Genomic DNA, 144,179 nt, shown 5'->3' on the forward strand with positions numbered 1-144,179 from the left:
GGTGCAGGAAGTATATGTGAGGGTTCAGAAAGTATATGTGAGTGTTCAGGGAGTATATGTGAGTGTGCAGGGGAGTATATGTGAGGGTGCAGGAAGTATATCTGAGGGTGCAGGGGAGTATACGTGAGGGTGCAGAAAGTATATGTGAGGGTGTAGGAAGTATATGTGAGGGTGCAGGGGAGTATATAAGAGGGTGCTGGAAGTATATGTGAGGGTGCAGAAAGTATATGTGAGGGTGCAGGAAGTATATGTGAGGGTGCAGGGGAGTATATGTGAGGGTGCAGGAAGTATATGTGAAGGTGCAGGGGAGTATATGTGAGGGTGCAGGGGAGTATATGTGAGGGTGCAGGAAGTATGTGAGGATGCAGGGAGTATATGTGTGGGTGCAGGGGAGTATATGTGAGGGTGCAGGAAGTATATGTGAGGGTGCTGGGGAGTATATGTGAGGGTGCAGAAAGTATATGTGAGGGTGCAGGGGAGTATATGTGAGGGTTCAGGAAGTATATGTGAGGGTGCAGGGAGTATATGTGTGGGTGCAGGGGAGTATATGTGAGGGTTCAGGAAGTATATGTGAGGGTGCAGGTGAGTATATGTGAGGGTGCAGAAAGTATATGTGAGGGTTCAGGAATTATATGTGAGGGTGCAGCGAGCATATGTGAGGGTGCAGGAAATATATGTGTGGGTGCAGGGGAGTATATGTGAGGGTGCAGGAAGTATATGTGAGGGTTCAGGAAGTATATGTGAGGGTGCAGGGAGTATATGTGTGGGTGCAGGGGAGTATATGTGAGGGTGCAGAAAGTATATGTGAGGGTGTTGGAAGTATATGTGAGGGTGCAGGGGAGTATATGTGAGGGTGCAGGGGAGTATATGTGAGGGTGCAGAAAGTATATGTGAGGGTGCAGGAAGTATATGTGAGGGTGTAGGGAGTATATGTGAGGGTGCAGGAAATATATGTGTGGATGCAGGGGAGTATATGTGAGGGTGCAGGATGTATATGTGAGGGTGCAGGGTGTACATGTGTGGGTGCAGGGGAGTATATGTGAGGGTTCAGGAAGTATATGTGAGGGTGCAGGGGAGTATACGTGAGGGTGCAGAAAGTATACGTGAGGGTGCAGGAAGTATATGTGAGGGTGCAGGGGAGTATATGTGAGGGTGCAGGAAGTATATGTGAGGGTGCAGAAAGTATATGTGAGGGTGCAGGAAGTATATGTGAGGGTGCAGGGGAGTATATGTGAGGGTGCAGAAAGTATATGTGAGGGTGCAGGAAGTATATGTGAGGGTGTAGGGAGTATATGTGAGGGTGCAGGAAATATATGTGTGGGTGCAGGGGAGTATATGTGAGGGTGCAGGATGTATATGTGAGGGTGCAGGGTGTACATGTGTGGGTGCAGGGGAGTATATGTGAGGGTTCAGGAAGTATATGTGAGGGTGCAGGGGAGTATACGTGAGGGTGCAGAAAGTATACGTGAGGGTGCAGGAAGTATATGTGAGGGTGCAGGGGAGTATATGTGAGGGTGCAGGAAGTATATGTGAGGGTGCAGAAAGTATATGTGAGGGTGCAGGAAGTATATGTGAGGGTGCAGGGGATTATATGTGAGGGTGCAGGAAGTATATGTGAGGGTGCAGGGGAGTATATGTGAGTGTGCAGGGGAGTGTATGTGAGGGTGCAGGAAGTATATGTGAGGGTGCAGGGAGTATATGTGTGGGTGCAGGGGAGTATATGTGAGGGTTCAGGAAGTATATGTGAGGGTGCAGGGGAGTATATGTGAAGGTGCAGAAAGTATATGTGAGGGTGCAGGAAGTATATGTGAGGGTGCAGGGGAGTATATGTGAGGGTGCAGGAAGTATATGTGAGGGTGCAGGAAGTATATGTGAGGGTGCAGGGTAGTATATGTGAGGGTGCAGGAATTATATGTGAAGGTGCAGGGGAGTATATGTGAGGGTGCAGGGGAGTATATGTGAGGGTGCAGGAAGTATATGTGAGGATGCAGGTAGTATATGTGTGGGTGCAGGGGAGTATATGTGAGGGTGCAGGAAGTATATGTGAGGGTGCAGGGGAGTATATGTGAGGGTGCAGAAAGTATATGTGAGGGTGCAGGGGAGTATATGTGAGGGTTCAGGAAGTATATGTGAGGGTGCAGGGGAGTATATGTGAGGGTGCAGAAATTATATTTGAGGGTGCCGGGGAGTATATGTGAGGGTTCAGGAAGTATATGTGAGGGTGCAGGGGAGTATATGTGAGGGTGCAGAAAGTATATGTGAGGGTGCAGGAAGTATATGTGAGGGTGCAGGGGAGTATATGTGAGGGTGCAGGAAGTATATGTGAGGGTGCAGAAAGTATATGTGAGGGTGCAGGAAGTATATGTGAGGGTGCAGGGGAGTATATGTGAGGGTGCAGGAAGTATATGTGAAGGTGCAGGGGAGTATATGTGAGGGTGCAGGGGAGTATATGTGAGGGTGCAGGAAGTATATGTGAGGATGCAGGGAGTATATGTGTGGGTGCAGGGGAGTATATGTGAGGGTGCATGAAGTATATGTGAGGGTGCAGCGGAGTATATGTGAGGGTGCAGAAAGTATATGTGAGGGTGCAGGGGAGTATATGTGAGGATGCAGGGAGTATATGTGAGGGTGCAGGGGAGTATATGTGAGGGTGCAGGAAGTATATGTGAGGGTGCAGGGGAGTATATGTGTGGGTGCAGGGGAGTATATGTGTGGGTGCAGGGGAGTATATGTGAGGGTGCAGGAAGTATATGTGTGGTTGCAAGAAGTATATGTGAGGGTGCAGGAAGTATATGTGTGGCTGCAGGGGAGTATATGTGAGGGTGTGGGGGAGTATATGTGAGGGTGTGGGGGAGGATGTGTGAGGGACAAACAGAGTGTAGCTGGCTAACTAAGTGAAGACTTGGAGTTTGGTGAGAGGGGCAGTTTTAAATGTTAATTTTGTTCTTAAACAAAAAATGTTGTTCTTCAGTTTTGCTCTTCAGTTTGGGGAAGTGGGGGAGGAGGTGTTTTTTCTCTTTTTCTATCTTTCTAATCCTGTAAGAATTGGTTCTTGTTCTACGACAGGGAAAGGAGCTAACTATTTGGTGAGTATCTGGTAAGTGGGTATGTTCTATTCTATCCCTAAGGTTTAAAATAGTATACAAATTGGTGGTAAAATTAATAAAATATATAAGAAAACAACATTAAATAAGTGGTTAATATAATTAAGTAATATTTTAAAACACATTAAGGATGGCAGGGCAGGTGATGTGTTAAGGCTGCAGCATGTGGGAGCTCCTGGATAACATTGTGATCCTGGGCAAACAGGTCAGCAGTAAGTGTTTGCGACTCAAGGGTCTTTGGCTCAGAGTCATTGAGCTAGAGGCTGAGCTGTGGACTCTGCGACATATCAGGGAGAGGGAAAGTTACCTGGATGCTTTATACCAGGAGGCAGGCGCACCACTTAGGATAGGGTCTCCTGATTTGGTCAGTGGCCAGGAACAGGAGGGTGTGACTGTGAGTGAGGCAGGTAGGGGGACCCAGAGGGCAGGAGTGCAGGAGTGTGAGCCTCTGGCCATTGTCCACCAGGTTTGAGGGTCTCTCAGCTTGTCTGGATGACAGCAGGGCCTGCAGGGTGGGTGAGCTAACTGACCATGGCACCATTGAACAGCGGGGGGAGAAAAAAAGTAACACAGTGGTAGTGAGGGACAGTATAGTGAGGGGGATTGACACTGGTCTCTGTAGCAAAACCTGTGAGTCCAGATGGCTGTGTTGTCTGCCCGGTACTAAGGTTCGGGACATCTGCTCAGGGCTGGAGACAAATTAGCAGAGGGAAAGGGAGGATCCAGTTGTCGTAGTCCATGTGGGTGTCAATGACATAGGTAGAACTAGGAAAGAGGTACTGGGTAGACATTATGAGGCACTAAATTAAAAAGCAGAACCTCAAAGGTAATAATCTCTGGGTTATTACCTGAGCCGCGTGCAAATTAGCACAGGACACATAAAATTAGAGAGGTGAATGCGTGGCCCAAAGCCTGGTGTGGGAGAAGTGGCTTCCGGTTTGTGGAGCAAAGTGGGATCTGTACCGCTGGGCCAGTCTCCACCTGAACAGACTGGGACCAGTGTTCTTGTGAACCGCATAACTAGGAAGTAGAGAGGGTTTTAAACTAAATAGAGGTTATAGCTGGGCAATTAAAAAAACTCAAGTTAATCAGGAAGTGTCAGCTTGGGACTTATGAAAGGGATATCATGCTTAACCAAATTATTAGAGTTCTTTGAAGGAGTCTCATGTGTTGTAGTTAAAGGGGAACCTATAGACGCACTGTACTTGGATTTGATAAGGTGCCACAGCAAAGGTTATTGTGGAAAATAAAAGCTCATAGCGTAGTGGGTAACATATTAGCCTGGACAGATGACTGGCTGGCTGGGAAAAAAAACAGGGAGTATGCATAAATGGGTCTTTTTCTGATTGACAGGATGTGACAAGTGGAGTCCCGCAGGGGTCTGTACTGGGGCCTCAACTTTTACAATTTACATCAATGACTGAGATGAGTGGAGTGGAGGCATGGTAGCTAAACTTGCAGCTGACACAAAGATAGGTAGGAGAATATGTTGTGAAGGAGACATAAGGGGCAGAATTTTTAGGTGTGCATATGTGTTGGGGTGGGCATGTATGGTAGGGTGTGCATGTGGTGGGGGTGTGTGATGCGGTGGGGTATGCATGTGTGGTGGGGTGTGCATGTGTAATGGGGCCTGTGTGCATAATGGGTTGTATGTGTGTAATAGGGTGTGCGTGGGTAATGGGGTGTGCATGTATGATGGGGTGTGCATGTGTGGTGGGTGTGTGTGTGTAATGGGGTGTGTGTGTGTAATTGGGTGTGCTTGTATAATGGGGTGTGTGTGTGTGAGATGGGGTGTGTGTGTGTGATGGGGTGTGTGTTTGTGAGATGGGGTGTGTGTGTGTGATGGGGTGTGTGTTTGTGATGGGGTGTGAGTGTGTGATGGGGTGTGTGTTTGTGAGATGGGGTGTGAGTGTGTGATGGGGTGTGTGTGTGTGATGGGGTGTGTGTTTGTGATGGGGTGTCAGTGTGTGATGGGGTGTGTGTTTGTGATGGGGTGTGAATGTGTGGTGGGGTGTGCGTGTGTAATTGGGTGTGCTTGTATAATGGGGTGTGCGTGTGTAATTGGGTGTGTTTGTATAATGGGGTGTGTGTGTGAGATGGGGTGTGTGTGTGTGATGGGGTGTGTGTGTATAATGAGGTGTGAGTGTGTGGTGGGGTGTGCGTGTGTAATTGGGTGCGCTTGTATAATGGGATGTGTGCGTGATGGGGTGTGTGGGTGTGATGGGGTGTGTGTGTATAATGGGGTGTGCATGTGTGGTGGGGAGTGCGTGTGTGATGGGGTGTGAGTGTGCGATGGGCTGGTACCTGTTTGCACTCATTGTCCAGTTATGTGGTTGAAAAGCATACATTTAGCAAGGTACCAATGACGAGCTTATGCCTTTGAAATCAGACAGGAGAGAGGAAAGTGGGAGGACGTTGGGAGAAATGTTCAAATAAAACCACCACAGCTCATTACTTTCCATTAACAACATGACATCCGACATGGTGAGAAAGGCTCCCTGTCAGGCGTGTGCAATTTGGAGTTGTGTAGCTCAGCTCAGAGATTCACTCCTCGGGACTCTTAATGAGCCGATTAGAATACTCCACTTCCTAGTGACAGCGTGAAGGTTCCTGAACTTTGAAAATGAGGCAGGGGATTTTCTGCTCCTGCTGCCACCCAAGGTCAATGAACTTTTGTCCGCTCTCCAAACTTTCCGGTCCCACCCACACGATGCCCGCCAGCGGCGCGATCAGAAAATCCCGGCTAGGGTCTCTTCCAGTCAGGACTCCCTGTTCCACAAAACCCAACAGCGGGCAGGGAGAGCACGGGACTGTAGCAGCATGGAAGCATTGGATTCTAATCAGAGAAACAATGAGAGGAAGAGGCAGCTGCTACAAGAGCTAACTCCATGACAAACAGGACAACCTTGGTGTGAGGAAGCCATGGACCTTTCTCCCATTTTAATGTTGCGATCTCTTCCATTGATGTCAATATTTTTTAATGATAACTCAAAATAATACTTTTCTAACTGCAACCAGGGAGGCTATTGGGCCTTTTCAACATTCTAGTTTAGGGCTGGGAAGCTAGCACTAGCATGAGCTACAATATTCACCAGCCCAAATGCTGAGCATGGCTGTGCTGCCTATCCTTCCACAGTTGAATAGTCAGTATTTATTGGCTGGGTAAATGTGTTGGTTATGGTGTGGTACTTGTTACAAATGTGAAGCATACGGTGATTTAGTTTTGGGACTGTCTCTTTAATAACGTGGCAAAATGGAAGAATGAAGGGGGTCATGTGATCTGCTGCGAGTTATGCCCGAGGGATGTGCTGCTGATGCTTTATAAGGCTCTGGTCAGACCACATTTAGAATATTGTGAGCAATTTTGGGCCCCGTATCTCAGGAAGGATGTTCTGGCCCTGGAGAGGGTCCAGAGGAGGTTCACGAGAACAATCCCAGGAATGAAAGGCTTAACATATGAGGAACGTTTGAGGATTCTGGGTCTATATTCGATGGAGTTTAGAAGGATGAGGGGGGATCTGATTGAAACTTACAGAATACTGAAAGGCCTGGACAGAGTGGACGTGGGGAAGATGTTTCCATTAGTAGGAGAGACTAGAACCCGAGGGCACAGCCTCAGAGTAAAGGGAAGAACAGAGATGAGGAGAAACTTCTTTAGCCAGAGAGTGGTGAATCTATGGAATTCATTGCCACAGAAGGCTGTGGAGGCCAGGTCATTGAGTGTATTTAAGACCGAGATAGATAGGTTCTTGATTGGTAAGGGGGTCAAAGGTTACGGGGAGAAGGTAGGAGAATGGGGTTGAGAAACTTATCAGCCGAGATGAATAGCGGAACAGACTCGATGGGCCGAATGGCCTAATTTCTGCTCCTATGTCTTATGGTCTTATGGACCACCAGCCGGGGTTGCTTGGTTACCATGGGGACAGGGACCGCCCAGGACGCTGGGAGCAAGATGCAAAATGTTCACGCCTGAAGTCAAAGGCAGGAGCAGCTCTGCTGATTGGGGATAGATTTTCGGGCTGGAACTTTCCGACCTCAGTTGCCATTGGGCATCATGGCCGGCAGAGGTTTAATGTGCAGAGGAGGCCAAAGATTGGTTTGACGCTGGCGTGAAATTACAGTGGGATCATCCGATGGTGTCCGCCATGGCAAGATGTGAATCCCATTGGAGGCTGGTGTGAACCCGAATTGCATCCTGGTAATGGCACGCAAAGTAAGGGCCAACCGGAATTGTCCCATAAGGCCATAAGACATAGGAGCAGAAATTAGGCCATTCGGCCCATCGCGTCTGCTCCGCCATTCAATCAATGGTTCCCCCCATGCCCGATCTACTGTTATGCTGGTGGGAAAATATGCCGGCCCAGAACACGTCTGGACAAGTGTGACCTGCAGATGTCGGAACTTACCTTTAGGGCCTTGCTCAGATCGTGAACAAAAGAGAAGGTGCTGGAGGCCTACAGCCACCGGACCCTGGGGGAACACGTGCATCGCATGCTGGGTGGATTCTCACGGTCATGGCTCCGCCGCAAAGCAGCTCACGGAAGGCGGGAGGTCACCACTCACGTCCCGGGTCTGCTTCGGAACATCAGGGCCTTGACCATGGGCTGCCACGGATAATCAGCAAGGGGAGGGGGGAGAGGAAGGTCCAGCTGTGAGTGGGAGAGGAAGGTGTACCAGGGAGGGTGAGGTTGGGCAGGGGTAGGGCAAAGGTGTCAGGGCCGGGGTGAGGTTGTGGGGGGGACAAAGGTATCCAGCGGGAGGGGGTGAGGTAGGGAGAGGGGGAGTATGGAGGGAGGAGGGTGTAATAGGGAAGAATGTGGCATGTGGGGAGGTAGGTGTAAGGGGGGGGGGAGGCAGATACAAAGGAAGGAGTTCAGGGTGGGGGGAAGGAATCCTTGGGGAGGAAGGTGTCTTGGGGGTGGGAGGAGGGAGTTTGCGGGGTAATGAGTCCAGGGGGAGGAAAATGCCCGGGAGCGAGGAGGGAATAAGGGCGGAGGAGGGAGTATGGGGTGGGGATGTCTAGGTGAACGTTCGCGGGAGGTGTCTTTGGAGTCAATGACTGCCTCCTGGGGAGTGAACTGAGGGTGGGCTTGGTAGGATGGAATGGTGAGTATGAGAGGGGGCAGAGGAAGCCGGAAGGGTGGGAGGGTGTCGGTGCATTGGTAGCGGTAGTAGTGACGGCAAGGGTGGGTGGTGGGTCTCGGAGGCAGACACAGACCCTGGGGGTGGGAAGGAAGAGGTCAGGGAGGTCAATGTGGATGGGGTGGGTCTCTCAGGACGGTAGAGAATGTGCACATTCACCTGGGTATCCCAGAAAGACAAGGGTTGGGGTTGGCAAGTGATGGTGGGGAGGTGGAAGGCTATGCTGGGGCTTGGGGTGGGGGGGAGTGGTCAACAGTGATGGGGGGAAAGAATGGGTGACTGGGGGAGGGGAAAAGACAGCGGAGTTGAGGGAAAACCATTATTGTCGAAATGGAAAGTGAGCGGAGCCTGGTGTTGGATGGGCACGGGTGTTACATGGGGGTGTGATCAGTGGGCGAGCGGAGATGCAGGTCAGCTCAGGCGGTCAACTGAAAGAGAACCCTGAAATAAAAAGAGTCTGAAGAACAGTCATACAGACGCAAAACGTTAACCTTGGAAGAGTTTTGCCCTTGTCGGGCAGGCTAGGTGGGGACGGGCAGGGGGGGAGGGGGATTCAGGAAGCCGACTGCTGCCGGCGATTGAGACCGGATGGCGATTTCACGCTGGGTGGGCCAATTCAGGCCCGCCCCAGTGTGAAACGTGAGCGGCAGCGTTCAGCGCTTAGCGCTGCCTATGTGGGTGGATGCGCGAGTGAGCGGGAGTGAGCGCTTGATAATCTGCCTGAGGCACAGATCTCCCTCAGGGAGCTGAAGAGTTTAAAAAAAAATAAAGATATAAAACATGTAATAAAACATGTCCCCTCATGTGAATCTGTCACATGAGCAGGGACATGTCATTAGTTACATTTTTAATTTTTAATTTGATTTTTTATTTGCTTTAGGAAACCTCCTGCCTGCCCATAAGGTTAGACGGGCAATGAAAAATTTAGCTCAATTATCTTTTTAATGGCCTTGACCGGCCTTTGAATTGTCGGCAGGCACCCTGCCAACTCCAGCACGCACCCACCGACCGAAATATCGTGCGACTGCGCATTGAGGTTGGGACGCTCGCCCGACATCAGCGCGTATCACTGTATAGGCCGCCACCCCTCCCCCCCACACTGAGGTAAACATTTTGCCCCCTGTTTCTCTCTCCACAGATGCTGCCAGACCTGCTGAGTTTTTCCAGCATTTTCTGTTTTTATTTCAGGTTTTCAGCATCCGTAGTATTTTGCTTTTATGAAAGAGAGCCCCAGCAGGCAGCGCTGAAGATACTCGGGTCATTGTGATGAGTGTGAATGATGAAGGCTCCCACGTGTGTGGGAGAATGCTCGCATGCAGCTCCGAAAGGACTTGGAAGGAGCAGACAGCCTCTGAGATTCCTGTCTGGATAACCCAGGGGTGTCCAACTGCTGCTCCTCCTCTGCTTAGGTGCCCAGAGGCCCTGGCACTGAGGGGAAGGAGCACCTGGAGGGATGTTGAGGTGCCCTGTTTCGCTCACGCGTTGCCCTGCAGGAACTCACCCATGGCTACCGTGATGGAATGCGCATGTCAGTGTTCTGCTGGACCAAGGTCTGCCATCTTTTCCACAGAGACCTCCATACGTGGACATGTGGGCACCACTTCATCAGAGAGCAGGCCTCTGACTCGTGTGCCACAATGTTGAGCACTTCCAACAGCTCTGCGTGATGTACCTCACCTTTTGCTGACTCTCCACAATGACTTGGAAGGCCGAATCCAGAGGCTCATCATCTGACTCGGACCTCACAGATGCCTCTTCCCCAGCAGCCCTCTGAGTGCTGGAGAGCTCGGCTGAACCTGCCTCCTCCTGTTGCAGACACATGTCCATGCGGTGACCGACAGATTGTGAACCCGAGCCTGCTTGAGGTCTTCGTCCCACCGAGTGTGCCTCTGCACTGGTGGAGGGTGTGGGTGAGCGCTGTGACGGCTCTTCAATTGGGGTGTCATCAGATTCTACTCCCAAGGCGTCTTTGGGTTTGAGTCGAGGGCCTGGGTGCTGGCTTCCCTCAGCTGCTTCCCAGGTATTCTTGTGAAAGGGAGGAGAGTTAATTGGTGAATAGCAGGGGATTGTGGGACATGGGATCTCACTCACAGCATGGGTTGTCTGATAGATGTTGCATTGCTGGATCCTCACTTGGTTGAGCACTGCCAACCTCACCATCAGCACAGGAGCGGTCGAGGTCATCGCCGGCCAGCTGGATGGCTCTGTTTTCAATATCTATGAGGGCCTGTGATTTTGGGCATTCCTCCACCAGTCTGCTACCTCTCCCTTTTTTTGGGTGCTAGCTTGTTCTGCATGAATGCAGATGGCGGGAGTGTAAGCAGGACGCCTGCCAGGCCAGATGAGAAGGATGGTGGTGCTGAGTGGTGTCATGGGCAGGATGAAGACATGATCCGCAGGGCAGGTGAAGGTGTGCATCAGAGAGTGAATGGTAATGTCCCTTGAACTGGCAGTGAGTGAGATCCCTGCGGATGCGTGATGAATTTGTGAGTGTGCGAGTTGAGGGTGGAGAGAAGAGTGACTTGCCCTGGTGGAATGGAGGAGATCACTCATCCTCTTTTGTCCTCTTTTGTAGGGTGTTGGCACTGACCACCACTGCCACCACCTTCCATGCTGCCACCGCCTCCCACTGCCCAGAGCGGGGGTAAAAGGCTTCATGATGGGCCTCCGCTGCATGTAGTAGACCCCTGAGAGGGGCGTCGCTAAATTTGGGGGCAACATGTTTCTTCCCTTTGGCAGCCATGAGTCTGCAGCAGCTTCTGATCTCTTGGAGAGTGCTAGCTCTGTGAAAGGGCACCCTTTAAATATGGCGCCAAGAGTAGTGAAGGCCTGAGGTGACAGCGGGATGCGAAATCAGAAGTTGCCCAGCCAACAATCTGCCGTGTCTCTTGGGAATGCATTATTAGTGAGGTGGTATGCGCAGGGAATGTGACAATATGGTGCAAAAATCGGTCATTGCCTACCAGCTAATGTTTAGTCAATGTTGCTTTTAGTTGGTTTGTTACAGTAAAAGTCTTATAACTTGAAATCTTGTCCTGCAATTCCTTTAAGTTGGTCACTGGGGATTCAGATCTCTTGTTTAAAGGTATTGGTCTCCATGAGGATTTTAACATATTGCAGAGATTCTATATCTGTATTCCAGGAAAGAGTCGACCCCTTTAAGAGGGCTGGGAGGAGGCTCTCAGGCAGTATAAGCGTCAGCAGAGACCAGTTTGGCTGAATGGTCTGTTTCTGTACTGTAGATTCGACATAACTTGATCAATGGAGGAGAGAAATCTCTGCTTGTGTTAATATGCCCTCTAATGGTGACTGCATGGTCAACGTGAGATGAATGTGTTGCTAGTCATTCGCCTGTATATTTTTAAATGTGCATCTATAGTGAAGAAAATGTAATTAAAAGTGATTATGGTTTATTTATTTTCAGTTGAGTCTATTTTTTCCATACCTCCTGAAAAGAGGTTCTTCACTGCCACCAGAGTGGGGTAGGTCAATGGGCGATGTCATGAATGGTGTGAGACAGTGTTGTGACTCAAAGACAATGTAAGGGCATAAAAAACAGCGTTGGAGGAACCTAGCCACCATCTACAAGGCACAAGTCAGGGATATGATGGAACACTTTCTAAATACCTGCGAGAGTGAGGTGCCAAAAATCACTCACGCAGCTGAGAATGTGGTTAAAAAGGCCGACAGGGTCCTAAACTTACATTGAGGCATAGAGTACAAAAACAAGGAAGTTATGGTGAACCTTTATAAAACATTGGCTCAGACACAAACTCTGGGCACCACACTTTAGGAAGGGCGCAAAAGCTCCAGAGAGAGTGCAGAGCATATATATGAGAATAGTAAGTTCGGGAGTGAGGCGATGTGGGTAGATTTGAGAAGCTGGGGCTGTTCTCCTTGGGGAAGAAAAGATAGAGAGTGGATGTGATAAAGATGTTCAAAATCATGAGGTGTATGAGCAGAGTACAACGGGAGGAACTGTTATCATTGGCAGAAGGGTCGAGAATCAGAGGACACCGATTTAAGGAGATTGGCAAAAGTATCAAAAGTGACATGTGGAAAACCTGTTTATGCAGCGAGTGTTCAGAATCTGGAATGCACTGCCTGTGAGTGTTGTGGCGGCAGATTCAATTGTGGCTTTCAAAAGTGAATTGGGTAATTAATCGAAGAGAAATGATTTGCAGAGCTAAAGGCAGGGGAGGGGATTAGACAAGATGCTATTGCACAGCACTATCATGAAGACCAAATGGCCTCCTACGCTGTAACTATTCTACAATTTTAGAATCCAGGATAAAGCAGCCCACTTGATTGGCACCCCACCCACCACTTTGAACATTCACTCCCTCCACCATTGATGCACAGTGGCAACAGTGTCTACCATCTACAGGGTGCACTACAGCAACTCACCAAGTCTTTGACAACACCTTCCAAACCCATGACCTTTACCACCTAGAAGGACAAGGGCAGCAGGTACATGGGAACACCACCACCTGTAAGTTTCCCTCTAAAACACATACCATCCTGCCTTGGAACTCCATTGCTGTTCTTCACTGTCACTGGGTCAAAATCCTGGAACTCCCTCCCTAACAGCACTGTGGGTGTACCTATACCACATGGACTGCAGCAGTTCCAGAAGCCAGCTGTAGTAATTGTAATTTAAACCATTTCTTACTGCTATGGGGACCATGTGACTGTATAGACCAATCAGCACTAAGCCTGGGGAATCTTAGGGGCGGAGCTTTCTAGCCTTGGCCTTGGAACAAGCATGTAATCCCACCAGGAATCTGTAAATAAAATTTATTGTTTCTTAGAAGAAACCAGCCCTGCATTCCAAATTTATTAAAATTAGCGACTAAGATAGCACCAACGCAGCACCTCACTTCACAACTGTGATTATTCTGATATTTTAAGGGAAGAAAGAAAAGAATTATAGTTACCAGTAATGCCTCACTTTGGCAGAATTGACCCGTATGACTCATCCATTGAGGGCTGGAGCCAATACATTGAACAATTAGCTTTCTATTTTGTAGCTAACGAAATAACGGTGGAGGAGAAAGAGAAGGCAGTTCTTCTAAGTGTCTGCGGAAGCAAAACGTATAACCTAATCCATAGCTTGACGGCTTCGAGTGTGCCAAATTCCAGATCCTTCACCGAGCTAGTCGACCTTATAAAGGGACATTTTTTGCATAAACCCTTGATGATTATGCAAGGATTCAAGTTTAATTCTCGAGTAAGGGCCCCCGATCGCAATGTACATCACAAAGATAAAACAGTTAACGGAGCACTGTGACTTCGGTGATACCTTACACTACACGTTGCGAGATTGTTTAGTTTGCAGCATAAATGACGATGCCATTCAGCACCGTTTGCTCGCAGAAGTTGCGATAGACCTGAAGTGCGCCATGGAGATAGCGCTAGCAATGGAGAGCGCTGAGAGGGATTTGCAGGCTTTGCAGAGTGTGCAACATGGAACTGTTCTGCAGTTAGGGCAGGAACCTGCCGCCGAGTGTGGCGCGAAGATCAGGGAGGCTATCGCGAAGTGGGGCACGGTCCCTACCACTACAAAAATAAAAAGAAACACTGGAAGCAGCTCACCAGTAACCCAGAAGTTAAAGTGTTACCGTTGTGGGGGAAGTCATGCACCCAAAGTCCATAGAATTAAAGAGGCAGGATGCCAATACAGCCACAAGAAAGGGCATGTTGTTAAACAGTGCAGAACTCGATCAAGGCAGCCATTCATGCAGCAGGTTAAGTTAAATGAAGTGCAAAATATAGATGAGGCAGACGTTACTGAGGCTGACATTTATTCCCTACACATTCTGAAGGCCAGGAAAACTGAACCAATCACTATTACACTTCAAGTAAATGAAAAGCTTCTGCTTATGGAGGTGGACACAGGGGTATCGACCACAGTGATGGGAGAACACACCTTTAAATATCTCAGAGAAGGTGCCCAGCCATTGAATTTGCAGTAAACTGTTGCTCAGTTAAAAACATATACAGGAGAAGCAATACAGGTGAAAGGCAGCACCTCTGTACCTGTATCGTACAAACAACAGGCAGCTCAGCTGCCAATAATTGTTGTAACAGGAGAAGGACCTAGTCTCTGGGCTGTGATTGGTTGAAGGAAATCAAACTAAACTGGTCAGAAATTTTTCAGGTCGGGACAGGAAGAAATTCTGAATTGATGGGGGAATCTGATGGAGTCTTGTGGAATGGGATAGAAGAACTGAAGGACCTTTGCAGGAAGCAAGGATTCCTCAGGTTAGGGCTGGTCCCATGGGAAAATCATGAAAAGAAACTAAATGAATACAGTGCCGCTCTGAACCAACTGAAGAAAGAGTTGGCAGAAAAAAACCCAACAATGTTCAACGTTCCAAGAGGAAGCCAAAAGATACAAAAGAGAGACAGAAGAACTGAGGAATCAGTTGATGGAGACAAAAGAGGCATTGGAAGGAAAAGCCATGGAACTTTCCAAAATGCGAATGGGTAGCTCAACCCCCCGAACTGAACCAGGTTAAAATTTCACCAGAGAGAAATTTGGACGATTGTGAAATCAGAGTGAAGGATGAGACAAAACCCTATGGCAAACACAAGAAAAAGAAACAGAAACTAAACCTGAAAAGCCAATAGGATCTGTATCCAGAACCCTTTCAGCAGCCGAGAAAGGATAATCGCAAATTGAAAATGAGGGTTTACTTATCGTTTTTGGAGTAAAGAAGTTCCATCAACATTTACATGGTCGACACTTCACCATCATGTCAGATCACAAACCACTGTTAGGGTTGTTTAGTGAAGATAAGGCAATCCCACTGATAGCCTCCGCTAGAGTTCAAAGATGAGCTTTAATTTTGTCAGCATACTTGTACACTTTTATGCACCATCCGTGTGTGCATATTGCAAATGCAGATGCCCTTAGTCATCTCCCTTTGCCCGACAGTGTTACACATGTTCCAGTACCTCAAGAGGTTGTCCTCATGTTGAATTTCCTGGACTGCTCACCATTCTGTGTGAGACAGATAAAGAATTAAACAAATTGGGGTCCAATTTTAGCAAGAGTCCGTGAAGAGGTATTGCAAGGATAGCCAAATGCACAAGTCTCTGAAGAATTAAAACCATTCTATGCCCATAGATCTGAACTAAGTTGTCAAAGTTATCGCTGAGCAAGGAAGAGAATCATTATTGGAAGAACTTCATAGTCCGCAACCTGGTATTTCAAAAATGAAAATACTCGCACAAAGTTATATCTGGTGACCAGGTATAGACAGTGATACTGAAACAGCGGTGAAACACTGTCTCCAGTGTCAGCAACAGCAAAGGTTGCCCATTCCAGCTCCACTGCATCCTTGGGAGTGGCCTGGTTGTCCCTGGGTTAGACTAAATATAGACTATAGGTCCATTTTTAGTAGCCATGTTTCTTGTGATTATCGATGTACATTCCAAATGGATGGATGTGTTCGAAGTAAGATCACCTACTTTGTCTACAACCATTCAAAAACTGTGCCAGAGATTCAGTGTTCATGGCTTAGCTGAAGTTATTGTGTCAGACAATGGTACAGCTTTCACTAGCACTGAATTCCAAAGATTTGTGAACCCAAATGGGATTAAACACGTCAGAACAGCATCATATCATCCCTCAATAAATGGGTTAGCAGAAAGAGCAGTACAGAACTTTAAAACAGGAACAAACCTTTAAAACAGGAATGAAGAAACTATTGGGGGGAACATTAGAGACACGAATCTCACGATTTCTGTTCAGCTATCGCACAACTGCTCATGCTACCAGTGGTTTAACACTTTCAGAAATGTTAATGAAGTTCCGACTTCGTACATGATTGAGTCTAGTATTCCCTAATTTAAGGAGAAGGTGGAGAGAAACCTGAGTAATCAGAAAGTGAATCATGATGGTCACAATAAAGGTGGAGAGTTTACTGTGGGAGAGACAATTTTTGTATGAAATTTTGCAACTGGACCGAGGTGGGTCTCTGGTACAATCATCTCTGAAGCTGGATCGTTATCTTATCAGGTAGAAGTGGAAAATAGGATTGTTCGGAAACACGCAGATCATCTCAGGAGTGGAGAAACCCTACAACAACCAACAAATCCACCTGAAATCGAAGACGAAACTTCGACCCCTGAGTTGCCAGATCGACAAAGAATAGACATACCTGATGTCTCCGTTGAAGTAAATAATTCTGAACTGCCATCGTCTAGGGATGTCCCTGAAGCTGCAGCTCCTGGGCATGTCGATCCAATGGAAGAACCTCCAGTCGTAGGGTTACATCACTCTGCCCAAATCCAAAAACCTCCTCAAAGACTACATTTATAGAGGCAATAGCGTGCCCCTGTGTTCCAAAATACTGTGGGTGCTGGAAATCTGAAACAAAAACGGAAAATGCTGGAAAACCCCAGCAGGTTTGGCAGCATCTGTGGAGAGAGAGTCCGAGTTAATGTTAACTCTGTTTCTCTCCACAGATGCTGCCAGAGCTGCTGGGGTTTTCCAGCATTTTCTGTTTTTATTTACCCCTCTGTTCTAGATTCCTCAGTCAGGAGAAATAACATCAGTGTTTTACCCAGTCAAATCCCTTTCGAACCTAAGGTGTTTCAATGAAATCGCCTCTCATTCTTTTAAACTCCAGAGTGCATAGGACAAAGGTCTGATCCCAGGAACCAATTTCATATTTTTAAATTTGTTCATGGGATGTGGGTGTCACTGGCTAGGCCAACATTTATTGCCCATCCCTAATTGCCCTTCTTTAGAGGGCTTTTTTTTTATAAAGAGTCAAGCACATTGCATTGGGCCTGGAATCACATATAGGCCAAACCAGGTAAGGACGGCAGATTTCCTTCCCTTAAGGGCATTAGTGAACCGGGTGGATTTTTACAGCAATCAGCAATGATTTTGTGGTCATCATCAGACTTTTAATTCCTGATTTTTATTTAATTCAAATTCCACCATCTCCCTGGACCATTACTCTGGGTCTCTGGTCTCGTGACAATACCACTATGCCACCACCTCCCTTGAAGGAAGGAACCATTAAAGTGAATAGTGGACATACTCTCAAGTGAGCATTGAAGATCCCATGGCACTAGCTGGAGAAGAGGGAAGAAGTTCTTCCCAGTGTTCTGGCCAATCCAGCCACCAATATCACTAAATCAGATGACTTGGTCATTTATCTCATTGTTGTTATTGTGGGACATAACAATGTGCAAATTGTTTCCATGTTTCCCTGCAAATGCTACAATGACAACGTTCCAAAACTGCATTCTCAAATGTTGACATCACTGGCAAAGCTGGCATTCAATGCCCCATCTATAGTGGTGCTGAGATGCTGCCAGTGGGCCATCCTCTTGATCCTCTGTAGCAGTTTGATATGACTGAGTGGCTTGCTAGGCTGCTTCAGAGGGTAGTTGAGAGTATGCCTCATTGGTAGGTTTACATTTACGGACTGCAGGAGCCGCAAATAGATCAGACTGGGTAAGAACTGCAGGTTTCTTGGCATAAAGGACATCAGCAGACCAGATGTTTTTTTTTTAACAACTGTCCAAGAGTTTGATTAGCTGTCCTGAGTTGGTGAGAAGCGCTATACAAATGCAAGTTCTTTCTTAGCAGGAATAGAGGTCTTTAAAATCATGAAACTTTTTGATAGGATGGATGCAGAGGAAAGATGTGAGAAGCTCAGAAGAGGGGTGGGGGGGGTGGTGGTGGTGGGTGGTGAGGTGGGGAGGTGGTGGGGAGCTTAAGTATAAGATAACCACTAACAGAGCAAATAAAGAATTTGGAAGGATTTTTTTTTCATTTGTCCATGAGGCGTGAACATGGCTGGCAAGGCCAACACTTGTTCTTGACTCATAATTGCCCTTGAGGAGGTGGTGGTGAGCGACCTTCTTGAACTGCTGCAGTTCTCATGGGGAAGTATATTACCCACAGTGCTGTTATCGGGCAGGTGAGTTCCAAGATTTTGACCCAGCGATGATGAAGGAACGCTGATATATTCCCAAGTCAGGATGGTGTGCAACTTGGAGGATGTTCATTACTCAGAGAGTGACAAGGTTGTGGAACTCACTGCCACATGGAATGGCTGAAGCATTGATACATTTGAGGGGAGACATGAGGGAGAAAGGGGCAGTGGAATGCAGGGGCTGAGTGGGACTAGATAGTTGGAATGGGAGGAACCTTGTGTGGATCATAAACCAGTTGGGATTGACCAGTTTGTCCCAGTGACCTATGCTGTGCTGTGCTCTGCTGTAGGTTCCATGTAATTCTATGTAAAATCCAATCACCCCTTAATGCCAGCGTAAAAGCAACTTTTCACATTAAATGCACTTTGACTGAAAGACACAAATTAAAATTAGACTCAGTGGATTACCTTCTGTTAATTAGACAGCTCTGCATGATAAATTACACCAAATTAACTATTTTCAGGGGAGAATTTGGGACTGTGTTTCCCACTAGTGCATCTACCCACTACTAACAGGATTACAATGCCAATTCCCTTGCATTACAGCTAATACTCCACAGGACACCCTAAAGGTCAAGAGACTGACACTCACACTACCCATTAAACACCAGCTCACCTTTAGCACACTCTGTAAACAGTTAAGCAGAAATTGCTGTGTATTTCTTTTCCAATTTGGTTGGCTTTGAGCACGACTGGAGCGAAGTTGTTTTATATTCAGCCCCGACCCCTCCACGACCCTCACACTGCTGAAGGCGGTGACTCTTTTCCGATATTATGACTCTATTAACAATGGTTGTTATCTGGTAACTTGGCCAAGGGACTGTTAGTCATCTATGAGCCATAACGGTGAGATTCAGTAAAGCTACTCTTAGCGTGAGCAGCATCACAATCACAATTGGGGCCATTGCTGGCACTCTCACAAGTGCACATCCAGGAGTGCTCAGTGCATGCTGCTTGGGAGCTGGGATCCAGCTGACTGTCCTCTCAGAGGGCATGAGGCCCATTGTAGTGTCTATACCGCCATCTTAGCTGAGACCTACTGGACGCAGGCATCCTGCCAGCTCTGAAGGAGGGTCATATGGACTCGAAACGCTAACTCTGTTTCTCTCTCCGCGCATGCTGCCAGACTTGCCGAGTTTTTCCAACATTTTCTGTTTGTGTTCCCTCTTGCTTTCCCTGACTCAGCCTTAACTCATTGAGTCATCACTTAAAATCGTTTTGTAAGGGAGGAAGCATCAATGACATGAGGTTACGTTGTGGAAGTGTGGTCAGAGTGACTCGTTTCTCTTCGGACCTTCTCAGCTCTTGTGGCTCCTCCCACATATTTCAGCTCGCCTTCTTGTGCAGTCGCTATCGTCATAGGAACAGGCCCATTAAGCCTGCTCCGCCATCCCACTTCATCATTACCCTTATGCCCAAGAGTTTGGGAAAATTCTGCTCCGGGTTTCATTAATTATCACGCCCTTGAGTGTCCACATCCAAATTGGCCTCGATAATTGACCCAATCTGTCGAAATGCTGCAACAGAACCTCAGCTCCAAAGAGGTGGGTGTGTGCCTGGTGGGATCTGCAGTACCATCACTGGTCACAGGGTGGAGCAGTGAAGCAGTCAGCCGTCATCTCCCATACGATAAGTATTTGGCTCTTGCACTTCGACTAAAGGGATAAAAAATAAAAATTCTTGCATTTATGTGGGGCCCTTCATGACCTCAGGATGCCCCAAAGTGTTTCACAGCCACATCCAAAGTGCAGTCTGCTGTGATGTAGGAAACGCAGCAGTCAACTTGCACGCGAACAGCAAGGGGACGATTGCTGGATAATTTGTTTTCTTGGGATAAACATTGATCAGAGTGCCAGGGATAACTCCCCTGCTCTTCTTCCAAATAGTGGCAAGCTATCTCTTATAGCCACCTGAGAGGGTAGCTGGGAACCTCGGTTTAAAATCTCATCCAAAAGATAACGTATCGGAAGGTGCAGACCTCCCTCAGTACCGCACTGGAAAATATATATTTTAACAAAGACAACAACAACTTGCATTTGCATGGAGACTTTATCACAGTAAAACTACCCAAGGCGCTTCACGGGTGCCTAATCGAGCTTTTGACATTGAGCTAGATAAGGAGATGTTAGGACTGGCGAGCAAAAGCTTGGTCAACGTGGTAGTTTTAAGGAGGGTCTTAGAGGGGGGAAGAGAGGTGGAGGGTGGGGTAAATTCTGGTTTTTAGGATTTGTGCAGCTGACACTTACATTTCTTCAGCTGTGCACCAGGGAATCGTTCTTTATATTGATTTATTAATTTATTGAGATGTGGGTGTCGCTGGCAAGATTAGCATGTGTTGCTGATCCATAGTTGCCCTGAAAACCTGAATGCACTGTCTTATTGGGTACTCAGTGTCCCTTCAGAGAGCAGTTAAGAGCCAACCACATCAACTTGAACTGGCGTCACAGGCAAGCCAGGCCAAGTGAGGACAGCTGGCTTCCTTCCCTGAAGGACCTGAGTGTCTGGTTGGCGAAAACTCCCTCCCACTTTCAGCCTGCTTGGAGACTAGGTGATAGCCTCTCTCTTCCTTGTAGCCACATGCGTAGGTCTGGGCAGTGAGTGTTGGCAGATTGTTCAACCGCAGGAATGTGACAATCGAACCGGGACCCGCTCATCTGAATTTTACAGAGATGGGGGAGGCGGGGTGGATGGTTGGTGGTGGAGCCATGGAGTGATTGAAAAGAAGGATACAAGTTGTTGGATTGAAGCATTGACATACTGAAGCCTCTGTAGGTCAGTGAGCACTGGAGTGATGGGTGAATGGGGGACTTCATCAGAGTTCTCAGAAGGACAGCTGAGTTTTGGCTGAGTTTATGTTTGTGGGGATGGGAATCCAGCCAGGAGTGTGTTGGAATAGCTGAGTCATGGGATATGGGGCGAAGGTAGGCAAAAGGAGCCAAGATATATTTGAATGGCGGCAGAGGTTCGAGCTGAGTAGCCTCTTTCCTGTTCCTAGGAATGAGGAGAGTTATAAGTATCAACCTGGTCCACTGACAGCACTCCCATTTCTAAGCCGAGAAGACTGGAGGTACATTGCGGCCTTGTTGGGGATGGAAGCTAGGGCAGTCCTGTCTCTTCTTGTTCCACAAAATTAAACCATTGAGGACCTTCATATTGGAAACTTGCCCATAATTTCTTGGCATGTGCCCACGTGGGTGAGACTTCCCACTGGGAGGATGTTGTAACATCAGCCTGTTCTTGTGCAGAACAAACACAGAAGATAAAGAGATAGAGAGTAAGTGAAATGGAGGAGGGAAATCTCGAGTACAGGATGGGTGGGGCTGTGGGGTGGCGAGGAGGTAAGCAAAAGAGCAAGAGAGAAAAAGAGAAAAAGATCAGAATGACAGAGAAGGCAGTTTCGTAGGAGAAAGAGAGTGCTGAGAGAGAGAGAGGGAGAGAGAGGCAGATACACATACACACAGCTCATGAGGATCTTGAACTCTGGCAGATTGGCCAAATGGCCTTTTTCTGTGCTGTAGGCTTGATGTAACTTGCAGGATGGAGAGGGAGAGATCCACAGAAATGAGATAGAGAGAAAGAGACACAGAAGGGAAAGAGAGAGATTCATGAGAGAGAAGGTGTCAAAGAGGACTGATGACAGATAACTACAGACAGAAGAAAATGAAATTAGACCTTTAATTTCAAAGTAGTAACTAAGGAAAAGCCAAAGGAGGCAGAGGAACTTACACAAGCACCAAGTACCGTGTATATTAGAATAGGTGTCCAGTATATACTTTGTTGTGACTTGTACACCAGTAAGGAATGTTCTTAGATCAGGAACAGAGTGAATTGAAAGTGGAATATGCGATTTGGAATTCTGTGCTTTGGGATGATTGGCGGTTGTCAAAGGTACTGTGTAAACAAAATTCTTCCTTTGCTCCAATATAAAATTAGCTTTAGGTACCAAGAGACAAGACCATGAGTGCCCCAGGTTCAACCACTAGTCAAGTCAGTTAACTGCTTTCAGCATGAGCTGATGTCAACACAGCCAACTTAAGGAAAGGAGCAATCTGGCTGTGTTGAATGTTAGCCAGAGACCTCTCTGTGTGTCTGGTTATTAAGTGAGGAATGAGCTCAAAGATTCCTTTTGATGCAAAACAAAACCCAGATGAGGACTGCCATTTAGCACTTAAGGCCTTCCCCATCCTGTTGTCTCTTCAATGGCTCCAGAGTTTTTGGCTCGATGATCACTGCTGAGGATTTGTGCCAATCAAGAGGACTGCTTTGTCCTGGACAGTGTCAAGCTTCTTGAGTGTTTTTGGGAGCTGCACTCATCCAGGTAAGTGGGGAGTATTCCATCACACTCCTGACTTGTGCCTTGTAGACGGTGGACAGGCTTTGGGGAGTCAGGAGGTGAGTTACTCATCACATGATTCCTAGCCTCTGAGCTGCTCTTGTAGCCACAGTATTTATATGGCTAGTCCAGTTCAGTTTCTGGTCAATGGTAACCCCCCAGTTGATATTGCAACCAATTCTGGGTACCACACTCTAGGAAGGATGTAAAGACATTGGAGAGGGTGCAGAAAAGATTCTCGAGAATGGTTCCAAGGTTGAGTTACATAGATAAATTGGAGAAGTTGGGACTTTTCTCCTTTGAGAAGAGAAGTATGAGAGGAGACTTGATAGAGGTGTTCAAAATCATGAATAGGGAGAAACTGCTCCCATTGGTGAAAGAGAGGGCACAGATTTAAGGCATTTGGCTAAAGAAGCAATGGTGACATGAGGAAAATCTTTTTCATGCAGTGAGTGGTTAGGGTCTGGAATGTGCTGTCTGAAAGTTTGGCGGATGCAGGTTGAATCGAGGCTTTCAAAAGGGAATTGGATCATTGTCTGAAAAGGACGAACGTGTAGGGCCATGGGGAGAAGGGGGAATGATGCTAGGTGAATGGCTCATTCAGAGAGCCAGCACAAACATGATAAGTCAATTTTCTTTTATTAATTCACGGGATGTGGGCTTCGCTGGCTGGGCCATCATTCATTGCCTTTGAGAAGGTGGTGGTGAGCTGCCTTCTTGAACCACTGCAGTCCATATGGTGTAGGTACATCCACAGTGCTGTTAGGGAGTTCCAGAATTTTAATCCAGCGACAGTGGAGGAACGGTGATATAGTTCCAAGTCAGGATGGTGTGTGACTTGGAGGGGAACTTCTAGGTGGTGGTGTTCCCATCTTTCTGCTGTCCTTCTAGGTGGTAGCAGTTGTAGGTTTGGAAGGTGCTGTCTAAGGAGGCTTAGACTGACATCGTGTGGGCTTGCAAGTCTGAGCAAGACCCCAGGAACCCTGATTCTGTTCCTGGAGCTGCCTCTCCATGAGACTCACCACACTCTCAATGGAGGAGGCTGTATGCTCAGTGCTCAGTATCAACACAGTGTTCACGCTCCTCATGGACACCTCCATGAAAGAGACTATGGCATGCAGATGCCCAGGGAACTCTACCAGAATTTTTTTATTTGTTCATTGGTTGTATGCTTCACTGGCTGGTCCAGCATTTCTTCCCCATCCCTAGTTGTCCTTGAGAAGGTGATGGTGAGCTGCCTTCTTGAACCACTGCAGTCCCTGTGCTGTAGGTACATTCACAATGCATCCCGCTGGACATCCAACATCTGCCACCTGATGGATGACTCCAGAGGCGCATCATCTGCCTTGGACTCAGCACGGTCCTGGTCTCCAGCAGTCCTCCAACAGCTGGCACTCTGTGCCTTCGCCAGCCTGTCATGCCCTCCCCACAGTGCACTACCATCTAAGCTGACGAACTAATGCCCACTGATGTGCTTGTATCTGTGCTGGTGCCTGGTAGGGAGAGAGGGTGTGACGCTGGTGGATCTGTCTGTGGCTCCTCCTCAGATGTCAAGTGAGGGCCCTTGGGGTCCCGGCAACCTCTGAGTGAGGAAGACAATATGTCAGTATTATCAATCATCACATAGTCAACGTGCATGCTAGGCGGGTGGGTGAGACTATGGGAAATTCCATCATGATGGCACTGCAATTGCTGGGTCACTGGGACTCTTGCTTAGAAGTCCTCATTTGAGATGAGGCGCCCCTACATTGTTTGTACTCTCCGCCAGTCTTGAATCTGTCGATTAGACTCTTATCTTCCTCCGACTCCTCCCTCTCTCTGTGACCTGAGGACCTTGCTCCTCGCTGGCACTCAAGCCTGAGCAGGTTGGACATCCCACTACCCATTTGTCTGCACTCCACAGCAATATTGTTTCTCTTCTCCTGTTCGCAACATGCTACCTTCAACACCATGCCAGCCTCCCTCACCAACCCCCCCGTTGGAGGGCCAGGTTGAGGAGCCCATCAAATTTGCACATCCCCCCTCCTATGCCCCCGAGGCTAGTGGCCACATCTCCCAGCCTTGGCTGGCACAGGTATATGTGCTTTTTGTCACTCTGATTCTTACACCCATGAGCTCCAAGAAGGACAGCCGCCCTTCAGAACATCTCCACACAGTGCCATGCCAACTCTGTACCCACCCTTGCAGAGCACAGAAGATCATTAAACTGCCTGCAGCACTGCATCTAGGAGCGACGCACTATGTCATGCTTGCTGATCTGGTCCGTCTCCTCTGACCAGGCCTTCTGGTGTGGTGGCCTCCTCTTGCCACCCCGCAGCAGCAGGATGTCCCACCTAGCACTCACTGAATCCACTAGAGTGCGCAGGCACTTGTCTGACAACTGGGTGGGGGGGATGGGGTGGTGGGCAGAGTGCCCAACGGCATTGCCCTCCTGCCTTGCATGCCCAGCAGCTGCTGAGACCATAAATCCTGCAAATCAAAGGTCTCTCCAAGACAGCTCCCTGAGGTTCCTCAAAACCTCCTAGCAGCCTTCAGGATATTTAAATGCCCCCATTGGACCCAGCGCCCACCACACTCCTGCCCCTGCCACCAGGACATCGCCAGTGTCCGGTCCTATTTCAAGGTGGCAAGCCCTTAATTGGCCAGTCAGCGTGAATTCGCATTCGGGGTCTGATCACGGCTGGAAGTGAGTATCGTAGTTACTTGCAGGCCTGCTGATCAACCACGCCAGACAAGAGCAAAATTCAGGCCAAGGACTTGCATTTATATGGCCCATTTCATGACCTTGTGATGTCCCAAAGTGCATTTCAGTAAATGAAGTTCATTTGGGGTATCGTCAATTTTCAGTGCAGGAAGAAATGGTGCCCAATTTGCCCTCAGCAAGATCCCACAAAGAACAATGACCCGATCATTTTTTTCTTATTGACGTTGGTTGAGATATAAATGTGGGCCAGGACAGCTTAAGAGGACCCTTCTGCTCTTTCCAGAATGTTCTGGATATTTTTGCGCCCAGCTAAGGGGGCATCAGTTTAACGTTTCATCCAAATGACGGCACTTGCAGCAGGGCTACACTGCCTTGGTACCGCACTAGGAGGGAATCAAACATTAAAGTTCGATTTTTTTAAAGCACATTCTGAGGTCCCTTGTGACAGTCAGGCTCATGGTCCTGTGATTGTATTAAGAGCTCTGCAGAGTGAGGCCCCTGTCATTCTACTGTTTGTTCTTGAGGTGAATTGTGTAAGCTATGAGGAGGATTCGATTTCACTGATAGGGAGTGAAGTGTGAAGATAGGTCTTGGGTCTGGAGCAGCCGTTGATGGATCAGTCAGTCAGCCGCAGACAAACTCAGCATTCAGTGGCAGTGACCTGGCATATGGGGATCCCTCTCCGTTTGATACCGAGAGTGGCTTTGAGTTATTTTGATATGACAGTGGGTTCTGTCAGCAGTGCCGTAACATAAGCACGGCAAGTAACCGAGCCTGTCGGTGCGAGGGAAGCAAGATAAACCACGCAGTCAAAATGAGAGGGTCGCTGGTGAATGGCTGTACCTCTGCCAGGGTCATTTATAGTGCAGCCTTGATGTTAATAAATGACTCCTCCAAACTCCACAGCCATAACAAGCAGTCACTGTTTCAAAGGTTCAGTAGGTCTGGAGATTAAACTATGCAGAATCATTTGAACTTTTATGAGAGTGAGCTCAGAGCTTTTGCCATGATTATGCCAGATTTGAGAGGTTATCCTAATCAGGATTTTTTTTATTCATTCACAGGATGTGGGCTTCGCTGGCTGGGCCAGCATTTATTGCCCATTCTTAATTGCTCTTGAGAAAGTGGTGATAAGCTATCTTCCTGAACTGCTGCAGTCCATGTGGTGTAGGTACACTCACAGTGCTGTTAGGAAGGGAGTTCCAGAATTTTGCCCCAGGGACGGTGAAGGAACGATGATATATTTCGAAGTCAGGATGGTGAGTGGCTTGGAGGGGAACTTCCAGGTGGTGGTGTTCCCATTTATCTGCTGCCCTTGTCCTTCTAGATGGTAATGGTCGTGGGTTTGGAAGGTACTGCCTTGGTGAGTTCCTGCAGTGCATCTTCAGATGATACACACTGCTGCCATTGTGATAGCGGATGGAGTGAATGTATGTGGATGTGGTACCAATCAATTGGGCTGCTTTGTCCTAGGTGGTGTCAAGCTTCTTGAGTGTTGTGGGTGTTGCACTTATCCAGGCAAGTGGGGAGTATTCCATCACACTCCTGACTTGTGATTTGTAGGCAGTGGGCAGGCTTTGGGGAGTCAGGAGGTAAATTTCTTGCCATAGAATTCCCAGCCTCTGGCCTATTCTTGTAGTCACAGTATTTATGAGGCTGTTCCAGTAACTTTTCTGGTAAAGGTATGGTGCGAATGTTGCTTGCTGCCCAAGTGTGAGTGGTGAAGGTTATTGTGTTTTTGATACAATTGATGGTTTTCACAGCCTTTTTGGAGGGATGTTAGGAGTCAATGAAACCGCATGGGTGTGTGGTTTCATATACACTAGAGCAAGTACGGGTAGAAAGATTCCTGGTAGCTATTACCTGTATTCTGCACCTTGCCAGCATGTCAGTACATGGCAGAATATTCTCATGTAAAAAGTTATGAGGAGGGCTATCGCCTACACCGGATGAACACAACTTAAGATAAAGGATAGCAGGTTTCTTTTCCAGAAGAACACTAGTGAACCAAATAGGGTTGTGTGGCAACCTGTTAGATTCATGGTCACCATTATGGATACCATCTTTGCAATTCCCAAATTACTTCCTAATTAATTGAATGCAATTTCCCCCCAGCTGCCAGGTTGGGATTTGAACTCATGTCTCAGATCATTAATTCTAATCCCAGGCTTACTTCTTGGCATTTTGTCATTGATGAAGGTTTTTTCGAAGGTTGTATTTTTTTCTTCACATCGGTTGCAGGCCTGCTAGTGGCTAGTCAGGTCTATCAGTGACTGGCAGATTCTCCCACAGTGGGTGCGAGTGAAGGTGTAGGTGCTGTTGGGGGCAATTGGATTGGGGTTAGGAGTTTGTGTTTTCTTCTCTGCCGCAGTTTGCCACATTAAGAGATTCCCATTAACCGCGGCAAGCCAGCTGCATGGTGGGGTGAAGAGCATTTGTTTTGGCCACCTCTTCTAAGTCCCTCTCCAATTTAGAGCAAGCAGTGTTGTAAAGGCTGCTTGGTCACTCAGGGCCCAACCATCTTCAGCTGCTTCATCAATGATCTTCCTTCCATCATAAGGGCAAGAGTCGGAATGTTCACTGATGACTGAACAACGTTCAGCACCATTCGCGATTCCTCATATACTGAAGCAGTCCATGTCCAAATGCATCAAGACCTGGACAATAGCTAAGCTAGGGCTGACAAGTGGCAAGTAACATTTGTACCTCACAAGTGTCAGGCAATGACCATATCCAACAAGAGAAAATCCAACCATCGCCCGTTGGTGTTCAATGGCATTACCATCACTGAATCCCCCATTGTCAACATCCTGAGGGTTACCATTGATCAGAAACTGAACTGGATGAGCCATATAAATACTGTGGCTACAATAGCAGGCCTGAGGCATGGAAGCCCGCTGTGACTAACTCAACTCCTGATTACCCAAAGCCTGTCCACCATCAACAAGACACAAATCAGGAGCGTGATGGAATAATCTTCTCGTGCCTGATGAGTGAGGCTGCAATAACACCCAAGAAACTTGACACTGTCCAGGACAAAGCAGCCCATTCATCACCTCATTTCCTCTGCTACTGGCACCCAGAGCAGCAGTGTGAATCACTTGCAAGGTGTAATTCAATAGCACCTTCCAAACCCATGGACTCTACCATTTAGAAGGACAAGGGCAGCAGACACATGGGAGCAGCATCACCTGGAAGTTACCCTCTAAACCATGCAACGTCCTGCTTTGGAAATATATTGCTGTTCCTTCACTGTCACTGGGTCATAATCCTGGAACTCCCTTCCTAACAGCACCGAGGGTGTACCTGCACCACATGGACTGCAGCGGCTCAAGAAGGCAGCTCACCGCCACCTTCTCAAGGGTAATTAGGGATGGGCAATAAATGCTGGCCTATGCAGTGACACCCACATTCCATGGAAGAATTTAAAAATACTTCATTTATAAATCAGCTTCTACACAGGAACATTATCAGGCAAAAAGAATGCCAGACAAATGAAGGCAACATTGGGCTAAATTTTACGAGACATCGTGGTCCCTGCTCACCAGGTTAAAAAGTCGGGGAAGGAAGAAACCTGCCCGTAATGCCACCGGCTGCTCCACAACAATTTAACATGGGGAGCAGCGTTAGTTGCTTTGAGGTGAGACTTCCACCCCTTTCTTGGGAGGAAGTCCACTCTCGAGAGCTGCTGGCTAATCTGATTGGCCGACAGCGCTGTAGTCCCAGCAGCGCCAGCCAGGAGTGGTGGCCATTGCTGACACTACAATCGGTCCCCAATGCGGAGGAGCCTGGACTGAAAGGTAGGCCCTGGTTTGTGGGTGTCGGTGATGGGGGTGAGTGGGAGTACACTGGGAGGCTTCAAGAGGCCATGGTGGGAATCACCTTGGTGAGTCCCTCCCATGGGCCTAGAGCTCCTCCAACAAAGGGCTCACCCCCACTTTTGCCTGACACCCACCCGTGCAGCCAAAGCTGCCAGGCTTCTTGCATAATACAGGCAGGGCAGGATGAGACCCTTAAGTGATCATTAACTAACCACTTGAGCACCTCGATAGGCCCAAAGGTGGGCGGGCCACCTGACACCTTCCCCACCCCTCCATAAAATTTCAGACAGGTCAGAGCAGGTGGGTAGGCTGCGGGCAGGTCGCCCATTGGATTTTACTTGCCCCCTATCCACCCCCCCCCCCCCCCCAACCTTGAAACCCGCCGGAGTGGGGTGTTTAAAATCCACCCCAGTAACTGGGCTATCTAAAATCGGGATGGGAAATGTTTAAGGAGTGACTTTAAGGGCTACGTCTCATTTATAACCTGCCAGCCAGAGTTGCCCATTTGAACTTGGCAGAAAGAAGTGGTTAGGGCCTGGAATGCATTGCTGGACAGTGTGATGAGGCAGATTCAACTGGGGCTTTCAAAGAAGGATTAGATAATTATCTGCAGAGTAAAAAAGCTGTGTGGAAAAGGTGGGGAAGTGGGACTAGGTGAATTGCTGTTGCAGAGGCCTAGAGGGAGGCAATGGCACAGTGGTATGGCTGTTGGACTAGTAATCCAGAGGTCCAGGGTAATGCTCTGGGGTTTGAAACCTGCCACAGCAGATGGTGAAATTTAAATCCAATTAAAATCTGGAATTAAAAGTCTAATGATGACCATGAAACCATTGTTGATTGTTGTAAAAACCCATCTGCTGTCCTTACCTGGTCTGGCCCTACATGTGACTCCATAGAGTCATAGAGGTCTACAGCACAGAAAAAGGCCCGTCAAGTCTGCGCTGGTAAAGCAAGTACCTAACTATTCTAATCCCATTTTCCAGCACTAGGCCCATAGCCTTGTATGCCATGGTATCGCAAGTGCACGTCCAAATACTTCTTAAAACGTTGAGGGTTTCTGCCTCTATCACCCTTTCAGGCAGTGAGTTCCAGATTCCTACCACCCTCTGGGTGAAAAAATTCTTCCTCACGTCCCCTCTAAACCTCCTGCCCCTTACCTTAAATCTATGCCCCCCTGGTTATTGATCCCTCCACCAAGGGGAAAAGTTCCTTCCTGTCTACCCTATCTATGCCTCTCATAACTTTATACACCTCAATCATGTCCTCCCTCAATTTCCTCTGCTCTGGGGACAATAACCCCCATAACTCCCCATAACTAAAACTCTCCAGCCCAGGCAACATCCTGGTAAATCTCCTCTGCACTCTCTCTAGTGCTACCGCATCTTTCCTATCATGCAGATTCCAGAACTGCACGCAATACTCTAGCTGTGGCCTAACCAGCGTTTTATACAGTTCCAGCATAACTCCCTGCTCTTATATTCTGTGCCTCGGCTAATAAAGGCAAGTATCCCATATGCCTTCTTAACTACCTTATCTACCTGTCTCGCTACCTTAAGGGCGGACTCCAGACCACCAGAAACGTGGTTGACTCCTAAAAATGTCCTCTGTTCCCTTGGCTGAGGGCCAAGTGCTGGTAAATGGGATTAGGTAGGTAGGTCAGGTGTTTCTCACGTGTCGGTGCAGACTCAATGGGCCTCTTCTGCACTCTGTGATTCTGTGAAGATGGGGGATGGGCAATAAATGTTGGTCTAGCCAGTGACTCCCACACCCCATGAATGAATTATCATAACAACCTGGTGAGGTAACCATTCTATGATTCTATCATGCTACTGGCAGGTTACTGAGGGTCCGCTCCACCACTGGTTAGCACATAGTTGAGTGGAGGGCTCTGTTTTGGCAATGTCTTGTAGTGAGACAGTGAATATTCTGAGGTCAAGAAGAGAGCTTGTGCCCCTCCTGGCCAACAGAGGAATGTTTACAATTTGCCTCTCCTTTCAAGCCAGGCTTCATTCACCAGGGCAGGCACCTCATTCAGTCGGTGGTTACGTGAGCTCACAGGGTCACATGAGCTCATTTTGCACAGTGTACGAGACTCCTGGCTGATTCCGGCATGTCCGTGGAGCATTGAAATGACCTTAGTTTGGCACTAGAGTGGGGAATCCATTCCGATTTAACACCCATCTGCTGCTTTCCCCAATACTGTCAGAGCTCAGTTCAAGATTGAATGGGATGCCAAGAATCATCTACTTCAGGCTGATGAGCGGAAGATAAGATCCAATGGAAGGAGGGACAGCGTTTGTAGCTTCAAACTTCCTAATGGTTAGCTGGTGAAAGTTGCAGCTCATCCAAGACATAACCAGCATGGTAACATAGAGACAATGGAGGGGTTGAATATGGTGGCGGAGAGATAGATATGGGTAGTATATGTAGAAGCTGACCAGATGTCTGCAGATGACATCACCAAAAAGCAATAGGCCTCTGAGGAAGATGAGAAGGCCCAAACATTCATCCTTGTAAAGCTCCAGAGGTAACTGCGTAAGTGGTGGGAAAAGAAGCTATTATTCATTTTGGAATCCCTCTGTGGCTTCGCCCCTCCCTAACTATGTCATCTACTCTTGCTCCACAACACTCTGGGATCTCTGCATCCTTCTAATTCTGGCCTCTTTTGCGTACCCAATTTGAACCATTCCTTAACAAAAACAGAATTACCTGGAAAAACTCAGCAGGTCTGGCAGCATCGTGCTGCCAGACCTGCTGAGTTTTTCCAGGTAATTCTGTTTTTGTTTTGGATTTCCAGCATCCGCAGTTTTTTTGTTTTTATTTTTGAACCATTCCTTGACTGGTAGCCACTCTTTCAGCTATCCAGACCCTAAGCTCTGGAATTCCTTCCATAAACCTCTCTGCTTCCCTACTTGCCTTCCTCTTCCTTCTGAAGATGTTCCTTAAAATCTATCTCCTTGATTAAGCTTTTTGGCCATCTGTCCTAATGTCTCCTTATATGGCTTAGTGTCAAATTTTGTTTGATAACGTTTCTGTGAAGTGCCTTGGGATAACTTACGACGTTAAAGGCACTATACAAATGCAAGTTGTTGTTATTAATGCACGGTGCACTATCCAATAATAAAGAGTGGGACCAAGCTACACATTCCCACTGAGCTGCACATTGCAGTGGGAGCTTTGGATCAGAGTGGTGTGGTCGACCATGTCAAAATTTTTGCACTATGGAGACAGTTGCCCAAGCATTTGTGTTTTCCTTTAGAAGCACTTCTGTGCTACAGTGGTACAGAAAGCAGGAGAAATAGAAACAGGGAGTTGCGAGAAAGATGGGCACAGATTTGGGATGCGACATTACATTCAAGAACTTTGTGGAGGGGATAGAGGGGCTGGAGATGGGCCTCCAGTTTGTGCGGACAGAGGGAAGAGCATGTTTTGTGAGGAGGGGAGTATAGGTTTTCCATGATGTTCCCTACCTGCAGAAGTAAAGAAACTTAGTCAGACAGACCCTTATCTTCATCACAATGATTTTCTGCACAAATCATAAGCTATCTTTATAATGTAATTACATTTTGACATGAGTTGTGTTTTCAGGAAAAGAAAACTTTTCCCCTTCTCTAAATCCCTGACCTCCTTTCCTCAAATAGAGTTTGCTCTTCAGAAAGTCACCCAAGTGACATTTGACAATGGAGGAAACTGATATACCTGGGGTGCCTGAAAAATTGCCCAATCTTATTTTTTCTTCAGGCATCTTTGTGACACAGACGGTGTTCAGCTAGAATGCGCCCCCGTAATGCTTAATGCCGAGCAACAGGGTACGAACCTATACGTGGTAGTTTTATAGAGGAGCAACTGGAGAGAAATCGGACATCAAAGCAAAACCGCCATGGCTTCAGATATCAACAGGCCTGGAGAGTGGGGTATTCACATTTTCTGTTTGACAGTTTGAACTCAATGGCTTATTTAAACCAAATTAGTGTTTTCCTTTTGGAATGACAGTAAAGCAGAAATAGTGCACTGACACAAAAGGCTAAAATTAACCAAATTAATGACTGCTCCTTCTCTCCCCACCACCCTTATGCATAGCTGCTGAATAAAGCAGAGCAAGACCAGGCATGTAACTTCATTATTAAGCTGGAGCTTTCAACGCATTAGTCTCTTATTTCCCACTAAAGATCTTGCTGTTTTCAGTTTAAAGGAGATGTCTCACCATCACCGTTCTACAGAATGATCATGAACTCAGTGTGATAATTAACTCGTAGTCCTTTTGGTTTTATTCTGCCTCTCCATTGCGCAGGTCACTACTTTTATTTCAGAGCTTTTTCTTTTGGTTTTCTTTTAATCCAGACATCCAGAGACCACTGCCTTTGTTTATGCTGCTCGATCTGGTCCCTGTGGACCTGCCAACCTGTTTTTACCCCAGCTGATAGGACTCTCACATCAAAGTGAGGTGTTCATGTGTTCAAGCCTTACTGTAGAACTTGGGCAAATAAAAAGAAAGAAATTTTTAAAACTTTTTAAGAGTTAAAAAAAAACCTCAAGAATATCCTAAAAATGCTCTACAGCCGACAAAATACTTCTGAAGTGTAGTCACTATTGTAATGCAGGAAATGCAGCCACCAAGTTTCATATGAAGTTCTACAAACAGCAAGGTGATCATAAAACACTGCAGATGCTGAAAATCTGAAATAAAAACAGAAAATGCTAGAAAACCTCAGCAGGTCTGGCAGCATCTGTGGAGAGAGAAACAACATTAGCACTTCAAGTTCAATATGACATCTTCAGAGCTCCTTCATGGACTGCAGCATTTCAAGAAGGCAGCTCACCTTTTCGCAGGCAATAAGGGATGGGCAGTACTTGCTGGCCTAGCCAGCAACGCCCACATCCGTTAGTGAATAAAAAAATGTGTAAAGGGTTTTATACTGTTGAAGGGTGGGGAGTAGGAAGATCAAATCCCGGCCCCGAAGGAGAATCAGGCAGTTACTAGGATGCTTTGAAAAGGAGTGAGAGTTAGATGAAATGAGGTGGAAGGAATGTGGGAGTGAGGCCATGCAGAGATCCATAAATGAAAATGTTATAATCACAGGAGCCAGTGGAGGTCAGCAGGTTGTGGTCAGTGGCATTTTTGGAAGAGTTGAATGTTTCAGGCTGTTGCACACTTCTATAATCAGCTGACTGTAGGGAAATGTCCCAACAATTGCCTTTAATGTGCCGTCAAACTGAAGTATCAAACTATTGTGCCGTAAAACTGGGTGCTGGGATAGGGCTGACTAAACCATGAAGGATCATACAAGCAAAATATTTCTTACTGGGGATGGAACACTAGCCATAAAGCCCAGGCGATCAGGCCAGGAGACATGGGAAGCATAAAGATATCCTACCTGTGTGCAACTCTTTAGTGAACAACTTACCATGTCTTGATGCTAGGTTTGATTGAGAGGTCATCAGGGGTTGACATCCAAGCAGTTGAACTCTTTTAATGCACATGTAACACAGATTGAGCGATGCAATTGAGAATGTGTCTTTGGAAATTGAAGATAAATAAGATTTTCTCTTCGCCAAGCCATCATTAAAGAAGCAGTAATGACCTCAGTAATGGACTCGGCTGACCTCCCATCAGGCTAATGCCGCTGCTCCAGCTGTCTCCATTTTCCCTTTCCTTGGATAGCCAAATTATCTGCCCGTTTCCAGCCATGGGTTTTTAATTTGTGGCTTATCATCTGCTTCTCAAGGGCAATTAGGGCTGGGCAATCATGATTCGAAGGTCTTGGTAAACAATCATCCACTCATGACTTTGCTGTCTCAGACCTCTTCCTGAATAATTGGCAAGAAAAGGTTAATTTATTCATTCACAGCATGCAGGGGTCACTGGGAAGGTTGTATTTGTTACCCATCCCTAATTATCCTTGAGAAGGTGGTGGTGAGCTGCCTTCTTGTAATGTTATAGTCCATGTGGTGTAGTTACACCCAGAATGCTGTTAGGAAGGGGGATCGCAGGATTCTGATCCAGTGACAGTGAAGGAACGACAATATATGTCCAAGTCAGGTTGGTGTGTGGCTTGGAGAGGAAGTTGGAGATGATTGTTTTCTAATGTGTGCCTCCTGCTCTTGTCCATCTAGGTGGTAGAGAGTTGGGATCCTGATTGGAGGCTCAGCAAGTATAATCCAAACTGGTTCATGTAAGACAGTTAGGGGAGGCAAATCTAGGCATCATTAACTCAGTGGCACAAAGTGATTGGAAAACACAGATGACTCCTTGACAAGACGCTGAGCTGAAGGGCTAAGAGTTTGTCTGGTGCTCACTGTAAATCTTCTGGTCACCATCCCTATGATCATACTACAGCAGAGGGAGAGAGGAAGCCAAAAGAGCAAATAAGGCAGAGCAGACTCGAGCAGTCGAATGGCCTATCCCTGCTGCTATTTCTTATGATCTTGTGATTTTTCATTCAAGATTTGTAGAAGGTTTTTAAAAACCAGTGGAGGGTGTGCATTCCGAACTACAAAATTTGAAGGCCTAGCTAGAACATTTTTTAAAAAAACAATCTCTCTAATGCTTTCACTGTTACAGAGTTCTCTTTAACTGGCGAGGTAACCCAAGCCTTTCAGAGAATAAAGGGTTGGGGTGGTGGGGGGTGTGTCAATAAATGGTTGTTTGCATGGCTGCCAGCAAAAGTAAAACGAGATCAAAACGGTGAGGGAGGTGAGACTTTAAAGAAGCTGAGAGACAGTTTCACATTCATTCAGAAGTGGAGGTTACTCTTTGATCCACTGACCAGGCCAACAAACATCATAGATCATGAGGTAATTAGGCAAGTGGATCAGATGGACCATGGAATCTCTGCTTCTTTTTAAAAACCTCAAGCGTTTGCCTTTCCCTTGACTTCTCCTCCCACTTCCTCTCTCATGTAAACGTGCCCACCATGACTCTTCAGTATAGAAAGGTCATCCTTCCTTTAGTATTGTCAGGCAAAAAGATGTAAGGAGGTTCAAATCTCGCTGCAGTATATGTTTGTGATGAATGTGTTTGTCTGAAGTTCCTCTGCCCAATATATTAAGCTGTTTATTTGAAATGGCTGGCAATCTTTATAAAAATGTCTGGCATTTTCTAACAAAAGTGTTATGGTGTTCATCACTAATCACACACAATACAAATGAATGTACATGGATTCATGTTTCTCCTCCAGCTTTTCTCTCCAATTTTCTTCCCTTACGCCTCTTCTGAAAGTGTTGATTCATGTTTTGGTGAGGTTCCAGCAGGTGTGGGCATGTATCATACATGTTCTTCATTGGTGACCTTGGGCCCTGACATCAGCTCACCTTCACAATGCATAGTTTCCAATCAGAGTCACTGGAACACATGTCAACTTTTTACATTTCCTCACCCATTGCCATGAAGACAATTTCCACACCTTTACTGCGGCCCCATCTCCGATCAGCTACCTCAGTGCAGACTGGGATCTTTCTGAGTTCCATGATGAATGATTATCCATAGAGCCAACAGGAACAGTAATGATTGTTTTTAAAATTAGGCCCAGAGCTACTGTGTAGATACAATAAATTAGTCCCCTGATCTTTCCCTAAACCTCTGCGAATTGCTCCTTTTCAAACATTTATCCAATTCTCTTTTAAAAGTTACTATTGAATGCTTCAGGTGGGACATTCCAGGTATGCAGCTTTTCATTGCATTCTGTTTTAAATCATAATTACAATTTTCAAGAAGTTTAAGTCTTACACCAGGTCGGATGTCAGCCATTGCTCAGTGGCTGAACTTTCACCTCTGAGCCAGGTGGTTTCCCAACCAAGAAACTGGAGCAGGTAATCAATGCTGACACTTCAGTTAGGGAGGAATTCAGATCCCTAGGACATTGGGACCGATTCTGGGGATGGTGGGACCAGTACAAACAGGATGGGTTGCATCTGGGCAGGACTGGGACCAATGTCCTCAAGGGGTGGCAGGGGGAGGTTGTGTTTGCTGCTGCTGTCGGGGAGGGTTTAAACTAGAATGGCAGGGGGGTGGGAACCTGAGCAGGGAGACAGAGGGGCGGGAAACAAGGATAGAAACAAAAGGCAGAAAAGTAAGAAGCAAAAGTGGAAGGCAGAAAAAACAAGGGCGAAAAACAATAAGGTAGATATTTAACAGCGCAAATAGATATAAACGATTATGATATAGTTGCAATTATGGAGACATGGCTGCAGGGTGACTAAGGATGGGAACTGAACACCCAGGAAAATGCAATATTTAGTAAGGACAGACAAATAGGGAAAGGAGGTGGGGTAGCACTGTTAGTAAAGGAGGAAATCAATGCAATAGTGAGGAAGGATATTTGCTCAGAAAATCATAATGTGGAATCTGTTTGGGTGGAGATAACGGACACCAAAGGGTAGAAAACATTGGCAGGGGTTGTCTACAGGCCCCAAAACAGTAATGGAGATGTACGAGAAGGCATTAAGCAGGAAATTAGAAACACATGCACTAAGGGTACAACTGTAATCATGGGTGACTTTAATCTACATATAGATTGGACAAACAAAACCAGCAATAACACAGTGGAGGAGGATTTCTTGGGGTGCGTACATGACGGTTTTTTAGACCAATACATTGAAGAACCAACTACAGAGCAGGCTACCCTAGGCTAGGACTAGGTATTGTGCAGTGAGAAAGGATTAATTAACAATTTTGGGGAAGAATGACATAAAATGATAGTTCATTAGGATGGAGAGTGAAGAAGTTGTATCTGAAACTAGGGCCCTGAATCTAAATAAAAAGGATTACGAGGATGTGAGGTGCAAATTAGCAATGTTGGATTGGGGAACCGTACTAAAAGGGTTGACAGTGGATAGGCAATGGCTAATATTTAAGGAATGTATGCAGGAATTACAACAATTATTCATTCCTGTCTGGTGCAAAAATGAAACAGGAAAGGTGGCTCACTCATGGCTTACTAAAGAATTTAGGGATAGTTTTAGATCCAAAAGGAGACATATAAAATTGCCAGAAAAAGCAGCAAGCCTGAGGATTGGGAGCAGTTTAGAATTCAGCAAAAGTGGACACAAAGATTGATCAAGGGGAAAATGGAGTATGAGAGTAAACTTGCAAGGAACATAAAAACTGACTATTAAAGCTTCTATAAATATGTGAAGAGAAAAAGATTAGCAAAGGCAAATTTAGGGTCCTTACAGACAGAAACAGGGGAAATTCTAATGGAGAACAAAGAAATGGCAGAAGAATTGAACACATATTTTGGATCTGTCTTCACAAAAGAGGACACAAATAATTTCCCAGAAATGTTAGGGAATAAAGGGTCTAGTGAGAAGGAGGAATTGAAGAAAATCAGTGTTAGTAAAAAAATGGTGTTAGAAAAATTAATGGGTTAAAGGCTGAAAAATCCCCAGGCCTTGATAATCTACATTCCAGAGTATACTAAAGGAAGTGGCCCTGGAAATATTGGATGTATTGGTGGTCATCTTCCAAAATTCTACAGACTCTGTAGAATCCACTATTTAATAAAGGAAGGAGAGTAAAAAACAGAGAATTACAGACCAGTTAGCCTAACATCAGTAGTGGGGAAAATGCTAGAGTCTATTATGAAAGACATGGTAACAGAACACTTGGAAAGCATTAACGGGATTTTAAAAAGTCAGTATGGGTTTATGAAAGGGAAATCATGCTTAACTCATCCACTGGAGTTTTTTTTCAGGATGTAACTAATAGATTGGTAAGGGAGAACCAGTGGATGTGGAGTATTTAGATTTCAAAAAGGCTTTTGATAAAGTCCCACAATAGAGGCTAGTGGGCAAAATTAAATCACATGGGAATGAGGGTGATATATTGGCATGGATTGAGAATTGTTGACAGACCGGAAACAGGGAATGGGTTTTTTTCCAGTTGGTGGGCCATGACCAGTGATGTGTTGCAGGGATCAGTGCTTGGGCCCCAGCTATTCAAGATATATACATACATGACTTGGGCAAGGGAACCAAATGCAATATTTTCAAGTTTGCTGATGACACAAAACTGACCAGGGTTGTGAGTTGTGAGGACGATGCAAGAAGGCTTCAGAGCAATTTAGGCAAGTTGTGTGTGTTGGCAAATACATGGCAGATGCAGTATAACGTGGATAAACATGAAGTTGTACGCTTCGGTGTGAAGAATAGATATTCACTAGAGTTAAGAAGAATGAGAGAGGGTCTGATTGAAACCCATAAAATTCTAACAGGGCTAGACAGACTAGATGCAGGGAGGATGATTCCCCTGATTGGGGAGTCTAGAACCAGGGGCCACAGTCTCAGGATATGGAGCAGGCCACTTAGGACTGTCAACCTGTGGAATTCTCTGCCACGGAAGGCTGCGGAGGCTGGGACACTGAGTATATTCAAGAAAGGAATTGATAAATTTTTGGATATTAGGGGCATCAAGGAGTATGGAGAGAAAGCGGGAATATGGTGTTGAGACAGAGGATCAGCCATGGTCATAATGAATGGCAGAGCAGGCCTGAAGGGCCGAATGGCCTATTCCTACTCCTAGTTTCTATGTTTTTATGACTGGGATTTTCCAGTCCTGTCACAGGCGGGACCTGCCGCGGGTGAGGCAGTACCCCAGCTATAAGCCCATTGACTTGCAGCGGGACCGGACGATCCCAGCAGTGGGTGGGTGCAGAAAATCCCGCCTTATGTTTCAGTGCAGTGCTGAGGGAATGCTGCACTGTCAGAGACAGTGTCAATGATAGCATATTATACCAAGGTCCTGCCTGCACTCTAGGTTGGACTTAACTGATCCTGTGACACTTGTCAAAGAGTTAGGACATCTTTCTAGTGTCCTGGCCAATATTTGTCCCTCGACCAATATCACTAAACAAAAGTGATTAGCTGATCATTTTTCTCATTCATGTTTTTTCTTGACTGTTGAACTAAAATGTGGACTCCAATCTTCAGAGGTGACAATGTTACCAACAGATCGAAGCACAATCAGCATGGCTAGAATGTAACACAGAAAGAGAGGAGAGAAAGTCCTTTGCTCACCAATTGCAGCAAAATCAGAATGTGCTTTAAAGAATGAAGATAATGTAAAGAGTGATTTCAGGATAGATAACGTAAGATATTCTCCCACCACCACATCTGCAATCTAAAGCATACTCCAGGCTGGCACTTCACTATGACATGAAGGGAGTGCTGCAGCATCAGAGATACCATCTTTTAGAAGACATGTTAAACCAGAGCCCCACCTGCTCTCTAAAGTGGATGAAAAAGGTCCCCGGCACGATTTTGAAGAAGAGCAAGAGAATTATCCCGCGTGGCCTGGCCAATATTTATCCCTCAATTTAAAAAATACTGATGATCTAGTTATTGATGGTTATGCGACCTTGTGCACAAATTGGTTGCAATAATTCCAACAATACAAAGTGGCAACGAAGTACTTGATTGGATGTGAAGTACTTAGTGACGTCCTACAGTCATGAAAGGTGCTATATAAATGGAAGCTCTTTCTTCTTCATGAAAATTTTCAAATAGTAATGACGTTTATGGGATATAATAAATTGTCAATTTTGCTGGAAGAAAATGCAGTGTGAAATGCAGTGGGCATCTCGGTATGCTCAGACCAAATTCATTTTGTGCTGCTTTAATAAAGGAATGAACCTTCTTAATATAAATGCGATAGTATTACAATAGTCCAGACAATAATTTGTAATTGGGATCACCAAGTCAATTAGAAAATATATCCCCTTACTTTGTACACGTAAATTACCGACTAGTGCAAATATTCTTTCAAACCAATATCCAGCACTTGGCAAATTCATTTCCCCACTCTCCTCGCAGGCTGCAAACTCCCACTAATGATGAGGGCTTCAACTTGTAAAGGATGAAAATACAAATTTTACAATTCTGAGTTTTCCACATAAGAACACAAGAATTAGGAACAGGAATCGGCCATTCGGCCCCTCGAGCCTTCCATACGATCATGGTTGATCTGATTGGCTTTAACTCCACTTTCCTTCCTGCTCCCCCTATACCATTTGACTCCATTGTCAATGAACAATCTCTCTCAAGCCAAAAAGCAGTCAATGGTGACAACAGATAGGTAGGAAACTGGAATAGGATAGACGAAAAGGGCTTGGGGTGTGCGTGGGCCTCAGGAACAGTTAAGGAATGGAGTGAAGTTATTCTTAATCTTATGTGAACATTGAATGAAAAGAGTTTCTACATGGTTTCAGCACACTCATTCTTGCATTTAAAATTAAACCCATTTTAGTGGCTTAAACTAAATTAGCACACGTAGGATACTCATACGAACAAATAGAGCTGAGAGTAATTCCCCTCAGGAAAATCTTGTGGACAATTTGTTTTACTCACTGCTGCAAATAGCAGTCCTGATTTCTGCAAAACTAAAACAAAGTAACTGAGGACCTGTTGCTGGGGCTGCCTTAGAAACTGCTGTTTCCCATTATCTCCAAATACATCAATGCACCCACGTTGACAATACAAATACTCCAGTCCAAACCAGCCTTGGCTCAGTAGCAACTGAGTCAGAAGATAATGGATTAAGTCCCACTCTGGAGACTTGAGTGTATAATTTAGATTGACCGTGCAGTGCTGAGGGAGTGCTGCACAGTCAGGGGTGTCGTCTTTTGGATGAGATTTTAAAGGGTCTGCCTTGTCCTCTCATGTGGATGTAAAGATCCTATGTAATTATTTCAAAGAAGTATGTTGAGTTCTCCTTAGTTTATATTTATCCCTCAACCAATGTCACTAAAACAGAATACGTAGTGGGACCATGTGCACAAATTTGCTGTTGCATTTCCTACATACATCATAAGGTCAGAAGTGGGGATGTTCATTGATGATTGCACAATGTTCAGCACCATTCATGACTCCTCAGATACTGAAGCAGTCCATGTCCATGATCTGGGCAACATCTGGGCCTGGGCTGACAAATGGCAAGTAACATTTGCGCCACACAAGTGCCCGGCAATGATCATCTCCAACAAGAGATAATCCAAACATCGTCCCTTGACATTCAATGGCACTACCATTGCTGAATCCCCCACTTTCAACATTCTGGGGTTATCACTGACCAGAAACTGAACTGGACTAACCATATAAATACTGTGGCTACAAGAGCAGGTCAGAAGCCTTCTGCAAGTAACTCACCTCCTGACTCCCCAAGTTCTGTCCACCAACTACAAAGCACAAGTGAGGGGTGTGATGGAATACTTTCCACTTGCCTGGATGAGTGCAGCTCCAACAACACTCAAGAAGCTTGACACCGTCCAGGACAAAGCAGCCCACTTGATTGATACCACATCCACAAACATTCACTCCCTCCACCACTGATGCACAGTAGCAGCAGTGTGCACCATCTGCAAGATGCACTGCAGGAATTCACCAAGGCTCCTTAGGCAGCACCTTCCAAACCCACGACCACTACCATCTAGAAGGACAAGGGCAGCAGAGAGATGGGAACACCACCACCTGGAAATTACCCTCCAAGTCACTCACCATCCTGACTTGGAAATTTATCACTGTTGCTTCACTGTTGTTGGGTCAAGATCCTGGAACTCCCTCCCTCACAGCACTATGGGTGTTCCTACACCACATGGAGTGCAGCAGTTCAAGAAGGAAACTCACCACCGCCTTCTCAAGGGCAATTACTGCGGGGCAATCACTGTTGTTAAGGTGGATTCAAAATTGGCTTAGTTGTAGGAGACAGAGGGCGATGACAGAAGGATGCTTCAGTGACTGGAAGCCAGTGTCCAGTGGTGTGCCACAGGGATCTATGCTGGGTCCCCTATTACTTGTCATTTATATAAATGACATAGATGACTATGTGGGGGGTAGGATTAGTAAGTTTGCAGATGGCAGAAAGATTGGTCGGGTGGTTAACAGTGAGGTTGAGTGTCTTGGGCTGCAGGAAGATATTGAGGGGATGGTGAAATGGGCAGATAAGTGGCAGATGGAATTTAACACTGAAAAGTGTCAGGTGATACACTTTGGAAGGAGTAATTTGACAATTCAATGAATGGCATGACATGAGGAAGTTCTGAGGAGCAAAGGGACCTTGGCGTGTGCGTCCATAGATCTCTGAAGGCAGAGGGGCATGTTAGTGGGGTGATGAAAAAGGCATATGGGACACTTGCCTTTATCAATCGAGGCATAGATTACAAAAGTGGGGAGGTCATGTTGGAGTTGTATAGAACCCTGGTGAGGCCACAGCTGGAGTACTGTGTGCAGTTCTGGTCGCCACATGATAGGATGGATGTGATTGCACTGGAGGGGGTGCAGAGGAGATTCACCAGGATGTTGCCTGGGATGAAACATTTAAGTTATGAAGAGAGGTTGGATAGACTTGGTTTGTTTTCATTGGAGCAGAGAAGACTGAGGGGCGACCAGATCGAGGTGTACAAGATTATGAGGGGCATGGACAGGATGGATAGGAAGCAGCTGTTCCCCTTAATTGAAGGGTCAGTCACAAGAGGACATAAGTTCAAGGCGAGAGGCAGGAGGTTTAGGGGGGATGTGAGGAAAATATTTTTTACCCAGAGGGTGGTGACGGTCTGGAATGCACTGCCTGGGAGGGTGGTGGAGGCGGGTTGCCTCACATCCTTTAAAAAGTACCTGGATGAGCACTTTGCACATCATAACATTCAAGGCTCTGGGCCAAGTGCTGGTAAATGGGATTAGGTAGGTAGGTCAGGTGTTTCTCACATGTCAGTGCAGACTCGATGGGCTGAAGGGCCTCTTCTGCATTGTGATTCTATGATTCTGTGAATTAATGCTGGCCTAGCCAGCAATAACCACATCCTTTGAACAAATAAAAGAAAACATTGAGTGGACAAAACTTTATCAGATGAAGTAACTGTTAGAAAATGTAAGATTGTTCAGTTTGGCAGGAAGAATAGAAAAGCAGAATGTTATTTAAATGGAGAGAGACTGCAGAATACTGTGGTAGAAAGAGATGTGGGTGTCTTTGTATATGAATCACAAAAAGTTAGTATACAGTTACAGCAAGTAATTAGAAAGTTAAATAGAGCATTCCCGTTGGTTCACCTTTGGTTGCAACAAAGGTTTTTAAAAATTTATTTTCCCAAAAATGCCTTTTTGAATCCAATGTACCTGTTAAAAAGGAACCAATCAAACCATGTTTTCTCAAGTCAAAGAAATAATAATTTTATTAGTTACTAAACTCAAGTAAAAATACTAAAAGATACAATGCCACACACACGCACACACACATACACACACACAAACACACACACACAGATCTCAGAACTAAGAAAAGTTAGAATCCAAATGAGAGTTAAAAGAATATACAATTAAGTCCTTTGCTCGTCCTTGAGGTAGAGATAGTTGAATGTTGCAGCCATTTGGAGTTAGCTGGTCTCCTTTGAAATCCTGGAATTAAATTGAATTTCAGGTAACTGCATTTTGACAGAGTTAATTTTAGCTCCAGAGAGAGAGAGGGAGAGAGAGAGGGGAAGATTCCTTATTGCTCCCTTCAGCAGCGTTTCCAGATTACTTTGATTTTTCTCTGTTTCTTGCTTGGCAAAATCAGTTCTTAATACTCCTGTCTGTATATTCCCAGAAAGAAATTTGATTAACATGTGTGACAGTTATTGTTATAGAACAAGTATTCACACTTTTGATCTTTCATCACAGAAACATTTGACACATTTCAAGATCGTAGAAACCAACAGGAAATGGGGCTATTTCATCCTCCACATGAGGTTTTGAATGTCTGTTGGGTATCTGACAGGTTAGCAGTTTCCATTTTCATGACAGAATTATAACTGGGTAAAGTCTAGTACTTTGCATTTTAATACTTTCTATTCAAGAGTTCCTTTTTGAAGTGGACCTTGACACCCCCATGTGTGGAATTCCATGAAAAACACATCAGCTGTGCAATCTATATAGAAACTTTCCTGAAAAGGTCAATTTATAATCTCAGACATCAGGTGGCTCATGGCAGCCATTTTTGGTTAGTGTCTTTTCTTACTTTTTTTAAGAAAATGGGCCCTCTTTAAACAGCTCAATACGTTTTTGGTTAGCTGATGAAATTATAGGTAGATTTCACTCAGTCACAATTTCCCACCAACATGACATTAGCCTTTGGAATTATCTTTGCAGAGAGAAGTAGGCCATTGAATAGATTCAAGGCTGTGTAAAACAGGTTTTTTTCTGCAAATGAGTCAAGGGTAATGGGAGGCAGGAAGGAAAGTGGTGTTAAGGCCACAATCAGATCAGCCATGATCTTATTGAAAGGAAAAGCAGGTTCAAGGGGCCAAATGGCCCACTCCTGCTCATGGTTCTTATGTTCTTAAATCGGTGTTGCTGGAAAAGCCAGCATTAGTTGTCCATCCCAAATTGGCCTTGAGAAAGTGATGATGAGCCACCTTCTTGAATTGCTGCAGTCCATGCGGTGTTTAGACACCCACAGTGCTTTTAGGAAGGGAGTTCCAGGATTTTTGACCCAGCGACAGCAAAATATAACAATATATTGCTATGTCAGCATGGTGAATGGCTTGAAGGCGTTCCCATGGTTCTGTTTCCTTTTTTCTTCTGAGTGGTAGAGGCTGTGGATTTGGAAGGTGCTTTAGAAGGAGATTTGGCAAGTTGGATCTTTTTGATGGCACACACAGCTGCAACTGTGTACTGGTGGTGGAGGGACTGAATGTTTAAGATGATGGATGGGATGCTGATCAAATGGGTCACTTTGTCCTGTCTGTAGAGCTTCGCTCATCCAGGCAACTGGCGAGTATTCCATCACACTCCTGCCTTGTGCTTTGTAGATGCTGGTAAGGCTTTGTGGAGTCAGGAGGTGAGTTACTCTCCGCAGAATTCCCAGCCTCTGATCTGGTCCTGTAGCCTCAGGAATTATATGGCTAGTCCAGTTCAGTTCCTGGTCAATGGTAAAGCTAAGAATGTTGAGGGTGGGTTTTCAGTGATGGTGATGCCGCTGAATGTTAGGGGAGATGGGTAGATTCTCTCTTGTAATGGAATACTTTCTCTGTAATATGATCTGCAATACTACAAAGCGCAAGAAAGCCTGTGCACTTTATTGAATTCAATAGAAAACCTTTCGTACAAAGAGAAGTTTAGTTTGCATAAAGTTTTGAACGTTCCTCTCATGTCCTTTGTCAGTTTAGGTATAGGAAATGTATAGGTTCCTGCTCCACTGCGCACTTCAGTACATAATTTGGACTGTTAGTGCTCAGCTGGTGATGTTAAACCAAAGCCCTGTCAACCCACTCAGAAATGTAAATGATCCGATTGCACTGTTTGAGGAAGATCAGAGCTTTTGCTTGGCGTCTTAGCCAATATTCATCCCTCAACTAACAGATTGTCTGGTCTAGAGGAAAATACTGCAGAAGCTGGAAATCTAAAGTAAAAACAGAAAAAGCTGTAAATACCCGACTGGCCCGGCAGCAACCACAGAAACATTTCGAGTCCGTGCTCTTTCTTCAGAATGATTTTGTCATTTATTTCTTTGCTGTGTTTTGGAACCTTGCTGTGCGCAAACTAGCTGCCTCATTTGCCTATGTAAGTTGTTACACTTTAGAACTATTGATTGGATGAGAAATGCAAATTGGAATGTTCTGAGATTGTGATAAGAACAGCTTACATTTATATGGAGCTATTAACCTAATAAAACATTCCAAGGCACTTCACAAGCCTTATTGAGCCAAAATTTTATTCTAATGTCAGGTATATTACATATCCTCTTTCATGGGGACTATAAGTAGCTATACTGTCTTGCATATAGTCACAATAACAACATAGGAACATAGAAACTAGGAGCAGGAGTAGGCCATTCGGCCTTTGAGCCTGCTCTGCCATTCAATATGACCATGGCTGATCCTTTTTCTCAACACCACACTCCCACTTTCTCTCCATACCCTTTGATACCCCTAATATTCAAAAAATTATCAAAGCTTTCTTGAATATACTCAGTGACCCAGCCTCCACAGCCTTCTGTAGTAGAGAATTCCACAGGTTGACCGCCCTCTGAGTGAAGATATCTTCACTCCTAAATGGTCTGCCCCGTATCCTGAGACTGCAGGCCCTGGTTCTAGACTCCCCAACCAGGGGAATCATCCTCCATGCATCCATTAGAATTTTATACATTTCAATCAGATCCCCTCTTATTCTTCTAAACTCAAGTGAATAGAGGCCCAGTCGAACAAATCTCCCCTCATACAACAGTCCTGCCATCCCCAGTATCAGCCCAGTGAACCTTTGCTGCACTGCCTCTATATCCTTTCTTAGGTAGGGAGACCAAAACTGCACACAATACTTCAGGTGTGGTCTCACCAAGGCCCTGTATAACTGCAGTAAGACATCCCTACTCCTGAACTCAAATCCTCTTGCAATGAAGGCCAACATCCTATTTGCCTTCCTAATTGCTTGTTGCACCTGCCTATTTACTTTCATTGACTGATGTACAAGGACACCCAGATCTCTTTGTACATCCACATTTCCCAATATATCACCATTTAAATAATACTCTGCCTTTCTGTTCTTCACACCGAAGCATATGACTTCACATTTATCCACGTTATACTGCATCTGCCATATGTTTGCCTGCACACACAACTTGTCTAAATCACCCTGAAGCCTCCTTGCATCCTCCTCACAACTCACAACCCCGCCCAGTTTATTGTCATCAGCAAACTTGGAAATGTTCCCTCATTCAGGTCATGTATATATATCATCAATAGCTGGGGTTCAAACACTGTGATACACCAATGGTCACCACCTGCCACCTGAAAAGAGACCCATTTATTCCCACTTTCTGTTTCCAGTCTGTCAACCGATTCTCAATCCATATCAGTATATTACGCCCAATCCCATGTGCTTTAATTTTGTCCACTAGCCTCTTATGTGGGACTTTATCAAAAGCCTTCTTGAAATCCAAATACACCACATCGACTGGTTCTCCCTTATCTATTCTTCTAGTTACATCCTTAAAAAACTCCAGTAGATTAGTTAAGCATGATTTCCCTTTCATAAGCCCATGCTGAGTTTGTTTAATCTCATTAATGCTTTCCAAATGTTCTGTTACTACATATTTTATAATAGACTCTAGCATTTTTCCCACTACTGATGTTAGGCTAACTGGTCTGTAATTCTCTGTTATTTCTCTCCCTCCTTTTTTAAATGGTGGGGTTACATTTGCTACCCTCCAATCTGTAGGAACTGCTCCAGAGTCTGTAGAATTTTGGAAGATGACCACCAATGCAACCAATATTTCCAGGGCCACTTCCATTTGTACTCGGTGGTGTAGATTATTAGGCCCTAGGGATTTTTCAGCCTTTAACCCCATTAATTTATCTAGCACCATTTTTTCACTAATACTGATTTTCTTCAATTCCTCCCTCCCATAAAACCCTTGGTTCTCTAACATTTCTGGGAAACTACTGGTGTCCCCTTTTACATTTATATATAACATCTTTAACATAGAACAAAAAGTCCCAAGATGCTCAATAATCACTTTATGAATATCACTTAATGAGAAGGTTTGAAACATAAGAGTAGTGGGCAACTTCATAATTTCTGGCTTCTGATGAAATGTGATAACTAAGTCCTGCTGAAACATTCTCAAAGGAGTGTGGAATTTTAATTTGAAAAGACTTGTTTTTTATGGTCAGTAAGAGGTGCTATTTACATTATTTCCTGCTATTTATGTTTGCTTTTTTAACTTTCATCCCCACGTCCAGTCATAGTTATATCTTGTTTGAATTGGAAGCTGGTGTGTGGAAGCTCACTTGGGTTGAAGACCCAAGTCAGGGATAGTATTAATGTATACATGAGCATATTCAGGTAGAACTCCCTTGCCTGCTAATTTAGCAAACAGTTAAACTGAAACAGCCTGCACTGTGATGCCCTATAAGGTCAAAAGCTCCTCACTGAGGTATCGACTCACCTAAAGGAAGGAGAGAAAGAAAGAAAGACTCACACTATATAACGCCTTTCACAAACTCAGGCGATCTCAAAGAATTTTACAACCAACAAAGCACTCTTGAAATGTAGTCACTGGTTTAGTGTAGGAATCGTGACAACCAATTTACACACAGCAAAGCCCTAAAAACAGCAATGAAATGATCAAGCAGGGGAACTCTGCTGTAGGATGATTTCCTTGATTCATTCATGGGATGTAGGCATCGCTGGCAAGGCTAAATTTGCTGCCCATCCCTAATTGCCCTTGAGATGTCATTGTCCTGAGATCATGAGTGGCATTATTCAAATACAAGTCTTTTTACTTCTTTGCATGAACAGAAAAGCGATAATGACTGGATCATCTATTTTAGGGATCTTGCTTGAGAGATAAATTTTGTCCAGGGCACTAAGGTCTTCTTTGAGATTATTTACATCCACCCCAAAAGCCAGACAGCGCCTCGGTTTAATGCCTTGTATAAAAGCATGTCTGACGGTGCAGCACTCCCTTAGTGTTGCACTGAAGCATCAGCTGAGATTTTGTGCCCAAGTCTCTGTATGGGATTTGAACCCACAACTTACAGACTCAGAGGTGAGCGTGCTCCCAACTGAATACTTTCCTGGGGATGGGCGGTGGTTGGGTGGAGTGGTGATGGCGTGATTGGCGATGGCGGGGGTGGGAGACAAAGATAATAAGAGAGGAAATAAAAAGCTTTGAGATGTTAATGACCCTTTTTTTGCACTGGTATTTAAAGCAGGGCTCAACAGCGAGACTGATTCTTTATAGACTGAGAATCAAGATTTACAATCAAGTAATGATGGCAGGTGCACTCTGAAGTCTGCTTTTTTTCTGTAGGTTACTGCGCGATTGGTCCTGGAGTTGCCAAAGAGTTTCAATTACTCCTCTTGGATAACTTGTGATGAGCCTTTTGATGCTCAACCTGTGAAACCAGTTAAATATTAGAAAGACTAGAAGACTAGGGCAAAAAATAGACACTCAGAACACAATCTATCTCACACATTTATTTAATCAAATCATTGACTTAAGCGGCTGAGACAAGGAAAGTTCTTGATTTCAAAGCTGTTGGTGTGAAACTAGGCAACACGATTTTAACATGGCATCAAATTTTATTGTCTGTTCTTACCCCGCAGGTTAGTGTCTTTATTTAAACAAGTGCGAGAGGGTTATTATACTTTTAAGCATGTTGCACTGAGCAATTTCAAACCGTACATACATAAGCATAAATGAAATAAGATTTAAAGGGGCAGGGAAACCATCTTCAATCTTTTTATGTTTAAGGAGGGGCAATGGACCGAGGATCCAAACATCATTTTGGTGTCACAAAAAAACAACGAGCAACTCACATTTATATTTTGCCTTCCATGGCCTCAGGGTGTCCCAAAGCACTTTACAGCCAATAAAGTATTTTCTAAGAGTAGCCACTGTGTAATGTAGGTAATGAAGCAGGCAGTTTCCACTCAGCAAGGTCCAGCAAATAGGACTGTGATGAATGATGATCTGGTTTCAATGGTGCTGTTATTTTAACTAGTTCATGGAATGCAGACGTCACTGGTTGGGCCAGCATTTATTGCCCATCACTAATTTCCCTCGAGAAGGTGGTGGTGAGCTGCCTTCTTGAACCGCTGCAGTCCATTGGTGTAGGTACACCCACAGTGCTGTTAGGGAGTTCCAGGATTTTGACCCAGTGACTGTGAAGGAACGGCGATATATTTCCAAGTCAGGATGGTGAGTGGCTTGGAAGTGAACTTCCAGGTGGTGGTGTTCCCATGTGCCTGCTACCCTTGTCCTTCTAGATGGTAGTGGTCATGGGTTTGGAAGGTGCTGTCTAAGGATCCTTGGTGAATTCCTGCAGTGCATCTTGTAGATGGTACACACTGCTGCTACTGTGTGTCAGTGGTAGATAGAGTGAATGTTTGTGGATGTGGTGCTAATCAAGTGAGCTGCTTTATCCTGGACGGTGTCCAGCTTCTTGAGTTTTGTGGGAGCTGCACTCATCCCGGCAGAGAGTAACTCACCTCCTGACTCCCTGGAGCCTGTCCACCATCTGCAAGGTGCAAGTCAGGAGTGTGTTTGAATACTCTCCACTTGCCTGGATGAGTGCAGTTCCAACAACACTCAAGAATCTTAACACCAACTAGGACAATGCAGCCTGCTTGATTGGCACCCCTTCCATCACCATAATCATTCACCTCCTCCACCACTGGCACACAATGTACTATTTACAAGATGTACTTCAATAGCATCTTCCAAACCCATGACCTCCACCACCTAGAAGGACAAGGGCGGCAGACAAGTGAGAACACCACCACCTGTGAATTCCTCTCTAAACCATACCACATCCTGATTTGGAAATATATCACCGTTCCTTCAATGTCATTGTGTCAACATCCAGGAATTCAGGGAGGTGGTGGTATAGTAGTATTGTCACTGCACTGGTAATCCAGAGACCCAGGGTAATGCTCTGGGGATCTGGGTTTGAATCCCACCACAGCAGATGGTGGAATTTGAAATCAATAAATGTCTGGAATTAAAAGTCTAATGATGACCATGAAACCATTGTTGTAAAAACCCATCTGATTCACGAATATCTGTTAGGGAAGGACATCTGCTGTCCTTACCTGATCTGGCCTACATGTGACTCCAGACCCACAGCAATGGGTCAAGCCAGTGATGCCCACATCCCATGAATCAATACAAAAAAACTCAATTTCTAACAGCACTGTGGGTGTTCCTACACCTCGTGGACTGCAGCAGTTCAAGAAGGTAGCTCATCATTGCCTTCTCAAGAGCAATTAGGGATGGGGTAATAAATGCTGGCCTAGCCAGTGATGCCCATACCCCATGGATGAATAAAAAAAAACTTAACTTATATATCACTCATCTAGGCGAGTGGAGAGTATTCCACCACACTCCTGACTTGTGCCTTGTAGATGGTGGACAGGCTTTGGGGAGTCAGGAGGTGAGTGACTCGTCGCAGGATTCCTCGACTCTGACCTGCTCTTGTAGCCATAGTATTTAAATGGCTAACCCAGTCCAATTTCTAGTCAATGGTAACCCCCGGATGTTGATAGTCGGGGGGGTTCAGTGATGGTAATGAACGTCAAGGGGCAATGGTTGGATTCTCTCTTGTTGGAGATGGTCATTGCCTGACACTTACTTGACGTGAATGTTACATGCCACTTGTCAGCCCAAGTCTGGGTATTGTACAGGTCTTGCTGCATTTGGACGCAGACTGCTTCAATATATGAGGAGTCGCGAATGGTGCTGAACATTGTGCAATCATTAGCGAACATCCCCACTTCTGACCTTACGATGGAAGGGAGGTCATTGATGAAGCAGCTGAAGATGGTTGGGCGGAGGAAACTACCCTGAGGAACTCCTGCAGTGATGTCCTGGAACTGAGACGATTGTCCTCCAACAACCACAACCATCTCCCTTTATGCTAGGTATGACTCCAGCCAACAGAGAGTTTTCCCCCCGATTTGCTAGGGCTCCTTGATGGCACACTTGGCCAAGTGTGGCCTTGAGGTCAAGGGCAGTCACTCTCACCTCGCCTCTTGAGTTCAGCTCTTTTGCCCATGTTTGAACCAAGGTTGTAAAAAGGTCAGAAGCTGAGTGGACCTGGTGTGTTATTTCCAGAGTAATTTTCACTAAATTCAAATTCTCAAAGAACGATAATGATTCTTAGTCCAGGTCACTACAGTTCAGTAAGGTAAACGTCATGCTATTGCACCAACTATGAAAAATGCATGCAACTATATGCCTGTGACGACTAGATGATGCTCTCTCCAGTTGAAAAGCATGCCGACTCTCGGTGCTGGGGTTGACGTAGGCAAAATGATGTCTCGGGCAATGTAAAGGATGGGTCTCTGGGAGCCAAATGGCATTGTAATCCAGCTAGAATCGTAGCACCTTTAACAGAGAAAGCTGCAGGGGCAGGGGGAAGATATCTATGATGTGAACAATTAATATGATATTTTGCTGAAAGCCAATGTGGCTGAGTCAGCAGGTGGGTGGCTAATTCCCAGGTTTCAGCTAGGGTTTTTCTGGACTGCCATCTTGGGAGGCCACAATGATGAATCCGTTCCAATTTCTCCCTCCCCTCGTTCCGTTCCCCCTTTGGACAGGAAGTTACGGGTGGAAGGAGCGTGGGGGTAGGTGTTGGGGATGGGGGCGTGAAACAAAAAGTAAAATGATGTCATTCAAAAACGCTGAGCAACACAATCACCTCACAGCTCAGCCTGGGCTGCAGTGGGATTAAAGGCCACAAGCCTTCTAAGTGCTGGGATGCAATTACGTGAATATCAAAGGAGCAGCACTCGGGTTGGCAGGCAGCTGTCATCAACTCAGGGAGGGAATAAAAACACTGAGTCAGTTCTAAGCCAGGATTATCTCTTCTCAGCTTTATATTTATTTCAGGTTAAAAGGTCACAAAAGAAAATCTATCCCCCCAAGTCTTTATTTACAGATATCAGAAGGACAGCTGTCCAGCCGTTGCGAGGGAGAAAGATGAGTCAATGCATATTTGGTAATTACCATCAAAGTGCCCACCTTGCTGATAGATTGAAGAAGATTGCAGGGTGGGGGGTTGGGGGTGTTGTGGTGGAGTTTTGCAATTTCTTTTTTTCTCTCTCTTTACCCGCTTTTCCTCAATTTCTGTGCTGGACTCTTGAGTTTCAAAAAGAGAAACTCACACTGACGTTGTTTCTTGTTCCGTCCCTCAGAAACATCTCAGGCCTTTCATATACATCGAAATCCAGCGACAGCTGTAATGGCGTTTGAGGCAGAAATGTTTGTCTGAGCTTCCTGCTCATCAAGCTTTGCTCTAATGACTTGCCCCCAAGCCCGGAAAGCAAGAGAATGCCGTCACCAGGGTGACCTGGTTTTCCATTTCTCAGACTCCCTCAACTCTTTCTCACTGAGATTGCTTATTAGTGCCAGTGTGTTCTGTAGGCCTGTGCACAGTAGGAACTTGACTGAGCTGTCTAGCTTATTTAACACAAGACTGAACATGGACTCAGTGGGAAGAATGGCCTCCATCTATGCAACAAACAGAGGAGACTCATCCAGTCAGCCTGGGTTGCATTTGAACCCAGATCCTAGAGGTGAGGGATTGCTGGCTAACTCACTAAAAGATCCAATTATCCAATGCCATAAAGTGAATAGCAATTTCTACTATACCCAAAAATCAGAAATATAAATAGGAACCGAGGGGCATAAATGGCACTTAAATTAGCCAGTTTACCCAATAGCATACACAGTTCTTGCACAACATCATGAGTTAACAAGTCTGCTGTGGATCAAGTGCAAGCTAAATGTGGTAGTCTGCCCCACATACTTCCATCTCTCTATCATAGGGTGAAGGCATTATACAACAAAACCCTGCTGTCCTATTGAGAGAAAACCACATGACAAACCTTCAGCAACAGAGCTCGGCACACACATTTGTTCCCACATCAAGATCCCACAAATAGCACCAGGAAAGAATGAACAGTTCATTTGTTCTGGTGTCGTTGATTGAAGGGAAAGTTGCAAAGAGAGCCAAGGCACCTTTAGCATCCACTTGTACAGGTAAATAGTGCTCTGGGGAAAGGTCGTAGAGCTGAAATACTGAAACCGTTCACATAGGAACAAAACTATACACAGGGAAATCTCAAAATAACACGAGTGGAGAAGCAGTCAGGAAATTGAAAACAACGCGAGAGGAGAGGCAATCAGGAGGTTGAAAACATCAGGAGTATAGAGGAAGTCGGGAGATTGAAAACAGTGCGAATAGAGAGGCAGTCAGGGGATTGAAAATAGTGCGAATGGAGAGGCAGTCGGGGGATTGAAAACAGGGCGAGAGGAGAGGCAGTTGGGAGATTGAAAACAGCGTGAAAGGAGAGGCAGTGAGGAGCTCACTACGTTTGATATTAAGGTGTCAGCTATTGCTCAGTTTGTAGCACCTTCAGCTATGAGTCAGGAGATAATGGGTACAAGTGCCACAACCTTGAGCAGAATGGATCGAGGCTGATGCTCCAGTGCAGTACTGAGGGAGTCCTGCACTGTCGGAGGTGCCATCTTTCAGATGCGATGTTAAATTGAGTCCACCTGTCCTCTGAGGTGGCACTAGAACAGTTGGTATTTGCCCCTCTACCAGCATCACTGAAACAGGTTACCTGGTCATTATCTCATTGCTGTTTGCAGGAACCTTGTTTTGTGCAATCTGGTGATTGTGTTTCCTACATTACAGCAGTGACCATATACTTGAACAAATTTTCACAGCTTTGAGCAAAGAGCAAAGGAGTGGGTCTAATTGGATAGCTTTTTCAAAGAGCAGACACAGGTACAACATAATCCTTCTATGTTGTGTGATTCTATGACTGCATCTCCAAAGTACTTCATTAGCTGTAAAGCGCTTTTACCTGAGGCCATGAACATAGGACTTAGGAGCAGGATTATGCCATTCGACCTTCAAACCTGCTCTACCATTCACTGCCACTTCTCTTCCAGGAATGCCTCCTTTGAAGAAGTACAGTTCTTCTCTCTGACAGAAATTCCATTTGTCTCTTTCACCCTGTTCACCTATCTAGTTCCACCTGCTCCACTCCCTTTTAAACTGTATAAAATCCATCATATTACTTCTCTTTAGCTCTGAAGAAGAGTCATACGGACTCGAAACCTTAACTCTCTTTCTCTCTCCACATGTGGTGCCAGACCTGCTGAGCTTTTCCAGCATTTTCTGTTTTTATTTCAGATTTCCAGCACCTGCAGTATTTTGCTTGATTTTCCCTACTTTTTTATTCCATTCCCCTTGCAATAAATGCCAACAATCCATTTGCCTTCCTAATCTTTTGCTATACCTGCATATAGATATGCTGTAAAGGGTGCTACATAATTGCAAGTTCTTTCTTTCCAGAATAAGGAGACAATGGAGGTAATTCTAATTCCCACCATATTTGGAAATGGGTAAAAGTGGACTGGTAAACCATTTCCCATCACTCTCGATTTTCATTTCCAATGGCTTCCATGCCCTTGTGCCAGCACCTGCTTAACACAGCTTCAAAATTACTCCCAAGATCTGCATCCATGGTTCAAGCCGAACTGCAGGAGAAAGTGTACAGTGAGTGAATCCTCCTCATCTTCCAACTGGAGGCTATGGGCCAAGTGCTGGTAAATGGGATTAGGTAGGTAGGTCAGATGTTTCTCACATGTCGGGGCAGACTCGATGGGCCTCTTCTGCACTGTGTGATTCTGTGATTCTGTGGACCATTGATCCTGGCTGGTGTGCTTCTAAACTAAATAGGAACAAGTGACCCTCTGAGACCAAACGACTCCATTTAATGCCACAGATCCATGCTAGTATTTCAATAGCCAGTCCAAAGCCCAACCAATGTCTATTGTCTCCAATGGCCAGTATTTCTTTTTTGATTTCTGCATTTCATTATTACAGAATATAAAAATGTCGACTGGAACGCTCAATCCTTTGAATTAATGCCGTCAGGTGTTGAGGCTTGGGGATACATTGGAGCCACATCCAACAGCTGCTCTGTGAATTGAGGTTTCTACCTAAACCCCAACCCTTCCTGCCGGCACAAAAATCCAAAGGGAATACTTGGGCTCGAACCACTGGTCTCTAGATATCCACCCAGAGAGAGGCTTTTCAACAAAATCCTGTGTGACAAAATTGGGAAGCCAAAATTAATGACTGACCCAGTGACTTGGGAGTGTTGGGGAGGTTTCAAGTCACTGTACAAATTGCTGAATCTTTCCTAAAGTGAAAAGAGAAGCTGTTTGAACAGGGCTGGCAGATTTATTTCAGAGGTTCCCCGGGGCTGTCTGCCTGAATGCTGAGTGGGGCCTTTCAACCTAATACAGTGATCAATCACAATTTGCCTGCAACAACAGAGGTGGTCTGAGGGATTCAGTGCCTCTTTGCCTTATCATTCAATCTGCTGGGGCTGCGCCTCTTCTTTTACCTTGGTGAATAATCAATATGATTATCATTGGATCTTCCCCACTGCCTCAGCAGCATCAGATGGGACCCGCCCCCTAATGAGTGGGAGTGGGATGCTGTATCCAATGGCAGTCAGTGTTTCAGAAGCATTGGATTTGCTGGCAATTATCTGCACAGACTGGACCCATCTATCCTCATGACTGCTCCAACTCAAGTCTTGGAAATCATTCCCCAACCTGCTTTCTGTAGGCAGGAATTCTCAGAGGAAGAGCATTTGTTGGCTGCAATCACAAGACACCATTTATTGTCCATCCCTAATTCATTAAATCATGAAAATATATGCCTCAGAATAAAACCATTCAGTCCATGGTGCCTATACCATCTCCTCGGAAGAGTTATTTAGTTGGCCCAAACCCTTCTGCCCTTTCTTAGCCCTGCACATTTTTTCCTTCAAGTATTTAGCCAATGCCATTTTGAAAATTACTATTGATTCAGCTTCCACTCCCCTTTCAGGCTAACTCACTGCATTAAAAAGTAACTCCTTATATCTCCTCTCCATCTTTGTGCCAATTATCTTAAATGTGTGCCCTCTGGTTACTGACCCTCCTACCAGTGGAAACAGTTTTTCTGGCAAGTTAAAGAAAATTTTGCATTTATACAGCACCTTTCACAACCTCCACATCCCAAAGTACTTCACAGCCAATGAAGTGTAGTCACTGTTGTAATGTAGGAAATACCACAGTCAATTTGCACACAGTAAGGTCACAAAACAGCAATGAAATAAATAATGAGATAATTTGTGTTAAGCATTGGTTTATAGACAAATGTTGGCATGAAAAACAGAACACGCTTGCTCTTCTTTGAAAAGTGAAGTTAGATCTTTGACATGCATCTGAGAAGGCAGATGGGGCCTCACTTTAAAGTCTTATCCAAGAGATGCCACCTCTGACATTACAGCATTCGCTCAGTACTGGCCAGAGTCTTTAGCGTAGATTCAATGCTCAAGTCTCTGGAGTGAGTCTTGAACCTACATTCAAAAAATCTAACCGCAAAGATTTTTTGGTTTCACATTTGGTCAAGACTTGTACAACAAAAGTTCATTCTTCCCCCTAGGTCTCTTTCTCTTCAGGTGCTGACCAATAGTGTTGCTGTAGTGCTGCATGGATGTTCCAACCTGACAGCAGTGGACTAACTCTTGGTGATAGGGAAGCTATTGGGGGCTTAAATCAAATGGGTCCCAATTCAAGCAAGTGGCCAGTGTTAGTCTGGGGGGTGTCTCCCCGCCAACAAAACTGCCAAACAGGAAAATGCGGTTCATAAATTAGAGGGGGATTTTCCTAGATCTGTACCAGGGAGCAATGAACTCCAGAAATTTGGGTAAACCAGAAATGCACGCCACAAAGAAACCCTCCAAATGCTGCCCTACCTTCCAATGTTCTCCTTGCCTAGTCAATTCAATGGCCTGGACATCGACTCAGCAAAGTATCTCCCAGTTATATACAAAATTGAAACATGTTAAATTTGCGACACATTGTGTGGATGCCATGACTGCTTGTTATATCCATTTGTGAGAAACTTACAATGCGAAACCAACCTTTATCGCCCAGACCTATTGTTACCAATTCTGCAACTTATTCAACAATTGAAGTCTATATACTATTAAGCATCTTGTGTAGATTTGCACTGTCCACAGTCTTTGATAACATTTCACCATTAATATTTATCACTGTAAATTCCTATTCTAAGTTTTACAATTCAGTTTAGGTTTGTAAACTGTCACAGTGGAGCTACAGCCTCTGGCCATTAGATGTCTCTGAGCAGCAAGCTTCTGAAACCTTCCCTAATTTGGCTACCAACTTCAACATAAAAAAAGATATTGATCACCAAACATGCCATGGACAATTTACTAGTGGAATTACTATCCCACTGCTGACTATTCCTTTCACCTTTCCACTTCTCAAGGTGGTGACTTATTATTGGATGCATTTCCTTACATGCTAAAAGATCTTGGATGTACCAAATGAGTGACAATTCATCATTAAGGATCAACAGGCTGCTCAACAGAAAAGGATGCGTGGTTTTACAGTGGCTCAGTTGGTGGCACTCTCATCTTTGATTCAGAAGGCTGCGGTCGGAGTCCCACTCCAGAGATTCAATCACAAAATAACCCTAGGGGCGGAATTTTCCATGCCCGCTGGTGTCGGGCATCATGGCAGGAAGGCCAAAGATTGGTTTCATGATGTCGTGAAACCAATTTTTAATCGCCTGCTCCATCCGTCAATGGTGGGCCACACTGTCGGACTTTGGGAACTTCACTGTAATACATCTGCTTATCTTTATAAGATCTGCTCACAGGAATCATCCCCCCACACCGAATTTACCGCCAACATAGGTGGGAAAACACACCAGTCTTGACAAGTGTGATGTGCAGGAGTCGGGACTCACCATCAGGGCCTTGCTCACATCGCGGACATCCGAGGAGCAGAAGACGCTGGGGCCCTACAGCAACTGGAGCCTGGAGGATTGTCCATTGCATGCTGGGTGGATTCTCATGGACATGGTTCCACCGCAAATCAGCTCACGGAAGGTGAGTGTCTACTTCGGGGCATCAGTGTCTTGGCCATAGTCTGTTACGGATATCGTCAAGGGGGTGGAGAGGAAGGTCCAACTGTGATTGGGAGAGGACGATGTACCTGGGGGTGGGAGGGGAAGGTATGTCGGGGAGGGAGGTGCAGTGGGTGAGGTTGGGGGGAGGGCGGTGAGGGTAACAAAGGTGTTGGGGTGTGAGTTTGGGAGTGGGGGGCACAAAAGTGTCAGGGAGATGAGGTTGGGAGGGAGGGAACAAATGTGTCTGAGAGTAAGATTGGGAGGGGTACGAAGGGAGTAATGGGGGAGAATACAGCAACTGGAGAGGTAGGTGTAAGGGAAGGATTTTGGAGTGGGGGAAGGAGCCCAGAGAGGGGAAGGTGTCTGAAGGGAGCAAGGAGTCTGAGAAAGGAAGGAGGGGTCTGGAGATGGGGAGGAGTCGGGGGTGGAAGTAGTCCAGAGAGGGGAAAGAATTCAGGGGGAAGAAGGAATCCAGGGCAAGGATGGAGTCTGGATAGGTGAAGGATTAAAGGAGGAGGAAGAAGTATGGGTGGAGGAAGGAGTCAGGAAGGGGGAAGGGGTGAGGAGTGGGAAAAGAGTGAGCTCAGATGGTCAATTGAAAGTGAACCCCAGCAGGCAGCATTGAAAATGCTCAGGACATTAAGATGAAGGATCTGCCACACACATGCACTTCTCCATCCAGAATCACTCGTGTGAACAGCTGATCTGTTAGTGGATGGAGGACATATGAAGTCTGTAAATGAAGCTGAAAGACACCATTACACATTATTCACTTTTCCAGAAACACTTCATCTAATCCAGGAAGTCAGAACCTATCCTGACAGGCAATGGGCGCTAGGCAGGGTGCACCCAAGACAGAATGCCAGTCCATCACAGGGCACACACAATAAGGAACAATTTTACTGTAGCCAATCCACCTAACCAGTGCAGCTTTGGATGGTGGGAGAGAATTGGAGCACCCAGAGGAATCCCATACAGGCACGGAGAGAATGTACAAACTCCACACAGACAGACACCTGAGATCAGAATCAAACCCAGGTCCCTGAAGCTGTGAAGCAGCAACACTAATCACCGGACCATCACACTACCCCTACTCAGTGAAAGTGAATATATTTTCAGGTTATAATGTGACAAAATGGGTTCACCCATGCAACCAACTGTGATCAGGATTTCTTAACTTTTCTAGGCCTTACACATCTAGGTGCTGCCCTGACACCTGCAGCAGGGGTGGAGACAGCCTGTGCAATGGTTGGCCCTGTTGCCTCTGATGACTTTGGCATGGGTCCTCTGGAGAGCCAAGGCCTTGCTTTGACTGTCCTACTGTGGGCCAGCTTCTCCCTGTGCGGTAATAGAGGATGAGGTTGAGGGGCTCACAGGCAAAGGGGACTCGGAAGGATTCTGAGATTCTGGAGTGAATGACCCTGGGGTGTCCAACTGCTGCTCCTCCTCCTTGGAGTGACTTCGAGGTGCCCCGTTTCCCTCGTTGCCACTGCAGGAACCCACCCATGGCTACTGAGTGCAGGTCTGTGCACATCTTATTATTCTGCTGGACCAGGGTCACCATGGCATCTGCCATCATTCCCGTGGAGACCTCTATATGCGCACATGTGGGTACCACTTCATCAGTGAACAGGTGGACACACTCCTCTGACTCGTGTGCCACTCTGTTGAGGGCTTCCAACACCTCTGCATGATGTTCTCCTGCCTTCTGCTGACACCACGATGAGTTGGAAGGCTGAATCCAGAGGCTCACCATCTGACTCGGACCTTACAGATGCCTCTTCTCCAGCAGTCCTCCGAGTACCGGGGAGCTCAGCTGAACTTTTCTCCTCCTGTTGTGGACACGTGTCCGTGTGGTGACCACCAGACTGTGAACCCGGGCCTGCTCTAGATCTAGGTCCCACCGAGGTGTGAGTCTCTGTGCTGGTGGAGGGTGTGGGTAAGCGCTGTGACAGGTCTTCCAGGCTGCTTATTTCTAACTCTTTAATGGAGGAGGTGTCTTCTTGGCTGGAGATGAGGATGTGGATGGAGCTGAGGGACTGACTGACTGAGGGCCTCAGCCATTTAGCAGAGCTCCCTGTGCACCAGAGATAATTAGTGCATGCCAGCATAGTCAAAATCAGGAGAGAGAGCACTCACGTTTATGTTGAGGGAGGGATGATGTGATATAGGTTCCTCGCATGGGTGTTTGCTGCTGACCTCACCGTCACCACATGGTCCACATCCTCATCATTCAGCACGATGGCACTCTCTTCAAAGTTAGTGAGGGGCCAAATGTGGGCCACTCCTCCTCTGGTCTGGGACCTCTCCCTGCTGTTGTCAACCAGCTTCTCCTACATGAAAACAGATGGAGTGAACGTGAGCAGGATACTTGGCACTGCGTGGAAAGTTTGTGTGGTGAGTGGAGCCATGGACGGGATAAAGACACAAACTCCAGGAGATATAAGACTGCTGGAGATGTGAGGGTGTGTGTGAGAGTTAGTGCTGTTGTCCCTTGAGGTCTGAGATCCCTGTCGATGTGTGATGGGATTGTGAGTGTGTGAGTTGTGAGTGATGAGGAGAGTGAATCACCCTGACAGAACAGTTGGGACTATTCATCCTCATGCGGCACTGGGTGGCTGCCTTCTATTGCAGGGCATTGGCACTGACCACCGCTGCCACCGCCTCCCATGATTCGTGACCTTGGGGGGCTGCAGCCTTCTTGCCTTTTGGGGTTATGTTTTCTGTGCAGCAGCCCTGGGCTGGAAGCACTGAGAGCTGTGCATGCAACTGCACTATAAATATGGTGCCTGACATGAGGAAGCAGAGAGGTGACGGTGTGGCAGGCGAATCAGAAGCTGCCTGCCAGTGAAATGGAGTGCTTCCCGGGAATACGTAATGAATGAGGTGGGAATGGGACGATACGGTGTGAATAGCCGCCATTGCGGTCAGTGGGTAAAACGTTCTTTTCCATGCCTGCTACCGCACTCAGTGCAAATCTGGGACAATTCCGTTCTTGGCTGACACTCCAGTGCTGCACTGTCGAAGATGCCGTCTTTTGGATGAGACACTCTCTCTCAGGTGGATGGAAAAGAGCACATGGAACAAATTTGAAGAAACAACATCATGAAGAAACAGATTATTTGATCATTATTCCATTGCTTTTAGTTAGACTTTACAATGCACAAATTAGCTGCTGCATTTCCTACATTGCAACAGTGACTACACTTCAAGAGTAACCATTTGGCTGTAAAGTGCTTTTGGGTGTCCTGAGTTTGCAATATGTATGATATAAATGCAAGTTTTCCACGCAAGGTTCTGATGAAAGGTCATCGTGACCCGAAATATCAATTCTCTTTCTCTCCCCACAGATGCTGTCTGACCTGCTGATTATTTCCATCGTTTTCTGTTTTTGTTTCAGGTTTCCAGCAACTGCAATATTTTGCTTCTGTGCATCAATAGCATCAACAAGAATTCAACGTTGGGCTTTGATATTATCTGTGTATGATTAGGCGTCTATGCACCGTCCTGGCTTGCATATTGCAAATGCAGGCACACTCAGTCATCTCCCATTACCCAATAGCATTGTACATGCTCCAGTTCCACAAGAAGTTGTGCTTGCACTGAATTTCTTGGATTCTTCTTCTGTGTGTACAAAGCAAATTAGGAATTGGACGGACAGAGATCCGATGTTGTCGAAAGTCAGAGACCTTGCATTGTAAGGGTGGTCAAATTCACTAGTGTCTGAAGAGATGAGACCATTCCATGCCAGAGAAACAGAGTTAAGTTGTCAAGATGGAATCTTGTTGTGGGATTCAAGAGTTGTCGTCCCTTCGTAAGGATCAGAAACATTCTTCTCAGAGCTTCACAGTGCGCATCCAGGCATATCAAAGATGAAAATGCTTGCACGAAGCTATGTCTGGTGGTCAGGCATAGACAGTGACATTGAAAGCATGGCCAAGTGCTCTCTCCATTGTCAGCAACAACAGAAGTTGCCTGTTTCAGTTCCACTGCATCCATGGGAGTGGCCTGGTTGACCCTGGTTTAGACTACATATTAATTAAGTAGGACCATTATTTGGTATCATGTTTTTATAGATTGTAGATGCACATTCTAAATGGATGGACGTGCATGAAGTCTGATCACTGATACCAAGTGCAACTATTGAAAAGCTGCGCAAATGCTTTAGTATACATGGCCTACTGGAAGTCATTGTTTCAGATAACGGTACAGTCTTTACCAGTACAGAGATTCATGAGTTTAAATGGAATCAGACATATTAAAACAGCACCATATCTTCCCTCATCAAATGGTTTAGAGAGCCGTGAAAACTTTCAAATCTGGAATGAAGAGGTTATCCGAAGGTACTTTCGAAACTCGACTTTCCCACTTTCTTCTCAATTATTGTACACCGCCTCATTCAACCACAGGGTCAACGCCATCTGAATTATTGATCAAACACCACCTACGTACAAGGGTAAGTCTGATGTTTTCAAACTTAGAGGGGAAGGTAGAGAAGAATCAGAGGAATCAAAAAGTGAATCACAATATTCATAGCAAAGTTTGCAGGTTTAGGAGACACAGTTTTCATGTAGAAATTTGGAAGTGGACCTTGTTGGGTCCCTGGTACAATTGTCTCAGGAACTGGCCCCTTGTCCTTCCAGGTGGAAGTGGAAGACCAAATTGTTTGAAAACATGTGGACCATCTTAGGAATAGAGGGACATTCCAACAACCAGCTATTTCGCCTGTGATTAATATCCTCCTCACAGATCACTCTCCCATCCAGCTTTGTGTCATCCACAAATTTGGAGATGTTACATTTGGTTCCCTCATCTAAATCATTAATATATATTGTGAATAGCTGGGGTCCCAGCACCGATCCCTACAGTATCCCACTAGTCATAGCCTGCCATTCGGAAAAAGACCCCTTTATTCCTACTCTTTGTTTCATGTCTGCCAGTTAGTTTTCTATCCATCTCAATACACTACCCTCAATCCCATGCGCTTTAATTTTATACGCTAATCTCTTATGTGGAACTTTGTCAAAAGCCTTCTGAATGTCCAAATGAACCACATCCACTGGCTCCCCCTCATCAACTCTACTAGTTACATCCTCGAAAAATTCCAGTAGATTTGTCAAGCATGATTTCCCTTTCATAAATCCATGCTGACTCTGTCTGATTCTGCCACTGTTTTCCACGTGCTCAGCTATTAAACATTTTATAATGGACTCTAGATTTTTCCCACTACCAACATCAGTCTGTCTGGTCTATAATTCCCTGTTTTCTCTCTACCTCCCTTTTTAAATAGTGGGGTTTTATTGGCTACCCTCCAATCTGTAGGAACTGTTCCAGAGTCTATAGAATCTTGGAAGATGACCACCAATGCATCCACTATTTCTAGGGCCACTTCCTTAATTACTCTGGGATATAGATTATCAGGCCCTGGGGATTTATCAGCCTTCAATCCCATCAATTTCACCAACACCATTTCCCTACTAATACTGATTTCTTTCCGTTCCTCCCTCTCACTAAACCTTGTGATCCCCAAGATTTCTGTTATGTTATTTGTGTCCTCCTTTATGAATACAGAACCCAAGTATGTATTTAGTTGGTCAGCCATTTCTTTGTTCCCCATTATAAATTCCCCTGTTTCTGACTGTAAGGGACCTACATTTGTCTTCACCAATCTTTTTCTCTTCAGGTACCTATAGAAACTTTTACAGTCAATTTTTATGCTTCCCGCAAGCTTACTTTCGTACTCTATTTTCCCCTTCTTAATCAATCCCTTGATCCTCCTTTGCTGAATTCTAAAGTGCTCTCAATCCTCAGGTCTGTTGTTTTTTCTGGACAATTTGTATGCCTCTTCCTTGGATCTAATACTATCTCTAATTTCCCTTGTAAAACATGGTTTGGCCGCCTTTCCTCTTTTACTTTTGCACCCAGCAGGAAAAAGCAATTGTTGCAGTTCACCCATGCGCTCTTTGAACATTTGCCATTGCCTATCCACTGTCATCCCTTTAAGTAACGTTTCCCAATCCATCATAGCCAACTCGCTTCTCATACCATCATAGTTTCCTTTATTCAGATTCAGGGCCCTAGTCTCAGAATCAACTACGTCACTCTCCATCTTGATGAAGAATTCTATCATATTTTGGTTGCTCATCCCCAAGGGGCCTCGCACAACTGCATTACCAATTATTCCTTTCTCATTACACAATACCCAGTCTAGGATGGCCTGTTCTCTAGTTGGTTCCTCAAAGTATTGGTCCAGAAAACCATCCTGTATACACTCCAGGAATTCCTCCTCCATGGTCTTGTTACTAATTTGATTTGCCCAATCTTGTTACTAATTTGATTTGCCCAATCTATATGCAGATTAAAGTCACCCATAATTAAAGATGTTCCTTTATTGCATGTTTCTCTAATTTCCTGTTTAATGCCATTGCCAACATCACCACTACAGTTTGGGGGTCTACATACAACCCCCACTAACATTTTTTGCCCCTTAGTGTTTCTCAGCTCTACCCATACAGATTTCACATCATCGGAGCTAATATCTTTCCTCACTATTGCGTTAATTTCCTCTTTAACCAGCAATGCAACTCCACCACCTTTTCCTTTTTGTCTGTCCTTCCTAAATACTCAATATATCTGGATGTTCGGTTCCCATCCCTGGTTACCCTGCAGCCATGTCTCCGTAATCCCGACTATATCATACCTAGTTACATCTATTTGCGCAGTTAATTCATCCACTTTATTGCAAATGCTCCTCACATTAAGACACAAAACCTTAAGGCTTGTCTTTTTAACATTACTTGTCCCATTTCCACTACTTTTCACTAAGGCCCTGTTTGATTCTTGCCCTTGATTTCCCTGCCTATCACTTTTCTTATTCCCCCTTCTGTCTTTTGTTCTTGTCCTTGATTCCCCCTCTTCTAACTCCTTGCACAGGTTCCCATCCCCCTGCCATTTTAGTTTAAACCGTCCCCAACCACTCTAGCAAATATTCCCCCTAGGACATCAGTCCCGGTCCTGCCCAGGTGTAACCCGTCCAGTTTGTACCAGTCCCACCTCCCCCTGAACCGGTCCTAATGCCCCAGAAATCTGAAACCCTCCCCCTCTCTTCAATCTCTTCAAATATTCAAATGTTCTCTGTAAATAGAAACTGTAAAAAACTAAAGGAGGAGAAAATGTAGTAATTGAAGCTATAGTCTTTCTTACTGCCTATCGGGGTCACGTGATTGTTCTTGGAGTATCCGACCTATGAGCTGTAAGCGTGTGTAATCTAGGGGGTGGGGCTTTACTTGTTGAGGACCTGATACAAGCATGTAGCATCTGAAAAGCTCTCTGTAATAGTTTCTTGTTGAAACCTATCCGGTACATCAAGTCATTACAGATACTGTGGCCAATTGTCATGGCCATACTACCACTTCTGGTAATTCACTACGCATTGGCAATAGAAACCTGAGACCTCCCTCATCACACTCAGCAGTACCCTTATCTGGGGGGTCTTGTGGCACAGTGGGTAGTGTCCCCATCTCTAAGGCTGATATTCCGGGTTAGAGGTCCTAGGTCCGCATGACCAACCTCGTGACTTGATGGCTGCAGAAGTTGTGTGTGGCCAAACAGGTTGATTATTAGCCTGTAAATCCTTATGATTATGCTTATGGCAGGCGATAAGAATGGGAAAGTTTCCTGGTCAGTGTGGTAACTGCAATGCAACAAACTTCCCATGTTATAAGACTCCAGCTGCAAACTTTTGCCATGGGCTCTGTGGCAAGCATCCTCCTTGCTTTGTGGGGCTGTTGGAGAAAAAAGCAGTACTATTAGTCATTGAGGTAGCCTCAAAAATGGCCTTTCTAAAACCTGGTGACTGTTGTACTCTTATGATTTAGGTGTCTTTTGCTCTAAGGCTCTCTAATGTCAGAAAGATATCGATAAGATCTGCTGACATTTGCAACTGCTGTTGGCAGTCCTGCTCCACATGAACATCATTCCCTGAGTACTCACTTTTGTTTAAATAACTGTACTTACATTAATATTTCTGATGAAGTTGGATATGATGCAATAAGCCCCTGGCCACCAAAACAATTTCTGCCTTGCTAACACAACAACAACTTGCATTTACATGCTGCCTTTAATGTAGGGCAAACCTACATTAGAGTCATTATCAAACAAAATTTGATACCACATAAAGTGACACTAGGACAGGTGGCCAAAGCTCAGTCAATGAGTTTGGTTTTAATAATGGATTAATGGAGGAAAGAAAGGCAGAGAGTTGGAGAGGTTTAGGAAAAGAATTCCAGAATTTTGGGCCTAGCATACCAAAGGCAACAGAGATTTGAGCTCCATTTATATTGCATGCGAGCTGGGCTAGTGCCAACAGCAACTTGCTTTTATATAGTGCCTTTAATGTGGAAATATATTCCAGAGTGCCTCACACAAGCAGTATAAAAAAAAGGGGACAAGTCAAGGAGAGATTAAGAGGATTGACCAAAAGCATAAGCACAGAGATGCTTTATGAGCAGGATCTTAAAGAAGGAAGGGAAGGTAGAGAGGTCGAAGGGTTTAGGGAAGGAATTACAAGATGCAAGGCAGCTGAAGGCATGGCCAGCAGTGGCGAGGGGAGAGTAAGAGAAAAGAAAGGCTTGTATTTATACAGAACCTTTCAGAGCCTCAGGACATCCCACTGCATATTACAGACAATGAAGTACTTTTGAAGTGTAGTCATCATTGTAGGAATGTAGAGCTCAGGAGGATTGGGGTTTGTAGGGCAGGGGGAGGTTACAGAGATAGGGAAGGGTGAGGTCTGGAGGAATTTGAAAACAAGGAAGAGAATTTTAAATTGGAGGTATTTGGGGACTGAAAGCCATTGTAAGTTAGCAAGGAAATGAGTGATGAGTAAGGGGTCCTCAGTGTGCAATAGTATGTAGGCAATAGCGTTTTAATTGAGTTCCAGAGTTTGGAGGTTGGGAGACTGGTCATGACAGCATTGGATTAGTCAAGTCTGGGAATGACAATAACATTGCTGGAAATGCTCTGATTATAACTGAATAGGACAACAGAGAAAAGGCATTAAAGGATAATGATATGGTTGAACATGTAAAAGGCTGCTGAAAGGTCAAAATGGACAAGGAAGGAAAATCCAGATCCCAATGTCCAAATCACACACGGAAGGTGACAACACCCAAGCAAAGGTGTCAATTTTTCTCAGAGGACACCCTGTAAATGAAATGAGCCTTGACTGTCAGTTGCTTGCAGTGGTGTTCTTGAGGGAGTTATAGTCCTGTATTTTTGTATCAGAGGCTCTAATGGAGCAGTGAGAGGCATTGACAAAAGCTGCTGTAAAATGGTTCTCCAGACACATTATGTTCATAGAGTAAAGTGGGTGGTATGGTGGTGCAGTGCTGCATCATAGCTCTAGGGACCCGGTTCAATACTGACCTCGGGTGTATGTCTGTGTGGAGTTTGCACGTTCTCCTTGTGTCTGTGTGGGTTTCTGCTGGGTGCTCCAGTTTCCTCCCACTATCCAAAGATGTGGATTGGCTACAGTTAAGGTGGGCCCTGTGATGGGCTGGCATACTGGCCTGGGTGTACTGTGCCCATTGACTGTTGAGAAAGGCTCTGACTCCCCTGAATTGGATGAAGTGGTTCTGGAGAAATGGGTTGAGTGAGAATATCCTGTGAGTTTCCTAGCTTTGGGAAAGTGGACAGGATGCCAAAGTTGTTTAAATTAGCCTCAGGATCCCTACATTTGGCAGGGGAGGGGCAGGAACCAGGATTCCCACTCCTGGTTATTATTTACAAATAGACTAGAACTACCTACCTACTGGAGCTATGCAGTTGTGAAGATCACGGTAAATTGACCTCAGCTGAGATGCTGTCTTCTGACAAAATAGTTAGCCGAAGCTCATTATCAAGGCTCCATATTAATAATAAGTACATGGACAAGGTATTGGAGGATGACCAATAACTGTGGAACTGTATCCTGCAAATTCCACCAGAGGGATGGTGAATAGAGAACATTGGAAAAGGATATGCTTCTAAGGCACCTTCAAAAATCTATAACCTAACATATACTAACTGTAAAATGTATTATAGAGGATAGTAATCCCATTTCAATATTATTTTTTTTTAAACTTGAAAGCACTTCAAGTTCCTTTTGACTTGTGCTATTCTGTTCTGAAGGTGAGAGTTAAATGTAAAACATGTTAGTTGTAATTGGCTGAAAACCCCAAAGGCCACTTCTTCTGACAAGGTGATGCCCAATTGCTCTAAAGGTTGATAGGGTCAAACTTCCTAAACACACTGAGGTTAAACTCTGCCATCATTACCTTCTGCCAAATGCAAGAGTCCAATTGCCCAATGATTTACTCACCAACAGATAGAGCAGCAAGTTGCACCTAATGCAGAATATTCAATGATGGTAGTAAAGCACTCAGCTACTTCATACAAATAGAAATAACTACACAAGCTGCAGTGAGTGAAATGCATGCCATTTATTTTTGTGCTTTTTTCTGTTATTATTGACATTCATAAAAGGAAGTGCTGACAAACTCACCCCAATCATTTGGCAAATTGATCCAATAAGAGGAACACAGTTGAAGCTTTTGTGTTGCATTGAGCAAGCTGATCTCAGCCAGGATAAAGACTGCAGTTCCACTGTGTCAGGGGCTACCAAGAAGACTTGCATTTATACAGTGCTTTTCACAAGCTCAAGAAATCCCAGTGGTCTTTACAGCCAATGAAGCACTTTCAAAGTGTAGTCACTGTTGTTCTGTGGGAAATGTGGCAGCCAATTTGTGCACAGCAAGGTCCCACAAACAGCAGTGAAGCAGGATTGTGAATAGGGTGGAAGGCAGGAAAAATTAAATGACAAATGAGTTGAAGGTGCAGGACCAAAAAGAGTGACAGTAGGGCAAGTAAAGAAACAAAAAATAATATTAACTCTTGTTTCTCTCTTCACAGATGTTGCCTCAACTTTTGGGTATTTCCAGCATTTTCTGCTCCTATTTCAGATTTCCAGAATCTGCAACATTTCGTTTAAGTACTTTAGAAATATAATAGAAATCTGGCAGTCAATTTGCAGACAGTTCTCCCCAATGTTTTGGCTCATATTTATTTCTTAACAAACACCATTAAAATAGATAATCTAGTCATTATTATATTGCTCTTTGTGGAAACTTGCTGTGAGAAAATTGACTATCACATTTCATACATTACAACAGTGGCTACGCCAGCGCAGCCTTGATGGGCTGAATGGCCTCCTTCTGTGCCGTTAAAATTCTGTGATTCTGAGATTCATTGGCTGTAAAATCCTTTACGATGCCCCGAGGTCATGAAAAGTGCTACATAAATTCAACTGTTCATTTGTGTAAACAGCAATACGATAATTGCCAGATAATCTGATTTTATGATGCTGGTTGAGGGATAAATTTTGTAACAGTGCTATGGGATCATCCACCTGAGAGGGCAGATGGGGGCCTCGGTTTAACTTCTAAAAGGCAGTCTCTGGTGTGGTATTGAATGAATGCTGCACTGAAGCGTCAGACTGAGTTATACGCTTAAATCACTGGAGTGGGATTTGAACACACACCCTTCTGATGCAAAGCCAATAGTGTTACCACAAAGGCAAGTCTAACACAGGAAAACAGACAGAGGCCATTCAGCTAATCATCCTTGTGTTAGCTCTTTGAAAAGAGTTACCCAATTAATCCCCCTTCCCCACTCTTTCCCCATCGCCTTGCAGTGTTCCCCCTCTTTTTATGTATGTATCCAACTCCCTTTCGAAAGTAACTATTGAACTTGCTTCCACTGCCCTTTCAGACTGAGCATTCCAGGTCAGAACAATTGGCTGTAAAACAATTTGGCTCACAGTTTTGAGCTCCTGAGAAGAAATGAGGTAGGAGACAGTTGGGTAATTTTTGAGTGGTAACACAGAAAATATGTTATATACGTAGATAATTATGATCGGATGCTTGTAACTTAATCCCAGAGTTCAGATGGTGTTCATAAACCACAGCAGTTTGGCAGTCCCAGTTTACATTGTTAGCTCAACCACTCAATTAGGTAATAGTTATATGAGTGACTTCCAGCTTTCACCATAGTCCTGGTATTAAAACTATGCTTTTTTTTAATGAAAAGTCTTTCCCTTGTGTTTTAAGTGCTACAGAAATTATGCTAACGTTTCCCAAAGTACCAATCTAACCGAATGCAAAAATAGGCTTAAAACCCACATGAAATTATGAACGAAAAGATTCCCATTAATTTAAGGAAATTGCCACTTGCCTTGTCCTAGCCTTGTCCTTTTTATACTGGGGGAGTTTAAAACCTGGATCTAAGGAGCTCTACTTTTAGCAGAGAAATCTTTGTTTGCATCCGACCGTGGTATACTATTTAAGGGCTGTGCGAGCAACTGGGAAATTCGCCGGGTAACACTGACATCCAGTCCAGCGAAATATTCAAATCCTTTCCAGTGATACTTAGAAAATAAATGCGCAACTTGTTTAAACACTGCCATCGGACATTGAGCCATTTTCGTTAAAAGAGGAGCTGCGGATTCTCAGAGACTGAGCGTATGATTAATCCTCGTTTCCTGTAACACTCCAGACCAGTGAAACGGTGAGGCATTGGGGCTGAACACGTCAGGGTCACTTGTTTGGCTGACTGAATGTAGTCCAATTCTGCTCTTATTACATGGGACTCAGACTCGCGCTTTGGGAATCACATACCGTCCAAATTTCTCATCAAAATTATCGCTGATAATTATTTTCGATGAGATTTGTATCTAGTTATTTTCCGACCCGAACAGAAACACATTGAAAGTGAGTCATTTTTAAGATTCTGTCGGCAAAAAGGGAACAATTTATGAGTTTTTTTCTCTCCAAAACTGGAGGAAATTCTCTGCTGTCAAAACCCCCCATTTGTTTGGTTCGGGTTTCACATCCAAAATCCCACTTGTGAAGATATAAATCAAATGTTGCCGTTCACGGGCGCTTACGAATCTGCAAATCCCTGGCTGGCTGGCTGCCTTTACGAATTATGTGACCATTTGTTTTAATCAATTGAAGGCTGTATAACATTTTAATCTTCGTCCATGTTAAACTTACACTGCGTAGGTTAAACGTTATTATTTTAGTTAATGCATATGTATATTTTTTAATTTTTGGAGCGGGTAAACACGAAATCGAGGTGAATTTAATGAGGAAACGACCACCCTCAACAGAACATCAGTTGTTTCGGTTGAGAGACAAACGCCTTTAAAGCCGAGGACGATTAAACAGAAACAGTTACTATCGTTTCTGTTCGTACCGAAATCAATCAAAACAAATCGGGGCCAGTGGTTGCCATAGATTGAAAAATGTGCTTTTTGTGTGTGTGTGTTGTTTCGAAGGGTGTGAAAATAACCAAGGGGCATGAAACGAATCCGAAATGTAGAATTGGACCAAGGTTGCTGTGTGTGTGTGTGCATGTGTGTGTTGAATAGGGGTGCCGCACCAAACTAACATGATAAATGGTGAGGGTGCTTCTTGGAAATGGGAGACGGTGGGGGTGTGGGGATGGACTGTGTTTTGTGGTGCGCTCTGTTCTTTGATAGGAAGTGTTTATTCAGCGGATTTAAGTTTCAAAAAGGTACTGGAGAGAGAGGCAAACGGGCGAGGGCTATGATGAACTTTAGAGAGACATTGCTCATTTAAAAAAAAACATAGGAAATCGCGGTTTATTTTTATGATTGGACGAATTAGTTTACAAGATTTTGAGTGGCGGGGAGAAATTCCCCGCATTACAAAATCCGATCTGGTCGTTCTAACCTCAGAGATTCAAACTACCCCCCACCAACCACAGCCCCCCCCCCCCCCCCCCCCCATCACTAATGTGTCGCTGATGGTTTTAACCTTAGTCCGATGTCCTTTTATTAAAAGAGTATTAATTGGAATCCATCTGGTCTCTTTAGCATGAGAGTCGATCGATAGCAGATTTAGCCTCCAGTTTGCAACGATTTTAAACTCTTTACTGGATCCTCTGCGTCGGGTCAGTTTTGACTGAACCGGCCTCTAAAAGTGAGAACAGGTGACTGTGTTTGCGCTGCTAGTCTCTGCCAGACCAGGTTTTATGCTGCACCTTCTGGTTTCTCATTCTCGCTCCATTGCCCTTAAACGGAAGAATCTGCTTCTATTTTATCTGTCAGGTCTCTGTGCAGCACCCAAACCGTTTTACATTGCCTACTTTTTTCCATGGCCTGTTACTTAATACTGGAGTCCTAATGATTAATGTGGCGAGTTAAAACACGGGGGACAAGTGCATTTATGCGCATAAGTTATGATCTTTTTCAAAGTCAAATATCACACACATATATATGTGTGTGTGTATATATATATATATACGCACACACGTGTATGTATGCCGGAAGACTAAATGGACATGCGGTGATTAATTTAAGCATCATATTTCAATAATTATCGCCCGTTTTGACAATCGACACTTCCCAAACCTCGTCTCCTTTCGCTTGTACAAAATAGATAAAATCATTCCATATATATTGTGTCGAACATGTAAATGTCAACCTTATTTTTGTCCTTTCTGCTGTATCGCAATGTACCAATGCCTGGGTAGAAATCAGCTTACAACTCAGGTTATAAGTGGCAGTTTTAATCTCCTAAACAATCAGTTAGTTTTCTGCGCCGTTTGATGTGGGGCTGAATGAAGAGTGGCAGGGTGAATCCATTCCGAGGAAGTGTGTAGGTTTACGGGTGCGCCTTGATAATTGTCCACTTATCCCGTGTGTGACTCCAGTACACACTTTCCAAACTATCCGCAGAATTATGAACACACTTTGACATTGAAACATATACGATTCTGAGGGCACTTGATAGGATGGGTACCGGGAGGTACCCCTTCTGCGTGAGGCTAGAACTAGGGGACACTGCTTAAGACTAAGAGGTCTCATTTTTAAGATGGGGGTGAGGAGAAATTTTTTCCCCTCTCTGGTCTGTGGAATTCTCTTCCCCAGAAAGCAGTGGGGACTGGGTCATCGAATTTGTTCAAAGCTGAGTTAGGTTTTCGATAGACAAGGGAGTGAAGGGAGGGTTATTGAGAAAAGTGGAGTTGAGGCTACATTCAGATCATCTTTTGGAATGGCGGAGCAGGTTCGAAGGGCCGAGTTGGCTACTCCTAAATCCTATGTTCCAATGGCCGTGGAAAGAATTCATTTTCAAATCTCACCCCACTTTCTATATATTTTGCTGATGGAAGTGTAACATTTGACACAACTTGTTTTTAAAGAGAAAACTTGTCTTTTTACAGACTCCAGATAGACGCGGCCTGCGTGCGTCCTTTTTTTAATATTAGGAGTTATGTTTGCTTATATTAATCTCTAATTTTGGATAGCATTGTGCTCGCTGTTAAGAGAAGGCAGCTAGTCTCGGAACAACTCACTGGCTGCTGCTGTATAAATGCCGCTATACTCGTATAAAAGTTCCTTGCTGGTTAGCAATGCTCCTAAGTGTGGAAAACGTTTTTGACTTATCCAACACCCGGCCAGCTACCCCCAGTCGGAACAGGCTAATCAATTAATTCTCTCCCAATTAATCATAACATTGATTTTCTGTATTATTAGTCATGAATAAACTCTTGGTTGGAACTGGATCCGTGACACTTATGTTATAAAAACCATATGTAAGTATATTTGTGGCCCTTTTAAAACAAATTAAGTTGTGATGGAGGTGACCGAATTAATCAGAACAATGTTTCTATTAACCTTGTTAAGCGGTGTGAGCTATTAAGATAACATGTAAAGCCATGCATATTAACACTGGTGCTAAAAAAAAATACCCACGAGTGGTACATCTTTGACCGAGACATTATTTTCTTCATTAACAAAAACACTATTTTTGCCAACTCTGTTCGCAAAGGGCTAAATGCCAGTAAAATAAGATTCCAGACGAATTTTTAAATTTTAAATTTTGTTCTCTATTCTATTGAACCTAAAGACATAGAATATATACTTTTTGGTTTTAAACAATTAACTCTTCCATATTGCGGGGTGTCTGACGGCGGAACTTTAATTTGCTGGTGTTTATTTCCACCATGTATTTATATCCAAACAGCTTCAAGACAAACCGAATCCACGCTGAAGTACACCTGCAGCCACAGGCTTTGTCGATTGAGCAAGAGTTTAACACTCAGTCCCAGTTCCACACCTTTGTGGCTTTAGCCAACGGTGCTTTCTGTAACATTTCAAACAGTTCCTCTCCGCCAAACGGGCTTGTATTTTGTCTCCAGATATTTGTAATTAACATTCTTGTGTAAATACCATTCCCTCCCCTCAAAACGATTTTAATAAATGAACAGGATTTAAAAAAAAAATGCTGGTTAGAATCGGTCGATAAACTATCTTATTCTTGTTGTGTCTGAGATGATAACCCACTGCTCCCTAAAAACCTACCGTCCTGACCAAGCTTGTGGTCACCTGTCCCAACATCTCTTTTATGTGGCTGGCTGTTAAATGTTGTTTGGCAGTGTTGCCGCGCAGCGCCACGTTGGCCGCTCAAAGCGCTATGTGAGTTGTGCAGGTTTGTTGCAGGTCGAAACCGGGGTCAATTCGCCCTTTACCGTCTGGCGCTTTCTTCAGCGACCCTGCCCCAACCTGGGTGATGCCCACAGAAGGGGATTGGGGCACCAGGAGTTCTCTAAAACCAGAAGTAAACGTGATTATGTGGCAAATTCGGTGAGATAGCTAAGGGGCAGATAGAGTTCTTCTGGGTATCTCTCCAAATACCCAGTCCTTTTGGAGGTTAATTGTGGAAAGTTAAACGTCCGGGTGTATGGATTAAGGTTAACTCGCCCCTTCGTAAATTCGGTTTTGAACAGGGTACCGCCCCTGAACTGCAAAGATTCGGGCGTGTATAATCAGCGCTGCTCAAAAAGTTTCCTGCCTTCACTTGGAAGAGGTTGAATCATGATCGAGTCAGGCGATAAAGCCGATATATAAAACACAAACTTTTGTTAAGGAGCAAACTCGAAGACACAGATAAAACCTCTCATGGATCTTAACAGAGGTCGTCTTGTCTTTTTTTTAAAAAAAATCTCGTTGGTTCAGTGAAACAAACAGCAAAACTCCTTGCCCCGAAAGTTTTGCTTTTCGAAATGTCTGAGGCAGTTTTGAGAGGTGATTAAAGGTGTTTTTCTTTTCATTGTGTGGCACAGATTGTTCCACTTTACAGACAGCTCTCGGCGAGGGACAATGAATTGAATGAATGGCCCTCCGTTTCTTTCCTGGCGTCTGATTGGTGATCTGTCATTGCTTTTCCACCTCCACCCCCCCTCTCTCTCTCACTCACTCACTCTCTCTCTCTCTCTCTCTCCAAATACCTCCCCTCTTTCAGTATCTAGCTTGCAACTGGCTGTTGGAGAGGGGTGGGGGGAGAGACAGAGAGAGGTGGGTAGAAGGTCTATATGACACCCTGTGGCCCCCGGGCGATGCTGATTTCTAGATAAGGTCTATAAATAAAGCAGCTCTAGCATTCCTTCGCACCTGTCGTTGGAAGAACCTCGTGACGGTCTCTTTCCCGCACACCCTCTTTCCCCCGGGCTGGCAGGGCTGGATTATGAACTCTGCTGCTGCTTTACATGCCAGCTCCCCTCAGCTCCGTCCCAAAGCAGGGCAGCAAGCCTCCGACATGTCAGTCTACTGCGAGAACTTCAACAGGTACCACCACCAGCAGAGCCTGCACCCCTCGCCCAGGCCGGCCAACTACCCGCTGGGGGAGTACCACGGGGCGGCCAACCCTTACCTGTGGCTCAACGGACCGGGGGTCAGCGGCTCGCCGCCTTACCTGGGCGGCAACAACCCGGGCCCCTTCGCCGGCCCTTCCTACGGCGGCCAGAAGCAGTTCCTGGGCGGCTCCTCGGGTTTCGGCGGGGGCGAGCTCGCCTGGCTCTCCATCAGCAGCCAAGAGGAGCTGCTCAAGCTGGTCAGGCCCCCTTACTCCTACTCTGCCCTCATTGCCATGGCGATTCAGAACGCCCCGGACAAGAAGCTGACCCTGAGCCAGATCTACCAGTACGTGGCCGAGAACTTCCCCTTCTACAAGAAGAGCAAGGCGGGCTGGCAGAACTCCATCCGGCACAACCTCTCCTTGAACGACTGCTTCAAGAAGGTGCCCAGGGACGAGGACGATCCAGGTGAGAGTCGGCCCTCCACTCATTTCCTTTCACTCCTAAGACTGAAGGCAGGGGAACCATTCGGCCCGTCGTGTCTGTGCCAGCACTTTGGAATTAATGAATTCCCCCCCCCCCCCCCACCACCACCACCACCACCATCCCCTCAGCCCTGCACACATGTTAAATCGTGTATGTACCATATCCGAGAGGGAATGAGACCCTTGGCCACGGGGGAGAAGGTGGGGAGGGTGGCACTGGGTGAATTGCTCAGACGGGGTGGGGGTTGGGAGGTGGGGGGGGGGTGGTGGGTGAAGCTGGAGCAGGCGCGATGGGCCGAACGACGGCCTCCTGCTGGCGCTGTAACACTTTTCTCTCTGCTATACCTTTACTTCATTCGACGAGCCTGTCACTCACGGCTCTACAGTTTGAAAACCTGGCAGCGCGAACGCGTCCCAATAGGATCATCACCTCCGCTGGCGGTGAATCGATTCCCAATACTAGCCCGTAAACCTCGAATCACACTGTCACCCTGCTCCCCCTCCTCCCCCATGTATTTAAACCGAAGAATTTGCAAAGCCTCCAACGTATACGAGTCCAAAAGAGAGAGAAAAAAACCCCCCAGAGGGTTAGAAATTGAGAATTTCGAAAGGTTTTGCGGCCACCTTGTTGTTTGGCCGAGCGATCTTCATGGCGAGGTGTCCGGGGAAAGTTTCCTCCCAGCTGAAACACTCCCTTCAAAACACTCCTGCTTACTCGGTCAGGCCGGTGTTGTTAGTCAAAGTCAACATGTTCCTTATTTTACACAACAGCAGGAGGGGAGCCAGACCCCGAGACTTGCACTGCACTGGGGACTCACTATCAACTTTCAGAAGAGATCGAGGTTAAATGGAATATGGAAAGCGGGCATTTGTTAGAAAGCCGAATGGGCTCCTCCTGTGCTCTCAGACTCTGTAGCTTGGGTTATGATTTTTGCATTATTCCCCAACACTGGTTCGGTCCCACCAGCGCTTGCTAGCCCACCCTCGTAACTCCGTAAACCGCCAATTTTACCGTTGATCTTTATTCACTGCTTATTTTGAGAATTTGATGTAATTCGCACCCCTCGTCTCTCCCAAAATATGTCCCCTCCCCCCTCCCCTCCCCTCCCTTGTTAGAAGTTGTTTACTGCAATGATATATATGCGGGTGCTGCAAAAGCAAGCTCACAGTAAATTGGGATTTCTTTTCCTCTTCTGTTTTGAACGAGCAGGGAAAGGGAATTACTGGACCCTCGACCCCAACTGCGAAAAGATGTTCGACAATGGTAACTTTCGCAGGAAGAGGAAGCGGAGAACTGACTCCAACCCGGGCCTCGGGGGGTCGCTCATTGCCAAAATCCAGGACAGTCCAGGGCCTCCCGGCCTGAAGATGACCGACAGCCCGCCGCTGTTGCTCGAAGCCACCTCGCCGGAGCCGGAACACTCCCGGGGCTCCACCGACGACCCGAAACCTTCCACGCCCTCGTCCAGCCCTTGTCTGAACAGTTTCTTCAGCAGCATGACAGCCATCGGCAGTGGTCCCATCAGCAGACAAGTGTCAATGGGACTTGCCAATGACTTACTCCAGAGGAATGTGTCCGGACTCGGTTCCTATTCCTCCAACAGTAGCTTGTCCTCGCAGGAAGCCACCGAGCTGACGGACGCCTTTCACTTAAATCGCGCGGGTTATTACAACTCTTTCTCGGGGGGGCAGACAAACCAGTTCAACAGTCACTTCTACAACAGCTTCAGCGTCAACAGTTTGATTTATCCCCGGGAAGGCACGGAGGTCTGAGGAAAGAAACACACAGGTCGTGTGGAAAGTGAAGAGTTCAACCCGCTATCGACAACTTCACACGCTCCCCATCTTCAATCTCTCTCCAACCGCACTCTCTCCACCTGTTTCGCTCTTTTTAAAAAGAATCTTAAATCGTTCTCTCTCCACCTTCAATCACACTCTCTCTATCTTCAATCTTTCTCTTTCTCGCTCTCTCCATCTTCGAACTCACTCGCAGCTCACTAATCAGAACTTTTGCATAGCTTTTACCTCTCACTAATCAGAACTTTTGCATAGCTTTTACCTCTCACTAATCAGAACTTTTGCACAGCTTTTACCTCTCACTAATCACAACTTTTGCACAGCTTTTACCTCTCACTAATCACAACTTTTGCACAGCTTTTACCTCTCACTAATCACAACTTTTGCACAGCTTTTACCACCCCCACCCGACTTCTCTGAAAATTACCCGCATTTTGGTTTACTTTACTCTGTTTACTGATATATTTTGTATGAAATGCAGTGACTGAAGGGTTTGGAACGATCCCGCACTGAGTGTTAGGTTGAAGCGCCCGAAGATGTTTGAGTGAACGATATTCGGTCTGTTCTGGCTGTGTTGCTGTAAGATGGTGCTACCACAGTTTGTGTGTTTAATGTTGAAAGATCTGAGCAGCCTTTGCGGACGATTGACATCAAAATGTACAATTTGGCTGTAGGATTGTCTAAAGTGACGAAAAATATCCCATTGGTGCTGAAATTAGACTCCCTTTAACCGGACATAAATTTCTCTGCTATTAAAAACAGAAAATGCTGGAAAAACCTCAACAGATCTGGCAACATCTGTGGAGAGAGAGAGAGAGAGAGAAACATTTAAAGTTTCAAGCCCCAGTATGACTTCTTTGGAACTTTCTCTAGATTTTTCTCCAGATTTCTCTAGACTTTTTTCATAAGAACCCTGTAATGAACAGTTAAAACAGTGACCTCCTTCACCTCCCACTAGTACTGGGCTATCACATAAACATGTTTCCCACGGTGAAAGTCTGTTAACACATACTTAAGGAAGAAAATACCATATTTTTAACAATACCATTATACTAACAGAAATGGAAATAAGCTCATTGGTTATACTGCGTGTAAATTATGTTTCTGATGAAGTTGTAGTTATATTTATATATCTTTATAAAATTTTGTAAATTAATTGTTGCAGTTTTAGAACGTTTAAAAGTGTATTAAAGAAATGGGGAGGGGAGGGAGGGGGGGGGGAGACTTTGAAATATAAAAAAAAAGTGCAGATGTCTTGTCCTGTGTGCTGCATTTTAACAAGACTGGGGCTGTAAGTTAAATTTGGTTTCTTAAGATTTTCAAAAAAAAAACGTTAAAAGGAAAGACAGATGAAAAAAGAGTTTGCTGTTCTCTTTGCCCTCAGCTAGAATTGCCGTCAGTGCGATACCGACCAAGGGAAGGTATTTTTCATCCGACAGTGAATGAAGAGGTGATTATTAGCAGTCATTTGCAAAAGCCGTTCAGGTCAACCAAAGCTTGCTTTGTAGTGCCTCAGTTATTAACTTAAATACCAACAACTTGCATTTATGTGGCGCCTTTCACCCAGTAACAGATCTCGAGGCGCTTCACTGGAGCGCTATCGATCAGTGGAACGAAAAGAGCGTCTCAGTGGCGGAAAATGTCAGAGACTACTTGGCAGAAGGTAAACTTAGAGGCAAGATAAAGTCAAGTTTTTAAATTGCGACCAGGAAAATGGTACCAATTGCACATGTCTGTATACAGTTAAACGTGTCGAGACAGGATAGAATGCGGCATGGGTTATTTTTTTGTATTGAAATAAAATGCCTTCTGAATGGAAAAAAAAATAAATTGGCAGCTGGCTTTTAAATGACCTTACTGTTTCAGTGACAAAGATAACCTTGCTCCACTCTCTGCCCCTCTCTTTTATATAAAAAAATGTCCATCCAGCGATTTTTTTAAAAAAAACTGTTGAATTTTAAAGAGTTTTCATTTAATGGGATCGGCTCCATCGGAACCGCCCAGGCTATTAGGCAGGCGTCAGGTTGAGACTAAATGACGTTAGGCATCATCTGCACAACAATTGCGAACTATTTAAATTATCCCTCGGGGAGCTCTTTTTAAAAGGCAGACGACCCACAACAAGAGGCTCCTTAGGCACTCATTAAAAACATTCTCAACCCCCGAACGCGTTGAATGCCAAACATTTCATTATAGGATCCTGATTTACTTTGGGCGCTTCATGTTTCCGAGGTCTGTTTCCCTGACCCACCCCCCGCCACCCAAAGCCTCAGTTCAAATGATAGCGCTTCCCTATTGAAACTTCCCGGTAATTCGCCAAGAATTATCACCAAAGTGGTCCTAGTATATAACATAACGAAATAGGAGCAGGAGCAGGCCATTCAGCCCTTCGAGCCAGCTCCACCATTCAATGAGATCATGGCTGCACTATCCCCAAACCCCTTCATGTTTTTAGTATGTAGAATTCCAACAGTCTTGACCATATTCAGGCACTGAGCCTCCACAACCTCTGGGGCAGAGAATTCCAAAGATTCACCACCCTCTGAGTGAAGAAACCCCTCATGGTAGTCCTAAATGGCCTGCCCTTTTATACTGAGACTGTGAGCCCTGGTTCTAGTCCTCCCCCCCCACCCCCAAAAAAAACACCCATAAGGCTATAAAAAGAAATGTGTTTTGATAGTTCAGATGGTTTGGGGAGTGGCACTATGATTTACTGTCCCATCACGAACATGCCAAAGTAGCTTCAAAATATAAGTCAAATGGTGACCCTTATGAGGCCTCACATTGTATTGTTTGCCCTTAAGTTTCCTGAGTTTTAGATGTACAGTACATAACTTCCAGGGGATGCAAGGAAGGTTCACTAGATTGAATCCTGGGTTGCCTATGAAAAGAGATGGAGTAGAATGGGTTGATATTCTCTGTGAGTTTACAAAAGTGAGAGGTGATCTCATAGAGTCGATGATGGCACAGAAGGAGCTTATTGGGTGCATGGAGTCTGGCTTTCTGTAGAACAATTCGGTCGGCCCCATTCCCTGCTCTATCACCATAGCCCTGTAAGTTTATTTCCCTCCAATTTCCTTTGGAAATCAATGATCACCACTGTTTCCACCACATTGGTAAGCAATGATTTCCAAGTCATTCCCACTCACCATGCAAAAAGTTCTTCCTTGTGTCTCCCCTGTGTCTCCTGCCCATAACCTTAAATTTGTGTCCCCTAGCCCATGTAGAACAGGGAACAGATTTTCTTTGTCTGCCTTATCTAAAACTGGCATAATCTTGTACACCTCGATCAAACTTCTCTCAACTCCTTAGATACCAGCAGAACAGCTGTAGTTTCTCCAACCTAACCTTGTAGCTAAAACTTCTCATCTCTGGAACCATTCTGGTAAATCTCCTCTGCTCCCTCTCAAGGACCCCCATATCCTTCCCAGAGAGTGATGACCAGAACTGGATGCAATACTCTACTTGTGGCCTAACCAGAGCTTTATAAAGGTTCAGCATAACTTCAAACAACATCTCTATTTAGGAAGTCCAAGATCCCATGCCATTTGCTAACCCATCTCTTAATATGCCCTGCTACCTTCAAAGATCTATGCACATTAACTTGAAGGTCCCTCTGCCCCTGTGCACTCTTTGGAACCTTGCCCTGAAATCTATATTGCCTCTCCCTTTTCCTTGCCAAAATGCATCACCTCACACTTCTCTGTACTAACCACATTTCTGCCTGTTCTGCCAGATCATTTCTTGTTGCAGTTGATTGGTATCATTCTCACTCTCTTGCCTGCAACTTTGGTATCTTGAGAAAATGTTTTTTATTTACTCTATTCCAAGAGCCAAGCAAGATGCTGATCTGTCAAAAAACAGTGGTCTCAGTACTGAACCTTGGGAACACCACTGTCTACTATCCTGCAGTCTGAAAACCAAACAATTAGCATGACTTGCAGTTTTCTGTTCTTAAGCCAATTTTTTTTATCTAAGCTGACACCGACCCTCCTATTCAATGAGCCTCAATTTTGGTAACCAGCCTTTTATGTGGTACTCTCAAACACTTTCTTAAAATCCATATAGACGACATCCATTGCATTCCCTTCAACAATTTTCTCTGTTGCTTCATCTAAAAATTCAGTTGGGTTATTCAAACATGATCTGCCTTTTACAAATCCATGCTGGTTCTCCTTAATTAACTCAAACCTCTCCAAGTCTTTTGAATTTTTTTCCCTCTAGTTATTGTTTCCAAAACTTTACCCACCACTGATGTTAAACTGACTGGTCTGTAGTCCCTAGGATATCCTTACACCCTTTCTTGAACAAGGATATTACATTTGCCACTTTTCAATCCTTTAGCACCTCCCCATTCTTTAAGGAAGATTAGAAAATTATGGCAAATCTTTCCATTGCATCCACAAAAATTAAAAAAAGAAATCTTTCATGGGATGTGGGCATTGCTGGCAGAGCCAGCGTTTGTTGCCCATCTCTAATTACCCTTGAACTATGTTGCTTGCTAGGCTATGTTGGGTGGCAGTTAAGCGGCAAGGACATTATTGTGGGTCTCGAGTCACATGTAGGCCAGACTGGGTATTTCCTTCCTTAAAGGACAATAGTGAACAAGATGGGCTTTTACAAGAATCAACAATAGTTTCACGGTCACTGAGACTAGTTTTATATTCCAGATGTATTTCTTCTCTTGGGAAACTTGGATGTAAGCTGTCCAGAATAGGCAACTTATCCTTTCCAGTGTGTCCTGCCTATCAATTTTCACCTATCCATTACCTCTACCACCTCCATTTCTAATGATATTTTGTCAGCATTCTCTCCCTTACTAAGAACTAAGATACAAAGAACTGATTAATTGTTCTAGCTTTGCCTTGTGTCTCTAAGTCTATATCACACTTTTTGTCCCTAATAGGCCCCACCCCACCTCTTTCTACCCATTTACTGTTTACTTGTTGGTAGAAGGTTTTTGAATTCCTTTTTATGATAACTGCTATTTTATGCTCACATTCTCTCTTTGCCAATCATATCTTCCTCTTCACTTTCTCTCTCAACTTATTGTATTTGGTCTGGTTCTTAATTGACATACATCATACGCTCTTTTTTTGGTTTAAATCATATTCTCTATTTCCTGCAACATCCAAGGAGCCTTGGCTTTGGCTCCCTTAACCTTTCCCTCTTTTTGGATATACCTAGCCTGAACTTGAAACATCTCTTCCTTAAAGATCATCCAATGTTCTGTTACAGTTTTTCGTGTCAGTTTTCGGATGCATTTTACCCCGGCTAGATCCCACTCATCCCATTTACGTTAGCTCTCATCCAATTTAGAAGTTCTTCTTTAGGTTGTGTCTTCTCTTCTCCATTACCAGTCCAAACTTTATGACACAATGATCACTCTTACTCAAGTATTCCATGACAGACACATGGTCCAATTCTCTCTAATGCCTTCACACCTGTCCTGAAGTGTAGTGCCTAGAATTGGATAGAACACTCCAGCTGAGGCTAAACTGGTGTTTTATACAGGTTTATCATAACTCCCTTGTTTATGTATACTATGTCCCTATTAATAAAGCCCAGGATCCCTTGGGCTTTATTAATCACTTCCTAAACATACCCTGCTACCTTCAATGATATGTACTCACCCTGTTGAAGTTGGCCGAACACAAATTAATTACTTTCACTCTGTTATACTCACACCAATTGAAATTTATAATTTCCTGGCTCCTAGTTTAGACCAATGTCTGAGATTAGACAGAGAAAAAAGAAAGAAAAAGAGAAATATGCACCGACCAATCACTCACTTGCTTTTCTGTGATACCCGACTTTGATGTTTTTTCGAATGCAGTCCATCCACTCATATCAGATCTACTCCTAAACCATGAGCAAACTGGCATAGGGTAAATAAAGTCAAGGAGTTAAATGCGTAGCTCAAAGATTGATATGGGAGGAATGGGTTTCAGTTCATGGGGCACTGGCACCAATACTGGGGTAGATGGGAGCTGTTCCAGTGGGATGGGCTTTACTTGAGCTGTGCTGGGACCAGTGTCCTGGTGAATTGAACAACTAGGGCTGTAGAGAGGGCTTCAAACTAAGTAGAGGGGGTGAAGGTTCTGGAGAGGGGATAAGTAGGCTTACAAAGCAAAAGGATAATGGCAGCATTGCAGGGCAGCTATTTAGGTATTGGTGCCCAGAGGGTGACAGGAAGGGACAGAGTGTCCAAACATTAAAGAAAGCAGAAAGTAGGATCAAAGGGGGAAAAAATGGTAAAAAGGCAAAATGAATGGCTCTTGACTTAAATGCGGGTAGTATTCGGAACAAAATAAATTAATTAATGGCACAAATAGAGATTAATGGGTATGATCTTATAGCCATCACAGAGACATGGTTACAAGGAGATCAAAGCTGGGAACTAAATATTCAGAGGTATGTGACTTTTCGAAAGGACAGGCAGGAAGGAAAAGTGGTGGTGTAGCTTTTAGTATGAGATGGAACAAGTACGATAGCAAGACATGATCTTGGATTGGAAGATGTGGATTCCATATGGGTGGAGGTAAGGGATAACAAGGGTGAGAAGACACTGGTGGGAATAGTCTGTAGGCCCCCTAACAGTAGCTAAGCTGTCAGACAGACAATAAATCAGGAAATAATGAGGGCATGTAAGAAAGACAGTATATAAATCATGGGTGACTTTAATCTCCACGTAGTTTGGGAAAATCAAATTGGCAGAGGTAGCCACAAGCAAGAATTCATAGAGTGTATTTGGGACAGTTTCCTGGAACAATATGTTGTGTATCCAACCAGGGATCAGGCTATTTTGGATCTGGTAATGCATAATAAGGCCGGTTTAATAAATGATCTCAGAGCAAAAGGTCCCATAGGAAACAGTGACCATAACATGGTGGAATTTAGCACTCAGTTTGAGACTGAGAAACTTAGTTCGGAAACAAGTGTGCTAAACTTAAATAAGGGTAATGACAAAGGAATGAGGGCAAAGTTGGCTGGATTGAACTAGGAAAGCAGTTTAGCAGAAAAGACTGTTGATGAACAATGGCAGATGTTTAAGAAAATAGTTCATGACTCACAACAAAGATATATCCCAGTGAGGAAAAAGGATTGTAGGAAGGGTAAACCAGCCATGGGTAACCAAGTAAATGAAGGATAGTATCAAAGTGAAAGAAAAAACATATAATGTGGCAAAGATTAGTGGTAAGCCAGAGGATTGATAAAGTTTTAAAGACTGACAGAAGACCAAAAGATAAAAAGAGGGAGAATATAAAAATAAACTTTGAGGTAAACTAGCAAGTAATATAAAAATGGACAGTAAGAGCTTTCTTTAAATATATAAAAAGGAATAGAGAGGCCAAAGTGAACATAGGCCCCTTAGAGAATGAGGCTGGGGAAATAATAATGGGGAACCAGGAAGTAGCAGAGGAGTTGAATAAATGCTATGCATCAGTTTTCATGGTAGAAGATGCTAATAGCATACTAAAAATACTAAATATTCAAGGGGCAAAAGGTGGGAGGAGAAAATAAATACAATAATTATCACTAGAGAAAAAGTACTAATGGGGCTAAAGGCTGATAACTCACCTAGACCTGATGGGTTGCATCCTAGGATATTAAAGGAAACAGCTGCAGAGATAGTTGATGGATTGGTAGTAATCTTCCAAGAATCCTTAGATTCTGGAAAAACCTCAGAGGATTGGAAAACAGCCAATATAACACCCTTATTCAAAAAGGGAGGGAGACAAAAAACAAGTTACTGTAGGCCAGTTAGCTTACCATCTGTCATTGGGATAATGTTGGAGTCTGTTATAAAGGATGTAACAGCAGAGCATTTAGAAATGCATAGTGTAATCAAACACAGTCAGCATGGCTTCATGAAGGGGAAATCATGCCTGACAAATTTATTGGAATTCTTTGAGGAGATAACAATCAGGATAGATAAAGGGGAACCAGTAGATGTAATATATTTGTATATATAATATAAGGTTTGATAAGGTACCACACATAAGGCTAGTTAATAAGATAAGAGCCCATGGTGTTGGGGGATATTATATTAGCATGGAAAGAGGACCTGCTAACTAATAGTGGACAAAGAGTTGGGATACAGGATGCATTTTCAAGATGGCAACCTGTAATCAGTGGAGTGCCACAGGGATCAGTGCTGGGGCCACAATTATTTACAATATATATTAATAACATGGATAAGGGAAATGAATGTACTATTGCCAAGTTTGCAGATGACACAAAAATAGGTGGGAAGGCAAGTGGTGAGGATGACACAATGAGTCTACAGAGGGCTATAGAGAGGTTAAGTGAGTGGACAAAAGCTTGGTAGGTGGAATATGATGTGGGAAAGTGTGAGGTTATGCACTTTGGCAGGAAGAATAGTGGAGCCGAATATTATTTCAATGGAGAAAGACTGAAGGAAACTGCAGCACAGAGGGATTTGGGAGTCCTCATGTACGAATCATAAAAAGTTAGCATACAAGTCCAGCAGGTAATAGGGAAGGCAAATGGAATGTTAGCCTTTATTTCAAAGGGAATGGAGCATAAAAAAAGAGAATGCCACCTTAGGACAGTTGGGCCTAATGGTCTGTAACTGCATAGTAGATATGATGTAGCTCAATATTATTCATTCGTTCATAGAATGGCAAGGTGACCATTTGTTGCCCATCCTTAATTGCCCTTGAACTGAATGGCTTGCTGGGCATTGCTGTGGGCCTGGAGTCACATGTACACCAGACCAGGTAAGGATGGCAGATTTTCTGCCCTTAAAGGGCATTAGTGATTAGATGGGGTTTTTATGACAATCAGTGATAGTTTCATGCTCACCATTATTGCAAGTAGCTTTCAGCTCCAGATTTTTTATATTAATTGAATTTAGATTCCACCAGCTGCTGTGGTGGGATTTGAACCCATGTCTCCAGAGCGTGAGCATGAGCTTGGGCCTCTGGATTATTAGTCCAGTGACATTATCACTATGCAACCACATACCCTGATGTCCAAGTTGGATTGGTGTATGACTTGGAGGAGATAACGTTTCCATGAACAGTTGCTGGCATTATCCATCTGGGTAATGGAGGTTGCAGGTTTGTGAGATGCTGGTGGAGGTGCGTTGGCGAGTTGCTGCAGAGCATTCTATGCATTGTGTGTACTCTAGCCACAGTAATTCAGTAGTAGAGGAAGTAGATGTCTAAGCCAGTAGATGATGTGCTGACCAAACTTTGTCCCGAATGGTGTTGAGATTTTCTTCCAGTAGATAATGTATTGGGCCACTAAACAAAGAAGAGGTTCATGAGAATGATCCCCGGAATGAAGGGCTTAACATATGAGGAACATTTGAGGACTCTGGGTCTACACACGATGGAGTTTAGAAGGATGAGGGGGGATATGATTGAAACTTATAGAATACTGAAAGGCCTGGATAGAGTGGACGTGGGGAAGATCTTTCCATTAGTAGGAGAGACTAGGACCCAAGGGCACAGCCTCAGAGTAAAGGGAAGACCTTTTAGAACAGAGATGAGGAGAAACTTCTTTAGCCAGAGAGTGGTGAATCTATGGAATTCATTGCCACAAAAGGCTGTGGAGGCCAGGTCATTGAATGTATTTAAGACCGAGATAGATAGGTTCTTGATTGGTAAGGGGATCAAAGGTTACGGAGAGAAGGTGGGAGAATGGGGTTGAGAAACTTATCAGCCATGATTGAATGGTGGAGCAGACTTGATGGGCCGAATGGCCTAATTTCTGCTCCTATGTCTTATGGTCTTATGGTCTAAGATGCAAGGCTGCATATGGTGATGCCATGATATCATCCCATGATGCTATCTGCTGAAAGGTTTTAAATTTATTGCTGAAGAAGTAGAGCCAACAATCTAAAACCACAGAGATAAAAACAAAAAAACTGCGGATGCTGGAAATCCAAAACAAAAACAGAATTACCTGGAAAAACTCAGCAGGTCTGGCAGCATCGTTCTGTCGAAGGGTCATGAGGACTCGAAACGTCAACTCTTTTCTTCTCCGCCGATGCTGCCAGACCTGCTGAGTTTTTCCAGGTAATTCTGTTTTTGTTTTTAATCTAAAACCACACTGGACAAGTTAGAATCCGCTGTAGCTGAAACCAATACCACAAATTTCTTAGGATGGTGACTGGGAGTTAGTGCAGATTGCCCCTGGGTGAAAAAAGATCATCAATGGGAAAATCATATGATGATATCTAGTATTTCATTACCCATTCCCAAGAAGAAAAGTGCCAGCTAAATGCTAAGAACTGCTTATGGAGGGAACCTTACCACTGGAGGTGTAATGTAAACGATTTGTGTACATACCTCAGAGGTAGACAGCATCATCATACCAGATGATCTCACTCCTGCCTCTGAAGGCGCTTACTATTTGGTGTTTTGGTGCTCCACCATAGATGACCATAAATTCAATGCCAAGGCCCTAATCTCTGGAATGCCCTCCCACAGCCTCTCCTCACTAATCTCTCTCCTCTTCTAAGTTGCTACTTAAAACTTAACTCTTTGACCAAACTTTTAGTCACTGGCTTTAATATCTCTTGATGTAACTCTGTGTCAAGTTTTATTCGGTAATGCTCCAGCTTGGGATGTTTTCACTTTATAAAAGAAGCTATATAAATACAAGTTACTGTTTTGGGGGTAGGGCGGAATTCACACCCCACCTCGACACCTAGAATGCATGTCTTACATTACTGCCTTATAAGGGCCTGCCATTGATAATAAGAACTGTCTGCAGCCAGAAACATAAAGGAATGAACGCAATCTTTCAGCAACAAATTCCTGCATAATCCTTCACACAATGCAGAGTGTCAGTTATTAAACTCACTCCTGTGCAGGTTTAACTAGTGATTACAGCCAGGGAAGTGGCAACAACAATCTAGCCAGTTATTAGAGATAGATCTAATCAACTTAAAAGTTTTGTGGATTCCAACACTTCAAAATTATAACATTGCAGCTTCATAAATCACGCTTACATTTTGTCATCACCAATGTGTTCTGTGAATGGACCTGCAATTTCCATTGCAATGGATCAAAGCATCTTATTTTTCAATATTTGTAGCAAGCTCTTCTTGTCTCATCCGTCCAACCAAGGGTTATCCTCTAATAGTTCCTCCTCTGTTTGTCCTCCTTCATCTATGTCACCAGCCTCACTATTTCTTCCGATTTCAAACGGAATTTCCACCACTTACGCGGCCTACAACAAACACTGTTTCCTTTTGTGTATCAAATCTTCTTTTTCCCTTAACAACTCTCTTCAAAGCCCAAGTCTGCTCAAGGCTCTTCTAAACTCTCTAGGCCAAATAGAGGAAAAAGCTACCTGTTAGCCAGTTATCTTTCTCTCACACGCCTTCACTTCTCCAATTATCGCTCCATCATAAACCTATGCACACACACTCTTAGCTGACGTACTAGAGAGTGCTGATATCATAAGACCATAAGATCATAAGACATAGGAGTGGAAATTAGGCCATTCAGCCCATTGAGTCTGCTCCGCCATTCAATCATGGCTGATAAGTTTCTCAGCCCCATTCTCCCACCTCCTCCCCGTAACCTTTGATCCCCTTACCAATCAAGTAACCTATCTATCTCGGTCTTATGGCCACTCAATGACCTGGCCTCCACAGCCTTCTGTGGCAATGAATTCCATAGATTCACCACTCTCTGGCTAAAGAAGTTTCTCCTCATCTCTGTTCTAAAAGGTCTTTCCTTTACTCTGAGGCTGTGCCCTTGGGTCCTAGTCTCTCCTACTAATGGAAACATCTTCCCCACGTCCACTCTATCCAGGCCTCCACGGAACTTGACCCAACAATGACAGCAACAGCACCTTGCATTTATATAGCACCGTTATTGCAATAAAACATCTCAAAGCACTTCACCGGAGCATTACAAAGTTAGATGCCGAGCCACAAAAGAGGATATGAGGGAAGATGGCCAGAAACTTGGTCAAAGGAGTAGATTTTAATGAGGAGGATCGAGAGGCAGAGAGGTGTGGGGAGAGAATTCCAGAGCTTACGGCCTGTGCAGCTGAAGGCATGGCTACCAGTGGGTGGAGTGAATAAAATTAGAATGCTTAAGAGGCCAGAAGTAGATGAGTGCAGATATCCCAGAGGGGTCTGGGGCGAGAAGAGATTACAGTGATAGGGAACATAGCTCCTTCAGAAAAGGAAAGGCGTGAACTGGAGGGGAATGCAGAATCAGCCTGATTGCTCGAGCAACAAAACTACTGAAGTGGTGTTAAAGTTCTGGTAGAGGTCTTGTGAGCATAATTCAATTGTTTCAGTTTACAAAGCACCAGCAATTTCGCTAAAGGAAGAAATATTTGCATTTCCATAGCATCTTTCATGATTCCAGAACATGCCAACATATTTCGCATCAATGGAATACCTTTGAAATATAGTTACTGGAAACTGGACTAGATATGCTACACATTAAGGAGAAGCATAAACAATAGAGAATGGTCAGTAAGATAATACAAGGAAGGACAAACAGAAGCTGCTACTCTCCAAGGTGCTATGTCTGCTGCAGGCAGAAGGATGAACATGACCTCATTAATAACAACTATTTGAATTTAGACGGCCCTTTCAGAGTAGTAAAACTTCACCAAGTACCTCACAGGAGTGATTATTAAACACTGACACTGAGGGATATTAAGACAGATAACACGTAGCTTGGTCAAGGAGGTTTTAAGGAGCTTTTTAAAGGAGGAAAGAGAGAGCCACAGAACTGTAGAAAAGTTACAGCTCAGAAGGAGGCCATTCAGCCCATCTTGTCCATGCCAGCCCGACGACACCCAGGTGCCCTTTCTAATCCCACGTTCCTGCACACGGCCCATAGCCCTGCAGCTTACAGCACTTTAGGTGCAGATCCAGGTACATTTTAAAAGAGTTTACAGTTTCTGCCTCTACCACCAACTTGGGCAGCGAATTCCAGACACCCACTATACTCTGCGTAAAAAAGTTCTTCCTCATGTCCCCCTACACCTTCTGCCACTTATCTTGAATCTATGTCCCCTGGTTCTAGAATTCTCCACCAAGGCAAACTATTTTATCCTGTCCACTCTATCTATTCCTCTCATAATTTTGATTTTCAGAAACATTTTCTGTGAAGCCAGGAGAAGCAGAAAGCTCTCCTGACTCTACAGGCGTACCCATCACAGAACACCCCCACTCCGCCACCTGGATTGACCCATTCAGCTCCTCCCCCCAGTCACCACCCAGAGCTTACCCGAGGGCTGATGATTGCATGGTCAGCATGCACAGGCACTGGCAATTCACCCTGAATATTTAGTTGAAGCCTCGAGCCCAGTTTAGGCATGGCCTTGGCCCTTACAGCACAGGGATACACCGTTTGTATAGTCTGTGTCTGGGCCTGAAAACAGGCACGGACTAATTACTACTCCTTTGTGTTTCCCTTTCTTAGTCTCCTTTTGAGATTTGTCACACTTTTTTACTTAGTTGCATCTGCCATCACTTAATCTGGCCCCTTCTGCTCTTGGCTGAACTGCAGGTAATTATTTTGCTTCCATTTCTAATATTCTCTCTGCTCACTCCAATTTTCTCCCTTGGTCTGAGGTATTTTGCCTAAAGGAGCATTCATGCATGAGCTGAGCTGTTGAGTGTGTTGGCAGGATATTTGACCTTGTGGTGTACAATGGCCAATTCACATCCTGCCCTCAATTGTACTTTCCAGACTAGATAGGACGAGATCTCTGGAGAATTTCTTCTCCCTGTCTAGCCTACAGTGTTTCGAGACATTTCCTCGCTGATTTATCTATCTCAGCTTCATCACAGGATCAAGGGTCTGGGGTCTAACTTTCTTTGCTTCTTTAAGACAAAATTTGTGGATCTTACAAATGTGGAACTTTGCAAAGGGGTATTGTGGCTATTGGGAGTTGCAGGAAATTTCTCGAGCGCTCCCAATTGAACAATGGTTCCCACTTTATGGGATAATTCCCTGCTGTGCTTCAAACAGTATCATCAGACCCTTAAAGTCTATTGGAGTAGGTGGACATGAGGTAAAGCTTTTTTATGCAGCGAGTCCTTAAGACCTGGCGTGCTTTGCCTGAGAGGGTGCTGGAGACAGATTCAATCATGGCTTTCAAAAGAGAATTGGACAATTCCCTGAAGTAAAGAAAATTGCTGGGCTGCAAGGTAAAGGTTGGGGGAGTGGGACTAGGGGAGTTACTCTTGTAGACAGCTGATAAAGAGACAATGGCCCGAATGGCCTCCTTTTGGACTGTAACCATTCTAGGTGGACAGGGTTAATAGGGTGCATATAGTGACATAGCTATTCCTGATTAGAATGGAGATGATTGCATAAAACTCCTGTCAATCATGCTGGGAGACCACACTGCTGCAAGTGACTGAAATTGATTTTGAGTGAATAATATCCATTCTGGAACTAACCTCCGCTCATTGCATTTTGCTGGTGAAATCACCCTGCTTTTCTTGGAGACATGATTGTAGCCCTTTCGGCCATGAGTTCTGTTTGCTGTAGTTCATAAAGACCCTTTATAAATAGACCCTGTAGACTGTTGGCTGTGGCATGCTTTATGAATAGATTCTGTTCGCTATAAAATATACTGGCCAGGGTATCCCAGTCCAGGAAATTCCCATCCAAAGTCAGCGGACCTTTGGCTGGTCCATAAAATTTTCTGTCCCACCCGCGATGATTGCCACTGAAGGAGTTCAGGGTGGGGGAGGGGTGGGTGGGTGGGTGGTGGACTGGAAAATCCTGGCCACTGTCTACTCTTCAGTCCTGTCATAAGTCCTGTCCCACATCCAACTCATTGGCTGGCATAGTTGTGATATGGGACACTCTGGGGTTAATGTCTTATGCAACTGTGAAGGCACCGCTAACAATGCAGAATTTCACTTTGTATCAGACAAATTCTGTGTCTCTGCCCCAGAGTGGGCCTTTAAATCACAATTTGGAGACTCAGGGGTGGGCACAGTTTCAAATGAGTCTAGCTGAGTTATTTGATGGACAGAAGTTCCTGGAAAACTATAATTCTTTCAACTGTTAAGGAAAGGGTCCCTAATTTTCAACACCATAAATTTAAATTTAGTCAATGATACAAAGCATGACAGTAATTTTCCTTTGCTCCGAAGGTGTTTCAATAATTGCTTGTGTCTCTTTCCTGCCACTTCCGCCTGCTAATTATCTCTTGTTGGTAATAATGTCCTGTCAGAACAATACGAGCAAAAGCTGCATGTTTGGGTTCAGGTGAACACTTTGATTTATGCGTTATTTTGAATGATCAGCCTTACTTTGGCATTCAAGCATCTTCAATCATTGCAATTTCTGAGGTAAAACTCAGAATGCGTCTATCCCTTTAGTGCAGGTGCACTTTTTCATCATGAACAGAAGGTCTTTGATAATTGGTAAGCATTATTTCCTGTGCAGTTAACGAGTTGCACTCCACCATTATTAAGTCATTAAGTCACAAACACACTAAAATAATTTGAAGATTCCCTAAAAAATAATACCAGGCAATGATTGGATGGGGTAAGGGGTAGGATTGGGGGAGTGTAGGTAGTGGCAGGATAGTGATAATGTCACTGGGCTAGCAATCCACAAGCCTAGGCTAATGGTTTGGGGTCATGGGTTCAAATCCTACCTTGGTAGCTGGTGGAATTTAAATTCCAGTAAAAGTCTGGACTTAAAAGGTATCAGTAATGGTGATGATGAAATCATTGTTGATTATTGTAGTTAACCTCTAGGGGATGACCTGCCATCCTTACTACATGTGATTCTAGACCCACAGCATTGCCCTCTGAGATGGACTAACAAACCATACAGTTGTAAGGAGTGAAACTGGGTGGACCACCCGGCATCGACCAAGACAATGGAAATGACAATGGTACACCCAGTTTTGTTAACCCTGCAAAGACCACATTACTAACAGCAGGGGGCTTGTGCCAAGATTAGGAGAGCTGTCTCACAGGCTAGTCATGCAACAGCCTGACACAGACAGACTCACGGAATCATACCTTACAGACAATGTTCTCAGACACCATCTTCACCATCCTGGGTATGGCTTATCCCACTGGCAGGACAGTCCCAGCAAAAGTAACGGCACAGTGGTATACAGTCGGGAGGGAGTTGCCCTGGGAGTCCTCAACATTGACTCTGGATCCCATGAAGTTGCATGGCATCAGATCAAACATGGGCAAGGAAACCTCCTGCTGATGCCACATGCCACCCCTACCCGCTAAGCTGATGAATCTGACCTCATGCATGTTGAACAGTACATTGAAGAAGCTGAGGGTGGCAAGGGTGCAGGATTTACTCTGGGTGGGGGGCTTCAATGTCCATCACCAAGAGTGGCTCAGTAGCATCACTACAAACTGAGCTGGCCGAGTCCTAAAGGACATAACGGCTGGACTGGGACTGCGGCAGGTGGTGAGGGAACCAACAAGAAGGCAAAACATACTTAACCTCATCCTCACCAACCTGTTTGTTGCAGATGCATCTGTCCCATGCCAGTATTGGCAGGAGTGACCACCGCACAGTCCTTGTGGAGACAAAGTCCGACTTTTACATTGAGGATACCCTCCATCTTGTGTGGCATACCACTGTGCTAAATGGGAAAGATTTTGAACAGATCTAGCAGCTCAAATCTGAGCATCCATGATGCTCTGTGGGCTATCAGCAGCAGAATTGTACTCGAATACAATCTATAACCTCATGGCCTGGCATATGCCCCACTCTACCATTACCATCAAGCTGGGGAATAAACCCTGGTTCAATGAACAGTGCAGTAGGGCATGCCAGGAACAGCACCAGGCACAGCTAAAATGAGGCTTCACTGTTTGCATGCCAAACAGTGGAAGAAGCAAGCAGTAGACAAAGCTAAATGATCCCACAATTAATGGATCAGATCTAAGCTCCGTCCTGCCTCGCACCTTCTTGACTTGGAAATATATCTCTGTTTCCTTCACTGTTGCTGGTCAAAATCCTGGATCTCCCTGCCTAACAGCACTTTGGGTGTACCTACACCACATGGGCTGCAGTGCTTCAAGAAGGCATCTCACTGCCACCTTCTTGAGGGCAAATAGGGATGGGCAATAAATGTTGGCGTTGCCTGTGATGCCCTCTTCCTGTGAAAGAATACATTTTTTTAAAAGTTATTACATTCTTCCCCACTGAGATCTCCTTGCTTATAACACTACAACACAACATTTTTTCCACCAATGTTCCTATGTGCTTTCCTAAAAGCTGCTTCCCCTATTTTGAAATCAAAATTCATCACTCCTTTTCCCACCCTAACTCAGGTATTTCCATGGCTTTAACACCATGGGACTCACTGCTCTACTCAAGTCTCCCCTTTCTCCCCATTCCTCTGGCAGCTTCCTGTCTCATAAGACGATGATTTGTGCCTTGGTGGCCAACTCTGTGTTAGACATCATCTGGTGTGACCCAGGAGCTCCACTCTGGCATAACAGTCTCTGCCACACTTGCTACAGATGTAGACAGTGGGCTGGCAAGGTGCGCAATTTGCTGGTCTCTGTTTTCTCTGGGCTCTCGAGCAGCTGAATTTTCAGTTTCTCCTCGCCTCTTTCATTGCCCTTGCAAACAGTCAGCATTCAGAGGTCAAAGCCGTCAGCAACTGCCTCCCAGTTGTCAGGGTCAACATCTGCCATCTTCATATTTCACTTGTAGTGGAAGCGTGGACGTCCAGGAGGTCGTGACCCCACCCAGTGACCAGTTCAGCATCCAGAAGGTTTTTGAGCTCACGGTCGTCATCCATGTAACTGAGGTAACACAAATGTTGTTGGATTAGTAATGAGCGTATGCTGCTGGAATTAGCATGCTCCAGGGCTTCTTAGTTGGTGACCTTGTCCTGCCAAGGGATGCTGAGGATATGCCTGAGATAACGAAGACGGAAACTGGGTCTTTTTTCCTGCTTAGCATGTGTTGTCCAGCTCTCCCTATTGCAGAGGAGTGTGTTGAGGCCACAGGCTTGGTAAACTCCTGGTTCTCAGTCAAGTTGCTGTTGTTCTACACTTTCTTACTCAGCCCGGTATAACAGCTGCAGCTTTTGTAATGTGCATGTTGATTTCAGCATCAAGTGACAGATTGCTGGTGACTGTGGAGCCTAAGTATGTGAAACTATCAACAATCTCCAGTGTCCCATTGTCTGCCTCCCTACAATGCTCTAGGAACAAGGAAATAGAAGTATGCCATTTAGCCTGTTCAGCCTGCCTGATTACACAATGAGATCCTGTTTGATCTATGACCTAAGTCCTTTGCCTCATAATCCATTTTATCTTTGGTGAACAGAATTCTATCAATCTCAGGCTTAAAATCAACAACTGATCTAGTGTCAACTGCCATTTGTGCAAGAGAGTTTCAAATCTCTACCATTCTTTGCTTGAGGAAATTTTTCCTAATTTCACTCAGGAGTGGTCAGGCTCTAATATTTAGGCTGTGCCTCCAAGTCCTAGACTCCTCAACCAGTGGAAGTGGTTTCCCTCTATCTACTCCTCCTTAATATCTTGAAAACTTCGATCAAGTCCCCCCTTGCTAAAGGTAAATAAGCTAAATATGAGAGAATCCCGACCCTAACCTCACCTCTTAATTTAATCCTTGGAGTTCAGCTATCATTCTCGTGACTCTACAATGCATCCCTCCAATGGCAACATATCCTTCCTAAGGTGTGGTGTCCAGAACTGCTCATGGTGCTCTATGTTTAGTCTAACCAAGGCTTTATAGAGCTGTAGCATAACTTCTAATGCCTTGCATTTCAAGTCCTCTCATGACAGAGGCCAGCATTCCATTACCCTTTTGATTATTTTGTACCTATCCATGATATTTTAATAATCTATGCACATGGATAGCCTAAGGCTATTGAACTTTTACTGTTTTTAGTTCTTCATTATTTTGAAAATACTCTATTCTATCCTGTTAGGTCCAAAGTGCATGACCTCAGACTTAGGAACATAGGACTTAAAAGCAGGAGTAGGCCATTCGGCCCTACACGCCTGCTCTGCCATTCAATAAGATCATAGCTGATCTGCGTGTGGTCTCAACTCCACTTTCCTGTCTGACCCCCATAACTCTTGACTCTCTAGTCTATCAAAAATCCGTCTAACTCAGCCTTGAATAAATTCAGTGGCCCAGACTCCACTGCTTTCTGGGGAAGAGGATTCCACAGACTAATGACCTTCCGAGGGAAAAAAACATCTCCTCATCTCCATCTTAAAAAGGAGAGCTCTTATTCTGAAACTGTGTCCCCCTAGCCCTAGTCTCCCCGGCATGTGGAAACATCCTCCTGGTATCCACCCTATCAAGTCCCGTCAGGATCTTATATGTTTCAATAAGATCGGTCTTATTAACTGCAGTGGGTATAGGCTCAATCTATTCAACCTTTCATCATGGAATTCTTCATCCCAGGAATGAACTTGCCTACATTTGGCGCAGTTTTTCCCATTCACTTAATCTATTAATATTTCTTTTTAAATTAATGTTCTATCTGCACTGCCTACAATGCCTATCTTTATGTCATCATAAAACTTGGATACGTGGTGCTCTATCCTGTCATCTAAATCCTTAATAAATATAGTGAATAGTTGAGGCCCCACAGGTCCACATGGGGCTCGTCACATCCTGTCAATTTAAGTATTCCTGCTCCCTGTCTCCTACTGCTCAGCTAATCTCCTGACCAGGTCAATAATTTTCCCTCAATTCTATGAGATTCAAATTTAACTAACAATCACTTACGAGGGATTTTATCAAATGCCTTCAAATGTTACCAAATTCCTGAACTCCAAACATATAACATCCAGACATTCCCTTTTCCCTACTGTAGTCACCACTACAAATTCACGCTGGCTACCTCTGATTAATTACAAATTTTCAAGGTATTCAGTCACTCTATCTTTCATATAAACTGTAGCCATTTCCTGAAGACTGATGTTAGGCAAACTGGTGTATAATTTCCTGGCTTCCCAGTTTCGCTCTTCTTACGTGGCAGAGTGACATGTGCAACTATCGACTCTAAAAGAACAGTTTCTGAATTGTGAAGACTTTGGAAGAACGTAGTTAGGGCATCAGCAATGTTCTCACCTACTCTCCTTTAAGATCCGAGGATGGAAACCATCTGGTCCTGGTGTTTGCCCTTTTTTAGTGCCATTATTTTCTTCAGTGCTGTTAGTTTGCTGACATGAATTATTCACTCACTGAGGCTCAGTTTTGGGTTCCACCAGGGCCACTCAACTTCTGATCTCATTGCAGCCTTGGTCCAAAGATGGATAAAAGAGCTGAACTCCCAAGGTGAGGTGAGAGTGACTGCTCTTGACATCAAGGCAGCATTTGACGGAGTGTGGCATCAAGGAGCCCTAGCAAAACTGAAGTCGGTGGGAATCAGAAGGAAAACTCTGCTGGTTGGAGTCATACCTAGCACAAAGGCTGTGGTTGTTGAAGGTCAGTCATCTCAGCTCCAGGACATCACTGCAGGAATTCCTCAGGATAGTGTTCTCAGCCCAACCACCTTCAGCTGCTTCATCAATGACCTTCCATCCATCATAAGGTCAGAAGTGGGGATGTTCGCTGTTGATTGCACAATGTTCAGCAGCAATCGTGACTCCTCAGATACTGAAGCATGCCTGTACATATGCAACAAGATCTGGACAATATTCAAGTGCCTGGGCATTGACCATCTCCAACAAGATAGAATCCAACTATCTTCCCTTGATATTCAATGGTGTCATCCTCATTGAATCGTTACCATTGACCAGAAACAGAACTGGACTAGACTTGTAGATATTGTGGCTACAAGAGCAGGTTAGAGGCTGGGAATTCCACAGAGAGTAACCCACCTCCTGACTCCCCAAAGACACAAGTCAGGAGTGTAATGGAATCTTCTCCCCTTGCCTGGATGAGTGCGGCTCCAACAACACTTAAGAAGTGCAACACCATCCAGGATAAAGCAGCTCACTTGATTAGTACCCCATCCACCACCTTAAAAGTACACTCCCTCCTCCATCGACGTACAGTGGCAGCAGTGTGTACCATCGACAAGATGCACTGCAGTAACTCACCAGGGCTCCTTCCACACCTCTTTCCAAACCTGCAACCTCTACCATCTAGAAGGAAAAGGGCAGCAGATGCATGGGAACACCATCACCTGGAAGTTACACTCCAAGCCACTCCCCATCCTGACTTGGGAATATTTCGCTGTTCCTTCATTGTTGCTGGGTCAAAATCCTGGAATTCCCTCCCTAACAGCACTGTGGGTGTAACCACACCACAAGGACTGCAACAGTTCAAGAAGGCAGCTCACCACCACCTTCTCAAGGGCAATTGGGGATGGGCAAAAAATGCTGGCCTGGCCAGTGACGCCCACATCCCATAAAAATAAGAACAAATTAAAAAAAAACCCGATCCAAAATTAATTTATCTGGGATTTTTGGTACAAATTATTTCCTTAACATGTCTGTCAGTTCCTTATTTTCCAATATCAGTTGTCAATTGACCCCATTGTTCCTGGCCACCCTTTTTACCCTAATATAATTGTGAAAGTTTTTTGTACTGATTTTAATATCCATTGCAAGTTTCTTTTCAAACTCCCTGTTTGTAGCTTTTAATATCCATTTGGTCAACCTTTGCTGTCCTTTGCATCTTTCCCAATCAAGTAGGATCCATGCATTTTCCTTTTGCAGTTCTGTATTATTTTCTCTTTTGATTATATGTTGTCCTTTACCTTCCTCGCCACCCATGGCTTATTTCTCTGACAGTTAGAGTCCTTGCTCCTTCGGGTTGTAAACTGGCTCTGTATCACTTAATCGTCTGTCATGTTACCCATTAACAGATTTCCACAGTTTACAACAGTCTCTAACACCCCATTGGAGTCAGCCTTATCTAAATAATGTACTGAAGCAATTGTACATTTACCCCTTTCAAATACAACTTTCATCTCAATTATATTGTTGTCGCTAATAGATCTACAGATATTCTAAACCCACTTTTGGTTATATCTCATAATCATCAACGCCTTGTTTATTGAGTCTACTCTTTACAAACTTGGTGATGCCCTGTACTCTCGATCCTTCATCTCAGTTTCTCAAAAGCAGTAAAAATTAAATGAAACTTTAGATGGGAATTTGACTTCTTGTGTTTGCTAAAATACAGAACCTCCAAAAGTACCACATTTCCTCGGTAACATTTTGAAGTGTCAGCCTAGATTTTTGCATTCAAGTTGTTGAAGTGGGACTTGAACCCACAACTTTCTGACTGAGAGGCAATAGTGCTACCCAGTAAACTACAGCATACACTTGTCAGTGCTTTTGGTTTGTTTGGAGCAGTTGGAATTCATATTGACGGTCACCCAGCATTGCGGCCCATAATATATTAGATTATTCACACACGTGCACTTGTTAAAAAAAAATCAGAATCATTTTCAAAACAGTTCCAAACATTCGATAAATTCCAACACAACTTCCTCTGTTGGGAAAACAAGATAAACTGCAGCCACAACACTGGCACTGTACAAAGCCTGATAATGAATTTGCATTGATATGTGTTTCTTACTGTTGGTCAATTAAATGGTTATTTTAGAAACTGTCTTCTCCCTGAATCGGAGGCAGGTCAATGTTGGGGTGAGATATCATTAATTATTTTTACGCTTGTCGGATCCCATGAAAAGAATGTGAAACTGGCCTGTGTTTGAATGGACTGTGGGCAAAGGCTGTGAACTGATTATGTCAAACATATTCAAAGTTTCCTCTGTAGAGAGAGAGAGTTGAAAAAAGATTATGATCAACAAAGCATAACCCACACCTGCACCCCATTCACATAGAAAACTGTTGGGGTTACAGAAATTGTTACAGACACATTCTCTGCAGCCTAATGAGAGCAACTGGTGCTGCTATGTTAACCTTTACTTGCCCTGCAGCACTTCTATGTCAGTCAATAGACAGCAATATCCCATTTAACAGAACAGAAACGCTTGCATTCGTATTGCACCTTACTGATTTGTAACATCTCAAAGTGCTTGACAAAACAGCACCTTGCATTTATATAGTGCCTTTAATAGGATAAAATTTCCCAAGGTGTTTCACAGGGCCATTAGCAAGCAAAACTCAACTCTGAGTCACATAAATAGATATTAGGACAGATGACCAAAAGCTTGATCAAAGGCGTGAATTTTAAGGAGTTTACACTTCCCCCTGCCAGGCATGTTTTAGTGGGGTGGGTGGCGGGGGGCGTGAAATGTGATGGGTAGGTTACATACTGCCTTCTCACCCACCCTGAGCTGTCTCCCATATTATGGTAGGTAGGAAGGCACCGAGCAGCCCACCTTCCACTTTTAAAAAGATAATTAACAAGCAGTTGAGTTTGTTAATAAGTCAGTTGACCAATATATTATGCTGCCCACACCATAATATGGTTGGCATGGGCAGGCGGGTAGGAGTGGGTAGCCCAATTTTTAACCCAACTGGTAATTAGGCAGAAAGGAAGGGAGTATATCCTTTGGGGGTGCCCTGTGCATCGGTGGCATTGCTCCGAAAAATGTTACCCCCCCCCCCTCCCTACTCTGTTCCTTCCCACCTCATTCCATAGGCCCAGGACCTAACCCTCACTGCAGACACCACCGCCTTTTCTCATGGGGTTCCTGGCAGTGCCAGCAGCACCCACTACTGAGGTCTGAAGCTGCTGGGACTGGCAGCAGCTCCCAAGGGTGAGACCACCTTCCGTCTGTCCCTCACCTGCTTCAGCCCACTGACAGTCGGCTATTGCTGCGGGCTGGATTATTGAGCGTTGGTCAGTGCGACATTAAGTTTCCTTCTCGGGAGGCGGGCAGCACATCACCCCCCAACCCTCTGTAAAAATTCATTGATTGTTAAAAACCCATCTGCTCCCCTAATGCCCTTTAAGGAATGAAATCTGCCATCCTTAGCCAATCTGGCCTACATGTGACTCCAGCCCCACTGCAACATGGTTGGCTTTCAACTGCTTTCTGAAATGCCGAGCAAGCCAATCCGTTCAAGCGTAATTAGGGATGGGCAACAAGTGCTGGCCTTACCACTGATGTCTAGATCCCGTTAAAGAATAAATAAAAAAAGTTACTTACAGCGTTAAAACTTGGCCCCAAATTGGAGGCAGGAAATGGCAAGTCACAAGTGGACGGAAGAATTTCATTCCTTGTCTCCAGAGTAAAGTGCTGCTTGATAGAGGACGACTGCTGTTGGCAGCTTATCAACAGAGGCTGCCAGTTTTCTTTGGTTGCATGCCAACAGTGTGATTTTAGTAGTACCAGTCTGTATGGACCTTCCCTCTGACAGGCACAGTTCCGGTGTTGCTGCTAGTCGCTGTGAACCCATCCCCCATTATAAATAGAACAAATTAGGAATGCATCAGGCAACTGTACCATATCGTACTGGGTGCAGCTCTGTTGTATGACCGAGGGTGTTAGTGAAGTATCAAGTACAACTTCAAAAGTTAGGACTAAAACCAGGTTTCTGACAAGAAATGAAGTTATTTTGTAACGTGGTAATGATGCGCAAAATGCTTTTATTTATCTGCGACGCCAAAAAAGCTTCAAGATCTAGAAATTGGGGCATTAAACAGGCATCCTCCGATATGGCAGGAGGAAGTCGCATGTTCACTAACGAGACAGAAGAGCGCTGCCTCCCAAGTAGGTAAAGTCCAAAGCATCAGCCTAATCCCACAAAGCCTGAAACAGGCATTAGGCACTTTGAATATTCCAAGAAAGGACCGAATCCTTGTTTAAGGCCCCGCCACTGCAGATTCGGTTCTCCAGGGCTACATGAGATATGACAGATAAAAGCAAAAAACTGCGGATGCTGGAAATTCAAAACAAAAACAAAAGTACCTGGAAAAACTCAGCAGGTCTGGCAGCATCTGTAGAGAGGGGCACAGTTGACGTTTCGAGTCCGAATGACCCTTCAACAGAACTAGTATAACCAATCTATGTTTTTAAAACATACCACTTCAAAGAACATAGGCTGCTGTCTGCAACCAATCTCACACCACCCCACCAATCTACACCCCTCTCCAGTAAAAAATGAGATGTTCCTACAGTCTATCCTTTGAAAACAACATATTGTGAAGAGTGGAATCATAGAACTCTATTGCACTGAAAGGAGCCAATTGCCCACCATGTCTTCGGAAGGGCAGTGTATATATATCATTTCTGTCTATTGCTTCGCACTGTATTTTTTATACTAAAAATTTCAGTTACTGAATCTAAACTGCTATTGAAAATATTTTTGAGTGAATTGATTGGCACTGTTTCTGCATTTTTTATTTGGTAGAATTTTCATCTTGGTAATAATGACCGACTTTTTAAAAATTTGTTCATGGGATTTGGGTGTCACTGGCTAGGCCAGCATTTATTGCCCATCCCTAATTGTTCTTGTTCAGGGGGCATTTAAGAGTCAACCACATTTTAAAAAATTCATTCATGGGATGTGGGCTTTGCTGGCTGGGCCGGCATTTATTGCCTGTCCCTAGTTGCCCTTGAGAAGGTAGTGGTGAGCTGCCTTCTTGAACTGCTGCAGTCCATGTGGTGTGGCTATAAACATAGTGCTGTTAGGAAGGGTGTTCTAGGATTTTGACCCAGCGACAGTGGGTTCAAGCCAGGATGATGAGTGACTTGGAGGGGAACTTCTAGTTGGTGGTGTTCTCATCTAACTGTTGCCCTTGTCCTTCTGGGTGGTAGTGGTCATGGGTTTGGAAGGAGCTGTCTAAGGAGCATTGGTGAATTCCTGCAGTGTATCTTGTAGATGGAATACACTGCTGCTACTGTGTGTCGGTGGTGGAGGGGGTGAATGTTTGTGGATGTGGTGCCAATTAAGTGGGCTGCTTTCATTCTTCTGACCAAAATGGATAATCTTACTCTTATCCACGTTAAACTCCTCCTGCCAAATTTTGGCCCATTCACCTAATCTGCCCATATCCATTTGTAAATTTCTTGTTTCTTCATTGTAACTTACTTTCCCACCTATTTTGGTGTCATCTGCAAATTTAGCTATAGTACCTCTATCCCTGAATCCAAGTCATTAATATAGATTGTAAATAGTTGGGGCCCAAGGACCGAACCCTGTGGCACCCCACTAGTTACAGCTTGCCGTCCAGAAAAAGACTCATTAATCCCGACTCTCTGCTTTCTGTGGATTAGCCAATCCTCTACCCAAGCTAATGTATTACCCCTAAATCCATGTAATCTTATCTTTTGTGCGGCACCTTTTGGAAGTCCAGATATATTACGTCCACAGGCTTCCTATTATCCACTTTGCTTGTCACATCTTCAAAAAATCCTAGCCCAATTAGTCAAACACGATTTACTCTTCATAACCCATGCTGACTCTGATGGATTGCAGTTTGACTTTCCAAATGCCCCATTACTGCTTCCTTAATAATGGATTCCAACAATTTCCCAATGACAGATGTTAAACTAACTGGTCTATAGTTTCCTACTTTCTGCCTCCCCACCTTTCTGAATAAGGGCATGATATTAGCATTTTTCCAATCCACTGGAATCCAGAATCCAGGGAATTTTGGAATATTATAGCCAATGCATCCACTATTTCCTCTGCCACGTCCTTCAAGACCCTGGAATGTAGGCCACCAGGTCCTGGGGACTTGTCACCCTTTAATCCTAATAGTTTACTCAGTACTTTTTCTCTAGTGATGGTGATTGTTCTAAATTCCTCCTCTATACTATTGGGGTGGTACTAGTGTCCTCCACTGCGAAAACTGAGGCAAAATATTGATTAAGCATTTCTGCCATTTCTGCGTTCCCCACTATTAACTCTCCAGTCTCATCCTCCAAGGGACCAATATTCACTTTAGCTACTCTCTTGCCTTTTATATACTCATGGAAGCTTTTGCTAAGAGTTTTTACATTTCGCGCTAGTTTTCTTTCATAATTTACCTTTGCTCCTTTTATTTTTTTTAGTAACCCTTTGTTGATCTTTAAAAGTTTCACAATCTTCCAGCCTGCCATTGACCTTTGCAACTTGGTATGCCTTAGTTTTTGCCTTTATGTTATCTTTAACTTCCTTGCTTAGCCATGGATGCTTTCCTCACTCTTACCATCTTTCTTCCTCTTTGGAATATATTTTACTTGGGAGGAATTGAATATCTCCTTAAAAATCTGTCATCAACTGTCCTACCTTGTAATCTTCTTGCCCAGTCCACTAGGGCCAAATCTGCCCTCCTGTCGATGTTTATACCTTTGTTTAACTCCAGAACACTAGTGTGGGACTCAAGTTTCTCACCCTCAGACTGAACTTGAAATTTTATCATGCTATGATCACTCTTCCCTAGAGGGTCCTTCACTATGAGATCATTAATTAATCCCATCTCATTACACAAAACCAAATACAGAATAGCCTCCTCCCTGGTTGGTTGCTCCAAGAAACAATATCTAATACACTCTATGACCTCTCCCTCAAGGCTACCCTTGCCAATTTGATTAGTCCAGTCTATATGCTTATTAAAATCACCCATGATTATTGCCGTGCCTTTCTTACAGTATTTCCTGGTTTACACTGTGCCCCACTGCTGAACTACTATTTGGCGACCTATAGGTTGTTCCCACCAGGGATTTCTTTCCCTTGTTATTTCTTATTTCTACCCAGACAGACTCTAGGTCTTGCTCTCCAGTGCCTACATCATTCCTCACTATAGCACTGATCTCTTCCTTTACTAACAAAGTTACACCACCTCCTTTTCCTTCCTGCCTATCCTTCCAAAACACTGAGTATCCTTGGATATTCAACTCCCAAACCTGTTCTCCCTGTAACCACTTCTCAGTAATCGCCACTAAATCATACCTATTTATCTCTATTTGTGCAGTTAACTCATTAGTTTTATTCTGAATGCTACACGCATTCAGATACAAAGCCTTTACGTTTGCCCTATTGTCAATTTTCCCTATCCTTATATGATTCTTTGGTGCAATATGGCATTCAAACACTCTGTCTCTTCTTTTCATTTTTTGGTAACAATCAGCCTCGTCACTAACCTGCACTCTTACCCTCTCCTTAAACTTTGATTTTTTATATTTCCGTACAACTGAACCTTCCCCCCACTATTTAGTATAAAGCCCTATCTGCAACCCTAGTTATGCGATTCACCAGGACACTGGTCCCAGCATGATTAACGTGGAGCCCATCCGAACAGAATAGCTCCCTCTTTCCCCAGTACTGGTGCCAATGCCCCATGAATTCAAACCCATTTCTTCCACACCAATCTTTGGGCCACACATTTACCTCTTTAATCTTATTGACCCTGTGCCAATTAGCTCGTGGCTCAGGTAGTAATCTGGAGATTATTACCTTTTCAGTTCTGCTTTTTAATATAGCCCCTAGATGCTGGTATTCCCTCAGCAGAACTTCTTTCCTCATTCTACCTATATCATTGGTACCTATGTGGGCCACGAAAACTGGATCTTTCCCCTCCCACTCCAAGTTCCTCTGCAGCCCAGATGAGATATCCTTAACCCTGGCACCAGGTAGGCAACACAGCCTTCGGGACTCTCGATCCTGGCTACAAAGAACAGTATCTATTCCCCCAACTATATTATCCCTGATTACAACCACATTTCTCTTTTCTCCCCCCACTTGAATTGTTCCCTGTACCAAGGTGCCATGGTCAGTTTGCTCATCCTCCCTACAGTCCCCGCTCTTGTCCACATGGAGCAAGAATCTCAAACCTACTGGATAAGGACAAGGGCTGAGGCTCCTGCAGTGCTCCTTCCTGGATCCCTCTACCTGCCTCACTCATAGTCACACCCTCCTGTCCCTGACCACTGGCTGAATTTAAGGTGGTTAATCTAAGGGTTGTGACTGCTTCCTGAAACACAGCGTCCAGGTAACTCACCCCCTCCCTGATATGTCGTAGTGTCCGAAGCTCAGACTCCAGCTCATCAACTATGAGCTGGAGTTCCTCGAGCAACCAACATTTGCTACAGATGTGGTCACTGGGAACCACAATGGGGTCCACCAGCTCCCACATCATGCAGCTACAACGCATCGCCTGGCCCTGCATCTTTATTTTATTTAATTACTTTTTAAATTTGTTTTTAAATTTCCTACTGATCTTTAATTTATCAATCTGTAAAATGTTTCTCTTATTTACCTTTAATCTGAAAGCAAGTTAGAATAGAGATTCAAAATACACTTTTTAAAATCAACTGGAACTTGCTCTCTCTGCTGAGTTAAAGCTGAAATGTTAAGCCTCTGATCCTGGGCCCCAGTATTCATCTTTAATCTGAAATCAACTTACAATAGGTAGTTCAAACTAGCAGTTACTTACCAACCAATGAACTTACGGTTTCCTATGATGTCACTCTTTGCCTTTTTTCACTCGGCGACAGTGACTGCAGAGGATGCTTTTCCCAGACTGCTTCATGGTGGTGGTGACTGCAGAGGACGCTCTTCCCGGACAGCTTCACGGCGACGGTGACTGCAGAGGACGCTCTTCCCAGACAGCTACACGGCAATGGTGACTGCAGAAGACACTCTTCCCTTGGACAGGCTTTGGGGAGTCAGGGGGTGGGTTACTCATCACATGATTCCTAGCCTCTGACCTGCTCTTGCAGCAAAGGTAGTTATATGGCTAGTTTCTGGTCAATGGTAACCCCCAGGATGTTGATAGTGGGGGATTCAGTGATGTTCAATTGTTCTACTCTTGTTCGTTTAACTTAGCTGCAACTGTTGTAAAAAACCTCATTATAAATGCAAGCACTCTTTTAAAGTGAAACTAAAACTCCATTTGACCTTTCTTAACACAGATTACAGAAATACAAATCAAACTTAAACTTTAAGAGGATTTACAGAAGCTCCTCTTATTTATAATATAGAATCATAGCAGGAGGCCATTTGGGCCATCAGTCCTGTGCCAGCTCTTTGAAAGATCTATCTAGTTAATCCCATCCATCCATCCAACAACCCTCCCACTCCTATCCCCTACCTGCTCATACCCTATTGCTCTGAAAATAATTGCCTCTTTTTTAGTAAAGATCCAATTCCCTTTTGGGAATTATGATTGAATCAGTGCCCGCCATCCTTTCAGGCAGTGTATTCCAGAGAATAGATAAAAATCATCAGGATTAGGAGCAAGACTAGGTCATTCTGTCCTAACCTGATCTGGCGCCACTCAATACGATCATGCCAAGGGCTTCATTAGCACTGTTAAAGGGCTGCTCAGAACTCAGTGGCTTCACATCACAGTCACTGCATCTCCAGAGTAGCACACAGGTATGTAGAATTTGCGTATGCAGTCAATAGTGAAGGAGGCTGTATTAGATATGGCATTCCATCAATGAAGGCCTGTCACATGTTTACCAGATTTGACACTCCTAACGGGCCAAAGGGCATCCACTCATTGACCATGAACAACTGATTGGTCATTAATATGTCACATCGGAGATTGGAGCACAGAGTTAGGTTGGATAACTCATCTCAGTTAAACTTTAGCATCCAATGCAGGGCTCAAGATCGTTGAAGATTCTCCTATTTACAAATGAGTGAGAGGCAATGCCTTGCATGTCTGAGCTTGTCCTAAGCTCTGGTACAGCACATGTGCCACATTCTGCATGAAGACCTGATGCCACATGAAGTTGGAGGCAATCCACTGCCAGTGGCTTTGAAGGTGACTGCAGCACTCAATTTCTTGGCCTTTAGTTCTTTCCAAGGACCAACAGGGAACCTGTGCATCATCTCGCAGTCCGCAACACATCGATGTATAAAGGAGGTAACAGATGCCCTTTACAGGAAGGCCCATCATTATGTCAAGTTTGCTCTGGATGAAGATAGCCAGGCTGTGAGATTCATCAGCTTTGCCGCCATCTCAGGCTTCCCAAGAGTGCAGGGTGCAATATTCTGCACCCATGTAGCTATATGGGCTCCATGGCAGCAGCCCCTAATGCTTATAAACCACAAAGAATATCATTCCATCAATGTACAACTGGGGGCCAGAGAGGCAGGTCCCTCCCACAGACACACATACAGAAGATGAGAAACTGCAGTTTTTGATTTGGAAGCTGTGGAGTTCTTTTGGGTTCTTGAAAGTTGTTCCCAGAAGATGCTGGAGAAAAGGGGACAGATAGCCTGCCTCAAACTAAGGAAAACCCCCAAAAAATCCAGGGGAGTGGAAAAGGGAAAATTCCAAAGAAGGCCTTCTAGTCAAAGGAAGGAGAGGAACCTGGAAAAAGTCCTGTTAAGTGAAGTTAAGAGTGAGGGGCAGAGAGAAAGGCTTCAAGTTTCAGGTTTAAAGAGACAAAAGCTGCATAAAGCAGATTTAAATCAAGAACAGTTTGCAGGAGGCAAAAAAGTCCAAAGAGAAGGCTGAAGGTCTGTAACTCTTTGCTATGGGCAGTGGTGTACAGTTGATGGCAGAGTTGATGAGAGAGAGTGTTTGGAAGACAGCTTGAATGCATGTGGTCACCTAGGGAAGAGGAACATCGGAAGGAGAGTTTGAAAGCTTGGAGGTGAACCCTTGTGGAAGGCATCTGAGAGAAAGTATTGGTTTGGGAGAAGATTCCAAAGCGAGTTCATGGAGATTGGAAACACTCGTGTGAAAGACGGAGTTCATTGAGACTGGTTGGCTCAAAGTATAACAAGCACCTGGGGGAGGGGGTTAGTTAATGAAAGATCCATAGCATCTGTTTGGGGTGACATCGGTCACTTGGTTTCAGAGTGTGGTGTGCCTGACTACAGGTTACCTGCTGATGCATAAGCTGTGTATTTACTGTGAACATTAGAGTTAGAACATTAGAAACCAGATGGAGTACCCGGCATTGACCTAGGCACCGGAAATGATAACAGCAAACTCAGCTCTGTCGACCCTGCAAAGTCCTCCTTAATAGCACCTGGAGGCTAGTGCCAAAATTGGGAGTGCTGTCTCACAGACTAGTCAAGCAACAGCCTGACATAGTCATCCTCAGAGAATCTAATCTTACAGATAATGTCCCAGACATGGCATCATAATCCTTGGGGGTCCTCAGCATTGACTCCGGACCCCATGAAGTCTCATGGCATCAGGTCAAACGTGGACAAGGAACCCTCCTGCTGATTATCACGTACCGCCTTCCCTCAGCTGATAAATCAGTGCTCCTCCATGTTGAGCACCACTTGGAGGAAGCACTGGGGATGGCAAGGGCACAGAATGTACTCTGGGTGGGGGACATCAATGTCTATCATCATGAGTGGCTTGATAGCACCACTATTGACCAAGCTGGCCGAGTCCTAAAGGACATAGCTACTAGACTGGGCCTGCGGCAGGTGGTGAGGGAACCAAAAAGTAGGAAAAACATACTTGACCTCATCCTTATCAACCTGCCTGCTGCAGATGCATCCGTCCATGACAGTATCAGTAGGAGTGACCACCACACAGTTGTTGTGGAGACGAAGTCCCACCTTCACATTGAGGATAACCTCCAACATGTTATGTGGCACTACCAGCATGCTAAATGTGATAGATTTCAAACAGATCTAGCTACTCAATACTGCGCATCCATGAGGCACTGTGGGCCATCAGCAGCAGCAGAATTGTACTTGAACACAATCTGTAACTTCATAGCCCATCATATTCCCTCTCTACCATTACCATCAACCCTGGTTCAATGAAGAGTGCAGGAGGTCATGCCAGGAGCAGCACTAGGCATACCTAAAAATGAGGTGTCAACCTGGTGAAGCTATAACACAGGGCTACTTGCATGCCAAACAGCATAAGCAGCAAGTGATAGAGAGAGTTAAGCGATCCCACAACCAATGGATCAGATCTAAGCTCTGCAGTCCTGCCACATCCAGTTGTGAATGGGGTGGTGGACAATTAAATAACTCACTGGAGGAGGAGGAGGATCCACAGATATCCCCATCCTCAATGATGGGGAAGCCAAGCAAATCAGTGCAAAAGATAAGGTTGAAGCATTTGCTACAATCTTCAGCCAGAATTGCCAAGTGGATGATCCATCTCGGCCTCATCTGGAGGTCCCCAGCATCATAGACACCAGTGTTCAGCCAATTCGATTCATTCCACCTGATATCAAGAAATCACTGAAGGCACTGGATAGTGCAAAGGCTATAGGCCCTGACAATAGTCCAGCAATAGTGCTGAAGACTTGTGCTCCAAATTTGCTGCTCCCCTAACCAAGCTGTTCCAGTACAGCTACAACACTGGCATCTACCCAGCTATGTGAAAAGTGGCCCAGGCATGTTCCCTATCCCAAAAAGAGCAGGACAAATCCAACCCAGCCAATTACCCCTCGATGTCTACTCTCGATCATCAATAAAGTAATGGAAGGGGTCATCAACAGTGCTATCAAGCAGCACTTGCATAGCAATAACCTGCTCACTGATGCCCAGTTTGTGTTCCGCCAGGGCCATTTAGCTTCTGACCTCATTACCACTTCGGTTCAAAGATGGACAAAAGAGCTGAACTCCTAACGTGAGGTGAGAGTGACTGCCCTTGACATCAAGGCCACATTTGACTGAGTGTGGCATCAAGGAGCCCTAGCAAAACTGGTGTCAATGGGATTCAGGAGGAAAATTCTTCCCTAGTTGGAGTCATACCTAGCACAAAGGAAGATGGTTATTGTTGTTGGAGATCGGTCATCTCAGCTCCAGGACATCACTGCAGGAGTTCCTCAGGGTAGTGTTCTAGGCCCAACCATCTTCAGCTGCTTCATCAATGACCTTCCTTCCATCATAAGGTCAGAAGTGGGGATGTTCACTGATGATTGCACAATGTTCAGCACCATTCGCGACTCCTCAGATTCTGAAGCAGTCCATGTCCAAATGCAGTAAGACCTGGACAATATCCAGGCTTGGGCAGATAAGTGGCAAGTAACATTTGTGTCACACAAGTGTCAGGCAATGACCATCTCCAACAAGAGAAAATTCAACTTTGGCCCTTGATGTTCAATGGCATTACCATCACTGCATCCCCCACTATCAATATCCTGGGGGTCACCATTGACCAGAAACTGTACTGTAATAGCCAATTTAATACTGTGGCTACAAGAGCAGGTCAGAGGCTAGGAATCCTGCGATGAGTAACTCACCTCCTGACTCCCCAAAGCCTGTCCGCCATCTCCAAGGCACAAGTCAGGAGTGTAATGGAATACTCCCCACTTGCCTGGATGAGTGCAGCTCCCAAAACACTCAAGAAGCTTGACACCGTCCAGGACAAAGCAATCCGCTTGATTGGCACCACATCCACAGACATTTACCCCCTCCACTACTGATGCAAAGTGGCAGCAGTGTGTACCATCTACAAGATGCACTGCAGGAATTCACCAAGAATCCTTCGACAGCACCTTCCAAACCACAGCCACTACCAGCTAGAAGGACAAGGACAGCAGATAGATGGGAGCACCACCACCTGGAAGTTCCCCTCCAAGTCACTCACCATCCTGGCTGGAAATAGATCGCTTTTTCTTCATTGTCACTCCGTCAAAATCCTAGAACTCCCTCCCTAACAGCACTGTAGGTATACCTACACCACATGGACTGCAGTGGTTCAAGTAGGCAGCTCACCACCACCTTCTCAAGGGCAACTAGGGATGGGCCATAAATTCTGGCCCAGCCAGCGAAGCCCACATCCCCTGAACAAATAAAAAAAAAATCTGTAATTAGTGCGACCTTTACATTGTGCTATCTCCAGCGTGACCTCTGGTATTAATTTTCAATAATCTGGTGAATCTCCTGTTGTGAGGCTCACAATAAGTCATGAGTAAATAAGCATTAAAACATCAGTATATTATTCTGCTGCTAAGACATTGGATGTGCTCCTTTGCAAGGCTTCATTTGATTGCCAGCCAAGATGGGATTCTTAAAGAAAAAAGTACCATCGCTATGAAGTGAAGACATGCTTGAAGTCACACATAGTTTAATTTTTGCTCAGTCAGGGAATGTAGAGACTGAAATGCCAATTTTAGCTTGCAGCAGAGAAGTACACAGTATCTTAAGATTGCTTTGCATCTGTACAGCATTTGATAGCTGAGTCGTGATATTTGATGCACCTTTTTTGCAGCTGTTTCCCTGGAGCATAATCATTGGCAAGAACCTGTTGGGCCAAATGGCCTGCTTCTGGGCTGTAAATACAACGATGCATGTGATTTTTGGCTCACCATTTTTTGTTTGTGTCTTTTTTCCCCCAGCAGCACATTTAGGGTTTGCATTGAGGTGACCTGTGGAATGTTCGGACTGGATTGTAAAATAACAGAAACAGGAAGTAAGGGCAGGTGCTTAGGCAATATGCTTCAATACCGAATAACCCAGAATATTAATCAATATTTATGAAAATTGTGTGTGAAATCAGAAGAACACTGTCAGAAAGAGAAAGTTAGTCAAAGTTTTGGATGTGACAAATGGGAAAATGGAGTTGAGGCTGAAGGTTAGTTATGGTATTAAATGACGGAGCAGGCTCGAGGGGTGCTAGGGCTGCTCCTGTTCCTATTTCTTGCATTCTCATGTTCTTATATGACCCTCCATTGGAACAGATCTTTCCCCTCCTTCTTCTCACTTGGACATGCCTGGAGTTTTTTTCTCAACCAATTCATGCGCGCTGGAAATGTGGATTAAATTGGAAAGGACGTAGCAAATTAATTAGCATCTGCAAGGGGAACATCAGTTTAAGGTGCGAATTTTCACTGTTACTGGCAAAATCAGGCCAGAAAATTATTGAATGATCAAATTTATGTTTATGTAATAATTTCTCTAGTATTTATATAAAACAATTTATATAGTACTTTTCATTACCTCGAACTTCACTCCAGCATGAGGGAATCTATCCATCTCCCTTTGACATTCAACAGCATTACCATTGCTGAATCCCCATCATCAACATCCTGGGGATTACAATTGACAAGAAACTTAGCTGGATCAGCCAGATAAATACTGTGACCACACAGGTTAGAGACCCTGAATTCTGTGACAAGTACCTCACCTTGTAACTCCAAATGCCAGTCCATTATCTCCAAGGCACAAGTCAGGAGTGTGATGGAATACTTTCCACTTGCCTGGATCAGTGCAGCTCCAACACCAGTTATGAAGATTGACACTATTCAATCGAAGCAGCCCGCGTGATTGGCATCTCATTCACCACTTTTAACATTCACTCCATCCACCATCGACGCACAGTAGCAGCGGTGTGTACCATATATAATATGCACTGCAGCAATTCACCAAGGCTCCTTCAATGGCACCTTTGAAGCCCCTGATCTCTACCACTAGAAGGACAAGGGCAGCAGATGCATGGGAACACTTCCAAAATCCAAGACTCTCTTCCTAACAGCATTATGAGTGTATCCACACCACATGGACTGCAGCAGTTCAAGAAGATGGCTCATCACCACTTCCTCAAGGGCAATTGGGGATGGGCAATAAATGTTGGCCTAACCAGTGACACCCACATCCCAAGAGCAGGTTAAAAAATATCATGCAGCCAATGAAGGACTTCAGAAGAGTTCAAGAGATCAAATCCCAGCTCAGCAGTTTTAGAATTTGAGTTCAGTTCTTTTAAAACTTTGAGATAAAAAACTGGTACCAAGTGACCACAATTGTCAGAATGTCAGTAACTGATCCAATAATGTCCTTTAGGGAAGGAAATTTGGCATTTTATCTTGGATTGGACTATTTGTGATCTTAAGGTTGGACGGGCAGGTCCTTTAACTACTACAATTACTTTTTAAATGGCCTCAGTTTGCCGTTGACAGGTCAGCGGATGCACAGCTGATTCAGCTGTGCCCCGCCAAGTTGAAATGACGCAGGGTGACGTCGGCAGTTCCACCCAAGGTCATCCTGCGTCATTTTACTCATCTGCATGCAGGTCCCGCCCCCACACGCGGCAAATCCTGCCCATAAGATTCTTAGGGTGCTTGACAGTGTGGATGCTGAGAGGTTGTTTCCCCTTGTGGGAGAATCTAGGACCAGAGGGCATAATCTCAGAGTAAGGAGTCACCCATTTAAGACAGAGATGAGGAAGAATTTCTTCTCTCAGAGGGTAGCCACCTATGGAATTCTTTACCGCAGAGGGCTGTAGAGGCTGGGTCGTTAAGTATTTTCAAGGCTGAGATAGACAAATTTTTAATCTGTAAGGGAATCAAGGGTTATAGAGAAAAAGCAGGAACGTGGACTTGAGGATTATCAGATCAGCCATGATCTCATGGAATGGAGGAGCAGACTCAATGTGCTGAATGGCCTAATTCTGCTCCTACATCTTATGGTCTTATGGTCAAATAGCTGGCACAGAGACAATAGGCTGAATGGCCTCCCTTTGTGTTTTATGAATCTGCAAATTTATGCAGGTGAATTTACAAATAGGTCTTCAACTTAGTGATATTCTGAATTTTTACACAAACTACAGAAGTTTACCAAAAACCATTGGTGTGAATATCCTTGAGGGTTTCTCCTCTACCTGTTCACTCTAATGTTGGCAGGAAGAGCTATGGAAAAATAACATAATTGCCAAATAAAGATCAAATAAAGGTAGAGAGAATTCCTTGTCTACTTATATACTTACTTCCCCTTTATAAGTATTGATGATACAATCATTGAAGCACCCATGCCTTTGTTACCTCCAAACTCAACTATTTGAATGATCTCCTTGGAGATCCATGCCCATGCAAGGAAATGCCTCAGCAACTATGGTTGGTAATCATATTGAAGCAGGACAAATACAATCCAGCCGCTTTCTGTCCCATCAGTCTATTCTCAATCATCAGTGAAAGAATTGAAGGTTTCATCAACACTGCTATCAAGTGGCACTTACTCACCAATATCCTGCTCACCAATGTTCAGTTTTGGGTTCTGCCAGAATCACTTAGCTCCTGGCCTCATTGCAGCCTTGGTCCAGACATGGATAAAAGAACTGAAATCCAGAGCTGAAGTTAGAGTGGCTGCCCTTGATATCAAGACAACATTTGACCTAGTGTGGTATCAAGGAGCCCTAGCAAAACTGAAATCAATGAGTATAACGGAAAAAGCTCTCCACTGGTTGGAGTCATACCTGGCATAAAAGAAAATGGGTTGTGGTTGTTGGAGGTCAATCATCTCAGCCTCAGGTCATTGCTGATTGTGTTCCTCAGGACTGTGTCCTAGGCCCAACCATCTTCAATTGCTTCATCAATGACCTCCCCTCAATCATAAGGTCAGAACTGGGGATGTTTGTTGAAGATTGCACAATAATCAGTTCCATTTGCAACTCATCAGATGATGAAGCAATTGATGCCCATATACAGCAAGATCTGTACAACATGCAGGTTTGGGCTGATAAGTGACAAGTAACATTCTTGCGAGGTAATAGCCATCCCAAACGAGAGACAATCTAACTATCTTCCCTTGACTTTCAAAGATATTATCATCATTAAATCCCTCATATCAACATACTGGGGTCACCATTGACCAGAAACTGAACTGGACCAGTCTACAAAAGCAGGTCAGGGTCTGGGAATTTTTTGATGAGTAATTCATCTCCTGACTCCCCAAAGCCTGTCCACCATCTTCACAGCAAAAGACAGGAGTGTGATGGAATGCTTTCCACTTGCCTGAATGAGCGACATCACCCAGGACAAAGCAGCCCACTTAATCAGCAACCCATCCATCCCCTTAAACATTCACTCCCTCCACCACCAGCACACAATGATAGGAGTGTATACCATATGTGTACCAGCAACTGGCCAAGATTCTTTCAATAGCTCCTTCCAAACCTGCTACCTGTCCCACCAGAAGAACAAGGGCAGCAGAAACAAAGGAATATCACCACCTACTGAAGGGCAATGAGGGATGGGCACTAAATGGTGGCCTTGCCAGTGCCACCCACATCCCAAGATCAAATAAGTTAAAAAAAACCCTACAAGCTTCCCTCCAAGCCACACACCATCCTAACTTGGAACTATGTCACTGTTTTTTCACTCTTGCTGGATCGAAATCCTGGAATTCCCTTCCTATGGGTGCACATACACCACATGGACTGTAGTGTCTCTAGAAGGTAGCTCTCCACCACTTTCTTAAGGTACAATTAGAAATGGGCAATAAATGCTGCCCTTGCCTTGCCAGTGATATATATCCTGCCTATTATTCCAAAGAAATGTTGGAAAATTGACCCCTTCTTAACTTGCACCATATCCTGCTCACCTAACATTGCTGTGCTTGCTGACCTACATGGGCTCTCGGTCTGGCAATGCCTGGATTTTAAATTTCTCATCCTTATATTCAAATCCCTCCATGGTCACATTTTCTACATTAAAATAGTAGCTACAGTTCAAAAGCACTTGTTTAAGTCCTGAGGTGGTGAAAGATGCTCAAAATATGCAAGCCCTTCTATTCTTATCTCCACAACCTCCTTCAGCTCTGCAACCCTTTAAGATCACTTCACTCTTTCAATTCTGGCCATTTGCGCATAACGACTTTCATCACTCTACCATCTGTGGCTCTGCATTAAGATTGGGCCCTAAGCTGTTGAGCTTCTCCCTAAACCTCTCCATCTTTCCACCGTTCTCCCCTCCTTTAAGCTGCTCCTTAAAACTCACTTCACCTATCATAATATCCGTTTACCTGGCTCGGCTCCAATATTTGTATGCTAACAGTCCTGCAATGTGTCTTGCAATGTTTTTACAGGTGCCATATAAATGTGAATTGTTGTTGAGCAAGTTTAAAAAAAATCATTAAGCTGATTCACCTGGCATTTTATCTACTGAGGGTGCATTATGGTTCATTCAGGGAGTCCAAGCTGCTGTGGCAACATGCATGCTGTAGTCTGGAGTTACGAATATTGATGGCTGAGGCCCCAATGTTCTTTGTATCACATGGCTGACCAGGAATCATTCCGACTCATACCACCTGCCACTTGAGTATGTTTGTAGGTTGAAGTCTATTTTTTGAATTGTGAACAGGGGAGAGCGCGAACGCAGTCCCCCACTATCACAAATTTTGCAGTCGAGTATCCCGCATTTGGGGACATCGCAGGCATCAGCACACCCAAAGTGCAATGGGCTAGCCTCGTCCTGGGAGAACCACCTTCCTGATCATGGTCTCTCCCCTGCCAGGTAAGTCGACTCAACATGTTTGGCTGTGTTATAAACGCACCCTCCTTGGCCATCAAGTCCTGGGCAGGGCTTGAACCTGGAGCTTCTACTACAGAAGCAAAGACACTACCCACTGTACCACATGACTGCCTCATCATCAATTGAGGGTGCACTTATTGTCTCATTCCCAGCACTATCCAGACAGGTGTGTAACTCTTTCGAGTACAAACCCGTTTCCATCTGTTTCAGATGAAGTTACATAGTTTCATAGTTTGCCATTGTGAGATTTGAACTCTTGATACTCTTTTGAGTAAACCTGTTTCCATCTGTTTCAGATGAAGTTACATTGTTTCATAGTTTGCCATTGTGAGATTTGAACTCTTGATACTCTTTTGAGTAAACCTGTTTCCATCTGTTTCAGATGAAGTTACATTGTTTCATAGTTTGCCATTGTGAGATTTGAACTCTTGATACTCTTTCGAGTACAAACCTGTTTCCATCTGTTTCAGATGAAGTCACATTGTTCCATAGTTTGCCATTGTGAGATTTGAACTCTTGATACTCTTTTGAGTAAACCTGTTTCCATCTGTTTCAGATGAAGTTACATTGTTTCATAGTTTGCCATTGTGAGATTTGAACTCTTGATAATCTTTTAAATGAAAACCAAATCAACAAAATTGGGATAAATCAGGCACAGCCCCTAATTCAGGTCAGCTGTAAAACCAAGAACAAAGTTTAAAGGAAACTTACAAACTTTAAATCAAAATGTGATTAAAGGGGTCAACAAAACACCCCAGTCCCCGCGGTGCCCACCGAGCACGGAAGGCCTCGAGAGTGCCAGCAGACACCGCGTGCTCCTTCTCCAGGGACATCCGGCAGCGAACGTAGCCGCGGAAGAGGGACAAACAATCGGGCGGGACTCCCCCGTCGATCGCCCGCTGCCTGGACCTGTTAATGGCCAACTTGGCCATTTTTTTCTTTGGGTTACAAGCCCAGTACCATAACCACATGGCTATTTAGGCCAAGCTATATCTTTCTGTAACTCTTTCGAGTACAAACCCTTTTCCATCTGTTTCAGATGAAGTTACATTGTTTCATAGTTTGCCATTGTGAGATTTGAACTCTTGATACTCTTTTGAGTAAACCTGTTTCCATCTGTTTCAGATGAAGTTACATTGTTTCATAGTTTGCCATTGTGAGATTTGAACTCTTGATACTCTTTTGAGTAAACCTGTTTCCATCTGTTTCAGATGAAGTTACATTGTTTCATAGTTTGCCATTGTGAGATTTGAACTCTTGATACTCTTTCGAGTACAAACCTGTTTCCATCTGTTTCAGATGAAGTCACATTGTTCCATAGTTTGCCATTGTGAGATTTGAACTCTTGATACTCTTTTGAGTAAACCTGTTTCCATCTGTTTCAGATGAAGTTACATTGTTTCATAGTTTGCCATTGTGAGATTTGAACTCTTGATACTCTTTCGAGTACAAACCTGTTTCCATCTGTTTCAGATGAAGTCACATTGTTCCATAGTTTGCCATTGTGAGATTTGAACTCTTGATCTTGGGGTTACAAACCCAGTGCCATAACCACTTGGCTATTTAAGCCAAGCAAACACGTTTCCATCTGTTCCTATTCAGATGAAGTTACATTGTTTCATAGTTTGCCATTGTGAGATTTGAACTCTTGATCTTGGGGTTACAAACCCAGTACCATAACCACTTGGCTATTTAGGCCAAGCCCAATAAGCAATAATCTCTTGATGAAGTTACATTGTTTCATAGTTTGCCATTGTGAGATTTGAACTCTTAATCTTGGGGTTACAAACCCAGTACCATAACCACTTGGCTATTTAGGCCAAGCTCTCAATTGAGGGTGCAGACTAAGAAGTCACTGGAGCACCATAATGAATGATTAGGAGCGTCCCAGTAGTTTATCGATTCTGTGCTGTTTCCAAATGAACACCACATCAGGATTGGGTATTCAGAAAATTGGCCCTTCCATTCAATCCTGTTCCTGAAATTCCTTAATGACTGCATTAAGGCCTTTGATAATAAATGCCAAATAAATTGTAGCAGGTTCATACCTATGGTAGATTTATGACAAAGAAATTGTCTTGCAGAAGGGATTATTAAAACCCACTTCACGAGTCTCTTAATTGCACATATTGGTGCTAAATCTTTTCTCAGCTTTCTTTAGTCAGATCCACACCTCAATAATTGGTTTAATTGGTGATTTACCACTTGAGCAGTGATGCTTAACGCTTGTGTTTAATCATGGTGCAAAATGCAACAGTGATTGAAAAGCTGAAGTTGTTTTTTTTTATTTTTGGAGATTTCCCTCCCTCTCTGGTTTTCTCCGGTCAGGAAGAATCATAGGGAAGAATTTTCCGGCAGTCTTTGGGGACCGCCTACATGGCTGTCTTTGATTGTCTCTGACCTGTATCAAAACTCAAGTAGCTGGCATCTAGATCACTAGTTGAATCAGGCTGGAGGGGAAGCCTCTCTGTTGGATCGGTCTCGATTCTGCTAGAGTAGAAAGGGAGAAAGTGTTTCCACTGGCAGCGAGTCAGTAACCGGAGGAGCCAGATTTAATGTAATTTTCAAAACAGCCAGGGGGAAGATGAGGAGAATTGTCTTCTGAGTAAGTTGTTATGATTTTTTTCATCCATAGGATGTGAGCGTTGCTGGTAAAGCCAGCATTTATTATCTATCCCTAGTTGCTCTTAGATAAAACTGAGTGGCTGGCTCAGCCATTAATGAGGGTAGATAAGAGTCAACCACATTGCTGTGGGTCTGGAGTCACATGTAGGCCAAACTAGGTAGGACGGCAGATTTCCTTCCCTAAAGGACATGAATGAACCAGATAGGTTTTTATGTCATTCCAGTTGTTTCATGGTCACCATTATTAATAATTCAGATTTTTATCCCATTAATTGAATTTGAATTCTCCAACTGCCATGGTAGGGTTTGAACTAATTTCTTTGAAATGGCTGGCCTGCCATATAGCCTCTTATCAATGTCAAGGAGGATGGGGGAGTCTGGCTGCAACTTGTCAGAGGGAACGGTACAGCACTGCTCTTCCCCTATCCAGCATCGGCTCCAGCATCGGCTCCAGCCCCCTGTAATCCTGTAGATCCAGAGGAATTGAAGCTACAACCCTTATATCTGTTGCAACCTTTGTGTGGACAGGACACCAAATCTCTGCTCTCCTTATGAGGGTATATCAATACTCCCTGTCAACCCCAGCAACTCACCACAATATCTTCCAGAAACACTCCACAGCAAAAGCAGACACTTTGCAATAATGGAAGTTCTTCAAATTTACCTTATGTGCAAGTTGGGGTTCTGACCCTTTAGATAATATAAGTGATGGACCACTCGAAGTTGAATGCTTGATCTTTGGTGGGTGATGTACAAATTTGTCTTAATCTTAAATTTCATTGGATGGCCAAATATATATTGAGCTGCTTTAAAATGACTTTTAAAAAAGCAAGCAAAAATACTGACTTAAGATTGCTGCCACAAGTCACCTGACATTTGATATTACAAGTTGACCAATTTCTGGAATGTTCCAATGTGGATTACAATTAAAGCATGACAAGCCAACCTCCTATGGAATTTCACATCTGCTAATATCAAGAACTACTTCAAAAGGTGAACTGAAACTATACTGGACCTCACCAATTGGATTTCTATAAGGCTACCTTTCAAGGGACATAGAAAGTTTACTGGGACAATAACTATATGGAGGGTGTTCTTCCTAGCTCATCAAGGTGGATGATGGATCAACCAGGAGTTAATGGCTGGGACATTATAAAATCTAATCACCTAGGTCATAAAACAATAGCCATGGCCTGTCCAGCATGAACTAATCAATTACTTTCTGAAATCATTACAGGGAGAGTGGTCATGTGGCTAGGATAACCATTTTTGAATGTCTTTTATTCCAAAACCCAAGCTGCTAGGCCAGGAGTGTAGAAGAACTCTGCCAGTGTAACAGTAACATAATTTCTCTCTCCTTTCTCTCTTGCAAGTTAAAGATCCTATCTCCAGTATGAAATCCAGCACAGAGATAGAGAATTTCCATCAAAAGGAACATCAGGTGCAATATTATCAACTCTTGTAAAAGATGGATTACAGTTAGAAAAGAGACTGTCTCCAGAAATTGCAGTTTTTGTTGATTTCAACTCCATTGAAATTTCAAGACAACTGTGGAAAAATTCTGCTTCAGTCACAGATACCATGAAGAACTCAAATACAGTGAATTCTCAATTTTTGCCTTTTATCATTGAATTTTAATTTGTTCGAAAGTAACCTCCTATTGTAAAACCTGCTGTTCTGCATGCTTTTGTGTGTTGTAAAGTGTTTCTTTTTTATTCATGGGATATGGGCTTCACTGGTTAGGCCAGCATTTATTGCCCATCTCTAATTGCCCTTGTTCAGAGGGCAGTTAAAAGTCAACCGCATTGCTGTGGGTCTGAAGTCACATGTAGGCCAGAGCAGGTGAGGACAGCAGATTACCTTCCCTAAAGGGCATTGATGAATCAGATAGGATTTTACAACAATCGGCAATGGTTTCATGGTCATCATTAGAATTTTAATTCCAGATTTTTATTGAATTCCACCATCTGCCATGGGATTGGCATTATCCGGGGTCTCTGGATTACTAGCCCAGCATCAATACCACTATGCTATCGCCTCCCCAGCTGAGATGTGGGTTTACCCATTTTAAATATCTTTATATCTTTACCTGGGTGTGTTTTAGCTCAGTAAAGAAGAAAACTAATTCCTTTGTGTTTTAAACTTAAGAACACCTGTCAGACTGGTTTATTTGAAAGCAGCACATAAATGGCTTAGCACAGACATTCATCCTTATAAATTCACAAAAAGCCCTGTTAGGGTCAGACCTGAAGTGTCAGAATAGGAGAGTCATTTCACCCCTCCTCACGTGGTCATAAAAATGTACCTTTGTGACCCAATTTGTGTGACATCATGATAGCACTGGTTCAGCTGCTTCTAGTGCATGCAGGGGACACCCACGTGACTGCCCTCCCCAAGATGATGCTCCAGGGCTGGAGGCAGCTGGCAATGCAGCACCCATTCTCAGAAGAGCGATCGGCTTCCATATCATTGCTGGCACAAATCTCGCATTGAGAATATCTTCTGCTTCCGTTGTTTCCCTCATTGGGCTATTCCATGTTTGGCTCCCTCATCTGAAGTTACATCTTAACTTTCCATTCAAGGTTGAATCCATAGCCCTTGATGGGGTGAAGAACCTCCCTGCTGCTACAGGATACTGGCACTTGTAGCAGTTTAAAGGGGCCATCCTGCTCCAGGGGAGTGCGTCTGACTTCAGCTAGATATGGTATAGGTTCTTGATTGGTAAGGGGATCAAAGATTATGGGGAGATGGCGGGAGAATGGGGTTGAAAAACTTATCAGCTATGATTGAATGGCGGAGCAGACTCGATGGGCTGAATAGCCTAATTTCTACTCCTATGTATTACGGTCTTATGGTACGTCCTGTTATTAGGGAAATATCACATTCTATGCAATTGATTGCATTGACAATGGGCAGATACCAGGAAGGATTGATCCCTGCCCAGTTTTCCTGCAAACTGGCATGATTCAAAAGTAAGATCCTTCCCAAGTACCTTCCTCCAAGAGGTTGACGTTGAATGTCATCCTGGAGCCCGGATTATCCATTCCTTTGAAAATCTTAATTGTTCCCAGGTATCTTTCTATGTTCATGTACTAAGTCAATCTGATTCAATAAATACTTAACCAGTATGTGTTCTATAGTCATGAATACTTTACATTTGCTATTGTTAAATTTATATTTCTATGTTTTCGTCCAGTCACATGATCAGACCAAGTAAGTTTTGCTGACCTTTTGCTGCACCATTGTCTCCCTTGTAGCATTTTATTCCACTTCAGCTTCTGAGGACCCATAGAATATTATGCCCTACAGGCTGCTGTCGGTGTGGCACTTGTATCATTAGATATTGTCAGCAGTAAACTTACCATAAGCGTAGTGTGTTCCTTTTGTGTGGAGCTGACTTGTCGATTTTTGTCATTTTGTTGTTATGACAGGTTGACATTATTTATTATTATTGTACTGGGTTTTAAAATCCTTGGAAGTAAGTTCGGGACTTTTTTTTTTCTCCTGAGGTAAATCTTTCTCCATGTGTTTATTTATATATGTCATGTGGGTGACAGCGCAAGATCTGTGGTAGGGTTAAGATGTAAGGTGTCTGTGTGGTTTTGTCGTGCTCCTTTATTGAGCCTACTGTGAGATGGTTTGAGATGACGCGCAATTGAGATTTGTGAATGATGGCACACTCTTGGTTGATGCACAATGAGGAATTATAATAAAATGTAAAACAATTATCATGAAAAATACAAAATTATAAAAAAATGATGAATTGTAACAAAACAGTAAATTATAATAAAGTTATGAACATAATATGTTACCAAATTATAATTAAAATAATAAAATCATATTACACCAAAATCATGAGTAAAATTTTAATAAAAACCTTAATAATTATAGGGGATGATTTAGAGATTGTAGGCTTTGTGAACTGGATTAGTTTGGTGATTGTTTGAGAGTGAAACGTGGAGCAAATGATTGATCGTGAAAGAGACGGGATGGGTGTGACAAGGTGGATTCACCATTATTCCTGGCTGTCATGTTTGCTATGGTGGTGGAATAGGAGAGTTAAGTTCTAAATGCCCTAAAGAGAGTTAAATCAATCTGGGGCCGGGGTCATTTGATTAAATCTCTCAGCCTTGCTCGTATTATTTTTTTTCAAATTTGTCACAGGAGCAAAGAGAGAAAAGTCATTGGAATGTCCAACTGTCTTTCAATGGCTGCAGTATGCTGGTACAGGCACCCCACCTGAAACCTTATCCAAATAGCAAGCCCTGCTTGTTTATCCCCTGAGAGCTACATTTTGTAGAGTAGAGGGTTAATGCCTATGTTAATTAGACAATGATGTTAATGATAATGTAGGAATGACCAAGAGACTCCAAGGGAGCAAGACAGAATAATGCACTTACCCTGAGGTCTTGGATGTAAATAGCTGTAAATAAATAGTTTTAAGAAAAACTTCATACAAGCTATGTCAATGTCAATTATAAAGCAAAAGAAACCTCATCCGCCACAAGACAACACAAGTAAAGGGCAATAAGCCAAACCGTATTTAGCTCAATTTTAACATGTAGCACACTCAGCTCCTCCAACGGCATAGGTTGACATCTCAAAATGTGACAGAGTTGGGCCCCAGGAAATCAGCCAGAGTCAGGGGTAAAGGCATGGGGCTTTGGGGCAGATAGCATTCCTACCATCCTAAAATTGAATGTGCATGTGTGGAAAACTGGCTCCTTCATTTTGAAATCCTCAGTTTTGGTTGGGATGCCTTTTTCAACTCACTAAATAGAGAGCAGTTCTGAGCTGTCTTTGCCTACCTCTACTGGGTACATGTGTCATCCGAAACCAAATGAATCTGAACACAATCAACTCAGCAACACCTGAATTGAGCACATCGTGGATGACTGATCACTCTACAAATATACCAACTCACATTTCATAAATCACATTTAAACAGAACCTTTCATACTGTCCCACAGAACTTTACAACCAATCAAGTACTTTTGAAATATAGTCATGAAGCTAACACTGTGGCCGATTTTTATACAGCTATCTTCCGCAAACAGTAACCTGATAACAACCGGATCGTCAGTGTAGTGAAGATGTTTTGGGGATGTGTAATGGCCAGGAAACTGGGCTGAATTCCCAATTTCTTCAGAAATTGTGGGATCTTTTGCTTGAGAGAACAGACAGGGCCACATCTGGCAAACAGCACCTCTAGCAGTACAGTACTGCCTTAGTCTTATACTGAAGGGACAACTGAGATTTTGCACTCATGATTCCGTAGTTGGACTTGAACCCACAAACTTTTAACTCAGTTGTAACCCACAGAATCACTGCTGACAACTATGGTGCTTTGGAAGGATATTGGGATAGTTTTTACTGCAGTTTACAGTTTTATTGCGGAACAGAGGCTTCACACGGCCACTGAGTGGTGTTGAGTTTATTAAGACACTATGATTGCTGGCAGTCAGTAATCTCTGAAGATAGTACTGTTCTAGTATGAGAAGCTCTAAACAGTTCCAGTAGTCTTTTCCTCTCCTCCACATCCCAACCCATAAATATGCTGCAGGCCCAATGGCATCTGGAAAGAGACAGGACAAAGTTACACTAGATACATCCGTTTGTGGCGTCCTTTGACTTTCCGAGATTCTCTCAAATACTCGCACATAAGAAAATACCACAAGAAGCATTGAAATTAATGACCAGATAATTTGCTTTTGGTGCTATTGTTTGAGGAGTATATGTTGGTAAATGTAGTGTAATAGATAAATTGTAACTGTTTAATATGCTAATCAGACACTTTAATATGTTAATCAGGCTCACATGATGTTGTATCACAGGAAGTGATACAACATCACACGATTTGGAGTCTGGTGCAGCCTTGTGGAAGATGTAAGCCAGAACAGTAAGGTATATTCCAATAAGGCTCATGGGCAGAATTTAGCCCTTACTGGGCGGGCTTGGCGAGGGTGGGCCTGCAATCGAGGCCGGAAGACAGTTTCATGCTGTTGGGCCAATTAAGGCCTGCCCAGCATGAAACACGAGCGGCAGCGCTCAGCGCTGCCTGTGCGGGATGGGGGAGGAGGGCGAGTGGGGCTAGCGTGAACTTTGCACATGCAAGCAAGTGCGCCCTTGAGAATCTCCCTGAGGCACAGAGCTGCCGCAGGGAAATGAAGAGTTTTCAAAAAAAATAAAGATGTGAGAAATGTTATAAAGCATGTCCCCTCATGGGACTCTGCCACATGAGTAGGGACATGTTATAAGTGAACTTTGAAAAAAAAAAATTGCTTTTATTTGCTGTTGGGAACCTCATCCCGCCCGTGGATGAGGTTTCCAAAAAAAATGCAAAGGCCGTTTGGCCTTTTCACCTGCCTGCCAAGCTTAAGCTTGGACGGGCAGTGAAAAATTGAACTTCATTGATACTTTAATGGCCTTAACAGGCCTTTTAATTGTCGGCGGGCGCGCTGCCGATTCCCGCAAGCGCCCGCCGACCGAACTATCGCGCGACTGCACCAACTATCGTGTTGATGTCGGGATGCTCGGGCATCCGCCCGCCTGCTGAAGTGAAAATTCTGCCCCGTGTTTCATATACCTCGGCAGACTCATTATACAATCGTATTAGCCAATTAGTACTATTGTATGGTGGCAACACATAGAAAATAGTGATGGAGAAGTCTTTATCAATGCGGCAAAGCTTCAAGCAGGTCGCAGGCTTCAACCAAGCAGAACCATTGCTGAATTGGCATCAGAGATTTGCTAGATATTGCACCCCATCTGGCCTTGCTGCAAAGGCAAGCAGTGAGCAGATCAGCACACTGTTATATACAATAGGTGACCAAGCGGATTATGCCCACGTTAGGCAGGATATTGATGAGGAAAAAACTACATATGATGAAGTAATGAAAGCACTTGATATATATTTTAATCTGAGAAAGAATACCATTGTTGAGCGGGCTAATTTTAACAAATGTGTGGCATAGTGGTGTTATTACTGGACTAGTTTTCTGGAGACCCACGGTAATACTCTGGCAACCTGGGTTCGAATCCCACCATGGCAGATGGTGAAATCTGAATTCAATAAAAGTCTGATGATGACCACAAGAGCATTGCTGATGGTTGTAAAAACCCATCCGGTTCACTAATGTCCTTCAGGGAAGGAAACCTGTCATCCTTACCTGGTCTGGCCTATATGTGGCTCTAGAACCCACAGCAATGTGGTTGACTCTTAAATGCCCTCTGAACAAGAGCAATTAGTAATGGGCAATAAATGTTGGCCTACCCACATTCCATGAATGAATATAAAGCAACAATAAGGGGAAAGTGTTGATGCATTCATAAATGACCTGTAGAGACTTGCAGAGAACTGTGAATATGGTAGTTTGAAAGATGAACTGATCAGAGACAGAATCTTCATGGGAGTGCTGGATGATGCCTTGACTGACCACTTGGAGTGAAGAGACAGCAAAAGTAATCCAACAGAGGAAATAAAATCAATCTGTGGTTTGCGGTGATAGGGAGAGTCCTATCTCAAAAGCAGCTGATTCAGCGTGGTATGTCAAATTTAAAAAAGGAAAAGCTGTTGTTAAAAAGCAGGGGAGACTGGAAGAGCATCCATCATCAGCCCAAGCTAACTGTAATTGGTGTGGCCGGGACAAACACAGGGGTGAAAATTGCCCTGCCAAAGAGGCCTAATGCCATTTATATGGATGGATGGGCTATTACCAGGCTATGTGCTTTAGCAAGAAGCCTGTACTGAAGGGTAATCAGTTGAAACAAACCTCCAAAATGGTGTAATGAAGGTTGTGAGCAACATAGACTCTTCATCGGGTGTAGTTGCCAAAAACTACTATTTGAGCCTAGCTTCGCGAAACACACCTATGGGGAAAATGTTAGAGTCTATTATAAAAGCCGTGATAACAGAACACTTGGAAAGCATTAATGGAATTAAAGAAAGTCAGCATGGGTTTATGAGAGGGAAATCATGCTTAACTAATCTACTGGAGTTTTTGAGGATGTAATTAGTAGAATAGATAAGGGAGAACCAGTGGATGTGGAGTATTTGGATTTCAAGAAGGCTTTTGATAAGATCCCACATTAGAAGCTAGTGGACAAAATTAAAGCACATGGGATTGGGGGTAATATACCGGCATGGATTGAGAATTGGTTGACAGACCAGAAACAGAGAATGGGAATAAATGGGTCTTTTTCCAGGTGGCAGGTGGTGACTAGTGTGTACCACAGGGATCAGTGCTTGGGCTCCAGCTATTCATGATATATATAAGTGACTTGGATGAGGGAACCAAATGCAGTATTGCCAGGTTTGCTGATGACAGAAAACTGGGTGGGGTTGTGAGTTGTGAGGAGGATGCAAGGAGGCTTCAGGGCGATTTAGACAAGTTGTGTGTGTGGGCAAACACATGGCAGATACAGTATAATGTGGATAAATGTGAAGTTATACGTTTCAGTGTGAAAAACAGAAAGGCGGACTATTATTTAAATGACGATATATTGGGAAATGTGGATGTACAAAGGGATCTGGGTGTCCTTGTACACCAGCCAATGAAAGTAAACAGGCCGGTGCAGCAAGCAATTAGGAAGGTAAATGGTATGTTGGCCTTCACTGCAAGAGGATTTGAGTTCAGAAGTAGGGATGTCTTATTGCAGTTATACAGGGCCTTGGTGAGACCACACCTGAAGTACTGTGTGCAGTTTTGGTCTCCCTACTTAAGAAATTAAATACTTGCATTAGAGGGAGAGCAGCAAATGTTCCTAGGCTGATAACGGGGATGGCGGGACTGTCATATGAGGAGAGATTGGTTTGACTGGGCCTGTACTACTAGAGTTTAGAAGAATAAGCAGGTACCTGATCGAAATGTATAAAATTCTAACAGGGCTAAACATATTGGATACAAGGAGGATGTTTCCCCTGGTTGGGGAGACTAGAACTAGGGGCCACAGTCTCAGGATACGGGGCAGGCCATTTAGGACTGAGATGAGGAAAGATTTCTTCACTCAGAGGGGGTGGTCGACCTGTGGAATTCTCTACCATAGAAGGCTGCAGGGCTCGGGTCACTGAGTATATTCGAGAAAGAAATTGATAAATTTTTCAATATTTGGGGCACCATGAGGTATGGAGAGAAAGCGGGAATATGGCATTGAGATGGAGGTTCAGCCACAATCATATTGAATGACAGAGCAGGCTCGAAGGGCCGGATGGCCTACTCCTGGTCCTAGTTTCTCTGTTTCTCTGTACACAAAGGGAAGCCTTCGGATGGTGACAAGATCCATGCAGTCGATGATATCCATGATATTGAAATGCCTTTACTTGGATAGATCCAGGAACGAAGCAGAAGCTACTGGAGTGCTGATATCCTGGTAGAGGGAAACAAGACATGCTTTAAGTTAAACACAGGTGCAATAGCTTCTGTTCTTTCTGATGCTGAGCTCCCTTGGTTGGGGAGAAACTCTGTTTAGCCATCATGCAAAAACCCGTACAAGCCGAAAGGGATAGAATGCAAGGTCATAGGAGAACTGAAGGAGACCCTCCAATATCGAGAGAAGGAAATCACAGGAAAATTGTATGCGATTCAGAACCAGAATTGCTCACTTTTGAACAGGAAGGCTTCATTTGCAGAGTAGTGGAACCGGAAAGCCGAGAAGGTCAGCCTAAAAAACTCAAAGCTGAATTTCCACAAATGTTCACAGGATTAGGAAAGCTGAAGACAACATACCACTTAACCCTGTCCAGAAATGAAGCCAATGTGCTTGTTTACACCTAGAAAAGCTCTCCATCCTCTCTTGCCAAAAGTAAAGAAGGGAAATGACTCCACGTTGAAGCAGGGGTTTATTTCAACTGTGACAGAACAGGTGCTCGGGTGTGGTCCCAGTGCCAAACCAACAGATCTATCAGAATTTCGGTAGATCTTACCCAGCTGAACAAAATAGTTGAATGCAAAGTTCATTCAATGCTTTCTGTGGATGAGAACTTAACTAAATTGGGAAAGAGTTCAGTCTTCACGAAGCCAGATGCATATAGTGGTTTTTGGCAACTACTGCTCGGTGAAGACTCTAAGTTGTTCACAACATTCATTACACCACCTTGGAGGTTTAGTTTCAACAGATTACCTTTGTCATCACATCAACTCCAGAAATCTTCCAGACGACAAAGTTAAGTATCCTAGAAGGACTGGATGGAGTCGTATGTCACATGGATGATCTAATCCATGGATCCACTCAGACAGAAAGTGACACCAGAGTGCGAGCTGTGCAGTGATGCCCAGAGGAAGCAGGACTCAACAACAAATCCGAATTCTCGCAGATTCTTGGGCATATTGTAGATGCACCTGGCGTCAGAATTGATTCACGAAAGACAAGAGCAATCAAGCAATTTACAGCTCCTCAGAACATGGCTGAGCTCCAGAGATTAATGGATATGGTAAACCAAGTCAAGAAGTTCCTGCCCAACCTAGCTGCTGTCAATGAGTCACTATGTCAGCTGTTCTGACAAGACAATACATGTGCAGGGAGGAAGAATAACACAGGGATCTTTTGAGAAAATCAAACAGATGCTGACATATTTTAGCTCACTGTGGCCCAGAACTATCCACTATCATTGCTGTAGATGCATCTTCCACAAGATTGGGATCTGTACTCTTACAGATGCAAATGGATGGAAACTACAGTCCAGTTTACTATGTATCCCGCTCACTGACAGAGATTGAACAGAGAGAAAGAAGCACTAGCTGTTAAGTGGGCTTGCAAAAAGTTCACGGCTTATGTTCTTGGTCTCCACTTCAAGATAGAGACAGACCACAAGTCCTTAATGACACTTAAATTCTAAGGAATTAGCACAAATGCCTCTACAAGTACAATGATCCAGACTGAGGATGATGAGGTTTGATGCAAAGACAGAGTATGTTCCAGGAAAACAGCAAACCACAACAGATGCTTTGCCTTGTATCCCAGGCCCGAACATGATGATGGAGCCCTTTTTGGAGAAGTAGAAACCTTTACTCTGACAACAACCACAATTCTACCAGCAACAACCCAACAGCTGAATGTAATCAGAGATGCACAGAAATTTGATGAAGAATGTGCTCAGGTCAGAAAGTACTATGTCAAATGATGATTAGCTTACCTACCGCCTAATTCCATTTTCAGACAGTACTGTGAACAGAGGCGACACCTCAGCGCAGTGGATGATTTACTGATCTATGACAAGAGAGTGGTCATTCCAAGAGCTCTGATTGGGCCAAGGATCTGTCTGTCTCTATCTTGGGCATCACAAAATGTTGAGCAACAGCAAGATATTCTGTTTTGTGGCAGGTCTCTCAAAGTCAGTAGAAGAGAGGGTATCAACTGTATTATTTATATTATTCATTGTCAGTAGACAAGAGCACCCATGATGTCATCTTCCTTCCCAACATGACCATGGGAATGTCTTGGGATAGAGTTCTTCAAACACAGAGGTAAGATGTTCTTGATCAAAGCAGACTACTGCTCCAGGTGGATAGGTGTCAAACAACTGCAGGGTCACACTTCTGAAGCAGTGATTACTTACTGAAGGAGATATATGCAACATATGGAATCCCAGACCTTGTAATCTCAGACAATGGACACAGTTTGCCAATGAATACTTTAAAGAGTTCACGACATCATATGAATTTGCCCATACTACCAGCTCACCAAGATACCCTGAAGCCAATGGTGAAGCTGAAAGAGGAGTGTGTACAGTGAAAGCATTGCTGAAGAAGAATGATGATATTCAACCTGCACTTCCGAGCTATTGTTCAACTCCACTCCTGAATGGTCTTGCACCATGTCAACTCCTCATGGGAAGATGGCTGAGAACTCAGCTCCCTACTCACACACACAAGTATAAGCTGATGGTTTGGTCAAAATGAGAGAGAAAGAACAAATATTGTTCCAGCCAGATTTGGAACTATGACAAACATCACAGAACATGCAACCTGCAAGACCTTCAACCAGGACAGCCAGTTTAGCTTCGAGGCCAAGCTCGCTGTAAACTATTGCTTGAACAGACACCACGTCCACAGTCCTATCTCACCCACCAGAACACAGTATGGTGAGGTGGAACAGACATGCAGATTGTTGCCATACAGAGGCTGCCTCCTACCTGTGAAAACAGTCACCTACCCAGCCTAACTGGCCAGAGATGCTGCATTCATCCAACAATCCAGGCGACAGCCTGACTGGTGAACCTGAGTCATTTACCAACTCTCCTCCTGTTCAGTAGAGTCTGAGATGCCACCTGCAGGACTCAAGTCCACAACCCCCACCAAAGGAGAAGAGAAGCCATTCTAGTAGACTCGTGAAACCACCACAGCAGTTGTCCTTATAAAGAGAATGAAGGAAAGAAGAGGACCTAAGACAAGAAAACATGATTAAGGACTACAGCACACCAAAGTTAAATTTGTGTTTTTTTGATTTTTACATCATAGAAATGGGAAACAGAGATGAGGGGGGGAGATGTAGTATAATGTGTTATATTGGATAATGGATTAATTATAACTGTTTAATATGTTAATCAGATAACACGTACACGATCACAAGAAGTGATGCAACATCACATGATTTGATCTCTTTGTACAGCCTCATGGAAGATGTAGCCAGGGCAGTAAGATGGGTTCCAATAAAGTTTGTGTTTCTGCAGATTCCATATATATATATTATGTATTAATTGAACATTACTAAGAACATTGTAGTATAGATGCCAGGAGAATTCCCCTGTTTAGCATGGGTTCTTTTACATATACCTGAGAGGGCAGAATGAGGCTTAGCTTAACATCTCACCTGAGAGACTGTATCTCCAATAGCAAAAGACGTCTACAGCCATTGTATTGGCAAATTAGTCTAGATTTTATGCTCAGTTTCTACGTCAGAGGCAAGTGTTTTTTTTTAATATTCTTTCACAGGATGTGGGCTTCGCTGGCTGGGCCAGCATTTATTGCCCATCCCTAGTTGCCCTTTAGAAGGTGGTGGTGAGCTGCCTGCTTGAACTGCTGCAGTCCATGTGGTGTAGGTACACCCACAGTGCTGCTAGGAAGGGAGTTCCAGGATTTTGACCCAGTGACAGTGAAGGAATGACAATTTTTTTCCAAGTCAGGATGGTGAGTGACTTGGAGGGGAACTTGAAGGTGGTGGTGTTCCCATCTATCTGCTGCCCTTGTCCTTCTAGGTGGTAGTGGTCATGGGTTTGGAACCAGTAATGTTAAGATGCCTTTATGTTACTGGATTGAGTGTCAGAAGGGGCATATAATCTGGTATATTCCCTGTGAAACCCCAATTCCTTGAGTGCATCTCTGTGGCTGTTAAGGCAGCAATGCCCAACTCATTAAACTTAGGCTTTGTTGCTCAAGTTGAGATTGTGGTTGTAAGGCAGATCCACCAAGCATTCACCAAGGTACTTTAGGACCCAGGGGAAGCCACTCAGTTTGTGGTAAGTCTAATTCATTAGCGTGGCTCCTTAAAGAAACATCGCAAAGTTTCCCCTAATTGCTTCTGACACTCTCGGAATGACTTTGGCATCCCTCCAGATCACACTGTCACTTACGCTGCGTAATAAGCTGCTATTGTTGGCCCTTCCATCAGTTTAGATTGTTTTGCATTAACAAAATTGGACAGGACATTATTTTTTTAAGCAAAGAAACACAGTCCCCCTATTGTAGAAATGTTCAATCATGAGGTCTTTTCTGGGGTAAAGTATGAGGATAACGTAAGCCATTCCTGAATTACAAGTGGGCAGAAGAACAGAGAAAAGGATGAATGAGCAACTCTTAAACAATATTTGAGGCTCTGAATGTATCTATACAACGTATGTATAGTACAAGAATCCAATGGATTTAAATTATTCCGAATTCTTTCAGCTGCCAGGACAGGCTGGAAACAATGGAGGGTTCAAGGAATACGTTTGTTCACATTAACACTGAACTTGTAACCCTGTTCTTCATGGAAGATTATCCGAAGGAATTTTAATCTCGGCCAATGTGTCATTTTTCCTCTACTTTGAAAATAAACCGTTGGAGCAGAGAAGGAATTTCCAAGGCTTTTCACTTTTTCTTTTCCAACTTCCCCCTTCCGGAAGATTACATTTTGATCCGTGCGTCCCTATACTGACATGCAGTGAATCTGGGAGTCCTGCTGTGACTCAGTGGGTAGCTCTCCTGTCTCTGAGGTAGAAGGGTTGTGGGTTCAAGTCACAACCCAAAGATTTGAGCTTTATAATATAGGCTGACAGTGGCGGTGCTGTCTTTTAGGTGAGGCGTCAAACCCAGGCCCTATCCATCCTGTCAGATGGACATTAAAGATCCCATGGCTAATGTTTCAAAGAAGAGTAGAGAAATTTTCCTTGGTGTGTCAGACCAATATTTATCTATTGACAAGCATTATTATCTGATCACTAACACATTGCTGTTTATGGGACCTTGCTATCTATAAAATAGCTTCAGTCTTTCCTATGTTATAGCAGTGATCACTCTTCAAAGGTATTTCATTGACTGTAAATTGCTTTTGGATGTCCTGAGCTTGTGAAAGGTGTTATAGAAATGAAAGATTTTCTTAATCTGGGCAGCAGTGTTGTTAACATCCAAAAATACATATCTTCAATGACTTATCATTTCACAAACTCCCTTAGCTATCCAACTGTTACAGCAACAGAAACTTGACTTTTCTACTATAGAGGATAACATCACAGGCTGTCCCACAGAAAGGTGGATGCTAAGTTGAAGAGAACAAGGGGAGAGGGTAACAAACTAGATTTTCATCTTTAGTAGCTGGTCTTTTAGAAGCCTCCTGGTTTCAATTTCATTGTTTACAATGAATATCAGGTGGTTTCTGTATAAAACAGGTAATTGGCACCACCAGATCACAACTACGGGTGTGAAGATGAGGATCAGCCCCAGCCATTGTGCAAGGAGAAGAAAGGAATGTCCAAGAGAAGTGTTTGGGGGAGGATTTGTATGATAGAAGGGAGTTGAATTTTGGACAGGATTCCAGAAGGTGGAAGCATTGCATGGGGAGCTTGGGATGGGATTCCAGATGTTGGGAGCATGGACTGAGGGTTCTGAGAGGGAATTCTGGAGGTTGAGATCATTGAGTAGGGATTCTGGAAAGGGTATTCCAAAGAGTTGAGGACATGGAGTGGGTATTATAAGAAGGAATTCCAAAGTGGAGAGGTGAAGTGGATAATTTGGGAAGGGATTCCATAGTTAGGGAGCTTACAGTGAGCATTGTGGATGGGATTCCAGAGCATATCATGGAGACTCTGGGTTGGAGTTACAGAAAGTGGGAGCATGGATTGAACCTTCTCGGAGGGAATTCCAGACAGTGAGAGCATGTAGTGGAATACTGGGAGGGAAATCTAGAGACTGGAGACATAGAGTTCCAATTTTATGAGAGTTCCAGAGAGTAGGAACACACCTCTGTTGAGGTGACACTGAGAGAGTTTGAATATTCCACTGTTTGTTTATTCGCCTACTCCACACACCATAGAAGCTGTGATGCATATTAATGCATCTTGGGCAGGTAAGTGGGAATGAATCAACATTGCATTTTATACTCAGCCTGACTTTGTTTTAAGAGTGTAAAATGGGCAATTCACTGTAACCATTTTTCGCTATAGCTCAAGACTCATCCTCCTGTTGCCAGGACACAAACCCCAAGATGCACTTTGACTGATAGCATCCTATCATTTCAATACACCTGCCCACCTTGGGCTGAAATCTCCCCATTCCACTTTTTCTGGCCTGGACTGCTGAAGCTAGTGCAACTCCAGAAACATTGCCGAGCACTACTTTTAAGTTTTTGGTTATCAGGTTCGCTTTGTTCAGCGAATGCTAGCTGCGCCCTTGATATTAACACATTAGTTGATGCTTGAAACAATATAGGCAGAGACTGATTAATTAAACAAACACTGGTAATTTATTGGAACTAAGAACAGAGCACTAACACCATGTGTGCTTCTTCAATCACCTCCAGCTCTAGAATTAGAGTTACCCAAGAAGCCTGCACTGTGTAGCGATTGGTTAATACAGTCACATGGTCAACTAACTACAATCTCTTAAATGTACATAGCACCCCACTTTACCACAACTACTTAACTTTTTCACTATCATTCAGTGGGTTTCTGCCCCTATTATATGTATTGTGCTACTATATCATCAGACTATAATCCTAGCAATGTTGGGGCTACATCTATCGGTGAATCCGAGTGCTGGTAAACAGCTTCATTTTGTTACTACAGGGTAAATTTATCTTAACAAAAGTATCAAATGATGCAGGAACATCAGGCAGACAGAGAGAGGTAATTATCTGGATTAATCCATTTTTTGGATGATCACATTACATGCACAATGTCATTAAGTAAGTAAATGTTAATTATTTTTACAAAGTTGAGAGTTAAGACTCAATCTTGAGTATAGCAGCTGCCTTTTTTCATCCCGTTCTCCAAGAAGGGCAACATCAGTGATTTCTTGGGCAAGAATTAAGCTCTTAAGCAAGGGAATTATTTGCCTCGGGAATATTCCTGAATAGGAAGCAGCAGGATATAGAATTCTTATACACGGCCAGTTACTGTTCTACCTCACACCTCATCACTGGCAGTTCCTGCACGGTGTTAGGAATGAACAAGAAACCCTGTGTGTATATTAAACCTTTCACAACCTCAGCATATCCCAATGCACTTTATAGCAGCTAAGGAAGTACCTTCAGGGTGTAAACACTGTTGTAATGTAACAAAAATGGTCACCAGTTTACATACAGCAAGGCTCCTCAAACAGTAAGATAAAAGCAAAAAACTGTGGATGCTGGAAATCCAAAACAAAAACAAAAATAAAAATGCCTGGAAAAACTCAGCATCTGTGGCGAGGAATACAATTAATGTTTCGAGTCCGTATGACCCTTCAACAAAACTAAGAAAAAATACACTCTTCAACAGAACTAAGGAAAAATAGAAGGGAGGTGAAATATAAGCTGGTTTAAGGGGGGTGGGACAGGTAAAGCTGGATAGAGGGCCAGTGTTAGGTGGAGAGTGCCAAAATTTGGATTTCCAGCATCCGCAGTTTTTTGTTTTTATCTACCTGTCCCACGCCCGCTTAAACCAGCTTATGTTTCACCTCTCTTCTATTTTTCTTTAGTTCTGTTGAAGAGTCATACGACTCGAAACTTTAACTGTATTCCTCTCCGGAGATGCTGTCAGACCTGCTGAGTTTTTCCAGGTATTTTTATTTTTGTCTCCTCAAACAGTGTCCTGGATCTTGGAGGTGATGGCATTCCTGTGTCTAAGGATGTGAGTATTTGGCATTAGAACTCACTGAAATCATTGCATTTTTTATTTGCCATTCTATCCAGTAATGCCTAGGGATCTTTCCCACTCTGCTGAAAGCATACAGAATATTTTATCCGAACAGTGACACTCCCAACAGGGCAGCATTCCCTTAGTGTTTCACTGTGAGTGGCAGCCTGAATTTTATGCCCAAGCTATCATGGGACTTGAAGCTGCTGCCTTCTGACTCAGAGGTGAGAGTGCTACCAAATAAGCCAAAGAGATTACCACAACTCCAATGTATCAATACCGAGTACCTTATATCCCATGGACACATATAGAGAAAGGTGCATATCAAGAATGTCCTTTATTTTCATCTGTGAAGCCCACTGAAGGAAAGAAGATTCAATTGTACTTTTTGTAAAACAATAAGTGAATATGTGATGGACAATAATTTAACATGCTTATTGCAGGGAATGGATCCCATACTAAAGGAAAGGAATAGAAACAGGAATTAGCCATTTCTCCCCTCTAGCCTGTTTTTTTAATTTTTTAAAAATTCTTTCATGAGTCTTACTAGTAAGGCCAACATTTATTGCCCATTCCTAACTGCCGATGAGAAGGTGGTGATGAGCTTTTAGAACCATGACAGTCTATGTAGTGTAGATACACTCAGTGTTGTTACGGAGGGAGTTCGAGGATTTTGACCCTGTGACAATGAAGGAACAATGATATAGTTCCAAGTTAGAATGGTATGTGACTCAGAAGGAAACTTGCAGATAGTGGTATTTCCATGCGTCTGCTGTAAGTGATCTTTGAGGTGGTAGAATACATGAAGGAAGGCTTGCAATAGACAATAGTAGAGAACCCGTTAGCAGATTTCTCAACTAACACATCAAGGAAAGGAAGCTTGTTATACTGCTCCATTTCAAAGGTGAATTGTAGCGCGGGATGGAGCCCATTAAGGTGTGTAGGGAAGTTCTTACATTCAGCTGCAGATTCAAATATAGCAAATGTATCACCTATGTATCGGAAATATGTAAGACATAGGAAGTTAGGGGTCATTCCATCAAAAACGCGTTTCTCATGGAAACTGACAAAGATGTTAGCAAAAGCTGGGCCTAGAGGGAATCCAATGGCAACACCATCTATTTGGGCATACGTGGTGTTGTTAAAACTGAACTCAAATGCAAATTATTGAGTTCATAAGTCCAACGAATACTGATTCAGACAATGACAGTGCGTCTAGATCGCCATGATGTAGTGACTTGGTGCAAATGTCTATGGCTTCCTTGAGCAGTAAATTAGTGAATAGGCTCACATTGTTGAACATAGACACAGCATTGCTATTGATGTAGTCTTGTATAGCCTTCGTAGAGGTGAAGGAATTCTTCACCATGTATGTGGAAAACTCACTCAGAACTGCTTGTAGCAACTCACTCAGCCATTGTGTAGAACCAGTCATAGATAAGACAGTGTGTAAAGGGACATCACTTTTATGCGTCTTGGGCAGCTCATGCATACATGGATGCAGTGAACCATGAGGATGAATCCTATCATATACACCACCAGGCAGCTTGTTACTCTTACACAAGCCCAAAAAATGCTTTTGTAACTTACTTCCTAGCAGGGCTGTGCGGTCATTCTTAGCGGCAGGTCCAATGGATACAAGTTTGGACCCATCATTAAGAATGGCGTACATTTGTCAATGTAGTCACACCTGTTGAGAATGACTGCTCCAGTCCCTTTGTCAGGCTTGCAGGTATATATTGTCTGGGTAGGCTTTGAGGCCTCACAACCCCACAGACATTTGTGCTGGAAATTGGATAAGCCATTGGGCATCCTGCAATATGTATGTGTCAGATCAGCTAAGCATGCTTTCAAGGACTCAGCATCTTCATTGGGTGCTGGGTTATGATAAATAGATGGGAATAGGGGAGTTTAAGCTCAGTAAATATCTCTTCCTGTTTCATGTGGGATGAAGGAACACCAAAATTGAAGCTGTGCACAGGGCTTTGGTGAGACCACATCTGGAATATTGTGTGCAGTTTTGGTCTCCTTATCTGAGGAAGGATGTTCTTGCTATAGAGGGAGTGCAGCAAAGGTTTACCAGACTGATTCCTGGGATGGTGGGACCAACATATGAGGAGAGATTGAGCCGGTTAGAATTATATTCACTGGAGTTCAAAAGAATGAGGGGGAGATCTCATAGAAACCTATAAAATTCTAACAAGACTAGACAGGGTAGATGAAGGAAGGATGTTCCCAATGGTGGGGGAGTCCAGAACCAGGGGTCACAGTCTGAGGATACAGGGTGTACCATTTAGGACTGAGGTGAGGAGAAATTTCTTCACCCAAAAAGTGGTGAGCCTGTGGAATTTGCTACCACAGAAAGTAGTTGAGGCTAAAACATTGTATGTTTTCAAGAAGGAGTTAGATATAGCTCTTGGGGTGAAAGGGATCAAAGGATATTGCGAGAAAGCGAGAGCAGGCTATTGAGTTGGATTATCAGCCATAATCATAATGAATGGCGGAGCAGGCTCGAAGGGCTGAATGGCCTACTCCTGCTCCTATTTTCTATGTTTCTATGGTTCTATGTAAACTCCTCAGTCTCAGAGAGCATGTTATCAGACAGATTCACTACATGTTTGGTGGTGTCATTAATTGCACCACTGGAATGTTTCCTCTTAAGTGAGTTTATAGTGTGGGTGTGTTTCAAATGGGTATTTCTCATGGTATCTATTGAGGCAATATCATGGCACAAATGGATCAAATTGAAAAATGAAAGAAATTTGCCCACCTAAGACCAAGCGCAGTGTAGGTCACAGTGTAAATTAGTAACCATACAAACAAACAATCTGTTTAACCTCATCCTGCATGAAAGCTTGCTCAATCATGGGACTGCATTTTACTTTATCATTCGCAATATGCTTATAAATGAGTACTGGCTCAACCTTGGGTCTAATATAAACTCAGAAAAATTCTATAGATAGCTGACCTGTTCTTAACTTACCTGTGAATTGAACTATGTTACTGATATCCTGAGTTTGGTCTTTGTCTCAGGTATACAGATAGTCACTTGAAAAAACAAACATGCAGTTGAAGCTGTTCATCTTACATTCATCAGGACAGATGCAAGAACACAAAATTTCAAAGGGAACAACAACTTATGCTGCATGACAAAAGGTGCTGATTGGTTGGCAAGTGGATTCTGATTGATTGAGGTGTTGCCATGGAGGATGCATTTTTTTGCTTAAATTCAAAAAAGGCTAATTAGCTGTGATTGGTTAAGGTGTGTATCATGGCAAATGCATCAGGGAACCCATGCTTTTGTTGAACTGCAATAGCTGCAATGCCTGGACATATTCTTTCTGTTTGCAGAGGACAGGGCCCTGTATGTAAATACACGTAGCTTCTGGTAAGCATAAGTGAGTCAGATTTTGAGCCCGACAGATAATATTAAATTGGTTGTTAGAGCAATTCTTAGTAAACTAGGGATTGTTCACTAATTACTATCTACAGAACCACATCAAATGTTGGACGCTTATGTTCTGAGTTTTGCAGGTTTAGGCTGCCAAAACCCTTGGATCCTCCCTCACAGATGCAAGCGTTCAATAACTACTGTCTACATAGGAACATAGGACTTAGGAGCAAGAAGAGGCCATTCAGCACTTCAAGTCTGCTCTGCCATTAAATATGATCATGGCTGATCTGGTTGTGCTCTCAACTCCACTCTCCTGTCTGCCCCCCAGAACCCTTGACTCCCTTGTCTATCAAAAATCTGTCGAACTCAGCCGTGAATAAAATTTAAAGGCCCAGCCTGCACTGCTTTCTGAGGAAGTGAATTCCACAGACTAATGAACCCCTGAAAGAAAAAAAAATCCCCTAATCTCTGTCTTAAAAGGGAGACCTCTTATTCTTAAACTATGCCGCTTAGTTCTAGTCTCCCCCACAAGATGAAACATCCTCTGGGTATTCACCCTGTCAAGTCCCCTCAAAATCTTACATGTTTCAATGAGATCTCTTCTCCTTCTCCTAACCTCCAGTGGGTAGAGGCCATGTCTGTGAGAGTGTACTGGTTCACTCGCATGGTCAGTTTGATTTCCGAGCTGGGACCAAGTCACATGGTTAAAATGGCCTTTTCTTGATCCGGTAATCCTTTCTTCTTATATTACAGAACGTATGGCCAAATCTTTGCTTCAGCAGACTTTGCGATGTCTCATGGAGAACGACAGCATTCCCACGACATAACGCACAGATATCAAAGCGTAGATGTGAAAAGTGGAGAAGGAGGTAGGAGGGCAGCTAACTGACATGCCCTATTCTACGCCCCTTAAACAAGTATAACAGCTGCCCTGTATCCCCCAGAGAAAGAAACAATTACATAATGCAAGAATTGTCACTTTAAAAAAAAACAAATGCACATTGTTTTTCTTATATGATGCGTGAGCCCCATTTATCTTCTCACACATCTAGGTCTTTGTGTGACCCAGCGCCAATAGTGCACTGATCACTGAGCTAAACTGTCAGGCAATGGATGGGACAATATGATCTGCTGAACACTGAAGCCAGCCAAAAGCAAGTTGTTCCTTACTCTGGTTAAGCAGAATTTAAGGGGATTGATATATTTCGGGGGACAGAAAGAAGCCAAGAAAGGATTGCTGCCAGTGTAACAGTGCCCAGTAAAGACATT

The 144,179-nt window shown here is 44.2% G+C and overlaps 1 protein-coding gene and 1 non-coding gene across 2 annotated transcripts; one reads left to right on the forward strand and one right to left on the reverse strand.

The window, feature by feature from the left end:
- Positions 1–13,648: 13,648 nt before the first annotated feature.
- Positions 13,649–79,506, forward strand: foxi2 (forkhead box I2). The gene is made up of 5 exons (XM_041183654.1): positions 13,649–13,785; positions 75,640–75,837; positions 76,052–76,259; positions 77,131–77,716; positions 78,944–79,506. The coding sequence occupies exons 1-5, from the start codon at positions 13,649–13,651 to the stop codon at positions 79,504–79,506; spliced, it is 1,692 nt and encodes a 563-aa protein (XP_041039588.1).
- Positions 79,507–119,412: 39,906 nt separating this feature from the next.
- On the reverse strand, positions 119,413–119,576 carry LOC121285647. The gene has a single exon (XR_005944733.1). It is a non-coding gene; the product is annotated as a U1 spliceosomal RNA (small nuclear RNA).
- Between the last annotated feature and the right edge of the window lie 24,603 nt (positions 119,577–144,179).

This window comes from Carcharodon carcharias, chromosome 1 (assembly GCF_017639515.1).
Source record: "Carcharodon carcharias isolate sCarCar2 chromosome 1, sCarCar2.pri, whole genome shotgun sequence".
Classification (NCBI taxonomy): Eukaryota; Metazoa; Chordata; class Chondrichthyes; order Lamniformes; family Lamnidae; genus Carcharodon; species Carcharodon carcharias.

Coding starts and splice junctions, on each gene's coding strand:
- foxi2 (XM_041183654.1), top strand. CDS start 13,649: ATGGAGATAGCGCTAGCAATGGAGAGCGCTGAGAGGGATTTGCAGGCT. Junction 75,838..76,051: donor TTTGTAATTAACATTCTTGT/GTAAATACCATT, acceptor GTTGTTTGGCAG/TGTTGCCGCGCAGCGCCACG. Junction 76,260..77,130: donor GTGATTATGTGGCAAATTCG/GTGAGATAGCTA, acceptor CCGGGCTGGCAG/GGCTGGATTATGAACTCTGC.